Consider the following 120,237-nt stretch of genomic DNA (forward strand, 5'->3'; position numbering starts at 1 on the left):
GAGACACAAACGTGGATTAGTCAGGACGTCCAGCGTCGCCAGAGACGACAGGAAGGAGGAGAGTAGATGTTTGAAATCTCTGTTTGAGCTCATTAGACTGAGAGTATTTACCTCGCTGATTCTTTTCATGCACAGGATCAGACAACACAGAGTTTCTGGGATCGTCAGTGTGTCGTGAGTTACAGCGACGATAGGAGGACAGCGATTAAGCTGAACTAATCTCAGCTTTGAGGAAACGTGGCGGCGGACAGACGACCAATGGGTGGAGTTCCCTTTAAAGATCAGACTTTAAACCTATAAAGCAACTGTCTGAGTGTATTAATTTCAAAAAGTGTTATTATATTAGTTTGAGCTCATTAAATATGAGGCACTCTGACTGGCTGTCATTATATGAAACTCTTCTCACTGATACAAAGCATCACATAGCTGGAGCTAACCAGCTAGCCTCATGGACGTGGAGGAAACATCAATCGTCTTCTGGATTGTATAATGATCACAATGGTAGAATGTGATGATGTCCATGATAAATAAAATGTCCAAAGGTTGAATTGTGTGTACGTTGCCTCCTGTAGTGGAATCAGCAGGATTTTGTAGCCAGATTCACTCTCAAGAGGTAAGAACCCAACGTGGAACACTTTGGGTTCTTTGGTTCTCCAAATGTCCAAATGGAGAGTGGGCCTGGTTCTATTTTTACTAGAACCTTTGTAGAATATGTGTTCTTTGTGGTATTTCTATAAACTCTTGGTCCAGTTCTAGTCAAGGGCTCCATAGAGACCAAGGTCATAGCGACCAGCGTCCATAGCGACCAGGGTCCGTAGAGACCAGGGTCCGTAGAGACCAGGGTCCGTAGCGACAAGGGTTACAGAGACCAGGGTCCATAGCGACGAGGGTCACAGAGACCAGGGTCATGGAGACCAGGGTCACAGAGACCTGGGTCATAGAGTCCATGGTCCATAGAAACCAGGGTTCATAGAGACCAAGGTCCATGGAGACCAAGGTTATATAGACCAGGCTCCATAGAGACCAGGGTCCATAGAAACCAGGGTCATAGAGACCAGGCTCCATAGAGACCAGGCTCCATAGAGACCAGGGTCCATAGAAACCAGGATCATAGAGACCAGGCTCCATAGAGACCAGGGTCATAGAGACCAGGGTCATAGAGACCAGGCTCCATAGAGACCAGGGTCATGGAGACCAGGATCATAGAGACCAGGGTCCATAGAGACCGGGGTTATTGGAGATAGTCCTGATTTATTTTTAGTCTGTTTAGGACGAGTTTAATCTTCCAGCATCACAGGGTTTAAGAAGTCACCAATCGACACCAATCGACACCAATCTGCTGAGGAGGACACGTCCTGAGTTCATGACGTCCTGGTCTCTCTGCTGCCAACGTCCCACCACAGTTAAGTCTTACCCCGTTCTCTGCCTCCTGGAACCGACCAAATCAAATCAAATGAAGCTTTCATGATGGCCACCGTACACGTGTGTTCTTATTATTACCGTCTTATTAAATATGTGTGTCGGGGGACGAGTGCTGGAGGGACGAGAGACGGCTGAATCTCCCAGGACCTGAAAACACTTCTGACTGATCTGCCTTGTGTGAAGGAAAGGTTTCTCTGGGCCTTCAGGGTTTCAGCTCTCACACGATTCAGCGACTCCTCTGCATGCAGATCTAGAAAACCGATATCATGAAAAGAACATTACTCCACTTATTTATTTTTATATATATATATATTTTATCACTCGAGTGTTTTGCGGCGACGCTGCTGTCGCTGACGGAGCTCAAAGCGAGACGCTTGCCGGTTCAGACCGCCGTGTGTCGGTGCTGTAATTTGAGCTTCGTGTTATTTCCCCACCGCGTTCTCGTCGCCTCGGCTTTGACTCAAAGTGCATTCTGCCATCCCTGATTCATGCAGAGGAATGGAACGAAACATGGTCACACGGGGAAAATATTCTAGCAGCGTACGCGAGCGATGCATAGACACGGGGAAGAGTCAAACTAAACGACCATTTAAACTGAGGCAAGGGACATTTCAGTAGTCAAAAATAGAAATTAGTATAAGAAGCAAAATCACGAGTTAATATAAAAAACATACCAGAAATCTGCGTCCCTGCTTTAAGGGGCGCTGCTTCGTCACATCTGGGAGTCTGTGTTCATAGGGGGCGAGGTGAGTCAACCTTCTAGATCATCTCACAGGCAAAGAAACTAAAACTCTGTCTCTACTCAGAACCGACCCATGCACGGTCCCTTTGCCGGGACACCCTCTCAGTTACTCAGTGTTTATAGTGCTACCAGTATGCAAACCCTGAATGTCCACATAGTAAATTGAAAAATATTCCTATGTACAGTGTAGCTCAATAAAATGTCTCTTTAAATTCGATTTGCATGCAGTCAACTGCATATGATACAGGCAATAAGTACGTTGAGTTGTTGTTTCTTTGGCAGGCCAGAATCCAGCTGGACATGCATAGAGAGGTATGTACAATCAACAGAAAAACATCTGGGAGCAGAGTGGACGCTCGCTGTGCAAATGTTAGAGAAGCCAGTCTGACGTGAGAGAGCTGAGGCCAGCGGTGTACTCCCTCGACACCCCTGGTTCAGCTCTCTTCAAAGGCCCTCGTCCTTCTCCGAGTCCGGAGAGACGGGCCTGGAGACGGTGAAGATGTCCTGACGTTGGATTTTGGTTTTGGGTGTGGTGGAGGCGGACGGCGCCCCCGAGGACGGCCGCCTCTTCTCTGACAGCAGTTTGATGATTTCGGCTACCTGACACTCCAGGGCGCCCAGACGGCCCCCCAGAGACTGGATGTCCCCCCGGAGCTCCAGCCGGGTCTCGTGCAGCGCGGCCTGCAGGGCCTGCTCCGGGATGGGACAGAAAGGGTGAGGGGACCCCGTCCCCCCTGGGAGAGGACTGTGGAGGAGTGGGGTGACCGCGGCGGGGGTCCGTGCCTCCCCCACCCGGTCGATCCGCAGCTCACTCTTAGTGATGCCGCTGTCGCAGGAGTCCGTCTTACGCAGGGGGTTGTTGCTGGAGACCCCGCCCTCCTCGACGTCCCCGCTCCCCGCCGTCTCCTGCCCTTTACCGTCCTGAGAGAGCATCTCCACCGAAACGGCCTTGACGTTGTTCAGCCCCTCCTTCCTGGCCTCCCCAGGAGCCGTGTTGTTTTTCAGGCGCATCCAGCCGCTGACCTTGGGGGCCGGCTTCCCCAGAGCGGGGCTGTTGCCGATTTTGAGCCTGACACTCGGCTCCCCTCCCCCTCCCCCTCCCCCTCCGGCCGAGCTGGGCTGCAGCTCCATGATATCACAGTTGTTCTGTTTGGCGGGGGCCTCGCTGGGGTGGCTGTAGGCCAGCGAGCTCTGCATGGGCGTGACCTGGGACACGGTCAGCACGCTGCTGCTGGGCGGGGCCCCGTTCTGCATGGAGGCGTGGGGCCGCTGCAGGCTGAGCGGGAGCGAGTGCTGCAGGCTGGAGTGGCCCAGCTGCAGGGTGTGGGGGTGCAGGTGCTGGTGGTGCTGCTGCTCCACCTGCAGCTGGTTCTTCTCCAGGTCCGGCTGCGAGGCGGCCGACGCCCCCTGGCTGCGCAGCTCCTTCTGCTGCTTGAACTTCTGGAACAGCTTCCGGACGGGATGGTCCTGCGGGATGGTGAGCTGCACCTCGTTCTTCGCCCGCTGCCGCTCCTCCTCCTCCTTCTTCACCTCGCTGATCTTGCGGAATATTATCTACGGGGAAAACACAAAGAAATGCAGACGCTTATCAGAACGCTCATCCCCTCATATGAATGCTATGAATAATAATAATCCCTCTCAGGCGTTCCTCTGAGTAATCACAGGAGATAAAACCTTTTTCTGCTGCAAAGACAAAAACATATTCTTATGGAAATTTGTCTGGAAATGTGTCCTGACATTTTCACATGTCACATTCTTTCTGCAGAGCAGCGTGTAGCAGGCTTCTGGAGACCCGTGTTAAATCATCCGTCAGTGCTGCTACACCTCCCCTGTTTTATTCAGTCTGGCGCCAGAGTCTCTGCTGGCTCCCCTTACACACTAATTACATTGGGAATGACAGAAATCTCTGGCAGGCAGGCAGCCAGCCATCCCACCGGCTATCTGACTGTTATTCCTGCTTTAAACCATAAAGCCCCGATAGATCTCAAGCTGAGGGGAGTCGCCCACGTCGCTGCCCGTCCATAATCCACCTCCAGAACTTCCCTCCTTTCAGCCAACTCTGCTGCTGCTGCAGACTGAGCCAACACAAGCAGCCTGATCCGAGCTGCAGGAGACGCCCCCATCAGTCATCTCAAACCTCCACGGTTACCTGGAGGGACAACCTGAGAGACGAACGCTTTTAATTAAAAGCAGAGAGGAAAGAACAACGAGTCCCGTGTCTCACAACTAATCATGACGGGGCCTTCTGGTTGTCTTGGCATGCGTTACCAGCTCTAACCAGCACAGAGAGAACTCCTTCAGTCCGTTGGAGTGAAGCCTGGACGGCGCTCTGCTGTTTTGGTTGAACTCCTCACAGCCTCAGTTAAAGCATCACTTGTCACGTCTCCCATCAACTGAAGCGTCGCTCGTGGACACATTCACTTACGTCTGACCAGCTTCGGGTTGTTTCTGTCACCTTTCTGGGTAATAAGGGCAGAAACCTGGCCAGCGGGACAGCTCCACGTCGAGCCGCTCAGGGAACGAGGCGACATGCACATGACAAGAAACATCTGAGAGCAGCTGACAAAGCGCCCACGCAGAGACCCGGCCAAGAAGCTAATTTCTCATTCTCTCACAGGGACACAATGGTCTCCAGGGTTACGACGTTTGAACAGAATCAACCTTTCCAAACACTCCGGCTGTAACGGTGGCTCCATCAGCAGATGTTTACTCAGAGGAGACCGGTCAGACTGATTTAGGACGAGCAGGTCAGTCCAACCTCAGACCTCTGACTTGACCTCGAACCTGAACGTGTCCCGGGATACGAGGCTGAGCCGCTGATAACTCTGATCAGAGATTTAACCGTTTCCATGGAGACTAAATAAAATGATGTGACGAGATACACGTGTTTACATCAAAACATTAATAACATCTACTGGAAATAGAGCAGAAGAAGAATAAGGAGGAGGAGGGGGAGGAGGAGGAGGAGGAAGAGGATGAGAAGAAGGAAAATAAGAAGAAGAAGGAGTAGAAGAAGAAAAAGGAGGATGAGGAGAAGGAGGAGAAGAAAGAGAAAAAATTAGTAGAAGAAGTAAAAGGGGGAGAAGAAGAAGAAGGAGGAGGAGGAGAAAGAGTAGGGGGGTGAGAATACGAAGAAATGGGAGAAAAAGGAGCAGCAGAAGGACAAGGAGGAGGAGAAGAGGATGAGAAGAAGGAAAAAAGAAGAAGGAGGAGAATGAGAAGATGAGGAAGGAGGAGAAAAAGGAGTAGAAGAAGAAAAAGGAGGATGAGGAGAAGGAGGAGAAGATGAATCAGGTGAAGAAAGTGGAGGTGAAGGAGGAGGCGAGGAAAAACAAGCAGGAGGAGAAAAAGGAACAGAAGAAGGACAATGAGTAGAAGAAGAAGGAGGAGGAGGAGGATGAGAAAGAAGGAGGAGGGAAAGAAGGAAAAAGAGGAGGAGGAGTATAAAAAGGAGGAAGAGGAGACACAGTAGGAGGAGAGGAGAGAGAGTCAGAAAAGAATAAGAGAAAGGAGAAGACAAGAGAGTAAAAGAAGAAGAGGAAGTTTATCCTCCATCTTCATCAGCAGTCCTGAACTGATAGAGCAGAAGAAGACGACCAAGATGTTTCTGAGATGAGAAGAATAAGAAGGATGAAGAAGAGGAGAAAGTAGAGGAGATGAAGAAGAGGAAGGATAAGAGGAAGAATCTTTCCCTCCAGTCCTGAATGTCTAGAGTCTTAGAAGACGACCAAGATGTCTCCACGTCCCCATCGTCTCTGTCCAGAGTCTGTCTGACCTGGAACTTTCATTATCTGCAGTTATTTACAGTTCACTGTGTGTTATAAGAGTATAACCACCTTCAGGGAGAGGGGCCAGTGGAATTATTGTAGGGAATAAAGGTTTAGTTTTCAATTTTTCCAACAGAGCAGTAACCCAAATTGTGCAAACATGCAGCCGGCGACACATTTGGTTTTAAAGGGTTTAGAACTTAAAGTCATGCTGCTGCTGGTGCTGCTGCAGCTGCTGCTGCTGCTGCTGCTGCTGCTTTAAACCTTTAATTCACCCAGATCCATAAAAGCCTCGAGAGTTTTAAAAGAAATAAAACTGGTCTGCAACACGACGCTTCCTCCGCCGGGCTGAGAGGTCTGACTCATTTCAAAGCGTTCAGCCTGATTTCTCTTTGACCCAATTATTCAGGCCTTCTGTCACAGAGAAGCCTCAGTCACGGTCTGAGGCGTCCGTCCACCGTGACACCCAATAACCGCCGCCTGCCTCTAATCACTGTCGGCGAGGACTCGTACAGATGAACGGCTCCAGACGACGGCGGGATCGGTGTGAAACCAGAGGCCTCTGTGATTACTACAAAGAACTACAAGACGTGAGATTGGTTTTAGTTTGTAGAATCATGTCAGTAAGGAAGAAGATCTGTGATTTTAGTTTATTACCTCAACAGAATACTCAGCATTAAAGTTAAAGTAAAGGCCTCTTGGAAATCAAAAGGGACGGGACTGGATTTGAAAAGTTAGCATTAATTCATTGTTTTCATTTTTTGCCAGATCTTCTCAAAGTTCTTCTGTCCTGTAAAGCTCCTCCACTGTGGTTCATCTGTAAACATGAACTGAGGAAACTAAATCCACTCCAGACCAGTCTTAAGCTTTTTTACCACCACATTAAAGCTTTAAAGAATTTTCTACATTTCTGCATAAAAATGACTCCAAACCTTCACCCGATTTTCACACAAGTCCCGAAAGCAGACAAAGAGAACCTAAACAAACACTATGAAGCAATAAACGAGCCAATATTACATATCTGTGAGGCCTCGTTTGACGCCTACCTTAAATGATCTTACACCAAGTCTGTAGCTACATGTTCAACAGGCATTCTTTGAATTTAATTCTCCAAAATGTTGAACTATTCCTTTAACTGTGATCTTTTCTAGCCTCAGTCCCACTGTAGTAAGATATTACACAGTCCATGTATGTACTGCTGTTACCGAATATTATTCCTCTCAGTTTGATATTCTTAGATAGTCTGTTGTTTCCTGTGTAAACAAAAGTTAAACTATTTCTTTAATTGTGAGCTTTTGTAGCCTCAGTCCCACTCTTGTAAAATATTACAAAAATATTAAAAATGTATGTACTGCAGTTACCGAATATGGACGCTCTTGTTTCTGTAGCAGGTTTGTTCCTTTAATGGAGTCTTATTCATCTCACTGTTTGTTTTTATGTGTCTGTGGTTTCCTGAGCAAACAAAAGATGAACTATTCCTTTAATTGTGAGCTTTCTTTTCTGGCCGAAATCCCACTGTAGTACAATATTACACAGTCCATGAATGTACTGCAGTTACCGTATATTTATTCTCTTGTTTCTGCAGCAGGTTTGTTCCTTTAATGGAGCCTTATTCATCTCACTGTGTCTGTTGTTTCCTGTTTTTCTGTCTTTATGATATATTTTGTTTCCTTTGCTGTGATTTATCTCCTTCTTTGATATTTTCCTTTTTTTTTAATCCCTTTCTCCACATTTTTCATTCTCATCTTATCTACCTTCCCTCTGTTTTATTCTCTGTTGTCTGTTTCTCATTCTCTCCCTGTTAAAACCATATTCTAATTCCCTTTACAACATGGTTGTGATTAAATAACAAGCTCCACGCAGTGTGCAGTGTAAGCGTTTACGAGACAAAGCGAAACAATAGCAGGAATAACATTACCACAGAGTATACTGTTCTCCACACACACACACAGCGTTATATATCACATGCCGTCTTTCTCTGTTTAATATTATGTCATATTTTCTTCTCTACATTTTCTCTCCCCTGCGTTTCTCCGCCTGGATAATGTTTTCAGTTTTCTTCATCCTCTGCAGTCAGAATATCGTGACCTGAGAGAAATGAAGACATTCCTCAGCTCACCCAGAGTCTCTCAGCGATGTCCTAAATAAACCTCGACACCCTCAGCCTGCTCGCACTCTGCTTGTGAAAGTTTAAACAGGCCTGACGTACATTTGGGCAGATTGTAAACTTAATATTGAATTTGTTCGGTCTCTTTCTGCTGCTACAGAGTTACATCTAATCTTTTTATGAAGCTCCTCTGCTCCTTCAAACTAGATGTTGCACGAGATCTGATTTTTACAGTAGAAGGTAATGAAATCTATATTCTTGACCTGAATCCATCTGCTGAGAACAGACGGCTCATGTGCTACATACAGTGAGCTGCAGATATGTATAGCCTGTATAAAAACAGGCAGCACCTCAGCACCATCAGCAGCATTCTTCATGTTTTTTTTTTGAGTTGTTCCTAAACCTCCTCTCCAAATCTTCAGATCAAATGACTTGGAGACCCACTCTCCAAATCACACCTGATCGTTAACAGACACTCAGAGATTGGACTCTTCACGTCATGGGAACGTCTGGTTTCCGTCCAACTTGCTTCATCAGGTGTAAAACGAGCTTTAATTACAGCAGATGTTGGAATTAAACTCCAACAGCTCAGTCCAACAGCTCAGTCCAACAGCGCAAATTGTGTGTAAATCCAATTAGAAACCTAATTAATTAGATGTGAATCAGATCAGATAAATCAGTAACGCTCGCTCCTTCCAATTGTTAAATCACTACGGTTCAGGAGATCTGAAGAAGGAAGGAACCGTGTCGAGAGCGACTTATACGAGGTGTTAAAGTCGGAGTTTAATGGACGGAACAATATCAGAAATAATCAGACGAAGCTTAAACTATTTATGATGTTTTCAGAGGGAATAGACGATGTCTGAACAGTAACATTGGAATGAATAAAACAACTAATAAAAGGCAGCAAAATAGAGTACGTGTCAAGCCGCTGAGATTTGGCAGCAGCATGAGTATGATATCACTGCACCAAGCTGCAGAGATCCTCCGACAAAAACCTATGATTATTTTAGGGTGTTGCAGATACAGATCAGAGGTTGAGATCCTTGTATTCTGAACACTGGAGAGAATGAGTAGATGGAGTAAAGAGTGACCTAAAGGAAATAATAAGAAAGCTGTCGGAGACAAACAAATCAGTGTATATCATGTTGAATCTGACCAGAGGAGGATTTCTGTGTTACTATCTACCAAATGCAAAAATCAAGTGTAGCCTGCAAGGAATATGCTGCAGTGCATTGTGGGTTATGATTACCTCCAGCCTCCCCTCTATTATCAGCTGATGCCACTCTCTTCCATCACTCTCACTGTAACGAGGGATTCTCAGTTGTTTTGTTTTTTTACCGCCGGTGGTTTTCTCGTTCATGCAAAGCTGCCGGCAGTCACACGACGCTCTCCCTCCCTCACTCATTCATCACTGTAATTGTCCGGCAGGAAGCAGCTGAGTGTGAAAGTGGTGAGAGCAGCGATGACAGAGGAGGCCATTAGAGAGGAGCGTGACTTGTTTGTGCAGCGGGTCAGAAAAACCCCAGAAGAAGACGAAGCAACAGAGGAAACCTCGACTTAACCGAGACCAACGGGAAGAAACTAACCAAAGAAAACCTGAAATGAGCTGAAGATGTTTCATCATCGTCATCATTTGTCACCATCACAATGATCATCATCTCTACGTCCCTGTGTCTCCACCTGGTCTTAATATAAATGTGTCTCCACATGCGTCCCCAGCCAGCACTTGAGATCTGATCTCAGTTTGTGTGTGTTTAGAGGGAGCAAGTAGGGAAGGAAGGAAGGAGGTGAGGAGGTGAGGAATTAAGGAAGGAAGGAAGGAAGGAATGAAGGAGGGAAGGAGGCAAGAAAGGTAACAAGGAAGAAAGGAATCAAGGAAGGAAGAATGAAGGGAAAGAAGGAGGGAAGGAAGGATGGAAGGAAGATAAGAGGGAAGGCTGGAACAATAAAAGGAAGGAAGGAAGGAAGGAGTGAAGGACAGAAGATCGGAAGGGATGAAGAAGATAAGAAAGGAAACAAGAAAGGAAGCCAGGAAAATAAGGAAGTAGGAAAAGAAGGAAGGGTGGAAGGAGTGAGGGAAGGAAGGAAAAAAGGAAGGAAGGACAGTCGGTTGAATGAATGAGTTAAACTCCTCTTCCACAGATCAGCCCTGTTGAGTAGGTGGTCTTTAATGTGACCCAGGACTCATTGTGTGTTCACACTACCAAAGGAAGGAGGTCACATGTGTCCCAGACCACCTCCACATGTGGACTGACACCAGATCAGTGTCCACACCTGGACTCTAGAGACCAGATCAGTCAGGACAGATGTTAATAGAAGGTTTGAACATAAAAGCTTCATGAAACAACGTCCAATCCTTCCACCAAAGCAGAAACTAGACACACATCAGTTATATTAATACCAAACTTTACTAAACTGACTCAGTCACAAAAGTCTCAGAGGTTTTTAAAGAAGCTCTAAACTGTAATGAGTGTTCAACGTCTGCAGTGTCCTGCAGTTACAAGTCATTACACGCTTCTAAATACAGAAACTCAATCAGTAAGAAACTTGTATTTACTTTTTATTTCCAGCTCAGGATCAAATGAAAGTGTTTACAGTCTTCAGTACGAGTCTGCTTCTCCCATTAGTCGTGCTTTGTGGGTGATGAACACGGTGAGTTAAGAAATAAATGGCACAGTATTGTTTAATCATCACTTTAGCAACACTTGGCTCTTTAATCAGATGATGCTGCTGCAGCCTATTTTGAAGCACAACACTAAAACACAAAGAGATGGAAAGAAAAGATGGCAAAACAATGAAGAGACGTTTGTTTTTGCGCTTAAAGGATCAGAGTGTAAGAGTTGGAGACATCTAGTGGTGACGCTGCAGAATGCAAGCAACTGAATAACCTTTAAATCTGGTTCTGGTCAATTCATGTTTTCCCTGTCTTGGTGCCAGCAGGTGTCAGTGTCTAAGAGGGTCTGTGGGGTCTGTAGCCGGTTGTAAACCTGTTTATTTCTGCTGGAAACCATTTTAACATGGAGGTCTATGGAGATCCACTCACTCTAGTGCGCCTCTAGTGGATGTTAGATGAACTGCAGGTTTTGCTACTCCTGTGTTAGCCTCATTTTTGAGCCACAGATGTTTTTCCATCTGTAACTCTAGCAACCGACTGTGAATTTGGACAATTTAACGTTGAGGTCTATGGAGATTGACTCACTATTGGAGCCAGCATCTAGTGGACACTAGAGGAACTGCAGGTTGCTGGTTGGTAGCTGCCCCCAAGTGGCCAAAAACAAACCCTCCATGCAGGTCTGACTAGGGTAATCAGTGTAAATGCTGGGTGTCTCTGCAGACTCTGAGGTAAAATGAGTTCATGTAATCACCAGCAGGACGCGCGACAGAAGCCAAGATCCAGCTCAGCAACCTGAAACACATTCACACTCTGACATCTGCAAACGCCAGCCAGCAACTGTGTAAATTATGCAAAGTACACGGAGCAATAAAACATGATATAACTGCAGCAGAGGCATTTCCCCTTTTAAGACGTAACGTTTTGCTTTTTACGCCACATTAGATGACAATAAATAATCACATTAAAAGCGGTTTGCAGCGGCGGAAAGTGGAGGTTTAACAGCTCTGTGGGAAGTAAGCGGGATCCAAATGCAGATGCAGCTGCTTGAGTTATAGGCGGTTTATGTAATAGAAATAGAAATCAATACACAGGCTCACAGTTGGCAGGGTGTGAGGACAGGATAACAATGACTGTTAGACAGATTAGAGCTCTGATAATAAAAACTAAGCAGAAGTTTTTACAGTCGGCTGATAAAGTAAAATGATGGGATGCTGAACGTTATGTGCAACGTCAATAACAGGACGATTGTTGGGGCAGGTGATAAGAACAGAAGGTCCAGTTTATGGTAGTACAGGTAAATATGTCCAAAAACGAAATAAAGGTGAAACAAAGACAGCTGGACTCCTTGAATACATTTCATCTAAAAGTCTGGGGTTTAAATATGAACATGTGTGGTTGCTGTCCATCAGAAACTCACATGAATAGTTTGTTAACGACCAGATACTCGTCTGTTAATTGGAGGAATCTGCTCTAACGAACCATTCTGCCATCAGTTTACAACAAAGTCTAAAAACGTGTCCCCAGAATGTTGCACCTTCGTTCACACCTTCAGTCTGGAGTCTCTGGACATTAACGGGTCGATGGAGAACCCTGCACCCAAACAAAGTCCCACCAACTGGCTCTGATAGCATGCTAACGTATGCTATCAGAGCCAGTCGTCCCTCAAAGAGGACAGATGCTCGTCAGACTGGAGATGACAAGAAGACTGGTTTTGATCTCTTCTATCAGCTACTGGAAAGTATAATCTCAGTATAATTCAATTTATTTTCAACCTCTTTTTTTCTTTAGTTTTTCTTTTCTTCCACAGGAAAGCGAGGCTATATTTGCTCTGCTTTTATGTGGTAAATATCCAACTTTACGTCGCTCAGATGACGTGTATGACTACTGTTACCCTTCTGTCCATCACCACATTAAGCCACGCCCCCAAACAATCTGATTGGCCCAGCAGATCTTTGCTGGAGCAGAATCAGTTCCTCAACGGAGAGACTCCTGAACAACTTTAACCAACGAAAAAAATATTTGTGTGCGGGGAAATACCAGGCTAATGAGCCCATGTTGTACAAATAAAAACTTTAAATCCAGAATCGTTCAATATCGTCAAGATTTAAGATGTTTACTGTTAAACCATAGTCTGTGTATAAAGATGGGCAACTTCCGTTCATTGGTCAAACTGACGCGGGAATATGGGCGGCGCCATCTTACGACTTTGGAGCCAGAGTCTGATCAGTGCGGCCTCAGGGTGGAGCCGTGATATTGATGCCCCGCCCACACTTCCTCCAGACTCACTCATGTTTTCGTTATTAATAAATTAATACTACGCTCTGCTCTACCTCCACCAATTACAAGGAGATGTTAGACACTGGACTTATTTCTAAAAACTGCTTATACAACTCTTATTTTACGGAGCGGTTGGCATGGCAACCGGTAGTCGCCATTGTGTCACATCCTGTTTCTACAGCGTCAAATAACTAAAGCTAAACTTATCCAAAAGGTTGACACTTGCATAAAAAAATTATTTGACGTATGTTTTAGTGTTTTAGTTTGGCCCAAGTCCCGCCCACAAACATGGAGGGGGTGGAGCTTATGACCTATACTGCAGCCAGACACCAGGGGGAGCTCTACTTACTTTGGCTTCACTTTAAAGGAGCTGTTTCACCCTTCATATTTATGTGCAGTCTATATGTTATACGCACAGTAAAAACAGCAGTTTAGACCATGCAATGAAATTCTTCTTCCCTCATTAACGACACTAAATAAATAAAATATAAAACCTACAAAGAATGAGAAGCAAACATGTCAGCCACGATGAGCACCATGCACTGAATATTGAGCCTTGTTAGATTCAGAGCCTTTGGAAGCACGCTGCAGGTGTTCTGTCACTCGTGGTAGTCGGTATAATCTGCTACGCTACAGTGGTGCTGAGTTTAAAGCAGAACACCTCCACTGGTCATCTGAACCAGAAGCCCCCCTGGAGACCCCACCCCGAGACACAGCGGTCTCCACGACAAGTGGAAGTGGAGCAATAACTCAGAGACGGTGCTGGGGTGTGAAGTTTAATCCTGGATACTGGAGGAAAAGTGTGTGTAAGCATGAACATCGTATGTGTGTGGGCGCACTCAACCCTTTACTTGATTAAATTCTTTCTGTTGAGTTGTACTTCTGTACTCACACACACACAGACACACACACACCATACACATACACACAGACACACACCAGCAGCAGCAGCAGTCAGGGTGATGGATGGATGCTCATCTGGCTCATACAACAACAGCTGGAGTGAATAACGGGATCTAAGCTGGACCACAGGCTCGCGTGTGCTGGATCCGACTATCGACAGCAATCCTGCATCAATGGGAAAATGAAATAACAATACGAGTCAGCGACGGGTGGGGGGAGGCGGTGAGGGAGGGGAGGGGGCCAGCTTGTTCTGGCAGGCGTCGAAGGAGCTCCTATCATTGAGCGGCTAAAAATAGAAAGCATGTGAGAGACTGCCGGGCAGAAAACAACGGCGCATACAGTGGAGGAGGAGAAAATAGAAGAGAGACGAACGTGAATCAGCTCGTTTAAGAAGATAAATCAACTCTAATCAGGGTCAGAGCTTCTAAACGGGACTACATTTAAATCTGGCTGCTTTCAGGTTGACCTGACATTTAGAGGTATCTGCAGGTGGAGGCTCTTATTAAAAGAGTCAGGCTGAATCATTTATCACATAAACAGTTTCCAGGTCTGTGAAGAGGAGTCAGGAAAACATGTGAAAACCATCCGACAGTCACCTATGAACACTGTTTTTTCGACAAACACAAATGTTTTTAATGCATCTGCATTCAAACATTCCTGCACATGCAGCTTGTATTCATGGCTCTGAGGGACGGACAGCGGACCGTCCTGTCTCTACAGGGTAACCAACACAAAGGACGACATCTGAGCATCCACAAAGAGACTCTAAAGAACTCGTCTGTGCAGGTTCTCCGTCATCCAGGTCACGGTTCATCTAAAGAAAGCTGAAACAGAGGCGACTCAGCTTGTAGAGATCCTTGAAGACGTTACATCTAAGTAGCTTCTCCAGCGTCTGCATGTTCACGTGATAGCGGTTCATTTAGTCGTGTGTTCACTGGATGAGAGGCTGCAGACGACGCAATATGTAGAAATTTATTTGTTTATTGTTTTAGGTTTTTGGTTTTTAATGTGAAAATCCAATAAACTCTTAATTTTTGGGGATTTTTGAGTCTAAAATCAAACTTAACAGACGAACACGTACACGGACCCCATCGCTAGAGATTTCCTGAATCCTGAATCACAAGGTCCCGTTTCAATTAGATTTAATAAGAATTATTTTAGCAAAACTATTCTTAGTTATGAACGAGATTTTGACCAAAGTACCGTCCTCATTGGTTCCAGAGGTTCGTGGCGTCTCCTCCATCTCCTCCCTCTAGTTTCTCATCTTTCATGTGTCTTTGCTTTTGTGCAGCTCTTCTCTTTTTAAATCCAATCCTATCATCTTTAGTTGTTTAATTTAATTTTGTGTCTGCTGTATTTCGTGTTTCCTGCACAGGTTGCACATAAAGGACTTCATACTGTAAAAATAACGTCATTTGTGTGAATGAATTCCATGAAACCATTCATTGGACTGTGGAGCCTGATTCAAACATCCAGATGTGCTGAAGTGTGTCTAAATGAACGTGAGCCTTCAGGCGTTGGTCTCACATCAGTCTATAGGTGACGGCCTTTGTATGCGACTGCATACATCAGCGACGAGGTGCAGCAAAGAGGAGAACAAGTCATTCGTGCACTCAGCCTCATTTCCCCTCTTCTCTCTCTCTGCCTGGTAAATAATGAATTGCTGAAGTTAAGAGGAAAAAGTAGCCCCCCCCCAACTCCACCCCACTTTCCACTCGTGTTTGCGTCTGTGGAGAAGTCACAGATGCATTAAAGAAAGACGAGGGGAGGATTTCTCTGTGGACTAGACGCCAGAGAATGAGAAAAGCCAACACGCTCTATAAAGTGGTGGACTCAGTCGTAGCGGTCCACACGTTGTTCTTTAAACTACCAGTCTGTGCTGTTATCTGACTCTACAGAAGAATCTAGAAGGGTTTTAGAAAACATGTAAATTAAGAAGAATCTTCAGTGTCAGTTTGGTTTTAACCATAGACTGTATATAAAGTGGACGCCATGACAGTTCCTCTAAAGTGAAGCCAAAGCAAGTAGAGCTCCCCCTGGTGGCTGGCTGCAGTATAGGTCATATAAGCCACGCCCCCTTCTTAGTTAGCATTTACAAAGTCTGGATCCAGAATAATAATAAGTGTAAGATGCCGTCGCCCATATCCCTGGAATTCTGGCCTCAGACGTGTCGTCCATATTTTTCTGCAGTCTATGATTCAAATCCATTTCACCACATGAAGTTTCTTATCTAAAACAATAATTTAAATAAAACCCTTGTTATTGTGTGAGCTCCAGTGATATTTTCAAATCTTGTAGTGTGTGCAGGTTTGAGATCAGATGAGATTCTCCTGAAGTGTGTCAGCCAGGGTTTTAAATCTCCTGCAGTCTGAGTGCAGCTTAAGGGAAACTTCTAGGAAGCATAATTGGAACTTCAGCTCGTCTCACATAATCCTGTAATATCCTGCGCTGTGTAGTCGTGTATGTAGCGCGGCTCATTCCATAATGGGGCACATATGTAAGTAAAGCTTTAAAGTTTAACATGAAAATCATCCGATGCAATCATTTATTGTCCGAGGATCAGAGACGTTTCTGTAGCGATAACAAATGAGAGCAGGATAAAGTCTCCTCGTGATAAGTGTGTAATTGTTTTCACAGCCTGAGGACATCCTGTTCTGCCTGCAGCAGCTTCTTCTTCCTCTCACGATACGCCACTTAGCCCACAGTCACATTCTACATTTCTATTTTTAGCCGGGTAGTGTTGGGCTCACCGGCCCCACAACACAAGGCTTTAGCCTACTTTAGACTGTACCATTGGACTACAAGACCCTCGGGCATTTGATTAATTTAGAATGTCCCAGAATGCCTGTAGCCTGGGGGGGGGGGCTAAACCATAGAAACAGAAACTGATGAATCCTATATGATTATATCCTCCATCCAATCAGAGACATTTACACTAATTCAGATGACATGTATGACTACTGTTACACTTCTGTTCATCACCACATTAAGCCCCGCCCCCAAATGATCTGATTGGCCCAGCAGATGTTTGCTGGAGCAGAATCAGTTCCCGACAGAGACTCCAGAGCATAGTCTGTATATAAATATGGACTACACGTCTCCACTTCCTCTCATTGGTCAAACTGACTCTATGTTCCCGGGGATATGGGCGGCGCCATCTTGTGACTTTGCACCCAGAGTCTGATCAGTACGGTCTGTGGGTGGAGCCACGTGGAGCCGTGATATTGATGCCCCGCCCACACTTCCTCCAGACCCACTCACGTATTTGTTCATTTAATACTACGCTCTGCTCTACCTCCACCTGTTACAAGGAGATGATGGATTATACACTGGACTTGTTTTTAATAATTTTTTAACAACTCTCACAGTAACACATTAACGGTTGGCATGGCAACTTGTAGTCGCCATTATGTCACATCCTGTTTATATAGCGTCAAATAACTAACTAAAACTAAACTTAGACATCAGCATTATATCAACTACATAAAATGACAGAAACCATCCTATTCTAGTGTTTCAGTTTGGCCAAGTCCCGCCCACTAACATGGAGGGGGCGGGGCTTATACGAACTATACTGCAGCCGGCCACCAGGGGGGTGGGCGCTACATGCTTTGAACTAACTTTTGAGGAGATGTCATGGCGTCCGCTTTTTATACAGTCTATGGGATCTATGGGTAAAAGAACAAGCTGAAACAAGAGCAGTTGGACTCGTAGGGTTTCTTAAAGACGGTGGGGTGGGACGTTAGAGAACCACAGTCTCCTCTTATTACAGGTGTCTGGTTGTTAACGGGGTAACACCTACAGATGTTCCAATTTAAACCCCAACCCACCACCAGAGTTTTAGAACTCAAGGTTTGGATGAAACATCTTCAAGAAACTCTACAAGTCCAGCTTCCTTCGGTTCAGTTTGTGTTTTTTGGATGTAACATTAATAATCGTGCCATGAAGCTGAAACAAAGCTTGTCTTTCTCATACTAACAGCTCCTGTATATTTTATAACCTCTTCTTATGACTCCACCCTCCTCTCATGAATTTATTGTCTTTTGCTGCAACGGAAAACAAATGTAAATACTAAGAACTGCTCTGCTGTTAGTAGATGAATGTATTTAGTTGTACTTTCTGTGTTCCTGTCTCCAGTCACGTTACACACATTTCATCGATGTAAGGACAAGCCGACCTGCTTCAACGCACAAAAGGAAGTGACGGCACACACACCCCCTTCATGCATCCACCCGCCTGTTCCATCCGTCCCATGAATAATCCAACAGAGGGCTGGTAAAAGCCTCCCAGTCTGCAGGCTTTGGCCCTCCAGCCTGAGCCCCCCCAGCACACCAAGCTGTCCCCAGAAACCCAGCCCAGCATGTGCAGCCTCCTTCCGGCAGACGCCTCCTCCCGGCAGACGCCTCCTCCTCCTCAAAAAACACACTTACGAGTCCCTGTTTATGGATGTTTGTAAATCGCTGCAGAACGAGGATGAATAGCTCAGAAAGATGAAAGACGACGAGTCAGCGGCAGACGCTTCCTCCTCCGGCTGTAGATTCACATCAGTTTGTAAAAAAACAGAATCAGTGTAAACATAAAGGTAACAATAGTTTTTTAAATATTTTTAGCCAGATAACAGGCCTCAGGCAGGTCCATCTCACCTACGTCCTTCAGGTGTAGGTGGACAGCTGAATCCTGCCCCGAGGAGCCGAGCCATGCGTTTGTGAATGGGTTGTCTCTACCCAGATTTAATCTGTTCCTACCTTGAGACTGGACTCTCTGGACGTTAGTGGCTCCTTATAAAACTGTTTCCTCTGATTACAGGTGAGTATCAGGTCATTACCAGCCATCAGACTGTTGACCTCACCCACAACCACAATAATATCAGGACCTATACTCATAACCTGTCAGCTCTTTGCATCTTTTCACACATTATGCAGCTAATCAGTCACAACCGCTCTAACTCATACTTAGTCGGTGCTGCTCTCTGCTCTGTTCACAGTGTTTTCCATTGTCTGTATTGTATTGTTTGTCTCTTGTTCTTGCACTGTTGTTCGCACCGTCCTGTCTTGTCGGCATCAGCCTGCACATTACATACACTTTATGCTCAGTCTACCATGGAGCTGCTTAAGGACTTGGGATTTTGAGGCCAAGCCCAACGCCAAACCATCAAAGCCCTCTCAGGTGCAGCAGAAGAAGGAAGTTGGTGGCTCTGGGTGAAGTAACACCAGTGGCACAGAAGCTTGAACATGGAGGGGGGCACACCTGTTTCATCAACACATCAGTGAAGGAGGGTGCCCACCCGAAGACCTCGATGAAGCCTTCAACCCTCCCCCACCACCTCATACAACACCACAGCTTTGACACCACTCTGATGGATGCCTCAGGTCCCTGGTGGTCTAGTGGTTAGGATTCGGCGCTCTCACCGCCGCGGCCCGGGTTCGATTCCCGGTCAGGGAACTCACTTTTAGAGTTTCTATCCACATACCATCCGCCTGCTCAACTCTGAGCCTTAACCGGACTTAAATACCACCGCACCACTGCACTTTACTCACATAGCTGTTTTCAATACTGTACATGTGTATATATACGAGCTACCCCCCTCTTAGTTTACATTTTGAGTTTACAGTCTATATTTTATTTTATTTTACTCGGTGTACATTTACACTTATATTTTTTACCTTGTGTGTTCTGTGCAATTACTACTGTTTTACTGTAGTACTTTTTTACTACTGGCTGCAGGTACAAAAATACATTTCACTGTGCATTGTACTGTATAACTGCATGTGACAAATCTTATCTTATCTTATTTTAGGTATAAAGGTTCATCAGGGGATTGTTTGACCTAGTCCTAAAACAGAACACCTCCCCACCTGAAACACTGAAGAAGCCACTAAAGATCAGCAAAATTACAACCTTTAAAATCTTGGCAAGCAATTTAGCAAATTCCAAGACCAACGTGTCGGAATCAGTCAGAGCTGGACGTGGTGAGATTTGGCTGTTAGGACATTTTCGTCCTGTGAAATGAAACTTTACTATTGTCTGTTTCTTTCTGCCATTTAGGACAACTGACGTCCCAATGTCCAATTCTTCCTGATAGGCTACAGACACATGGATTTATGAAAAGTGCACCAACTCAGGATATTTTCATCTTCATGGCAGACAGTTTAAGGACTAAAACACTTTTTGTTTGTGCATTTAAAGCTGCTCAAAGTATCTGGAAAGCAGAGCTTAAAGAAGCTTCCACAAAAATTTAAACGTGCAAGAAAGTGAAGCTCCTATAAATACCAGCAAATATTGATCATCAGCAGAAGAAGCAGCGACCTCTCTGGGTTTACTTCCCAGCCTTTTTGCATCTTAATATATCCGTAAAGAGCTGAAGTGCAGACTTGGCTGTAAATCACTCAGCAGCATCGAGCTGTTGGCTGCAACATGAAGATACGGTATCAGAGCAGAACGGTGTCTTTGTAGAGGATTATTTTACTAATAATGAGTTCAAATGCAAATTTAAAATACAGTAAATCTGTTTTTTTTAGGATCATTTCCTGGAGGACCTCTGGATTAGTTGGAGGAGTGAATATTCTCTGTGCTTTACTGAGCCATTCTCTTCTATCTGAAACGTGAAATAAAACATCGGGAGCTTAAGCAGCATCCTCCGACGCACAGTTTTAAAAGAGACAGGAACAGTGAACCCTTGTTCTCAGATACAAACGAGCATTTTGACACATAGTGGGAAAGATGGAGAGTCAGAGCAAGAAGAAGGTCCAGAGAGAGAAAGGAAAGTGCTCAGAGGGCAGCTCGGTGGCCAGACGTTATCGAATGAGTGACAGGACGAGTTAGGACTGGTCTCCTCTGAGGCTCGGTTCATCTCTAACAGCTGCCTCGCATCCCGGGAACCAAAGAGCAAACTGGTCTGTGTTTACATGGGTCACAATCCTCACTGCAAAAAAAAAGTGTCCATCTTAGAAACTACCTGGGTTTAGAGAAGGTGTCGACCGGGTTCACTTGTTCCCCCTCAGCTCGTTTTAAAAGAATCAAGTTCTCATTGTTTGGAAGGAGGTCGAGCTGCCAGCACATGATGAGGAGAGATTAAAAAGAGGTGATTGTGATGGTAGTCGTTCACCTTTATTCTGCAGCAGAAATCACAAACTGAGAAAGAAGTGTCCTTACTCACTCACTGACAATAAAACAGTCTCATCTAAAGTCAAACAAAACAAAGAAAACAACTCCAGCCTCCTCCAGCTGTGGAGGAAGTCGTCATTAATAGAACCAGATTCTACAGTTTCTTCTTCAGTTTGGTTTTATGTTTCATCTTGGGGATCCTAAAGTACATGTGTAAATTCCTAGAGTGGTTCTTAAGAAGGATTATGTTAATTTAGTACTAATTACAGAGAAGATGGCGACAATTCAATTTGTGTGCAGCCGATTTATTAATTACACTCCTATCAACCCCCAGAGAGTGTTTTAATCAGAGCACAGCAGGTCACTGTCTAAAAACTGCTTCCTCTATTTACTTTCTCTACAGTTCTGAGATAGTGGCTATAGCCATGCTAGCTGATATGCTAATATACTCACATGTTTATCAGGAATGTTTAGCGTGCTACTATTAGTTACATTATTTATCCCAGCTAATAGTAGCTCTCTTTAGCTTCGTAGCCTCCAAGCTAATAGTAGCTCTTCTTAGCTTTGTATCCTCTCAGCTAATGACAGCAGTTCCTAGCTTCCTAGCCTACCAGCTAATAGCAGCTCCTCCCAGCTTCATAGCCTTCAAGCTAACAGTAGCTTTTCCTAGCTTCCTAGCCTTTCTAGGTCCTCCCAACTTCCTAGCCTCCAAGCTAATAGTAGCTCTTCCGACCTTCCGAACAGTTAGTAGCTCTTCTTAGCTTTGTATCCTCTTAGCTAATGACAGCTCCTCCTAGCCTCCTACCCTCCAAGCTAACAGTAGCTCTTCCTAGCTTCATAGCCTCCCAGCTAATAGTAGCTCCTCCCAGCTTCCTAGCTTCCAAGCTAATTGTAGCTCTTCCTAGCTTGCTAGCCTTCCAGCTAATACTAGCTCTTCCTAGCTTCCTAGCCCCCGAGCTAATAGCAGCTCCTCCCAGCTTCTTAGCCTCCCAGCTAACAGGAGCTCTTCCTGCATTAAGATCACTTCCTTTAAATGAGAGGGATAAATTTGTACGGCACATCTGCTAATTCTGAACAAGCCTGACAGATGACACAACTCCATTAGGCTCATTAGATTAATTGCCGCCACCATGTAAGCATCCATCAGATAAACACAGAATATTAAGGTGGAATATTAATCAAAGTAAAGAAGCAGCGTGTAAAGTTAAAACTGTTTTCTTGTGTCTATGTACAGATATAAATATGACCACACACAGACGTAGGTGCAGGCTTAACAGATAAAATATAATTAATATCACCATTAATAAATGATAATCTATTAAGTATGGACTCAAAGGGAGCAGAGAAACATCCCACAGGGAATGAAACCTACCGCTGAGAGGAGAGACTACCTGCTAGGACGTCAGGACGAACTGGCAAAAGGGCACAGGACATAATGAGGCTACCAGCATCTTATTTATAATTTATTGTGTTTGAGGCGAGCTGAGGTAAAAAACTATTGAGCTGAGAGAATATGAAGGATGGAAAACAGCAAACAGCAGCCGGCTTGTTATTAGTGGAAAGCAGAGGAAAGGATGCATGAAGGACGAGAGGAAAATATGAGATGTGCTCAAACTTGTACGAACGAGCTTCTAGAGAGTCTGAAACGTCAGAATATATCTGGTTCTCCTGGTAAAAGAGGAGACGTCAGCCCCAGCTCCCAAACGTAACATCTAACTCAAAGCTTCAAAATCTGAGCTGAACTTACGTTATACTTTAGAGGGAAGACATTCACCAGATAAAACTGTTCACTGGGATCAGCTCTGAAGGAATTCAACAACCGTGGAAGAGCAACGACAATGATTTCTGAATCTGCAACGATGCAAATGATTTACTTCTCTGCAGCAAAACCGACTTTAAATAATTTCTCTTGTAAATTTGGATCAATTCATCACATCATAGTAGGGGCCGCACAAGATCGGATTCAAGTCAAGTCGACACCAACTAGTCTCTAATAGAAACCCAGTAGAAAGTAATGAAATCTAAATTCTTGTCCTGAATACATATGCTGAGAACAGACAGCTCAGATATGTATAGCCTGTATACACTGGGCCCCTCACCTGTCTTCGTGGAGGCGTCCATGTTGTTATTGTCATGTGATCAGTGACTAGTCAACGTGATGCTTAAAGCGCCATGGCTAATCGAGTAGCCTGTACAACCTCTAGTGGCGATGCGTTTAATGACAGTAGGAGACTTCTACTCCAACTCATAGCTTCACTAACACCAGAGTTTATTCACTTTCTCTAAAGATCTCCAGAAACGTCATATCCAACATCTGGTCAGACTCCTCACCTGTCTTCTAGGAGGCGTCCATGTTGTTATTGTAACAGCTACGTGTTGCCACAAAAGGCAAACTCAGTCTAAGTAAAGGGGCCAGATGTCTGAGCCAGATGTCGGAGCCAGATGTCTGAACCAGACGTCTTACCCGTTTGCGCAGGTTGCAGGTGAGGATGAGGTTGCGGGAGAAGGAGTTGGCGAAGGCCGTGTAAAACTCCAGGACCTTGAGCAGTGCCTCCCTCTTGATGACGTGGAGGTCGCAGTACGTCAGCGCTCGGACGTTAGCGCAGGCGTGTGCGAGGGTGGTCTCTTTCCAGAAGACGTCTCCGAACACGTCGCCTTTACCTGAGGACACAGCAGACAGGAGGAAGGTCAAGAAGTTTGATGGAGCAAAGTTATTGTGAGTTAAGTTCAGGAGGAAGAACGCTCGTCCCGCTCGTAACCCTCTCTGTTCAGCTCAGTTACCAACCCTCTACTATCCCTATCTCTACCTTTTCTCCTTCTTCTTCATTCATGTTTCATTACTGGATGAAACCTGAACGGTTAATGAAGAAAATAATCCTCTGTCCAGGTACACGTGTCATCTAATTATGACGGCAGGACAATGGGAATCAAGGACAATAGCCGATAATGAGACATAAATGAATCAGAGGACGGCAGTGAAAACATTAAATATAAAGCATCTGCTTCCTCTCTGACACCTGCTGCCCTTCCTTCCCTAGCAACGGTTTTACCTGGCCGAGCGCTTAGCAACCAGAGCTGCAGATTTCCCCGTGAACAACTTTAGATGTTAACGCCGAGCGGCGGGGGAGCAGCGACGACTACAACAGTTATTTCACCGGTTTCACATCCAACGCGATGCAGCGGGGAGTGAAGAGTGAGAGAGAGAGAGAGATGAAAGGAAAAATATTTTGTGAAGCCTCCGCTCATTACCAACGCTGTAATGAAAGAAAAGTCTTGTAATATACGATAATACTGAGTCAGAACAGACTGAGAGAAGATCAGGAGACCAAGAAAACCTCTTCCCTAGATCCACTGCTGCAGCTTCATCCCGTCATTCAGAGAGAAAAGATGCAAAATATTGACTTCTGTTAATGAAGTATGAAAACATTTTGTAGGTCTTTGGTGGCTGAGTTTAGGCTTCTGGTAGTTGGTGCGCTCCATCGTCTTTAATTAATCTCACGCACTCAGTGATGCCTCTTCTTATAATACTCACTTCTCTTTTGGGAAAAACACAATTTAAAGACTCTATTCATTTCAGTTTTGCACAACCAGACTCCTCTGGGGTCAAATGAATCACTTACAGATTATATGTAGGCTTCATCTTCATTCCGTTAATTACTGTTAATGATGAGCTGTCATCATAAAGTAATGTTTAAGTGACATTTACACTGATGTTCTGTCACTTTCAGTTATTTAATGTCGGTTTCCTAATCTCAGAGGCGTTCCAGGACAGTGGGGGAGCCCGGAGGGTGGACTGACTTTAAACTACAGCAGCACCAATGTGTTTTTAACGTAGGATGAGCAGCGAAACGTCTCCAAGAAACTCTACAGGTGTCCTTGTTTTCAGCTTTTTTATATTTGACGTGAGTTAAGATCAAGATTTGTGTAGAACTAAGATGTTTTTGCAGAAAGTTGCACAGAACTGACAATAATAATAATATTAAATAGCTAACTTCAGCTACTCTAGCTTTCTAAGCTAGCTAGCCTAACAACGTGCTAGTTCAGTTATGAGTTGGTTTGTTCTTTCTTTAACATTAGTTTCATCTGTGAACGTTCTCAGTCGTTCAGGTCTTTATATATTAAATAAAAAGCTGAAAACAACGGCAACTGTTGAGATTCTTGAGGATGTTTCGTCACTCGTCCAAATCTGAATCTGAAGAAATCTACTTGGATTAGTGGTGAAACATCTTCAGCTTTTTTATTGGGATGTTTAACGTGAGTTCATTTAGCTGGAAGAGCCACATGTGTCCAGCTGTGTTGTCTGTGATCAAGTCCAATATGGAAATTTAGACCCCAGAACCACCTCTGCCTGATTATCACAGCTGACCTTTACCTGTGGAAGAGGAAACTGAACACAAGTGCAAAGATATTTTTACCATAAGAAAAGAAGGGAAGAGAAAATAAAAAACTCATATTTTTAAAGATATAGAAGATAAAGATATGCATAAAGACAGTTACACGGGACGATTAATAATAATACTAAACACATAACTGAGATGCTGCTTGGATGTTTTCAAGAAACTCTACAGTCCCTTGTTTTCAGCTTTTATGGGATATTTAACATTAGTTAACTTCTCTAGCAGAGCCACATGTGTTCAGCTCTGTTTAACGTGACCAAGTCCAGAGTGGAAATTTTTTCCCAGAGCCCCAATAGACCCTTGAATCACTTCGGCTTAATTATCACAGCTGACTTTTACCCGTGGAAGTGGAAACTGGACACAAGTGCAAAGATGTTTTTCATTTGAGCCCTGTGGGAGCTGGACAAAAGAGATGGGAGAGTTTTAAAAAAGAAAACTCGGATGTTTTCAAGAAACTCTACAGTCCCATTTTCAGCATTTGGCATATTTAACATATATTTAGCTAGAAGCTACTCTGTCCAGAGTGGAAATGTTTTCCTAGAGCACCAATAGACCCTAGAACGGATTAATTAGAACTAATTATCACAGCTAACCTGCTGACCTGCAGAAGTGGAAACTGGACAGGAGTGCAAAGATATTTTTTCATTTGAAGAAACATTAAGGGAAGAAAATGCAATTTTCAAACGCTTTTGCTTTTCTTTTCTTGTGGCGTAAACACAATATTGAGCCAACAACCCTGCGGAGCCCGAAGCTCTGACCCTCTCAGGTTGACCTGCTTTCCCTCGCTGGCCTCCAACCAACTGCAGCCACCTGGGCACTTGACTTATCGAGTGCCAGCATAAATTCCCCATGCTAATCACCCTACAGCATATTTACACCTGTGAGTGTCTCCAGGGCAACGCTGAGGTTGTTTCGCTAATAAGAGGAGGATGAGTCGTGATGATGAGCGACATCAAATGTGTCGCGTGTCATCAAACACTGACGAGGGCTGTTGAGAAGAACTAACCTGAGCAGAGGCCTCTCAGATAGAGTGGATTAATAGACTCTGTGTTTTCAGTCAACAGCTCAGAGTGAGTCATAAAACACAAGAGAAATGAGACAGGATTTAATAGGACGCAAATGGAGTATGATGGTGCTTCTACACAGGGTTTCCCTGAGGAGATTCAGGTGCTGTCTGGCTGTAGAATCGGCACTAATCAGGACTCAAATCTGTGTCAAACCTGCCACAACCTTCGTCTCAGCACTTTTCTGACAGCTGACCCGGATAAAATGTGACGAAAAGCAGTCCACGCTGTCCACCAGCTGTCACAACAGCCTGAGTAATGGACACATACGCTGTCGCCCAACGCCGAGCGAATCTCATCTCCACGCTCCCCTCCTCTGAGCCCCTCGAGGCCTCTTTTCACGAGGCATCCAGGAGAGGAGGCTCAGGCAGCAATGAGCTCCCCGGAGATCTGCTGCTCCTCGCCAATTAGCCGTCTGGATGTGGAGGTGGTCACACGGGGCCCGGGGGCGGGGTTGGAAGCGTGGCGGTGATGTTTGGCAGTGTGTTCGCAGAGCGTGACACTGTTACAGCGGGGTTAAAAACCACAGCGGGGAGCGTTTATGATGGGGTGGAGGTGGATGGAGGTGCATGCTCCTGAATCTTTCTCTCATATGAATCTGCCTGACTCTTTAAATGGTTTTTAACAGATGCTGTTACACGCTGCAGGAGGTAAAATCAGCTCCTCCTTCTGTTATGAAATAAAATCTGGAGCAAAACAAGCGAAAGGAGCATAGTCTGTATATAAATATGGACTACACGTCTCCACTTCCTGTCAGTGGCCAAACTGACTCTATTTTCCCAGGGAAAACGGGCGGCGCCATCTTGTGAGTTTGGATCCAGAGTCTGATCAGTACGGTCTGAGGGTGGAGCCACGTGGAGCCGTGATATTGATGCCCCGCCCACACTTCCTCCAGACTCACTCATGTTTTAGTTTAATTAATACAACGCTCTGCTCTACCTCCACCTGTTACAAGGACATGATGGATTATACACTGAACTTATATACAAGTCTCACTGGTCCAGAGAGACCTGGACCAGTGGTCACCATGGAGACTACTTCCTGGACCAGAGAGACCTGGACCCATTCCTGCTACATTCAAGGAGAACACAGCTGTTTTTATTTAGGTTTTTGACTTATATTTTTCAAATCATGTTAGCAGAAAGAAAATTAACATTAACTTTCTCTTTTTCTATTTAGATGAAACTTTCTTCACAATAAATTCTGGTTTTAAAACCAAAAAACTGCACAGACTCACTTTGAATGCTTTCCATCAGAGACGGTGTGTAAATGTACAGTCCACTCGTTCTCTATTCCTGCATCGAGACGCTCTGGCCTACTGAGGCTGGGTAATGTATCGTACAGACATCAAGAACAGAAAAAGTAAACTGAAACCAACGGGACAATCCATCACAGTTAGGTAGAGCTACGGACTCTGACCCTGGCCACCAGAACTCTAATGAACAATCTACCTTTGATTCCCGGAGCCTCGGTTTACATGTCCAGACTCATCTCGACCCAGATCTGTTTCAGTGCTGAGTCGTCTATTCAGGTTCAAAGCTCAGTCGCCAGAGACTGTTTCACAAATAGGTCTGTATAGAGTATGAGTGATCTAAATGTGGGAGTGATAGACTAACCAACAGATGTAAACTCCTCTCTGCTTAATGTACCACCAACGTTTGATTCTCCCGTATCCTCCGGTAACACGGTGTACAGTTAATGCTTCTTTGATCCTGCAGGACTCTCGGTCTGCCAGGTCTCAGCCCGTCAACACAAACCAAACCAAAATATAAAAAGAACAGCTTTTTTGCGGTACGGGTGCTATTCATAACGGCTTACAGGTTTGAAACGAATTACACCGGAGGATTTCTTGCCTACACAGGCGCCAACTCACAGTTAACACGCTGACAGATGTGTCGATGGGACTGAATGCTGCTGCACGCCCCATCAGCAGATAAAAGGACTCGGCTGTTGGCAGCTCGGCGCCTTCGTATTGCTTTATCTTGAAACGCAGCTCGACCAGACCACGGTCCAGTAAGAGGCGTTTCAGGCTGCTTCTTACAGCTGATGTGCTGATGCTGCACTAACTCTACCTTTACAATATTTGACAATTCTGTATAAAAATGACTCAGAACATCAGTGGATTTACACACAAGTCCTGAAAGTAGACAAAGAGAACCCAAACAAACAAATGAAACAGAAATATTATATTTGTGCACACTTGTTTTTTCATCATTTCTTCATATCAGTTAGTTGTTAAAGTCAGAGTCTCCTTGTCTCCAGTATCTGCTGTGACCTCCTTGTCACTAAATGTTTCTGGTAACAGCTGATCAGTGGTCTACAGCAGCTTGGAGGAATTTTAGCCCATTCCTCAGAACAGAACCACTTCAGTTCTGAGATGTTGGTGGGTTTCCTCACATCAACTGCTTGCTTCAGGTCCTTCCACAACATTTCTATTGGATTAAGGTCAGGACTTTGACTTGGCCGTTCCTAAACATTCATCTTGTTCTTCTTTAACCGTTCTTCTGTAGAACCACTTGTGTTCTTGGTTCTCGTTGTCTTGCTGCATGACCCAGTTTCTCTTCACATTCAGCTCATGGACAGATGTCCTGACATTTTCTTTTAGAGTTCACTGGTAGAATTCAGAATTCATTGGTCCATCAATGATGACAAGCCGTCCTGGTCCAGATGCAGCAGAACAGGCCCAAACCAGGACATTAGCACCCCCATGTTTGATGGAGGGATGAGGTTCTGATGCTGGAATGATGCAGTGTTGGTTCATCTCATTTAAACCAAACTATTCTACTTTGGTCTCATCTGTCCACTAAACATTGTCCCAATAGTCTCTTTACACTGACTAGAAAAACCTCTGAACACTTCTGCTGTAGACGACTGATCAGCAGTTACCGGAAACATTTAGTTACAAAGAGGTCACAGCAGATACTGGAAACAAGGCTCAACCAACTTTTGCAACTCGCAAATATGTACAAATGATGAATAAACAAATGCACAAGTATACTATTTAAGCTTCATTTGTTTGTTTGGGTTCTCTTTGTCGACTTTCAGGACTTGTATGAAAACTTTTTTTTGGACTTCTATCCACCAACAGAAGTCTCTACAGCCGTCGCTCTATTAGAAGAACGACTATTATAATTTGAAGCAGCCTCTTCTCAGACTTTAGACAAATGTTGGTCTTGCCACATATTACTGGCTACGATGCTGCACGTCTGACAGCGTTTTAATTCCCTCCAGTTTTAGACACAAACTGATGGGTGATTAATGACTCGAGGAGTTCACTGCAGAAAAAGTAATAATGAAGTTTAATGAAGCTCATTCCGTTCTCAACGAGGGGGACTCGATCTGCCTTAAAGTCCCAACATGATCAGTGTGATTTTAATCATAACCACTTACGCTAATGAGGCCGTTAATTAAAATAACTGATGTATTAATTACACAGGGCTGCTGCGTCTGGTCGTCGCTATTTATATGAGCTTTAGATCATGAGTTATTTAGGAAAACGATTTATGTTGTTGAGACCGATATGCAACATTTCAAAACTTGTTCCCTTCCACGGCGTTTGGAGGGAACACTGTGACGACGCTGATTAATGTGAAGGATATTTTACTTCCTAGCTTTTAAAAAATTCATCCAGGACATCCAGTAGAAAGTGTTGAATATCAAAATACCAGAAGAGAAAGAGGAGAGGTAAAAGGCAAAGCTTTGAATTTGTCATTCCATCCTTGTTGCTTGGTTTTAAATAAATTAACATTTATTTTAAGGTTGCAGCAACTCATTGATGAAGTTGTAAATATGTCGATTTGTATAGAATACATCAATGTTAACTAAAAATGCTCTTATCAAATCCGCTAAAGAGGAAATTAATTACGCTTGAAAGACGTTTGTTGCTATCCTGCAGAGAACAGTAATATGACCAGAAGTTAAAACTGCTGAAACAAAAGAAGACGATTAAGTGGTTGCACTCTAATTAAAACTGAAACTACTCCCAACTGTACAGAGACAATGAATATCTGGACTAGTCAGATGGTTGGTTGACGGTGGTGAAGCTAATGGATATGCTAATGGTTATGCTAATGGATATCATGTCAGCTCTCCTTCCCATCAGTGTGTCTCTGCTCATATAGACGTATAAAACTAAACCAGGTAGATTTCCATGAACGTCCTGCTCTAAGTGGGTGTTAGAAACCTTTAGCAGTGGTTAGCATCACAGCATGAAGGTTGTTGGGTCTAACCATAGAAAGTATGCATATGGATGGTGGAACCGCTCCTCAAAAGCCAAAGCAAGTAGAGCTCCCCCTGGTGTCTGGCTGCAGTATAGGTCATAAGCTCCACCTCCTCCATGTTAGTGGGCGGGACTTGGGCCAAACTAAAACACTAAAATACAAGTCAAGGATGGTTTCAGTCATTTTAGGTAGTTAATATAATGTTGATGAATGTTCAAGTGTCAATTTTTCTGAGAAGTTTCGCAAGATGGTGCCGCCCGTATCCCCGGGAAAATAACATCAGTTTGGCCAATGAGAGGAAGTGGAGATGTGTTGTACATATTTATATACAGTCTATGGTTCTAAGCTGCCGGCCGGCTGGGGTCTTTCTATGTGGAGTTTCCATGTTCTCACTGTGTTTCCTCTCACATAGACATGACTGTTAGCTTCATGTTAGCATGAATGGTGACACTCTACAGGATAAAACACACGACATTACCATTACAACCTAATTAACGACAGAATACAGTAAAAACATCTTTTCCTAATTACACTCAATGAATCTGAACTTGTTTTGAATTGTTTGCCCGATAAAAACTCACATCCACTATAGAACCTGTCTCACTAGTGATGCAGCTAACGTTGCAGTGACTTCCTGTTCACATAGCTTTTGACAGGACAGATACGTCTGTAGCTGGATGTTTAATGGTCCAACACAGTTTAGTAAATCTCAACAAGACGAGCTAGCGGTCATCAGGAGCTTTATGTGCAGAGTTGGAGATAGATGTGTGAATGGCAGAGAAGGGAAGTCAGCAGCAGAATGTGTTTACAGGTAGAAAGGTGGATGTATGTGTTTCTAACATCAGTATTAAATCTCAATGTTTTCACAAGAAACTGAGCTCATTTCAGTCTTGAGACCTGCAGTATGAAAGTATTCAAGCATCTCTCCATGACAGGCTTCCTTTCATCATTTAACCTGCACTCTTAATTTATGCCTCTTCTAATCTACTCCACATCAAAACCACTCTGCACTGGTCCTTATTACTGGCTCTTGTACTGCAGCCAGATTCATATCTGGTTGGAAGCTCATCTCCTCCTCCTCCTCCTCCTCCTCCTCCTCCTCCTCCTCCTGCACTGCGATTGCTCGCCGGGCCAGAACATATTGCTGTGTGAATAGAGGTCCAGACCGAAATCCCCTTCTCATAACCAAGCATGAATAATGGATTAAAAATTAATCAGCTCATCGTTTTGGCAAAACAAAAAAAAAAAAAAAGAAAGGGAGGGAGGGGCGGGCAGATCTTCACAGAGCAGAGGAGAAATCATCAATAGATAATAGCGGTTAATAGTCTGACAGCGTGTGATCGTCCATTTATTCAGAGATCTGACGCCCAGCGACTGATCTGAGTTTAGATACAGGCCAGAGAAACGGAGGCAAAATAAAACCTGGTAGGAGATCCAAGGAAATCTAAACAGAATGGAGCGCATACACCGATCAGCATAACATTATGACCACCTTCCTAATGTTGTGCAGGTCTCCCTTGTGGGGACTCATCAGAGAATGGACATGGGCCTTCTGAGGGTGTCCTCTTGTTAGTGGGGGGGTCTTTGAGGGGAGGGGCCTCTGTGGATCATCCCACAGATACTTGATCAGTTTGGGATCTAGTGAATTTGGAGGCCAGGTCAACACCTTGTGCTGTTCTTCATGTTTTTTTTTTTAGTTGTTCCTAAAGTGTTTTTGTGTGTGTTTCTGTGTCAGGCTGCATCCTGCTGGGGATGGCTGCTTCCATCAAGGAGTGTCATTGCTATGGGGTGGGGGTGCCTGGTCTGGTCTAGGTGGGTGCTACATGTCTAAGTAACATCCACACCAATGAATGCCAGGTCCAGAAGTTTCCCAGCAGAACACTGAACTGTCACAACATGGTTTAATTGTTATTCACTTCTCCTGTCAGTGGTCATAAAGTTATGGCTGATCTGTGTACGTTCTCACCCTCACCTATGGTCATGAATAAAAGAATGGAGTACAAGCTAAGTTTTCTCAGCCTTAGAGACCGAATCTGCAGCTTGGAGTAGAGCTAGTGCTGCTTCACATAAAAAGAGGCTCGTTGAGGAGGTTATGGATTTGGATGAGGACGCCTCCTTCTGATGTTTACTGGTTATCGGGAGCCAGGAGGAGACCATGGGGTGGACCCAGAATTAACAGAAGGGTTTCCATTACTCTAGTTGCCCATAGGAACACAACTGAATCCCTCATGAGGGACTACAAGACATTGCTACAGAGCAGGACGTTGCTAGAAACTTTAGCCAACATTACTCAACTTCTGCCGCCTCCTTCAGTCAACGATAGATGAGTTGACCCGTCTCTCTGGAGCTGCTACAGAGCCTTGGATTGTTAGTGTGTTTACTGTATGTACAGCAGTGGGTTAAAGTTGCGTGTGCTTTAAAGATACTTCACTGTCCCTCAGGAGAAAACGCAGCTCTGCTCAACCCAGGTCAACGTCTCAGAGCCATTATAAAACAATAAATACACACATCTACTGTTTGTAGGTTAGCCGTTTGAGAGTGTGTGCGTCCATCTGATGCTATTGGATGATAATGAGAGCAGAGTAAAAGCCTCGAGCAGCAGCCTGGGGAAATAACTGGCTATAAGAACCACAACCAGCACCACAGCCAACACTACATCCTCTTCTTCTGCTTTGCCTCATTTCCCCTTCTCCTGATTTTTAAAAATCTGTTCTCTCTCTCTCTCTCTCTCTCTCCATCTGTAATCTTTCTTCCAGACCCTCTATAACTTACCTCCTCTTGCTTCTATCACCTGCTTTATTCCTTTCTTCCACAGTATCTTGTCTTTTGATTCACGCCCGTGTGCAGCAAACTTCTACATCTCAATGTGCATCCTCGTTCTTTTATTGTACCCAGTTATTCATACTCCTCTTTTGCCGCTGGTTTCCCAACATGTTCCAGCACAGCTTCCTGTTCCTTGACAACTTTCTTTCCTCTCAACACGAGAGGAAAGAAAGTTGTCAGGGAACAGGAAGGAGCGAATCCTCCTCTTCACGCCGTGAACATGCAGATGAGCCTCAGATCTAATCAGTCTCCTGACCCCTCCCAGCGTCTTGTCCTCTCCTTTCTGCACTGACCTCCTCTTCCTCCCTGCGCCCTCACCTGTGATCTGCCTCCTGGAGACAAGTTGCAGAATAACATCGTTGCCATGGACTCAAACTATTTCCTTCGTTGCTATGCAACACCAAGTTTGACACTTGCACGCAATCCAGTCATCATCAGAGAGTTTGGCTCTGAGACTCAGGACTAGTTTATTATTTATGTGTCCCCAGGGAGGACCTGTTAAGAAGCAAGTTCTTCTCAAGGTGCATAACTTACCTGACGTTCTCCGCTTACAGTCCTGTACCAACTGTACTCTGACACAAACTATATACACACACACACACACGCACACACACACACACACACACACACACACATATATACACCACATCTGCTGTTCTTACTGCAAGTATTGCACATATTCGTATATATTTAAATATAAATGCAGCGTACCAATATAGATATGCAGCACCGCTTACAAGTTTTTGCGAATTTTCTACATTTCTCCATAAAAATGAATCAAAACAAGTCCTGACAGTAGACAAAGAGAACTCAATAAAACACATGAACAGAAATGTTATACTTGACTATTTGTTTATTCAGGAAAATGAGCCAATATTACATATCAGTGATGTGTAAAAGAAAGTGTACCTCTGGGATTATACATTTGGAAGAGGTCATGTTCTGCTTGTCTGCAGTTTGATCAACGTCATGTGGACAAGACAGAAGACTATTGGGACAATGTTTAGTGGACAGATGAGACCAAAGTAGAATAGTTTGGTTTAAATGAGATGAAACAACACTGCATCATTCCAGCATCAGAACCTCATCCCTCCATCAAACATGGGGATGCTAATGTCCTGGTTTGGGCCTGTTCTGCTGCATTTGGACCAGGACGGCTTATCCTCATTGATGGACCAATGAATTCTGAATTCTACCAGTGAACTCTAAAAGAAAATGTCAGGACATCTGTCCATGAGCTGAATGTGAAGAGAAACTGGGTCATGCAGCAAGACAACGAGAACCAAGAACACAAGTGGTTCTACAAAAGAACGGTTAAAGAAGAACAAGATGAATGTTTAGGAACGGCCAAGTCAAAGTCCTGACCTTAATCCAATAGAAATGTTGTGGAAGGACCTGAAGCAAGCAGTTGATGTGAGGAAACCCACCAACATCTCAGAACTGAAGTGGTTCTGTTCTGAGGAATGGGCTAAAATTCCTCCAAGCTGCTGTAGACCACTGATCAGCAGTTACCAGAAACATTTAGTTACAAGGAGGTCACAGCTGATACTGGAGACAAGGAGGCTCTGATATGTAATATTGGCTCATTTTAGTCTCATATTTATGTTTCATGTGTTCGTTTAGGGTTCTCTTTGTCTGATGTTTTGAGTCATTTTTAATACTGTGAAGGAAGCAAATGCTTTTATTAGAGTTAGAGTTAGTGCAGCATCAGCACACCAGCTGTAAACCAGGGACAGATTAGGAACCGAGTCTGTTACCAGAAACTTCTCCATGCATGGAGAACGTCGAACATACAGGACTGGACCATCCCGCCTTTTAGATCATTTCCTTTAAATGAGAATTTGTGAAAATTGTGGGCGGAGAAGTTCTGGCTTCCAGGCTACGACAAACATCTGATAACACATGCAAAAACAGTAAAGAGTGTTTCAACAACACGATTCATCTGCAGACTGACGTCACTGATAATATTGAGTAATTTATTATACAAGCATTTTCATAACGGTACGGTGAATTCTTTAAATGTGAAACAGACCGAGGGAGCGTTGACTGGACAAACATCATTCATTCAAACTGACCGTCCTTATGAAACAAGTCAAATTAGATATGAGAGCTTTTCTCTAGGAGAACATATAAAGGTTCTGAGAATCCTCTCAGAGAGCTCCTAACTGCTGCTAAGAATCTTCAGGAATACATGCCCTGATTCTCTTTTCAATTCTTAAAAGCTCAGTTTATTGTTTGAAGAGCGATGAATCAGTTTGAAAACAGACTAAAGTGGCTCTTATCTCTGCTACGGTCCAGAGACGTGACCCAGACGCTGAACTCTGAGAAGAAAAATGAACTCAGTCACATCAGAAATAAAAAATAAATAAGAAAACGACTGCAGGCATGTTGAGAACATTTTCAGCAGCGATACGCCGCTCGTGTCCGCCGCTGCTCTTGACGACCAGCTGATGATTTATTGATTAATGCCCTCAGTGAGATGAAGCAATTCATCAAACATCTAATCTGCTTTTTATGAAGCCCCGACTGTCGCCTTGTCTGCTACGGCCTCATGATGAAGTTAGAGAGATGGAGCGGTAACACAAACGGAGAGGCGCCTCTATTTTTACTTTCTTTGCTCCTCATCGGTCGCAGCGGATCTGAAGCTGCAACCGGACGGATCTCTACAGTCTGGAGCTGCAGCAGTTTGTGGATCACTGATTTATCACAGACACCACAGTGGAGAAAGAAGCCGAATGGTGGGTTTTTATAAATCTGCTAGAATATTTACACGGTTTTAAGTCTAAAATACGTCCATCCAGCACCCCCCGCCCCCCCATAGCGCTATAAATACCCAGAGCCAAATAGCAAGGCCCTTTTTAATCAGACATGCCCCAACAATACTAAGTTCATAGACTCCACAATGAACAGTTTCCATTCATATTTTCCATATTTTTTTAAATGAGCAGCTTGGAGCTATTCTTGTTCAACAGAATCTCAGACTGACCTGCCCCTCATCCAACCCCTGTCTGTCCTATTTTTTATGTGCTGCTTCTTTGAATAACCATTGACTGTATATACTAGAAGATAACTCAACTGCTCATGTGGATCAGCTGCTTCTACGGTGCCAGAAGCGGCCATGCTGTACGCCGTAAATCACACGTTTTCTTTTTTTTTCTGAACGATGGTAAACGTCGTTATTTCCCTCCAGACTGAGTGAAACTCACGTCTGCACTCACAGTTGGAAAAATTATGCGTTCAGTTCAGAGTTCACAAAAATATTCAAAGAACGGCAGGTGTTCATGCACAACACTGGCCCTCAAACACGCAGAAGAGGTGAAGGAAGTGAACCCACAACCTGCACACCTACGATGAATCATCAGGGTAGAATTACCCAGTGTGCATCCTTAGCAATCTGCTCTGTAGATAAAAAAAACAGCTGATCAGAGTGAATGTGCCGTCAGGGAACTGTAAACGGCCTCAGTTCAATCAGAAACGTAGAAACTGGACCAGATGTTCCAGAAAACCAGCATGACCTGATCAGAAGGAGTTTTCAGTCGGATGTAGAGGTGTCTGGTGTAAACCTCTACTACCCATGTAGACTCTTGATGTGCTGGAATAAATCCATCCTCTCTGAGCGTGTCTGCTCCAAATGGAGTAAACATCAGGTGAAGATTTACCAGGAGGGACAGAAACATGGAGGTAGAAAAACAACCAGTTCTAATCCACCTTAAAAGAACAGCTGAGTGTAACATAGAAGAATAAACTCAACCCTCTGTCCCTCCACTGGCCTTGTAGTGGAAAGTGTCCCTGCAAATGTCTCACTTGTCGCTTCTTTTAAAATTTTGTAAACCTGTCTTCACTTTATGTTGCAGCTCTCGAGCCGACTCTAAAGGTGTCGTCTCCGTCCAGGCCTCTCTAGACACGCCTCCTCAGGAGTGGCTGATTGGGGTAATTAAGCCCATGCATTCGGCTATAGACACTGGAACTGACACTTTTTCTGCCTCTATCCGTCCGGTCTCAATCAGATGGATCCCTCAGTGTGAGCTGGGTTCTGCTCAGAGTAGTTTTTTCTTGCACCCGTGCTGCTCTGGACGCTTCATGTTTTACAAAGCGTCTCGAGACAATTTGTGACAATCAACTGAAGTGATTTGAATTTAACTGAATAACACTTGGGCCTGGAAGTTGTCCTGGAGTCTCTCTGTTGGGAACTGATTCTACTCCTGCAAAGATCTGCTGGGCCAATCAGATCATTTGGGGGCGGGGCTTAATGTCATGATAGACAGAAGAGTAACAGTAGGTTCTCATGGAGTTGGAGGACTGTCCAGTAGCGTGTAGATATATATATATTTTTTTCTCTGTATCAGCTGGAACACGCCCCATAATGAAATCCAGATATCTGATATTCTGATAGGAACTGAGCGTGGACATGCTGAGCTAATAACAGATACAGAAGCATCGTTTAGTGGCCGCTATGCCTCCTCAAAGAACATCCATCTGAAAGCTGAACGTGTCAAAGGACTCCTGTTTTGTGTTTGGTCTGATGGAGACACACGATCCTTCACTGGAAGGTAACACGTCAACAGCAACACAATAAGACTTCACCGTTTGATGCTGAATGTTTGAAAATGTAAGATGTTCGACAGAGAGAGAGCTTGAAAGCTAAATCACTTCAATGGCTGCATTCAGAGACAGACGTCATCTGCGACTTTAAAGTGTTAATCACTAACCGGGGGCTCTTATCTGCTGCTGTACATGCTGCTCTCTGCAGCCTCGTACTCTTCTTATATGTATGAGTAGAAACCAATAACAACGACAACAACAATAAACGGCTGCAGCAGCTGCTCTCACGACCGTCAGCAGCCTCGGATGAGAGTTTACCGATGGAGAATCTCAAGAAGGAAAGATTATTACAGCAGAATGAGAGCAGGGCTGCAGCACCGGCACACAAACTCTACTCACCAGTCAGTCAGTCAGTCAGTCAGGCTGGGATTTGGTGAAATTTGAAAGTTGGAATTCAGCTGCTGCTATTTTCAACCTCACGATGGATCAGTTATGTTGGAAAGACTGGAAAAGCCTCCGTTATCATGACTGGGACTTTTATTTTATTATCTTTGCTCCTCCATGGAGTAGCAGGGAACATCTCGAGATAGAAAGTTAGAAACTAGTTTGGTTGTGCAGACAACTAATTAGAAAATGATTTTACTAATCCATCGCTGCACATTAAGGCTGTCAGCCAGCTGGTTTATTTGTAGTATTTTGGTTGTTTTTCTTGAAACACTGTGTTTAAAGTAAATGAATCATCTCGCTAAGAAGGTTCTGGGTTTGAATCCATGGGTCGACTGGGACCTGTCTGTAAAAGCTGACGTCTTTAGATGTCTCCTCTGACCAGTTCCCACATTTCTTTCCAATCTGCTGACTGGGCAGACATTTCAAAGATGAAGAACCCACGTACCTAAAATGGCGATGACCTCGTCATCCTGGATGACCTCCAGTGACCCCGACACCACGAAGCAGAGGGTGTCGACGCTCTCGCCAGCGTGGAAGATCAGGTCTCCCGGCGCGCAGTGGGTGGTCTGAAACTCCACGGCCAGTGAGCGCAGGCAGCCGTCGCTGGCCAGCCTGAACGCTGGATGCTCGTTGAACACCTGAATGAGAAGAAGGACGGTGGTAGAAGTTAGCCCTCAAAGTTTGGTTGTTGCCTCAGTAAGTTTAAGACTTTCGTTTGGAACATGAACAGATTTTGCAGCCCCGTCCACCTTTTGAATGTTCCATTAACACACCAATGGTGTGTGGAGCTCACCCTGATGGCTAGCAGCAGTATAGGTCATATAATCATATAAACCCCGCCCCCTCCATGTTAGTTAAAAGACCAAACTACAGTGCAGCAAGATGGTCACAACAACTATGCTAGTGTCTTCCTGTGAGTATGCTCCAGTCTCAAACTTGCAGAAGGGACAGATTATCAATTGAACCAAAATAGGAAGTAGAAGATGAAGAACTTTTGCTTGATAATAAAATCCTCTGGTTTCGTCCCAAGAACTGCTGCAGTCTTGAGTTTACTGACATTCAGCTACAGTTGATTATTTAACATTACTAGTTATACTGGCCGTAGTTTTGCACAGATTGTGTACAATCTTGAAATATTTAATATATAATAAAATCATAAAGTTTAATTAATACGAGCACAAAACCAGTTTACATACCTTCCTGTTGAGGTGGACACAGATGTCGGCCCGCATGTCCTTGGGACAAATGGATAAGACCTGAAATACAGAGGAGACATGAGGGGATCACATGGTTGTATGGACCATAGACTGTATAAAGATGGACGGTGGAACTGCTCCTTTAAAGTGAAGCCAAAGCAAGTAGAGCTCCCCCTGGTGACTGGCTTCAATAAAGGCCATAAGCCCCGCCCCCTCCATGCTAGTGGGCGGGACTTACATGAAAATACATGTCAAATTATTTTCTGTCATTTTAGGTAGTTAATATAATGTTGATGAATGTTCAAGTGTCAATATTTTGGATAAGTTTCATTTTAGTCAGTTAGAAACAGGATGTGACATAATGGCGACAACCAGGTGCCATGACAACCGCTCTGTTAAGCGGTGAGAGGTGTAAAAAAAAAAAAAAAATGTAAAAAATAAGTCCAGTGTATAACCCAACATTTCCTTGTAACTGGTGGAGGTAGAGCAGAGCGTAGTGTTAATTAAAGCAACGCGAGTGAGTCTGGAGGAATTGTGGGCGGGGCATCGACATCATGGTTCCACGTGGCTCTGCCCTCAGACCGTACTGATCAGACTCTGGCTACAAAGTCGCAAGATGGCGCCGCCCGTATCCCTGGGAAAATAGCATCAGTTTGGACAATGACAGGAAGTGGAGACGTGTTGTCCATATTTATATACAGTCTATGTTCTGGACATGTAGACATGAGCCAGGCAGTGACTTATAGTTCCTAATTCTCCACCTGCATGTATGTGTTATGATGGCGTCAGAGCGAGGTTCAGGTTCTTGCTCAGGAACACATCAGCAGAAAGCCAGCGAGTCGACATGGATGAAAAAACTCACCGTCTGGGTTTTACTGCAGCTTAGAAACACAACCTTATTTTTTCGTTGTATTCATTAACTCCCTCTGGAAATGACTGTGCCAGAAAGTCTAAATTGTAATTGTGTAGCTCATTACACAAATTCTGAAATGCAGCCTAATTAACCGAACCGTTTAGGTATAAACTAAATATTATCCCGTCCTCCACAATGCCGTCGCATTAAATACAAAGAAAACCACTTAAGAGGACGACAGTAAATCACACGGAGAGCCTCTGAAACAACCAAAACACAACTAAGTTCTCCTTTGGAAATTGCTCCATTTAAAGTGGAAGGTATTAGCGGGAGGCTTACGGGAGTCTCTGGTCTTTTTTAGGCGTGTGCTCGCGTAAACAGCTGACTGTGGATCACATAACGGCTCCCAAAGTGACAGAAAAGACCCACTAATTGGCCCCAGGTCTGACTGCGAGGTATTTATACTGAGGGTCTGCAAAAAGACTCTCCGCGTGTCGCTTCAAGAGAACGTAATTATCTGTAGAGGGCAAACGGAGGAACGGGACTGTGATTCAAAATGAAAAAGAGTGTGGATGAGATAATAGACGACACAGGACGGGGACGCCAGACCCAGACACGGGTATTATTGCGAGCAGAACTCTAAAAGGCCCAGGATGATGGTTTTAGAATAGATCGGCACCCGGATCGTCAAAGAACAACTTGACACTGCTCTGAAAATGAAGCTGCTTTCATAATGTTTCTGCAGAGGTGACTGCGTCTCTGGTTTGATGTAGAGGTCGATCTCTGCCAGATTTAACAACACACAGACCTAATATTGGATCAATACAGTCAGTGTTTAGCAGGACATCGTTAACCCTCCGGTAAGACGTGTCCTCTTTGATGCTTTTGCAGAGACTGTTTTTAATCAATAGATATTTTCTCTTTACTTGGACGCAGATCAAATTGAAGTTAATTTAGATTCTGGAAAGAAAAATCTGTGGATTGGTAACTAGTTCAACAGTGGCCGTACTCGTTCCATCTACAGCCTTGGTTTAATGGAGGTTTATCCTAGTGGATGTTTGTCTGGGAATTAGCTGATTGCTAGCATCTTCTGCTATCTGCATAGCCGTGCATCAACATAGAGTTGATGGTAGTTTTGTGGCATACAGTTTTAAATCCGAACTGAGTCGGTTTGAGAGCAGCACCCGGCTAATAGTAGCTCTTTCTAGCTTCCTAGCCACTCAGCTATTAGTAGTTCTTTCTAGCGCTCCTGGTCTGTCTCCTAACAATAGTATCTCTTCCTAGCTTCCTAGGCTCTCAGCTAGCTCTCTTCCTAGCTTCCGAGGCTCTCAGCTAATAGCAGCTCTTCCTAGCTTCCTAGGCTCTCAGCTGATAGCAGCTCTTCCTAGCTTCCTAGGCTCTCAGCTAATAGTAGCTCTTCCTAGCTTCACAGCCTCTCAGCTAATAGTAGCTCTTCCTAGCCTCCTAGCTAATAGTAGCTCGTCCTAGCTTCCTAGACGGCAAGCTAATAGAAGCTCTTCCTAGCTTCTTAGCCTCTCAGCTAAGAGTAGCTCTTCCTCACTTCTCAGCTAATATCAGCTCTTCCTAGTTCCCTAGCATCCCAGCTAATAGTAGCTCTTGCTAACATCCTAGCCACCCAGCTATAAGTAGCTCTTTCTAGCGCTCCTGGTCTCCTAACTAATAGTAGCCTTTTCTAGTTGCCTAGTCTTCCAGCTAATGGTAGCTCTTTCTAGCTTCCTAGCCTTCAAGCTAATAGTAGCTCTTCCTAGCTCCCTGCATCCGAGCTGATAGTACCGCTTCCTAGCCTCCCAGCTAATAGTAGCTCACCCTAGCTTTGTAGTCTCTCAGCTAACAGTAGCTCTTCCTAACATCCTAGCCTCCCAGCTATTAGTAGCCGTTTCTAGTTTCCTAGCCTCCCAACTAATAGTAACTGTTCCTAGCCTCCTAGCAAATTGCAGCTCGTCCTGGCTTCCTTGCTTCTCAGCGAATAGTAGCTCTTCCTAGCCTCCTAGCTAATAGTAGCTCACCCTAATTTCCTAGCCTCCAAGCTAACAGAAGCTCTTCTAAGATTCCTAGCCTCTCAGCTAAGAGTAGCTCTTCCTGTTTCCCTTTGGAACAATAAATACAGACTACTCATACCTACTGCTATTGGCTGTAGTTTTTATTAGCTCACAATTTTCTTGTGGTGGAAAGTTGTTCTGGAGTCTCTCTGTTAGGAAATGATCATGCTCCAGCAAAGATCTGCTGGGCCAGTCAGATGATGTGGGCGGGGCTTTATGTGGTGATGGACAGAGTACCAGTAGTCATACATATCATGTGAGCGTTGTCTGTGATTGGTTGTAGCAGAGCCATTTGATTCAGGAGAGGCCTTCCTGGCTTCTCTGCGCTCTTTCTCAAATGCTGCAGTAAATTTGTGACTGTCATACTGTTTTAAATCTAAAGTAAATGTGCAAACAACGGCAGTCTGAGCAGTTCAGTGTCTTCAGTTGTAGCGGGTGAAAAGTTCAACACTCACTGTGTGTTTGGTGTAAAATTAGGTCATTACAGTAAGAGACTGGTGACTGGCTGGAGGGCATTCTGTGTGTCATTCTGATGCTTTGTTTATGACTTCCTCTCGTCTTTGTGTCGTTAACGATCTTAACAAACGTAATGTTTTTGTACAGTCATATGTGCTGCTTCTAAAACTGTCAATTTTGCTTCTTTACTTTAACATAAAATCACATTCACATTATTTGGATGACGCAGAAAAACCTCACGGTCTCAACCCGACCCCCATCAGTTTTCACCTTCTCCGTGTCGATGCCTTTGGACATGGACCAGGTGGAGACGATGTAGTCCATCACCCGCTCGCTCAGGCCCTTGGGAACCTGGTAGAGCTTCAGGAAGTCCCTGACGTTGTTGAGCATCTCGTGGTAGCGGTTGGTGTTGGCATACATCTGCTGGAAGATGGTGGTCACGTTTCCGAAGATGGTGGCGTAAAGGAGAGCTACGCAGGAAGACAAGATGAGGAAGGAAGAGTCACGCATCTTTATGGCACGGTTATTATTTTAAAATCTATTTATGTGTTTATATTGGTGCCGGCAAGACGTTATAACAGTCAATCAGTGAGGCAACTCTTCAGCAACACATCTGTCAAACAGCCCAAGAAGGTTAGGTTCACGGCAAAAAACTTCAAAAACTTTTTCTAGTTTGTCACCAGTCCTTCTCTTTCACTATTCTTGCATGTTTTATTTGTTTTGCTCTTAATAGATGATTTAATGACCGAAGAGCTACGTTGCAGAAGTAGCAGAAGCGTATAAAGAAGTCTGTGATATGTACAATATGACGTCTCCTACTACTTCCCTACTCTTGGAACTTAAAGCCGCCGTGCGTCACTGCTGCTGCCGAGCTGAGCTTTCACCCTCCTCTGTATCCGACTACTGCTTTACTGTTTCCATAGAGACTTCCCCTGAAATAGTTCTCCCTATTTCTTCCCTCCGAGCCAATAAAAATGAAAACAGTAAGAGAAGGAGAAATAATAAGTTTAAAGACTTATGAAGAAAAAAAGAGGACGGGTAGGAGGTGGAGGGATCTGATGATGGAACGCGAGAGGTAAGTGTTGGACAGACAATATCTTAAAGTGTGTTTATATGAGAAAAGGTGAAAAAAAGAACGAAATGATGGAACACCAGAGAAAGGGAAGTGTTTATGCTCAGACACAAAGAGTTTGGAAGAGAGGCAAAAACCGGATAAAGCAAGCACGACAGTCACATTCGGAGAGGTGCAGCGTGTCAGCAGTGAGATAAACACCGTTCCAGTTTGGTTCCTTCAAAGTCGGCAGCCTTCCAGGAACCTACGGGACCTTTCCAGCACCCTGTCAGCTGGCGAAGAACGATTCTGACAACAGAACCGAGCTGGAACTGAAGTCTCAGAGACACGGCGCTAACCTCCGCCAAACACACGACTCCTAATTGGGCGACTCGGTGGCTCAGGAGGCGGCCAGCGTCACCTGAGCGCACAGGAAGGCGGAGGTTTAACCCTCCTGGAAGTTTCTCCGCTGAACCGAAACAACCTCCCAGCGTGCTCCTGGACCTGAGGTAGATAATTCAAATCATCCCCCGCCCCGGGTCGGTTAGTTTCATCCAGAAAGAACCGACAGGTTTAAACTCTGGTGGGAGGGAAGGGAAGCTGCAGAAAGAAGAGACTGCGATGAAGGTCGGCCATGTTGGACGGAAAGTCAATTAGCAGCTGTAAACAAGATCTGTCCATCAGCGCTCTGGTATGAGGAAACTTCAGACAGATTCACAAAGTTACAAAAGCACCAGAGTAAACATGAGGAGACACAGACAAGGAGAAGGTTAATAGCTTTTGGAGTTTTCAGTTTAACCTCCTTTGCATTTCTAGTACAGCTAATGAGGAGTTGACTGAAATCTGTTTTCAAGTCGCTATCTCCAGATGATGTAAAGCAGCGTCGAGGGACTGCAGTATTTCATTACTGCTAAATGAATCTCTACAAACAGATATCAGTTGGAGAGGTTTGATCCAGGCGTCTGTGGAGGCAGGGCTGAGAACAAGGAAGTACAGTTTGTATTTTTAACACAAGGATAGATACCCAGGCTCTTCCTAGCCTCCTAGCTAATAGTATCTTGTCCTAGCTTCCTAGACGCCAAGCTAATAGAAGCTTTTCCTAGCTTCTTAGCCTCTCAGCTAATAGTAGCTCTTGCTAACATCCTAGCCACCCTGCTATTAGTAGCTGTCCATCTTGGTCATCTTCTTCTATCAAACATCCATCAGAATGGAACTACAACACAGTGGATCTCAAAGTGGACCACTAATGTGGAGGGTAAAGCTCGTTACATAGCTCCGCGAGAAGCGAGAAATTTGTTCTCGTTTCTCCTAGGGCTATAAGAACAAGAAAAAAGTTTGTTCTGGCTGGTTCATTTATACGTCACGAGAAGCTCAGGTGCCAAACTCCTGGGAAGTCCTCATAGGCCCCTCCCACTGTAGCATACTTCACACGCGCTAAGCATTGTGGGAGATGCGTTCATTCAGCATGCATCTACACACAGTATGACGGTCACACTGAGAATATTAGGAGGCTCACTTTCCTGAATAAACAAGTATAATATTTCTGTTTCACGTCTTTTATTGGGTTCTGAGGGGCACAGATACTTTAAAGCGTCACTGCATATTGGTTGAATATTTATATTGACGTTTACACAGATCTGCTTGGACCAGTATCCTGATATGGTCCCGACTGCACCATCATCAATCGTTATCCGACAATCAAACAGTGCTCTGTTCCATCAGTGCCGTCCGGCTAGTTTGAAGCTGTCATCTCAGTTAGCTATAGTTTAAATCTGATCTGTCCCCTGTGGACCCATTTATTTAAATCAGTCTGGTGGTCTGAGGGAGAGGAGGGGGCTGTTTGAGGAGCTTCAGGTTGGTGGGCTAGGGTCAGGAGAACAGATGTAGAGATTTGTTTCTTCACATTCATTAGGTGACAGATGAGCCGGCGGGGTGAGAGGACCAGACGCTGTCAAAGTGAGACTCTGATCAACTGGAAAGAAGTTTGTTTCTAAATTTAAATCATATTAGAGACAATAGCATCAATAGAACGGTGAGGAGGGGTCTGAATGCTGAATTTAAATGAAACTGCTGCTGGTTAAAGTTCAAAAATATCAGATCAGCCATAACTTTATGAACAACATGTGTTTCTGCTACTATACCAGGGGGGTGGACGTGTTCTACACATGTGCAGTTGGCGTGAAAAGAGCACACAGACTACATAGATGAACTTTTAAAGGCAAAAGGAGAAAAGTCACTAAAGATTTTAAACTGGAAACGGTACATATTGTTGAAAATTAGGTTAAAAAAGTCTTAATAAGCCACATACTCCAATCAGCCACAACATTATGACCACTGACAGGAGAAGTAAATAACATTTAAACCATCTTGTGACAGTTCAGTGCTCTGCTGGGAAACTTCTGGACCTGGCATTCATTGGTGTGGATGTTACTTAGACATGTAGCACCCACCTAGACCAGACCAGGCACCCCCACCCCATAGCAATGACACTCCTTGATGGCAGCAGCCATCCCCAGCAGGATGCAGCCTGACACAGACACACACACAAAAACACTTTAGGAACAACTAAAAAAAAACATGAAGAACAGCACAAGGTGTTGACCTGGCCTCCAGATTCACTAGATCCCAAACTGATCAAGTATCTGTGGGATGATCCTCAGAGGCCCCTCCCCTCAACCCATAGGAGCCAGAGCGACAAAACAACAAGAACAAAAAGTCAAAAAGCAGGAGAAGGAGTCAAATACCTCGCCCGATGTACCAGACTGATTTAATGGAACAAAGCCATAAAAAAAATAATATAAAATCATCATGTCGTATGTATTTTCCATTTCCAGAGTCTGAGCGATGTGTCGGAGCGGTTTAGGATCTGTCAGAGTGAATGAGTGTGAGGGACGGAAATCTGTCAATGCAGCCGGAGACGCCGAGTCGCCGCCTGCAGCCCAGACACCAGAAAACATCCATCACAACACATTCAACACACACACAGAGTTAGTGATGTGCTTTAATAGTGCAAATACAAATCAACAAACACAACAAAGTGAATCGATACATGTGAAGCCTCAAGGAGATGAGCTTCTCTGGCGTCTTGTCGAGGAGATTGATGCTGGTGTGAGTGTTTTCAATAGAGATGTAATAAATGTCAGCGAGAAGGAAAGAAAACAACAACAAGTACCCTCATACAGGAAGTCCCTAACCCCGACAAGTCTTTTATAACTGAAGAGGCAACTTGGATGAAACGTCTTTAAGCAACTCAACGTGTCCAGTTGCCTTTGTTTCAGCTTTGTTTTTTGGGAATTATCGTGGAGGGGAACAGAAAAATGTGAATCTAACAGTTCAAACAAGAACCTCAAAGTTGTGCAGAGGAAAACCACAGTCGTCACCAGGGTTCAACCGCTGGGAATCATGAACGTCAATACGTCAAACTGTGTGAAATCAATGTTTCTGCTTCTGTCCTCTAAGTCTCAAATGATGCCGGGTGTAGCTAAGTCCAACACGTCAGGTTTGCTCTTGGTTCAGCTTGTGTTTTTTTGATATGTAGTGGAGGGGAACATAAAAATGTGAACCTCATTTCATGGAAAATCAGTCAAATTTCAACCACGAAGTTGTGCAAAAGTTTAAAACAATGCAGGAACATTCATTCATTTATTCATTCATCTTCTATACCCGTTTAGTCCTGTTAAGGGTCACGGGGGTCTGCTGGAGCCTATCCCAGCTGTCATTGGGCGAGAGGCAGAACAATGCAGGAACATTTAGAACTTAAGAAGATACTTCAAATGAAACGTCTGCAAGAAACACAATGCCGCCTCTGTTTTTTTTTTTTTTTTTTGAAATATAGTCATGGCAATGGTTCACGGCAATCCCTGCAACAGTTGTTGAGATATTTGACTCAAAACAAGACATTTTAAGCTCAAAGTTGTGCAAAAGGGTTCATCCTCCAGCTTGTTGTTTTAGATGCACCATCATCTAAACGACCTTCACAGCCATAGTCCAACAGTTCACCAGCCACACTGATGATCCAAACTGAATGCACTTTAAAGCGTTTACACGCCTCAATTCAGATTTGGTTTCAGCTCCTTTCTCAGAAGACTGACCTGCCTTTCTGGTAAAAACCTGAACACACCTCCGTGACGCAGACAAACCCAAAATAGCAGCAGAGGCTTGAAAACAAACAAAGCAGAGGAGCCTCCTCCATCAGTAGCCAATGAGCCCAGTCCATTTGCTGCTCACTGAGCCGGGCCGGCGTCCAGGCTGCATCCCAACACATTACACACTGACAGGGCACCGACTCCGCCAGCCAAACGCTGAGCCGTCCAGTCGGCCGCATCGGTTCAAAACCCCTCCTCGGAAAAAATAAAAACCCCCGAGCGTGTAAATCTGTTTGGACAAGCAGTAATTGTGCATCTCGCTCTCTGTGGGTGAGTAAAACATTCTGGCTGATTGTCTCCAAATAAATATTGACAGAAAAATCTGCAGCGCTGCCCTTCGTCACGCCACAGCCATGGCTGCAGGACTCACAGAATAAAGCCGCCTTTTCACCATTTTCCTCCAAACTGTGTTGTTTAAATCTCATCACGTCGACTAATGGATGATTTAGTGCCGGGCGAGAATGGAAACGGGTTTTAGAGGGAAGAGCGGCTGATGTGTGATAAATGTCTGTTTGAGCCTAAACCCTAAACACTGAAGAGATAATAACTGTTTAACATTGAAGCCTCACGATGTCCATCTGGACTTTTTGGCTTATTTTAACTATAATAAAGTCATTAAACATCCTGTGCTTTTGCCTATTTGTCCACAATAGCTGGAACTTTCATTAGCCGTCAGTTATTTATAATTTTACTGCATGTTATAAGAGTTTAATAACCTTCCAGGGAGAGGTGAAAATGAAGTTACCACAATTACATGATACTGGCCGTAAAGTGCAACGTCTCAGCTTTCAGAAACTGACGAAATTTTTCTGGTAGAGCAAACCGTGACGTAATTACGGTAATCCAGAGTGTGCATGCGCAACATTTGGTTTTAAAGGGTTAAAGTCCAGACGTGAAGAGAAACTGACCTGGCTCTCAGAGGAAAAACTCAAATAAATGTCACACAAATGAGTGTATGCAGGATGACACCTAATCAGAGAATCTTTTGGACCAAAGATGGAGGAGACTGGTTCTACAGAAGTAAAGCTGGTTTTACGTCTAAGTGAAATTACTTTACAGGCTTGTGGTAGTGTTGCTTTTTTTTTTTTTTATGCGTGCTTAAATGCATCATGAGGACAAATGAAACAGAAAATCAGCTGTGACTCTTCAACTGTGGTCTGTTCATGCGTGTTGTTTTTCCGGCGTTGAACAATTTCAGGGTCAAGACCTCATTTCACAATTTCAAATAAGACTGAAATAGCCTGGAGAGGCTTGAATGAATGCTCCGTGTCTGTGAGTCTGGTAACGAAAAAACATTCAGATTTCATTATGGGGCGGGTTTCAACTCATACAAAGGAAAATAAAATACGTCTGCACACAATTAGATAGTCCTCCGACCAACCAGACACGGAGGCGTCCTCGATAAATGTTTTAACGGCTGTTAACAGTTTGTGTTTTAAAGGTATATTTGCTCTAAAGATGTGACAATGGACTCTAAACACCTCAGCAGCCATTACCAAAAGATCTGATTGGCCCTGTAGATCTGTGCAGGAGCGTAATCAGTTCCCAACGGAGAGAATCCAGACCAATTTTCTGCAACTGAACATTTGCAGGCAGGGAATTGGTCTGATTTTCAGGTTACTGAGTCTTTTATTATCTGCTATAACCAGCAGCTCAGGGATAAACCAGATTTAAGATGAGGAAACATCTCAGCGGCAGGACAAGCAAAGGAAATCCCCCCGTCCTCCTTCAAGTCAACTCCACTAAACAGAAGTCCAAAAAAAAATTGAGGGCCACAACTTAAAATTTAGGTTTAAAACGATGGATTGAAGCAAACGAGACGTGGTGAGCTTCAGCAGGACTCTCCAGACCTTTGCCTTTTAATGATCGACCATATGCATCATCCAAACACATCTGCATATGGGTGTAACATCTCCCGTGAATAACTGACGACTGGTCCGAACAGATCTCACGTTGCATTGCAGGAAACAGGGCAGCAGAAATACAGACGTCGTACTCATCCATAAAAACCACAGCAGAGAAATAAAAATCAATGCTGCAGAAAACATAGACATATCTACACACTAGAATCAAAGCTCCCTTGGGGCGTTTGCACCGTTCCAGCTGTATTGGGATCATTTGTTTGGTCAAATGTCGCCGATAAAGCCGGTTCGTCTGGGGAGCTCCAGCTCCAGCGAGAACACAGAGAGGACATGAAAACCCATCTTGGACTAAATGTAGAGAAAACACAGATCAGACCAATTAGAATTAGTCTTTTTAAACGCTATGTCGGTACAAACTAAGACTCTTGAACATGTGAGATAAATTAGAGATTATCCTTTCGGTTGTTCTGTCACCGCTGAGCGGAAATCCCTCGGAATAAGAACAGACACCGAACACAAGCTATCAGCGCTAATCAGCTCTTATGTCGTGTTCACGCTTTGTGCACAAATGTTTGTCTGACGTCGGGAAAGATGGAGTGTTGCAGTGTCGGTCGCTAATGGGACCAAATTAATACGCAGCACAAATAAGTCGACTCAGAGGTTTCACCGCTGAAGGTAACGAGGCCGTGAGGGGCCGAAGGGTGCTCCCTGTGGACCGCCGCAGGGTTAATGAAGTCACGGAGGACCGCTCACATCCAACCAGGAGCGCCTGTAAACAACCACTTTATGCTCAGGGATGAATCTGGCTCAGCTGAACAGGAGTAAATAGCGGGATGAAAGCAGCATGTGGTGGGTCAGGGAGTCAGGTTGTGATGTGAACAGATGAAACGAGGTGGAAAGGGTCAGTTCCCCTGGTTTAACAAAACAAATATTATCTCCATTCACTCTGGAGGTGTCGAGCCATGCAGCTGATTTAGGTTTTATTGGCTCGAGATCTAAGATGCTTTAAGAAGATTTACTCAGAAAAACAGCTTTAAGTTTTATGTTTGCAGCTCATTTCATCACTGTACTCACACAAACACACCAGCTAATTGGCATAGAAGGCTATTTATGATGTGGAGATAATTAGTCCCATGTCATCCATTATGTGTTCTCGTCACATGGCCCTTTGACCTGCAGTGTCTCATAGTAGTAGTTACTTCACATAATGAGGTTTCGGTCTCTGTAGCTAATCCACTCGTGACAACTGTACCGCCGCTGTGTGCTCCACCTCTTTGACCAAAGATGAATTAGCTGGGAGTCAGGTGGAGTCAGGCACTGCCAAGATGGAGAGGATCAGAGAGGCCACGCTGAGCTTCACAACTTCAGGAAACATGTGGGTGATGTCTGAGAGGGTTCATCCTTCTCTGATGGATCTGTCATCAGGCAGTCATCCAGGTCAAGGTGTAGCCAAACAACAAAGCTGAAACAAGGACAACTGGACTGGCTGGAGACATGGTTACAAAGAGTCAAACTGGAAACTGGAAAACCCCACCCACGTTCACGCCTTGAGACTGGAGTCTCCATGAATCAATGGGTCGATAGAGTTCCATTCATTGGAACTTTATGTCTGTGAAGGTTCTTGGTCATTCAGGTCAGAGTCTACCCATTAAAAACAAGATGAAACAAGAGCAACCAGACTAGTTCCTAGAGCTAGCTTCTAAATAGCTAGGTGCAAGTAGCAAGAACTAGAACTAAAGATGAAACCTCTTCCAGAAACCCTTCAAGGCCAGTAGTTTCAGAACCGCTCTACAGGAAACATGGAGGGTTCATCCATCCATCTTTATTTACAGTCAGTGGTCAATAACTCTTGATACTTTCATCCTTAATGCAGCTCCACAGTCTTCAGTCAGACCGTCACTGCCCACACACTTCAAATTTGTCGATTAGTTTCTAGAACTTCTAAGTAGTTCAAATTAGCTCCTAGAACTAGAACAAGAACCAGAAAATAGATTCCTAGAGGGGTAAAGAAAACAGGTTCAAAACAACAATCAGTTACAATCATGGGAAACAACATAATCAACTCCCAATGGAGAGACTCCAGACCAGGGGTGCCCAGTACGCCGATCCCAATCGATCGACCTGTAGATTGTAAAGCTCGTACAGGTAGATCACGTGCCCTTCAAATGTTTTAGATCTTAGTCTACCATCTACCCTCACTTCAGCATTTCACACTTGGTTGACGTACAATACAAAGACGGATTGATAGATCTCTCCATGCATGCACGGTCAAAGGCCGCAAAACTCCAGAGAGCTAAGTAGTTAGCCTTCCTTACAATTCATATTGACTAAAGCAGTGCTATAAAAATGAAAACATTGTAGGTGAAGAAGTTCTGGTCATTAACAGACACTAGTCGAGCAAGTTTCTGATGGGTTACACCCACAGATGTTCCTATTTAAACCTCCCACCAGTCCCTTAGAACTGAAGAAGCTACTGATGAAACGTCTTCAAGAAGCAAATCCTTTCTTTAAGGTTTTTTTGGATAGGTAAGGAAGTTGGTCTTGCTTTCAGGTTGTTGCTTCCTGATTTCCCTTGCAGAGCTGGGTCGTACCATTTAAGAGCCGACGCCTGATCTCCTAATCTTCAGCAACCTCAAAGTTAAACCCAGACTCAGAGTCCATGGCCCGGCCTCGTGCAAACAGTGTGTGCAGCTGTAAAGACCTGCATCTCTTAGATTAGACCTTCATCAGACGGCGGCCTGCCCTGCACAGAGGCATCAGATGACACCTGCAGCAGACATTGATTGACCTTCCAGCTCCTGCTTTTGTCTGACTTTGGCTCAGACGGTCGGGCTTTGTGGCTCGGGGAGGATCCGAGGTCACGCTGACTGTAGTTAGCAGACGATGTCGGGGGCTCCAACACTTGAGCACATTATTCTCACTCTCTGCTCAGCGAAGCAGCATTTTAACTGTAGTGACTCGGATCAGCAGGTGAGACAGGAACAGAGTGACTGTGACGGCCTCTCTGCTCGGAGACTTTTTTCTCACCGTCAGCTCTTACACTTGAGGAGGACCGATCTATCACGCCTGCCACCTGCTTGATTCAATTATCCCCAGACCCTCCCCTCGCCTCAACAGCAGGCTTCACACTTTTGGCTCCGGCATAAATTACAAGAGCAGAAATTAAAAAATTAGAATAAAAATAGGAGTGATCTCCTCCTGGAGAGGCTTTTTCACTGAGGGAGCGTTCAGGAGATTGGGTTCATTATGAATGAGCAGGAAAGAGATTCGTCAGGAGCACGATCACAACTGGTGATAATTATGGAAATGGGGCGTGAATCACTACAAAACCAAACCCCTGGGCGATCAGCTCAGCACACGTAAAGCAGATGAAACCGATATTTATTATTTATGGCCGAGCTCTAGTGTAAAGTTGTGAAATTCATCGCCGGTAATGTTTTTACTGAGAGCACTCTGGCTGTGAACGAGCTTCAATATTCTGCAACACTGAATATGAAGCCTCCCTCTAACACAGAAATTTACCAACCACAATGCACTGATAGCACTGATGCCTCACAGCAAGAAGGTGCATGTTCTCCCTGTGTCTGCATGGGTTCTCTCCAGGTTCTCCAGCTTCCTCCCACTGTCCAAAGACATGCTGGTTAGGTTCATTGGTGATTCTAGACCAGGTGATGTTGACCTGGCCTCCAAATTCACTAGATCCCAAACTGATCAAGTATCAGTGGGATGATCCACAGAGGCTGAATTAAATGTAAAACCATCAGAAAGCTCAGCGTTGGCCTGCACAACATCAAAGAACCAGAAAGTTTGACGTCGCCCCTTATCTCCTGTCTGGATCAAATAAATGCATTTGAACGCACCACAGAGACTACAGCTACAACTAAATGATTATTTGTTGCAGCGCTGCAGGTGAGCAGGGGCCTGAACAATAACACCTAACAACAGGAACACACAGACAGACTTTCTTCTGATTGAGCCCCAGCAATCAGGCCTGCACAGGTTTCTCCTTGTACTCCACACGTCTCTTTACTAGATGCATGAGGATGTTTTGTCTCGTTTGAATATGTGACTTATTGTCCTCATCTCTGTAACTGAACTCTGTAATAGAAGTAAAACACAGCAGTGGACTTTCACCCCGTCCCATTCCAGACAGGCATTATGTCCAAACAAAATAGTCTTTAATTATTTTAGAACCGTGTCTTCATACATCAACACCAACCTACTGTTATTATGATTTCTGATCTTTTTTTTCCTTCAGTCCAGTGATGAATAGTGAAACTGACTCCCACCCCGCAGGAATCTCACACAATTCATCTTCCTGCTCTGCAGACAGACAATCCCTGAACACAGCAGCTGCCAACAGACCAACCACACATCATTTCCTTTTCTGTTTGTGTTCAGAAACATCACATACAGTTGGGGTTGCATTGATCTTCTGCCCCTCGCCTGGAAGCCACACCAACTTCCTTTGTGAAGGAAAGTTGTTCTGGAGTCTCTCTGTTGGGAACTGATTCTGCTCCTGCAAAGATCTGCTGGGTCAATCATCATTTGAGCGACGTGGAGTTCCTCTAGTGGGTAGCACTGACGACTCTGGGTTCTAATCCATGTGTGTGTGGAGTTTGCATGTTCTCCCTGTGTCTGCAAGAGTTCTCTCCAGGTACTCCAGCTTCCTCCCACCGTCCAAAGGCATGTTCGTAAGGAGGAACATGACATGTCCAGGGTGTACCCCACCTCTCACCCAGTGACAGCTGGGATAGGATCCAGCCCCCCTGCGACCCTTCAGATGACAAGCGGTTACAGAAGATGAATGAATGATTGATGATAGCAACTGAAATCAGGTCTGATCTCATCCTGCACCCCGTTTCTAATTCATTTTTCCCACCAATCTCCAATCTCGTCATGTTTACAGAAACAGGCCTGGGACCAAGGATTCAATTTCCAGGACTGACAACAAGAACTACGTGAGGATGTTCTGCTGCAGAACCATGGACACATCATTAGGGTTGTTTCCTTGAGTCACTGGGTGTTTCTTCCTTGTCCAGGCGTCCTGGTGGAGGCACCACTCGTGCAAAGTGTCCAGTAGGCGTCGCTCAGGGAGTGGCTAGTGGCTACCCATCATACACAGCCGAAGTGCCCATGAACAAGGCACCCAACTCCTTGTGTGTGCTCTAAATGAATGTGTAAACTACAGAGGCTGAATATCCAGACCCTTGAACTTTTCAGTAACTCTGTAAGTCTCGTCTTGTTTGGGTGCAACCTCAAAATGTTTCATAAGATCTGAACTCCCGGAGACCTCTGCTGTGAAGAAGCACATGGTCCTTTCACTGAAGTAATAACAAAAGGAGTCGCAATTTACCCTCACAGCGTGAGCCCTTGCTCCTTGTACGGTTGCCATGTCAACAAGTTAAGTGAAGCAGATCAGGACTGAGAGAGGTTTCACTTTTATTCTGCTGTTAAATTTCTGGACGACGGTCTTTTCTGACAATCCTCCGTCCGTCTGAGGGGGCTGAGGAGACGTCCACATCTACCTGACAGCTGATACCTGTCCTCCTCCGGTCTGAGGATCAGCGGCGTGTGATCTGTTGTCAGCAGGTTAAGTTAATTTCCTGCCGAGGTCAGATCAGCGTGTCGGGCTGTACGAGAGAGAGTGGGAGCTGTGAAAGCTGCAGAGTCGGTTCATTAACGCTCATGTCAGTCGATCCTTCCAGGAAATGGGTTTTTGAAGAAACAAAAGGAGGTGAGAACATTTACACAAAAGTTTTTAATCAGACACAAACCACAACCTCTACAACAGGAGCTGTCAGTCTGACGTCTTAAAGGAGCTCAACACTGACTCCACGAGTCAGAGTCAGTCCATGGGTCCTGAATAATGACCTGGAACAGACAGGAGGTAGGGCACCTGCAGGGACCACCTAATTGAGCGTGCTCAGCATGGACGTACACTGATCAAGCATAATATTATGACCATCTACCTAATATTTGATGATAACCTTGGTACCTTGGTTCCACATTTTGTTTAAATAAAGACAGAAATAACGTCTTTTTTTGGCTAATAAGCACTCTGTTTAACTGTACGTGTTCCTGGAGGCTGTGTGATGACCCCGGATGTCTTTTCTGTTGGATTGTTGAAGCAGATTTATGGAGGGAATAACTATGGCTAGCAGCGTCTCAATGACGAGATCTTTGTTTGATGAAGCGTTTTCCTTGAGGACCCCTGAGGTGAAAACACTGCAAAGCAAGCATGAAAATGACCCCGGCCTTTTTAAAAGTCTTATTCAGGGTACTGGCCGGTAGCCTCCCTCTGCCACGGCCGGCGTTCTGTTACAGATAAGACCGTGACTTTCTGGAGCTGCAGAGGAGACGATGGCATGAAAGAGAAGAAGGTAAAGTGTAGAGGTCAGAGAGAGGAATCAGCCAGCGTCATGAACGTCTGAAGTTACTGACGAACGACTGCACAAGGTTACTGCAACCAATCACTGCAACCAATCAGTGCAAAGTTAAGCTCACATATGGAAACTAATGTTTTAATATAACTATTGTCAGGATCGAGATGAATAAATAAATACATATTAATCTAACATGTGAGAGTCTTTCCATCTTGTTCCAAAATCTGGATCATGTCTCCAAGTCAACAACCAGCTGTTCATGGTTCTGATCCAGCGGTATCCTCCCTCCAGCCTTCCTTCCTCCTTCCTTCCTTCCTTTCTTTCTTCCCTCTGTCCTTCTTTCCTTCCTTCCCACCCTCCCTTTCTTCCTCAATTCCTTTCTTCTTCTCTTTGCCCTTTCTTCCTTACATCCTTTCGTTCTTCCCGCTAACCTTCCTTCCTTCCCTCCACCCTTTCTTTCTTCCTTCCTTCCTCACTCCATTCCTTCCTTATTTCCTTCCTCCCCCGCTTCCTTAATTCCTTCCTTCCTTCCTCCCTCTGTCCTTTCATCCTTCCTCTCTTCCTCCCTTCATCCCTCCTCCCTTCCTCCCTCCATCCTTCCTTCCCTCCGTCCTCCCTTCCTTCGTTCCTTTCTTACTTCCCTCCATCCTTCCTTTCCCCTTTCCTCCCTCCATTCTTTCCTCTTCCTTCCTCTCTTACTTCCCTCCGTCCTTTCTTTCTTCCTTCTTCACTTCCTTTCTTCCTTACATCCTTTTGTTCTTCCCTCTGTCGTTCCTTCCTTCCCTCCACCCTTTCTTCCTTCCTTCCTTCCTCCATTCCTTCCGTACTTCCTTCCTCCCTCGCTTCCTTAATTCCTTCCTTCCTTCCCCCTCTGTCCTTTCTTGCTTCCTCTCTTCCTCCCTTCCTTCCCTCCTTCCTTCTTTCCTTCCTCCCTTTCTTTCTTTCTTAGAATTATCAAACCACAATCAGGCAGGAAGCTCGATCTCCACGGAGGAAGTGATAAACTGATTGGATTTGATTGTGGGGGCAGACTGTCTCCAGTATTCGGCCACTTAATCTTTCACAGATTAATCCCAAACCCTGATGAGTCAGAGGGAGAAGAAGAGGAAGAGGACGGGCTGATATAATGAAGGAATGTTGGGTGGGAGGAACGAGGAGGAACGAGGAGATGAGAGGAATAAAGAGAGAGAGAGAGAGAGAGAGAGAGAGAGAGAGAGAGAGAGAGGGTAAATGAGAGGAGAGGAAAAAGTGACATAAAGACCAAGAGCAGGAGGCCAATGCAATTCTTTCTAAGTGTTTGTGTTTGTCTCTCGCTTTCCAAACTAATCAGCTCATCCCAGCTGAGAGGCCAGAGGAGAGAACGACACTCCCAGCTGCTTCCTCCTCTTTTCCTTCCTCCTTTATCATCCGCTCTCTTTTCATTGCCGCCCACTTCTCCCTCCCCTCCAGCTCCATCATCTTATTCCCCATCTCTCAGCATCATTTTCATCAACCTCCATCCTCTCTCCTCCCCCGCAGGCCTCTGTGGAGAGCAGGATAGGTGGGACTGGGGGGGTGAGGAGAACTTCCAATCCACTCAGTGAAACCCAAACTCATCCTGGGATTGGAAGCAGCTTCGTTGCTCCAGAAGAGAAGTTTTCAGATGAGGGCGCGAGCGTCAAAGGGGAGATCGTTCCTCTGCGCTGGTCCTCACCATTCCTTTCTTCCCTTTCATCTCTTGACACCCTCACACCTCTTCTTTGTGTTTTTTTCCCTCTCCTGCCGAGTCTGGTAAGTCTCTTCCACTTAGGAGTCACAGGCATCATGCCGGGCTCCTCGGGCCAAATCAGCCACATCCTTCCGCCCGGTTGCGTGCATCGCTGGCGCCGCCAAACCGTTTTGAGCCCAGGTAATTCCCATTATTCCCTTCGAGCTGGAGCCTGTCAAGTGAGCCTCATTTTCCTGGCAGTCCCATCTCATCCCATCCCATCCCATCCCACCACCACCTCCCCCTCCTCTCTTATCAGGGCTTGCCCTGCTTTCCTCTTCACTCTGCATGAAAACACTCATCCAGCCAAGGAATTTAATCTGGTGTTTTCCTCAGAAGAAGCGAGATGAATCGCTTCCTCTGCAGTTTTTCTTGAAATGATCTTTATTAACGGTGTGAAACAGATCATTTCAATGCGGTTTAATATTCTCTGACAGATTAAAAATTAATTTAATTTACTTTGCATAAAGGTCATTTACTTTGTTAGAAAGTGAAGCCGCCTCTTCACAGTGGAAGAGTTCATTAAAAACACCACCCAGCCTCTACAAGGCGCTACACTGTTTTTTCTGCAGGTAAAGATTCTCTGCAGAGCCAGAAGGAAGGATTACAGCAGCTCTTTCTCATCGCTCTGTGGTCTTAACCCTCCCTCACCTCTCTGATCCACGAGTCCTATTAAATCACTTTCACACCTTTTCTTTTCTGTATCCTGAAAAGACTCGGCCGGGCGCGTCACTGACGCCGCGGCTGGCGATTTGTTTTCTCTCCGCCAACTCTGTCAGAAAGGGAAATCATCTCTCTGAGACAATTAGATTTGATGACCACCTACGAGAGCTAATGCTAACACCGAAGAGGCTTGATTACACTCTCTGGGTATCTCCAATAAGTCCCACTTGATTCGGAGCCACGTATTTTATTTTTTTTCTCCGCGACCTTTTCCGTTGGCTGTCTTTAGTGTCAAGAACAAGAACGCACTAAGTGGCAGTGTCAGCTGGGGGTGGAAGATTACAGGAGTCAGACAGAGGAGTTTCAGTTTGGTCTCACACAAGGCTTACGCAACGCTTTTCAGACGGCAATCACTGCACAATCACAGTTATTCCTTAAGTGCATGTTAGAGGCAGCTCAGAAAGAGGAGAAACTGCCAAAAAAGCTCTTCCACCCCCTCCACAATCAAACCTTTAAACAGACGTCCTCGGAGGAAGCTTTAACAAAGTGTTGCCGTCAAATGGGAATCTTGTTGATTTTAATCAGTTAAGATAACGAGGAGGATGTACCAACGCTCGCTCGACTGAACGCACGACAGACGAGAGAAAATCAAGGCAGTGATGAGAATCTCTTGACCCCGGAAACAGCTTGTTTTGTGTTTGACACTAATTAACTTCACTAAAAGCTGAGAATCAAAGTGAATCCGTCTGAAAGTGTTATCTTAGTTTCTTCAGTGAAGTTTTTCGGTGGTCTAGTGGCTTTCATTCACGAACTGAAAAAGTATTTGATAAAAACTTCTCCTTACTCAAACATAAAAATACTGGAGGCTGTTCATGCACATTCCTTTAACAAATCGTTTAATTGTTCTGCAAAGTGAGGTTTTGTAAATCAGGAAGTGATCAAAGCAGCAGAAACGCTGTGGAAAGCAAGCAGAATCTGAAGTGTGGTTGTAGTAAATACAATAATAATGGTTGCAATAATAATAATAATAGCATAAAGCAGCAAATGTGTCTACTCTCATGTCGATAAGAACAATAAAAAGGCGAAAAATATCCCTTTAAGGTCCATTTGGAACACTTCCTCCTTCTTCCTCCTCCTCCTTCCTCTCTCTTCTGTCGTATTTCCAGCAGATGTGATGCACCACAGCAGTAATTTGTCAATAAAGTTCTACAGAGACTGTTGTTTTTGGGGCAAACCAGTTGGAACCTCTAATCAGAATGATTTCAGTCAGACTAGAAGATATATTTTCATAACAACATCGGTGTGAAGGAGCAGAAGTTCCACTCTGGTGTCCTTCCATGTGAGAATGAAGCCTTTTTTCGTAGTTGTTCTGAAGTAGTTGCTGTCAGATGAAGCAAATGTAGAGTCAGTTCTTGTCACGACTCTGCAGAAAGACCACGGGATATAAACCGGACACAACGGCCTCTTTAAAGACGTGGCAAGATGTCTCAGATGCAAAACATGTGAACAGGGTCAGGGTCTCTGATGCTGCACATCTGTTGCAGTCAGTTTTTATTGCATTAATGTTGAATGTTGTAGTTAAATTATAAGTTATTATCCTTTAATTCTAAGTTATTATATGAATCCTGAGCATCAGTTCAAGTCGTGATGCTTTATCTAAATTGTACGTAGAATAATTAATGCAGCAGTCTCCAGTAGCTCCACTGCTTGCTGTATAATTGCGTGCAACAGTACAGAGTGCTTCAATAGTGCTGCATGGGCAGAAGCACAAGGGCTGCACCAGTGTTTCCATGCGCCTTTGGCATTTGTGTTGCTGACTTTACAGCATCAAAGAAATATGAAAAAGAACAGTGTCCCTTTACATCAAGTCACTTCTGCTGCTCGATGAATGTTTGAGAGACTCTTCAAAGGCTGTGAACAACACAACAGCGATGATTCAGCTGGAGCTACTGAAAATCAGACGATCGATAAAACCTCAGCTTTATGTGAAATAGACTCAGGCTGCTGCAGTCAAGTGTTCCTTCAGTGAATCTTTAAAACTTTTATTCCTTTGGTTTAATTAGCACCAAATCATCATCATATATTTTAATCTTTTATTCTAATATTTTCTGTCTGGACGTTAAATCTATTCATATTATAACTTTAACCTAATGGTGCTATTGACTACAGAGTTCAGACTGATTCGGAGTAATTAGAAAAAATCGTTTTTATTTTACTCCGTCATTAATTAGCTTACATAGTGTTGAGTGTGATTTAACTGTAACGTGAAAGTCAGCTGTGTTATTGATCTCCTAAAAGTTGCTTTGGCTGATTTTTCAGCTCTAGGGTCGGCCAACTCCTCCTGAGCTACACCCTTGCCACCAGCCTCCAACCAAACCTGAGTTTCTTTGCATCTTTGCCAGCCTCCTGCCATACCTCCTAAGTTTCTTTGCCTTTGCAGCCAGCCTCCAACCAGTATTGAGTTTCTATCAGCCTCCAGCCAACCCTCCTCAGTTTTTTGCCTTCGCTGTCAGCCTCCAGCCTGGTGTGCCTTCAGGCTGACCGCCACATCTGGCTCTCCTGTCTCGTCTGCCTCCAGGTGGTCCTCCTGAACTCTCCGAGTCTAAATTGTTGTTTGCAGCATCTGGACTGTCCCAGTGACAGTTCTGCTGCTTATGTTTTGGTCAAATATTTGGTTAGATGTGTTTTCCTGCTCATGTTCTCTGGGTTTCATGCACCTTGGTCTTTTGTTCTTCTTGGATTCCACCTTGAGGGTTGGACTTGCTTCACCTGCTCATCATCACAGCACCTTTTCAAGTTTCATTAAAGTTCTTTTGTTTTTCCCGGTTCCTGCCTCCTCCCGTATCTTGCATTCTGCATTTGGGTCGTTCATTCCTTGCCTCATATCGTGACAGTATCTCTCTCACTGGTTTGTGGTCGGTAAAAAACAACATGATGGTTGCGCTGCTGTGGTGGGAAGATTCATTTTTGTTTTTTTAGAAACTAAAACAAGACTTTCTGACTCAGCTGTTAGTGACGTTAATTAGTGCCGGACACTAAACAAGCTGTTTCCACAGTCATTTTGACGTTTGGACATTTTTGGTCATTTTTCCACATGTGTGGTAACAGGAGCTGCCATTACTGAGGGATGAACATATTCCACACAAATCAACAATGTTACATTGGCAGAATAATTTATTACATGGATTTGAAGGCCTACACTCTACTGGTGATAATTAGGTGTTCTGTTAATAGTCCAGATGTTACAGAGACTTTATTCCCTGCTTTGGACAGACAAGTCTTTTGTTGTTTGTTCTTGTTGCATAAATTATCTGTGATTACTTTTGTCTCTTGCATTTTTATCGCGTCCAGCATTTAAAACATGCAGCAGGTGGCCTGTTAATAATATTCTGCTTAAACCTGCTCATGTTGTTTTGTAATTACATGTAAGTGCATATGATTATGGGCTGTAATGTCAAATGTCTGAGTTCTCGTCTGGCGCGTCGAGCCTTCTAACGGGGAGGTTTGAGGAAAGCCGCTCGGCTCTCTGCTGATGGTCGCAGATATTTTTAAGCGGCCCATTAATCCTGAACCGTCTCGTGACAAACAGGGTGTAAGAAATGTGGGAGGACAGCTGGGAGGGAGTCGTACAGATCGGCCTCTCTTCCACTGACAGTCATTCAAACGTCTGAGCACGCACAGTCCTCCGGTTCAGTCCAGGTCTACTATTTAAAACGACATCAAATACACCGACAGACTGACTTTCAGGCCGACAGGCGGACGGACAGGAGCAGGGATGGTCAGATTGGATGAGGCCGACTCAGGATCTGGTTCAGAGTCAGCAGTGTATCGTCTTATTATATACTGCTTTTAAAAGTGTGTCAGAAAATAAAGAGTTACGTCCTTCTTTCTGCTGCTTTTTCCTTTTAGGATCGTCACCCTGAGGTCTCTGTAGTTTTGTACAGCTGAGCTAATGTACAACACAGACAGCACCAGTCACACATTTTTGTAAACCTTCTTGTTTAGGGATGTCCCGTTCAGTATGAGGGCTGATGCAAGCATAACAGGATTTCATCGGTTTGTAGTTATTTGTTTTAGGTCTGCCATAAACTGAAACCATGTCCCTGTAGCATCAAACCTACTTCTTCTTCTTCTTCTCTTTCAAAGGTGGCTGGCCAGCGTCAAAGCTGTCAAAAATCAAAGAAGAAGAAGACAAAGAAGAAATGAAGAAGACGAATAAGACGGAGAAGAACAAGAAGAAGACAACACTTCTTCTGTTTTAATGGTTAGCGTCAAAGCTGCCAAAAATGAAGTAGCAGAAGAAGAAGACGAAGAAGATGAAGAAGAAGACAATGTAGATAAAAAAAGAAGAAAAGAGGATAATTTCTTCGATTTTAATGGCGGTTGGATGGCGTCAAAGCTGCCAATAATGGAAGAAGAAGAATTAAAAGAAGAAGAGGAAGATGACGACAACGTCTTCTGTTTTAATGTTGGTAGGCTAGCGTCCAATTGCCAAAAATCCCAGAAGAAGAATAAGTCAAATCAAGTGTAAACTGAAGTGGGACAGACAGCAGTTAGTAACTAACTGAATGTGGATGTCCAGTAATGACTAAACAGAATCCATGGAGTCCACTCAGGATCAAATGTCCGGTTGGAGACGTTCAACAACAACCAGCGTCTTCCACCTTTAACTGGTTGACTTGTCTCTCTGCGTTAACGTCTCCAAACTTGTCAGGTCGGCCAATCGGGAGCTGCTGGGGACAATAAATCTGCCGTGTCCCTTCAAGGAAAGACATCTGTGTGGAGCTTGGCCTCCTGTCGCCAACAGAGAGTGTTTGTCATGTGAGATTAAGGTTGAGGAGATGAAGGAGAGGAGGAGGAGGAAGGTATGACATGCAGCACTTGACCCGGACGTCCCTCTCTGACAGACGATCTGTTTCTAATCTGATCTCTGTCTCTGTTGATCTGATGGATGTACTTCCATCGGTATGAGCCACGTAAACATCTACAAGGACGTTTTTTTAGTCCAGTTTCCTGATTCTCTTTGTCACACAACGTTCTGCTTTGGTTAATTATGCTACAGTGAACGTACTGTTTGTCAGCCGGATCGATCAATCACCGTAATCTGCTGAGTGTGACAGATCCTCGCCTGAACAATGGACGACTTTAACCTTCAACACTGAAGGTTAAGGTTTCATTAAGAAGCTTCACACCGACCGAACGACAGTGAACACTTACGAACAGTTTGTTTCTTCTGCCTTAAACACGATTAAAACAAAATGAGACCAGAATCTTGTTATATCTGGAAAACGTTCCTTAAAAAATGGATCTTTTGGTACTTGTAATATCTGACTGATTGATATCAAGCCTTGATTTTGTCTGTCTTTCTTTCTGTCTGTAGTTCTTTGTCCATCTTTAATTTTTCGTCTGTCTATTGCAAAGTCAGCTACCAGCATGATGAAGATTCCAGGTTCAGGTAAATGAAGAAGAAGCAGAACCTAAAGGTACAGGAGCATAATGTAGGTACTAGAGTATAACATAAGTACTAGAGTTTAATGTAGGAACTAGAGGAGGTATTAGAGTATAACACCATATTGTACTGCACATTAGACGCTGCATTCCACCAAACAGTGAGAGAAACTTGAATTAAAGGTAAATATTTAAAATACTTCATCACAGAAAACACTGCAGTTTAACTGTTGGCTGACAACAACTAAAGTCCATTACTGGGTATTATATTGGGTTAACATAAACACTAGAACCACTCTGTTTGTAGTTGCTCTGAAAAAAGAAAACTTAGTACCTAGTGTAAGAATATGTGCTCTGAGTTTTGCAGACGGTGCATATAGTTTAATAATTGATGATCTGAAAATAACTTTTGCACCAGGATGTAGACATGGTACACAAGCACCATCGGCACCTACAGCACCTACAGGACCATCGGCACCTACAGCACCATCAGCACCATCGGCACCATCGGCATCTACAGGACCATCAGCACCTACAGCACCATCAGCACCATCGGCACCTTCAGCACCATCGGCACCTACACCACCTACAGCACCATCGGCACCTACAGCACCATCGGCACCTACAGCACCATCAGCACCATCAGCATCATCAGCACCATCAGCATCTACAGGACCATCAGCACCTACAGCACCATCAGCACCATCGGCACCTTCAGCACCATCGGCACCTACAGCACCTACAGCACCATCGGCACCTACAGCACCATCGGCACCTACAGCACCATCAGCACCATCAGCATCATCAGCACCATCAGCACCTTCAGCACCTACAGCACCTACAGCACCTTCAGTACCTTCAGCACCATTGGCACCTACAGCACCTACAGCACCATCAGCCTTCAGCCCCATTATCATCTCCTTCTTTTCCTCCTCCACTCCTTTCTTCTTATTCTTCCTATTTGTCCTTCTCTTCCTCCTCTTCCTTCTTCTTCTTCTTCTGTTCTATTTCCAGTAGATGTGATGCTCTTTTTCATCAATAAACTTCACAGTGATTACTGTTTTGATGTGAACACGTATATCTCATCACATCCTTTTCTTTAGTCTTCATAGAAACAGTTCATCTCTGATCAGAACCACCAATCAGGTTGAAGACATATTAAACATCTCGTGGCCAAACAAGAAACAACAATGTTTAATCAACGGCAATGTCCAAAGCAACTGAGTGATAGTTTAGGAGATGAGTGGATCATGGTCAATGGAGAAGTAACGAGGCACAAAATCTAAAAGTCATAAAGAGCACTTGGAAAAGATGTAATGAAGCCCGATGGCGACTGTCTGCGCTGTTGATACAGAACCGTACGATGATCCATAACTTGTAGACTCTCAGTCAACCATAAATATCTGATCTGTGAGTCATTTGTTCAGATGGTTCCTCTGATTACCCTCAGGGAGCCCGGTTTATTCACCGCGCCTCATGCTGCATTCAGTTATTCTGTTCAGTTATCTCCTGCATTCATCACCACTCTGCTGCATCTATCTAGGAGCAGAGCCTTCCTCATAACCTCCTCCAATAATTTAACTCACATATTCTGTTCAGCAGTCAAATGGTTTTGTAAACGCTCTGTGACAGCAGTTGGAGAGAATTTCACCGCAAACACCAGACGATTAAATCAAAGCTCTTCCATCTTTGTTGAATCCTCCCAAAAAAAAACTGAACAAAACAACATACTGCTGATTATTCCGGGACTCTGAAACACCCACGAACAACATGTGTTTCTGCTACTATACCAGGACGGGGGGGGGGGGGGGGGGGCTATGTTCTGCATGTGCAGTTGGCGTGAAAAGAGTGCAAAAACTACATAGATGAACTTTTAAAGGCAACAGGAGAAAAATCAGTAAAGATTTTAAACTGGAAAGGGTTCATATTGTTGAAAATGAGGTTAAAAAAGTCTTAATAAGCCACATACTCTGATCAGCCACAACATTATGACCACTGCCAGGAGAAGTCAATAACATTTAAACCATCTTGTGACAGTTCAATGTTCTACTGGGAAACTTCTGGACCTGGCATTCATTGGTGGACACACACACAAATCACAACTAAAAAAAAACATGAAGAACAGAACAAGGTGACCTGGCCTCCAAATTCACTAGAGATACCACTGGACTGACCAACCAATCAAACAGCAACCTCCGTCTTAACAACACATAGAAAAGCTTCAGCAGCAGCAGCGGCAGCATCCCCTCAGAGTCGCTCCTTCAAACGTCTTTAAAACTCAAAGCTGCAGCAGAGCGACACCAGCCGAGGCGTCCAACATCACCACAGCAGAGACAGACCGGTCCCCAGAACACCAACAGAAAGCAGCAGCAGCAGCATCGTGTCTCATACTCACATCCCACCATCATCATGGCCACAGAGAAGATCTTCTCCCCGTCCGTAGTCGGGGCGATGTTGCCGAAGCCGATGGTGGTCAAGCTGGTCATGGTGAAGTACAGCGAGGTGATGTACAGGGAGTCCTTGTTGGGGCCGCCCTCCAGCTGGCCCGAAGTGGCATTGTAGCGGTAAGGCGACCTGATGCTGATGGCGAGCTGGTAGAGCCAGCTGTCCGTTTTGATGGTGTTGGTGGCCTCGTCTATGACCTCGTAGTCACCGATGCTGTACCTGTTTAGAAATAAATCAGCATCTCAGTGAGTTTACTTAGATAGACTTTATTCATCCACAAGGTAAACTGCCTGGTCACAGTAGCTCAATTGCACATAAAAGAAAAAACTCTTGAATACCACTAGTACAAGAAAAACAGATTAAGAATGAAATTAAATTAAATGCATGTTTAACATGAATACCCCTTGCAGGATTCACAGATTGTATTAAAAACAGGAAGCTGGTAATTATGGACAAAGAGCTACGGTATGTGAGGTGCTATAGACTCAAAGTTGAGTAGAATTAAACCACCTGTTGTACAAGAGAGGAAAATAATGAGGGAGTAAAGAAAACAACGCTCTGCTTATTATGTTGTTTTTAGTTCCCATACAGACTATTAGCTCCATCAAAAAACGCTTTGTGGTCATCTTTGAAAAACCACAGGCTACTTTTGAAAAACACAAATGAGGAAATCTGCAAAAACAGAGAAAACCTTAAAAACAAAAACTAGTTAGAGAGAAACAAGAAGATGCTTCTTTTTCCCTACTTATCACTATTTTCAAGCTTATTTTTTATAAATAAACTGTCAGAACAAGCAATTTGGAGCAAAACTACAGCAGATTTTAATCCAAGTTAAAAACATCTAAATCAGGGGTGTCAAACTGATCCGTGAAAGGGCCGCTGTGGCTGCAGGTTTTCATTCCAACCATGCAGCAGCACACCTGACATGGCTCAATCAATCAACTGAACTGCCTTCACGCAGTCACTTCAGGTGTCCTCTTGCTTGATTGGAACAAAAACTTGCCAGCCACACCCACTGCATGGGTGCTGCATGGTTGGAATGAAAACCTGCAGCCACATGGCCCTTTCACGGATCAGTTTGACACCCCTGATCTAAATGTTCTCCAAATGATTAATAATGCAGCTATAAGCTTAGAGGAAACAAGGAAAATACAGTTATCTGTCACCTATTAAATCAAAGACAGTATAGAGAACGGACGGAGGAACAGCTCCTCTAAAGTGAAGCCAAAGCAAGTAGAGCTCCCCCTGGTGACTGGCTGCAGTATAGGTCATAAGCTCCACCTCCTCCATATTAGTGGGCGGGACTTGGACCAAACTAAAACACTAAAATACACGTCAAATAATTTATTGTCAAGGATGATTTCTGCTGTTAATATAATGTTGATGTTGATATGATGTTGATGATGTCCAAGTGTCAATTCTTTGGATAAGTTTTGTTTTAGTACACAGACTGTATATAAATATGTATGACGCATTCTAAAAAAAAGCGTCAAAAAAATGTATCCAAAAATTGACACTTGAACATTCATCAACATTATATTAACTACTTAAAATGACAGAAACCATCCTTGATATTTGACGTGTATTTTAGTGTTTTAGTTTGGCCCAAGTCCCGCCCACTAACATGGAGGGGGTGGAGCTTATGACCTATACTGCAGCCAGTCACCAGGGGGAGCTCTACTTGCTTTGGCTTCACTTTAGAGGAGCTGTTCCTCCGTCCATCTTTATACTGTCTATGGTTGAAACACGCCCCATAATGAACTCCAGATTCCTGCTTCACTATCATATCCACTTATTTTCAGGTACTTTCTGCACTAACCATGACAGATTTCATGTCATCGTGTGGCAGGGAACGCTTCCTCCTTTGCTCCGTAGGTCACAGATAAATTAGCATACCACTCAATAATGTGAGGCAGCAACGAAGCAAAGCTAGCAGTCAGCAGAACAGCCTCAGATGCTTTGTATTGTACAGACAGGGGTGAGGAGGGGATGTGTTTATCATATCATCAAGTTCCCAAGTAAAGAAGTGCTGTACCAGATGCAGGCGAGCCAGTGGGCCACCAGCCCAAACACACAGACCAGCAGGACCAGGACAGCAGCACCGTACTCCAGGTAGTGATCCAGCTTCCTGGCCACCCGGCCCAGACGCAGCAGGCGGACCACCTTAAGAGAGCTGAACAGACTGCTGATGCCCTGAGGAGAGAGGAGAGAGGAGACCGGAGGAGGAGGAGGAGGAGGAGGAGGAGTGAAGGAAATCAGTTATTACAAATAAAAACCTCCATCTATGTGCTGCTTGCTGATGCTGCCATCAAGTCAAACACCAGTTAGTCATTTGATTAGGAGTCAGGGAGCGCAGTCTCTTCCCTCAAACACTAAACTTCTCATTATCACGCTGTTGCATCTGTAATAATACATTTAAATGTAATAAAAGAAACAGATTCCACAGTAAACAGAGAGTTATAGTTGCTGTTGCCTACAGCAGCAATTAAAAAAAAAGAAGTTAGTCAGAAATATTATATACGGTTAGATAAGAGTTACACAAGAGAGGAAAATAAATGAGGGAGTAGAGGAAACAACACTCTGCTTATTAGCTTGGTTTTAGTTCAGATTATTAGCTCCTCCATGGTCGTCTCTGAAAACCACAGAAAATACTTTGAAATACACAAATGAGGAGAAAATACTAGTTAGAGAGAAACGAGGAGATGCTTCTTTTAGCAGAATTATATATTATATAGATAAACTGTTAGATCCAACAATGTGGAGCAAAATGTTTATTTAACGATTGAAAGTATTATGGATAAATAATTTATGATGCTGCTATAATGTTGCAGGAAATTATTTTTGTCTCCATAATCCAAAATTAAACTCTATAATCTAACTCTATAATCTAAATTCAGGTTAGACCAGCTTTATTTATTTCATTTAACCTTCCTCCTGCTCAGGTTGTGACTCTGATAAAGACGCTGAGCTTCAGTCCCGGGACAGAGGGGGTCCAGAGACGCCCTGCAGCGTCAACAACACGCCACACTGTTCACGCCAGCGAGTGTGAATGAGACGGAGGAAACGAGACGAGGCGTCGGGCCGAGGCGTCTGGAGGAGAAAGGTCCGTCTGAAAACAGGAACAAGGCTCCGGGACGAAAAAACACAAAGTACACGAAGAGACAAAGAAAACCTGGAGCTCAGTCGTCATGAGACGGAAACTAAGATCAAACTCTAGTTAATCACATTTATGTAGAAAACATCAGATACTCTACGTCCTGGTTACAGCTGAGACTTCTACCATGACCTGGAGGAACATGTAGATGATCTAGAGTTAGAGAAGATGAAGCAAGATGGAATCTATGTGGACAGAGACGTTGGAGACGTGGAGACATCTTGGTCGTCTCCTTCTGCTCTAGACAATCAGGACTGGCGATTCTCCTATGGGACGTGATTTAATAAATATCTCTACATCAACTGGACAGTCCTCCAACCAATCAGATTAGATGAATTTAAAGGCTGGAGACCTGGTGACATCCTGATATCCTTCTACTCTATTAGTCAGTAGACAAAGATGGAGGAAAAAACTCTTTCTTCCTCTTTTTTCTTTTTCCTTATTCTTGTTCTTCTTCCTTCTTCCCTTTCGTTCTTCCTCTTCTTCCTTTTTCTTCTTTGTTCTTCCTCTTCTTCCTTTTCATTCTTCCCCTTGTACTTCCTTTTCATTATTCTTCTTCTTCCTTTTTGTTCTTCCTCTTCTTCTTACTTTTCGTTCTTCCTCTTCTTCCTTTTGTTCTCCTTCTTCCTTTACATTCTTACCCTTCTTCCTCCTTTTTGTACTTTCTCTTCTTCTTCTTCCTTCACATTGTTCTTCTACTTCCTTTTCTTTCTTCTTCTTCTTCTTGGTCTGTTTCTCCTTCCTCACCTATCGCTTCTCCTTTTTCCTCTCCTTCCTACACCTTCTTCTTCTACTCCTTCCCCTCATCCTCCCTGCTCTCCTCATCCTTCTACCTTCTTCTTCTTCTTCTCCATTTCCAGTAGTTTTGTTGCTCCACAGCAGAAGAACCACTTGACTGATGTTTTGATGTGAACATGTGTGTCTGACCAGATCTATTTTCCTAGTTTAGAGCTTCCTAATGCTCCTTGTACCTGGAATTAGCAGATGTTAAATTCAAATATCTTTATTAAAAACACAGATTAGATGGAGCTCTGACAGTCGACCACAGACTGTGTCACCAGACTTCATCGTGCCCTTCATCTTCCACAGGAGGATGTTCAAACCATAGACTGTATAAATATAATAGAATAACTGTATAAATATCTTTATCAACATCTTTATTCTGTATAGATATCTTTATAAACATCTTTATTCTGTATAGATGTCTTCATTCTATCTGTGGTTCAAACCTCAAACACAGTCCACTGAGAACGAGGCTCAGAAAGAAAAAATCAAAGTCATTGGTTTTAAGGACAGGAGCAGCAGCCGGAGCCTGAGGCGTCGGCTCGCTCTGCACGATCTGTTTCAACACGATTAACAAAGCAGAGCATGGCGAGCAGCGGGACGGGGCGGGGGAGGGGGGGAGTGAGTCTGCACGACCTCCTGCTAAATATTTACCCACGATGACATAAAAGAAAAAATCCAACGAGATAAAAGCTCAAAGATGAACGAGGAGCCGGAGGCTGCAGAGCTCGGCCGTCATCCTGACATCACTAACAGACCCCAGCCTCAATCCTCAGCTCCAGACGGGACGTCCCAACTCTGTGGACATTTAATCCAGAATAAAATCCTCATGTGTTCATATCTCTTCAATTTACCACTTCACCATGGATGAATCTTGTGGAATATTTAGTTTCGTGTTTAATGATAATAGTTTATCACCAGTTTTATCCGATGTCTTCGTCCTACACATCCTCCTCTTCATCCTCCTCTTCATCCTCCTCTAGCTTATTTTTCTTCTTCTATTCCTCCCTCTTCCTCCTCCTCCTCCTTCTTCTTTCTTGCTCATTCTTCTTCTTCTTCCTTCCTTCCTCTGTCCTATTTTTCCCTCCTTCCTCCTCTTCCTCCTTCTTCTTCCCCTTCATTCTTCTTCCTCTTCTTCATCCTCTGTCTTCTTCTTCCTGCTCCTTCTTCCTCCTCCACGTCTTTCTTCCTCCTCCCTCCTCCTCCTTCATCTTCCTGTTTCTTCATCCTCCCTCTTCCACTTCCTTCTTTCCTTCCTTCCTTCCTGTCCTCTTTTTTCCTCCTCCTTCCTCCTCATTTTTCTTCCTCCTCCTTCTGCCTACTCCTCCTCTTTCTTCCTACGCCTCCTTTTTCTTCTCCTCCTTTCCTTCCTCTGTCCTCTGCTTCCTCCTCTTTCTTCCTCCTCCTCATCCCCCTTCCTTCCTTCCTTCCTTCCTTCCTTCCACTGTCCTCTTTTTTTCCTCCTCCTTCTCTTAATTCTTTCAACTTTGAGAAGATGAATCAAGCTGGAATCCATGCGGAAAGATACGTTGGAGACGTGGAGACATCTTAGTCGTCTTCAAATACTCTAGACATTCAGGACTGGAGGAGAAACATGGGGGGAAAATTTCCCCTTCTTCTGGAAAAATTCCAGCAGACTTGTCGCTCCACAGATCCATCTTATAATCTCGTATACAGGCCGTCCTTCTGAAGAGTTTTCTTCTTTAGTCTAAGCTCTTGTCTTCTGTCAAATGTAAAGTGTGAGCAGCTTCCAGTGAGCTGCTGTCCCACTAATATATCCTCAAAACTGTTTTGAGTTTAACAAACTACATTCACAGTTTCTACCGTAGGACACTGCTTCTGTCTCTCCTGACCAGGCCTGGTTTCATCTCCACTGGACAGAGGAAGGTTTTCAGTTTACCCTCTCTCTGAAGCCAGTGTCGCAGGCCGTCCTCCCTGCCGCTCTCACAGCTTCAAAAGGCGTCCCGTGGGACTCGGACGGTTCCCGGCTCATATGTAAATGCCTCTGATTTAAGTAGCCACAGGACAGAGCAGCAGAGATGAAAAGATCATGAGTCAAGAGCCAGCAACGCTTTTAAAAACCACGGCTCATAAGCACCTGTCTATCAGAGGGGAGCCACTGAACAGCACTGTGAGGTTAACGTGTTTCCAAGCATTTAACATTTTAAATGTCAACGACAGACAAAAGCAACACCTCACCTGAGCTGTGGAAAAACAAAAGTAATGTTTTTGCAGTTTTAAATCTAAAACCATCCACCAAAGGGTCCAACCTGGGCTGCAGCAAAAACTACACAGAAGACATGAACTGCAATTCTTTCAATAAAAACAACTGTGATTCCTAATTTGTCCACTAGGGGAAGCACTGTTTTTGTCAGAGATACGGACATAACGTAACCATAGTCTGTATATAAATATGGACAATACGTCTCCACTTCCTCTCATTGGTCAAACTGAAGATTGTTTTTTTTCCCGGGGATACGGGCGGCGCCATCTTGTGAGTTTGGATCCAGAGTCTGATCAGTACGGTCTGAGGGCGGAGCCACGTGGAGCCGCGATATTGATGCCCCGCCCACACTTCTTCCAGACTCATTCATGTTTTAGTTTAATTAATACTACGCTCTGCTCTACCTCCACCAGTTACAAGGAGATGATGATTATACACTGGACTTATTTTTCTAGAACTCTCACGCTTTACGGAGCAGTTGGCATGGCAACTGGTAGTCGCTATTGTGTCACATCCTGTTTCTATAGCGTCAAATAACGAACTAAAACGAAACTTATCCAAACAATTGACACTTGAACATTCATCAACATAATATTAACTACCTAAAATGACAGAAACCATCCTTGAAAAAAATTATTTGACGTGTATTTTAGTGTTTTAGTTTGGCCCAAGTCCCGCCCACTAACAAGGAGTAGGTGGAGCTTATGACCTATACTGCATCCAGCCACCAGGGGGAGCTCTACTTAGTTTGGCTTGACTTTAAAGGAGCTGTTCTGTCGTACATCATTAAACTGTCTATGAACTTAACACTGAGACCTAGAACTAAACAGCAGATGGAAGCAATGCACCAAATAAATAAATAACTTCAATGAACTTGTTCATAAAATGTTTTGTAAAAGGATAGTTCATTAAATTTTAATTGCACTAAATCAAAAGGAAACATCTGGAGATGTAGTTATTTCTAGGTTATTATGTTGTTGTGTTACTGGCCCGGGCCACTACAGATCTAATTGGTCTGTTTGTGGCCCCCTGAACTAAAATGAGCATGACATCCCTGCTTTAGATAAATGACAAATTAAATATGTTTGATTCAACCTCTGTCAGGGATGCAAGAGTTAAGAGTTTTAAACCCAGCTACGATTCACAGATTAAACACAGCATCATTGTGACTTGAGCGAAGCATAGTTACTGGCTCTGCTACAGACCTGATGAGACCTTTTATTGTAACAGTATCAATGTGCTAATACCATGTTTTCATCACAGTTTACCAACCACTCTCATGTGGGTGAATTCACACGTCTCCTACACGCTACCATCACCAGGAGGCTGAGCTCAAATCCATTTAATATCAGGTCTCCATCTATGGACACATGGATTCATGTAGATTAGAAAGAGTCTAACACTGCAGACAGGACGTATCCGATTCAAATACAACATGAAACGCAAACGTAGACTGAAGAGAAAAGTTTCCTGGAGACAGAAAAATCTTCCAGAGAGGGTTAGGGAGTTTATGGCAGCGTTGGATGACCAGAACATTTCTGGAGTAGAGAACACAAGGTACCAGCTACCCTCTCCACACGACATTAACTTTGACACAAAGATTTATTGGACTGAATCCAGTCGACTCTAGGAGAAGACAAGGAAGACAAGGACAGACTTTAGGAAGACACAGGAGACCAACTCTAGGAGAAGACAAGGAAGACAAGGACAGACTTTAGGAAGCTACAGGAGACCAACTCTAGGACATTTAGGATCAGATTAGGAGGTCGTCCCTACTTGAGAGAGATCCACCATTATCTAGGAGATCATTACAACCTCAGACCTGGAGATGCTGACCCCAGAGTTATAACCAACTAAAAAAAAACATATACCCCGATCAGCCACAACATTATGACCACTGACAGGAGAAGTGAATAACATCAACCATCTTGTGACAGTTCAGTGTTCTGCTGGGAAACTTCTGGACCTGGCATTCATTGGTGTGGATGTTACTTAGACATGTAGCACCCACCTAGACCAGACCAGGCACCCCTACCCCATAGCAATGACACTCCTTGATGGCAGCAGCCATCCCCAGCAGGATGCAGCCTGACACAGACACACACACAAAAACACTTTAGGAACAACTAAAAACAAAACATGAAGAACAGCACAAGGTGTTGACCTGGCCTCCAAATTCACTAGATCCCAAACTGATCAAGTATCTGTGGGATGATCCACAGAGGCCCCTCCTCTCAAAGGCCCCCCCACTAACAACAGGACACCCTCAGAAGGCCCATGTCCATTCTCTGATGAGTGTCAAGTCGTTTTAGATTTAATCTGTGGTCTCTACATTAATTCATATTTATTTACAGTAACATTATCAACACATTCCGTTCCTTCGTTCTAGTCTCTCAACATAAATATCCTCCCCCCTGACTGGCTCTGTCAGCTGGGCCGTGGTGATGGCAGCATGCACCACGTCACCAAGAAAGGTCAGACTGGATTAGACCTGCAGACGCTCGCTGTGAGCTCCATCAGCCTGCAGGACTCCTCTGCGACAGCAGGTGGCTTCAGGGCCCCATGGGAGTGGAGGGGGCGGAGGGGGCGGGGGGTCCTCCCTGCTGCACATCCAACACACATATACCCTCATCACACAACACCAGCAACTCCTGCTGCAACCTGAGGGAGCGTCAGCAGCTCCTCATGAGAAGGTTACATCATTTCTCTGCAGCCATGGACCGACTCCCTCAGTTGTTGTGTTGATGCTACAGCTGACCTGTGTGTGTCTGTGTGTAGGTGATGCTAGCTTAAAGATTCGTTTTGTTTTTACCACATTTCTGTCAGCTAGGACAAAAAAATTTTTTATTCAATCAACCACTGAGATCACAGCAGCACTACGACGGAGGCTAACAGCATAAAAAGAATCAAAGCTGCAAACACAATCAACGTTACATTAAATCCCTACCTACACAAATCCTCCTGTTAAAGAGACGATATTTCCCCGAAGACAACGTATTTAAACACCTGAACTAAGAGAGTTTAGTGAATTTTGATTTTAATTTTAGTCTGTCTGATCCACGTGGAGTAAACATCAGGTGAGGGACAGAAACATGGAGGTAGAGAAACAAGATGAACCAAGATGGAATCAATGTGGATGGAGACGATGGAGATGTGGAGACATCTTGGTCGTCTTCTAAGACTCTACACATTCAGAATGGAGGAGGAGGACATGGAGGAGGAGGACATGGAGGAGGAACTACTACTACTTCCTCTCTTCCTTGTTTTTCTCCTTTCACTTCTCCTCTTCCTCCACCTTCTCTTCCTCCTCCTCATCTTTCTCATTTATATTTTTCACCTTCTTCTCCTCCTTCATCTTCTCTTCCTCCTTCCCACTTATTCTCCTCCTCATCTTTCATATTTTTCTTCTTTCTTGCTACTCCTTTTGTCCCCCTCCACTTCCTCCTCCTTCTCCTTTTTTCTGTTTCACTTTCTTCTCCTCAACCTCCTGTTCCCCTTTATTCTTCTTCTCTTCCACCTCCTCCACTTCTCCCTCCCTATTCCTCTTGTCCTACTTCTCCTTGTTTTGCCTCCTCCTCATCCTCAGCTCTTACTCCCTTCTCCTCCTTCTGCTTCTCCTTCTTAACCTCATGCTTTTCCTTTTTCCTCTCCCTCCTCCGCCTTCTTCCTCAACTCCTACTCCTTTCCTTTTCTCCTCCTCCTCCTCCTCATTTTTCTTTTTCACCTCCTTCTCCTCTCTCATCTTCTCCTTCCCACTTATTCTCCTCATCTTTCATCTTCTTCCTTGTTCTTCTTCTTTCTTGCACTTGCTCCTCCTCCTTTTTTCTGTTTCACCTTCTTCTCCTCAACCTCCTCTTCCTTCTTCTTATCCTGCTCCCCTTTATTCTTCTTCTCTTCCACCTCCACTTCTCCCTCCCGATTCCTCTTGTCCTATTTATTCTTGTTTTGCATCCACCTCGTCCTCCTCCTCCTTCCATCTTGTTCTTCCATCTTCTTCTTCTTCCAGCAGATGTGATGCTCCACAGCAGCAGAACCACTTAGAAGCCAATAAGCTTCTATTGTGATCCATGTTTATTTGGCATATGAACCATGGAAACTTTTCATCTCTAATCAGAATTATTTCAATCATTCTGCACCAGTTTATGTCTTCCTCACGATACCAGGACATTCGGCGGCCGAAGGGAAAGTTTTTTGACGGCGGGGCTTTTTACTAGGACTCAGGAACGTCTCTTGAGGCCCTCACAAGCCAGGAATATGTGTGTGTTTGTTGGTGTGTACGTGAGTTGGCAGACGCTGCACATCTCCAGCTTGGCAGCGTCTTGAAACCTGCATTAGAATACAACTAAAAATACTCCCTGCCCGTTTCAGCCATCAACAGGGGGATTCAGTCTGCAAAGAGCCTGTAATAATAATCTCTATTTCCTCTCACGCTGCACCTTAAGCCTCCCACACGCGCTGTCCTCAGTCGGCTTCCATCCATTCCTCCAGCCTGCTAATGCGGGAAAGTGGCGACCAAAACGTCAATTTAAGCAAAGAGGCTCTGGCTGTGTCCTCTTCAGGGGCTGGACGGCTACGTGGTGGCATCGATTTCCTCTCGGCCCCCGTCTCGCTCGTTGCTCGCTGCAGTTTAAAGGAGAGTAACGGAAAACTCCACCCGCTGGGATCTGGTCGAATCCATCAGCGACTGGCGGCGAGAGGCCGGAGGACGAGAGACACCTTAACCCTCTGGAGTCGACAAATCACATGATCAATTTAAGGCGATGTAGCAGCGAGACGAGGCCTCACTGAGTCTCTATTTCAACTTGTGTAGAAAGTGCTAGCTTCAAACTATATACCAGTTTTTAAATTGTGTTGATTAGACTTATTATAAATAATTTACGCCATGCTTTCTCCTGAATATAGTCGTCACGTTTGGTGGATGTTTAGTGCAGGAAGAAATGGTGAAAAGGAAAACGCTGGTAGAAAAATGCATCAAATCAACCGATCAGCAAATGATATGGCAATGGTTGCTAAGGAAGAGGGAAAAGTTGTGGGAGTGATGCTGTATACAATCTATGGAGTGATGACAGCGAAAGAGAGAAGCAAGTTTTAACATCTGAGAGATTTGTGACCTTTAGACGTTACTGATTGTGACGTCTGATAGTTTTTGCAAATGGTTGTAAATAGTTGTACAAAAAGTGCCTGATGCATTTCCTGCATTGTAATGTAAATAGTTGTAAATAACTTTGTTGTTTGCATACATTAGCTTTTGATATTTACAGTTTAGATTTGCATTCTAGGTTATGAAAATGGTTCATTAAACATGTTTGTGGTTTTCACAGTGAAAAATCTAGGTTTTTACTGCTCAGATTTTATGTTTTTAGTGTAGTTTTAGGTCCAGTGTGTTAAAACAGTATGTCAAAATGAAAAACTAACTGTAAAGTCACACATGTGAGGTTGTGCTGAAGAGAATGACACCAAACAAGGCAAGGTAAATTGTTTTTAAGATGAAATGTAAAGGTAAAACCGAAAGTAGTCAAAAACGGCCAATACTCTAGACCTGGAGGGTTAACGGAGACGCTGACTGATCCATGAGACGCCACAAAAACCTGCCATAGAGGAGGTTTGACTGGTGCACTGAGGGGCTTGGGTTCAATAACAGCCTTGAATTAAATATAAAAATAAAAACCCGTAAACCCTGCGGTGAATTTATACTTTATACTCTCTCTGTCCCACTTTGTTTATTCACTCAATAATGTTCTTTAAAAATGTCCCTTTAGGACGGTTAAAGTCCTCCATCAGGGCCTCGTTTCAGGATTATCAGTGGGCGCACATGCCGCCGTCGATTTCACTGAGAAACCGTCTCCAGATAATTGAGCGGTGACATTAAGAGCCGCTAAAACTATTTGCAGGAATGAAAATCGGTAGGCCGCGTACCAGAGCCTCGGAGAGACGCGTTGATCTAAATGTTAACGAGAAAGCAGAGCTGAGGGAGGTGTGGAAGAAGTTTCTTTTCTGGCACCAACAATTAATAGAAAACTCAGCTGCTGGCAGCGTAAGAGGCGTTCTCATTATTATTATTTTTATTATTATTGTTATTGCTGGCATTCAAGCACTCGTGTCATTAAACCCACACTTGGCCGACACACAAACCCAGTGTGTGTATTTGTGTGTGTGTTCCTGCACGTTCCTGCAGATACACAACAAAGTGACAAAAAAAACCCACCCACCCACTCATGAAAACTAAGAGCTGCATGAGTGGAACATTACTAGATCTCATTTGTTCTTTTCTTTTTTCTTACATTCAATTGATTGCTCCTTCCACTCACGCTGACGTTTAATTAATTCAGCGGGCAATCAACTGGAAAATCACCTTTAATGGACTTGAAGTCGTATTGATATATAACTTCGGCGTATCTGACGGGGGTGGGGGTGGTTTGGGTTCAGCGGCCGTGAAACACCCTCGGGACAAGCCTTATCTCATTATGAGCCTTCGCCCAGAGATCAAACTGATTCAGCCTCTAAAAAGTCTGTACGACAACGAGGCAGATCTGTACCACGACGGATAATTAGACACCAGGACGCATTAAAGAGCTCTGAAGCTGAAGTGACGTTAGAGTTCTCAGCTACAAAACCGTCGTCAATATCAGCTTTTGTTCTGAAAGCCTGAAGAGGTTGGTCACAACCATAGACTGTATAAAGATAACAGCTCCTTTAAAGTGATGCCAAAGCAAGTAGAGCTCCCCCTGGTGTCTGGCTGCAGTATAGGTCATAAGCTCCACCCCCTCCATGTTAGTGGGCGGGACTTGGGCCAAACTAAAACACTAAAATACACTTTTTTCACGGATGGTTTCTGACATTTTAGGTAGTTAAAAGGGAACTACTGTTTTTTACAACCTGGACCTTATTTCTAGCATAAAATACCATCGTTTACTCACCCAAATAACTTTTGTTTCATTAGCACTGGTTTAGGAAATAATTAGATCAGCGTATATCTATATAGTGGGAGTGACTGGGGCACCGAGACGCAGCCTCTAAATAACGCATTATCTGCCGCGAAACTCGTTCATTTCACCAATATTTTGTTATCGTATGCTAGTACTACTCCCCATTGAGTCCGGAGTTACCTGTTATCATCATCCAGGGTCTGTAGATTGACCTACAGACCCCGTCACTCCTGCTATATGGATATACGTTGATCTAATTATTTCCTAAACCAGTGCAAATGACACAAAAGTTATTTTGGTGAGTAAATGACTGTATTTTATGCAACAGTAGTTCCCCTTTAATATAATGTTGATGAATGTTCAAGTGTCAATATTTTGGATAAGTTGCGCTTTAGTTTTATATTTGATGCTTCCACGTCTATAGTTCACTACATTTGTTCCACTAGAAACACCTCCATGTTTCTGAGGAGAGAAACTATTCGACCAATCACATAAACCCCAATAAACTACTTCACAACAACAGTCACAGCGTGAACTCCACCACCTGCTGAATCTGATTTCATTCTTTTACACCTGCATTAAAGGGTTCCTCATCCAGATCCAGGCTACATGTTAATATCAGGAGTAAACAGGGTCACAGACTCTCACTGTGGCTCTGAACTGAACCGATCTGCAAGCTGTGGGAAAACGACTCGATGATTCATCACCTTGAGACCACGGCGTTAATCTGGGCCCTCAGGGCGGAACAGGAAGACGTGACTTCACTTTAATCAGCTGTTTCTATAAGTGACTAATTAAATGATCTTTTCTTATGGACGGCATCATTAGATGAACGCTAATTGTCAGCTAATAAAGAAAAATGACAATATCATCCAGATACACAAACTGTAGGGCATCAAACCTGCTGGAAATAGAACAGAAGAAGAAGAAGGAAGAGGAGAAACATGAGGGGGAGGAGGAGAAGAAGTGGAGGGGGACAAAAGGAGAAGGAAAGAGAAGAGGAGAAGAAGGATGAAGGTGAGGAAGAAGACAGATGAGGAGGAGGGGGAAGATGAAGAGGAGAAGTGGAAGTTGAAAAAGGAGAAGCAAGTCAAGGAGGAGAAGAAAGACAAGGAGGTGGAGGAAGGAGAATATGAGGGAGGAGGACGAGGACAAAGATTACAATGAGGAAGAAAGCAAGTCAAGGAGAAGAAGGAGGCCAAGAAGGATGAGGAGGAGGAGGAGGAAGAATGAGGAGGAGAAGGAAAAAAGGAGGGGAAGAAGTGGAGGAGAAGGAGAAGATGGAGATGAAGGAGGAGGTGAAAAGCAGCAGCAGGAGGAGGAAGTGGAGAGGGACAAAAAGAGTAGCGAGGAGGAGGAACAAGAGAAGGAGGAGAAGAAGGTGAAGGAAAAAAGTAGAAGAAGTGGAAGAGAAGGAGGAAGGAGGGGAGGAGAAGATGAAGGAAGAGGAGGATGAAGAATAGAAGGGAAGGAGAAGATGAAGATGGAGGATGATGAGGGAGAAGTGGGAGGAGGAAGTAGAGGAAGAATAAGGGTAAAGAGGAGAAGAAGATGTAAAAGGAGGAAGATTAAGGTGAGGAAGAAGAAAGAGTTAAAGAAGAAGGAGGAGCTGAATGAGTAGGAAGAGGAGAAGTGGGATGTGAAGAAGGAGAAGAAAAAAGGAGGAGGAGGAGGAAGGAGAAGATGAAGAAGGAGGTGAAGAAGAAAGAAGAGGGGAATGAAGAAGAGAGGATGAAGGAGAAGGTGAAAAGAAAAAGAAGAAGAAGCAGCAGGAGGAGGAAGTGGAGGGGGACAAATGGAGTAGCGAGGAGGAGGCGGAGGAGGAAGAGGAGGAGGAGGAGGAAGGAGGAAGGAGGAGTGGAGGCTCCTAACCGACATCAAATATTAAAGATCTCTCCGTACCTCGTCCACGTTCTCGAAGGCGTTGATGATGTCGTAGGGCAGACAGGACAGCAGGTCGATGACGAACCAGGTCTTCAGGTAGTTCATGCGGATGAGTTTGGGGTCAGAGATCACCTCCCCGCCCGGTCCCACGAAGGTGGTGTGGAAGTTGAGGACGATGTCCACCAGGAAGATGACGTCCACCACGCTGTCCAGCACCAGCCACACGATGTTGTTCTGCTTGGTCTTGAAGGAGACGTTGTAGGGCACCATGATGGCCGTGTAGAAGGTGAGGATGAGGATGACCCAGTCCCAGGTCGTCTTGAAGGTGCAGTAGTGGAGGATTATGTGGGGGGGTGTCTTGGGGGCCTCCTGCTTGTACTGGGGGAGGATGTCCGAGTTGAGCTGCAGGACCTAAAGACGGGACAGAAACAAGAGTTTTAACAGACTCACCTCCACATAACTACGTTTCATCTGAATCAAATCATTCCTTCATCTCATCTTATTTCATTCATTTTAACCTCGAAAACCACAAATTTATGTGACGTGTATTTTAGTGTTTTAGTTTGGTCCAAGTCCCACCCACTAACATGGAGGAGGTGGAGCCTATGACCTATACTGCAGCCAGACACCAGGGGGAGCTCTACTTGCTTTGGCTTCACTTTCCATCTTTATACTGTCTATGGTTTCCGTTCGTTGTTTGCAGTGAATTGTGTGAATTCTGAAGCAGGTGTAACCAGATTCATTGGACAATTAAAATAAATATTTGGTTCATTCCACAGTCAGTTATGTTCGTAGCCTGAGGAGGAGGTAGCGCATTAGAAAAGGTAAGTGAGCACAAACAAAGACTGAAATATAATTATTAAAAGAGATGAAAGTGATTAAAAAGAAAAAAGTGAGCGACTGTTTTTTTTTTGTGATAATCAGACGCCCGCTGCGCTGTGTTATAGAGAAAAGTTTTCCCTTTCAGGTTTTCATCTCTATTCATCTCCTCTCCTGCTCTGCAAAGCCCTAATTAGAAATGAAATGAGAAAAGGGATGATCAGATGACAGGGAGAGAGAGAAGGTGACCAAAAAAGAAAGAAAGAAAGAAAAATATAATATATTTTACATTGTGAAGACAACGAACTCGTCTACAGAACACAGGCTCCATTAAATTCACCCACAAGGCCACACACAGATCACACATTAACCACTCAGCTCATTATTTATACAGCACATTATTCTGTTTGTATCTGCTGCACAGATGAACTGTAATATTATTCTGGAGCATCAATAAGCTCTCCTGCTCCATAAGAAATGCCCTCTAAATACACATGTTTATCCCCAGCGGCTAACATCACCGCTGCTAACGCTAACGACGCTACTGCTACACAACACACAGCAGAGTCTACAGATAACACTGACTCTCTCAAGGTAACCATCTTGTATATTTCCCACAGAAACATGAAGGCAGTAAGTTCTTCTTCTATTTGAAAACACCATCACCACCACTGCCGCCCCATCTAGAGTCACCTGATGCTCCAAGCCCAATGTCAGCATGATTGACCTGGAGGTAGGAACCAAAGATGTCAGCACTGTTTCCTTCAGGTAAACGTTTGGGGAACTTGTGCATCATTCGTCACCTCAAATTTGAGATTAGTTAAACTTCGCCCTCTTCTCCAAAGGTCTATTCTCCTATAGTCACAACTCATCAGTCGCTGCCCAGTTTCCAACTCATCCAATGCATCCGGCTCACTACAGTCCAAACACCCGGATTGGTTTTTATCAAGGATGCATCAGGAGGTAACTTGTGTGATCAAGTACGGTGCTGTTCCCATCCCAGGAGGACCGTCCCGCATCGTCCCATCCTCCAGAGTCCTTGCTTCAGAATCAAACTTGTCAAGACCAAAGTTCATGTCCATCGTGTTGATAAACGACCGTGGTCTATGGTGCCATGACGCTTTAAGCATCATGTTGACTCGTCTGTGATTAGGTGACAAGAAGTCTGTGAAGGTTCTCAGTCATCCAGGTCATGGTTGATCTAAAAAGCGTTTAAAAAAGTCAACTGGACTTGTAGAGTTTTTTCAGAAGATGTTTCATCCGAGCAGATTCTTCAGTTCTACGGGACTGGTGCAAAGTTGACTTGTTTCTGTTAACGACTAGAAACTGGCACCACTAGTGTCCATTAATGGGAAGATACTTACCTGTATGAAACGTCTTCTGAAAAAACTCTACTAGTCCAGTTGACTTTTTTTTTTTAAAGGCTTTTTAGATGCACATGACAATAACAACATGTGACGCCTCCTAGAAGACAGATGAGGAGCCCAGTGGGTCATTGGTTCATCAAGTGTGTAGAAATACTTCACTAAAGATGAAGCCCATACTACCGTTACATGTCAGTCCTGAAATACAACTAAAGTACTACTGCAGTGAATCTGAAAAGGCTAACGCTAGCAGAGGAACGGTCCAAATCCTCTGGACAGCAGTCAGTTGACAACTTCACCAAACGTCCTGTGGTAACAGAGAGAAGGAGGCTCTATATCAAGGCTTAAAGTTACAAATAATTAAGGGTGTGGATGCTTTGCAGATGTCCTCACTGGTTGTTACCTGTCTTTAGCCTCAGCTCCACCTCTTTGACAATTTTTGAATCAGCTGGTTAAAGCTAGGCGGAGTCAGCTGTTTCCAAGATGGCGACTGTCGGAGGGGCCACACTGAGCTTCAAAACTCTCTCCATTAAACATACGGGTGACGTCACCGAGGTTTCATCCATCTTTATATGATTCTAATGACATGATTAGATTCAAGATTAAAAAAAAACTACAAAGAACTAAAAATAAAAATAAAAACGCTAAAAAGCTGGAAACCTGAGTTTTAAAGAGTGCTCTGAGCATGATGTTGTGTTCTCTCCTGGTTCATAAACGTCCAGTAGTGATGGGGAGGCTCCTCCAGAAATGACCTGTGTAGTTTTTAATGACACATTGGAGAACCTTCGTGTCCTGAGCAGTTACTGGAGCTCTGCCGAAGTAATAAAGCAAACCTCAGAGCTGCCAGTCAATCAGCTCCTGGTCAAGAGCATCGACTCTGCTCAAACACGATCAAATGATTCTTCCAGTTAAGCCAGAGGCAGCAGCAGCAGCAGCACCCTGCTCTACACATGTGACACTCGACAGCGTCCTCCAACTCAAGACGCCAGCTGTGCCTTTCAGGCTGCAGAGCAGATGGATCACCTGCAGGATCTATTGAGCATGCTCAGGACATTATGCAACCGTCTGCCATGCAACCCCAGAATAGGAGAACGGGAAAGGAGGCGTATCAGCGTCTTACACCAATAATGTTCACTTCTCTTACGGCTCTTATCGATTTCAGATGCTTCTCTCACAGTCCTCTGCCCTTTTTCAACTTCAACTTCTTTTTCCTTTCCTTCTCTCCACTCCCTCGTACTCCCCCATCTTTCCTTCTTTAAATCGCCCCAGGAGGAAACACTTTTCCTCGTTCGCTAAGCGGAGACGAAATTAAAGACGACAAACCCTGATTAAAGACGATACGTCTAGCTCCAGCCCTTCATGAATAAAACACAGGTGTGTGAAGTTCAACCTGCCCCCCCCCCAACATCACAATCCATTTTCTAAATTTCCAGCAGCAGTCACAATCATTCAGAGTGCCCGCACCGCACCGTCCCGCTATGAAATATTAATGGCAGCAGCAGTCCACGGGCGCGGGGGGGGGGGGGGGACGCACCGCCCTGCTGTGTCCAACAACTGCAGTTTGTGGGAAGTTTGCGTGAGTGGAGGGAGGGGTGTGGTTAGTGCAGGAAAGAAAGTACAGCGAGCAGGTTCTCTATTAACGAATGCATCGGTGCATTTATAACTAGAAGATGGTTTGGATGTGGTCGTTAATGTTTCATACAGGAGTTTATTTGTGCAGAAATAATGCAAAAAGCAGAGAGCTGCACTGGTGGCATAACGGTTGGGGGGGGGGGTGCGTGCATGGACGGCATGGACTGCTGTGGCATTGTAATATCTGGTTCACTGAATGTGGAGTTTCCCTACAGCAGCTTTCACTTTGAGAGTTATTCTTAAAAACATTAATTATCAGATTAACGATTAATAATAATCTGACGCTGCTTTGAGTCACATTAATAAAGAGCATCTGTGAAGCAGGGAACCCAGAGCTCTGCAAAATCAAGTAGAAGAAGAGAAAGGACGAGAACTTCAGATGTGGAGTATCTGCATTTTTAAAAAAACACTTCATATTGTTTGAGCTGCATGTTAGTTCTAAAATTGAAGATGAAAACACGGCAATTAACTCTGGAACTGGACATAAGGTTTGAGTTTTATTATCTTTTTAATGCTTGTTTGACCAAATAATAAAGTCTTGATAGATCCTCAGTAGAAAAAGCTTTTATTGTCATTGTTTGCAAGATACAACAAAATTGCAAAGAGCTGCTGTTAGGAAGAATAAAATACAATACAGCAAGAGGAGCAGAGCCCAGGAAACTAAAATATATTTAAGATATTTATACGTGCAGCCTCACTAAGTGTTTCCAGTATGAAGTCATGTTGGAGCAACGTTAGCTGAGACTTGTTCCTCCTTATTAAACCTAATCCACGTCCACTCACCAGAGTAACCACATGGATGGGTCTGTCTGTATCTACAAGGACTTATCAGCTGAGTATCCAGCTGTCCCGTCATCCCGTGTCCTCAGCAGACGGCTGTTCTCTAAAATATTTTTTTGTACCTGCTCAGCATCAAACAGCAGTCAGACTCAGTTGGAGGTCTGCTGGTGAAAACAGTGGACGAGCTAACGGCTAAAAAAACACCACAGATGTTCCTCAGGAGGTAGAAGAGACAAAAAACAGAGCAACGTTTTGGACATTTGACTCAAAGTTTCTGAGATTCCAGCTCGTGTCTGATCATCAGACGTGTGAACAAACCAATCAGTGTCCTCTGAGGAACTACTGGCAGCAGATTTTAGTTGCAAAGGCTGCAAGAATCATCTATTGACTTTTTTATAGCATTTTATTTAACAGATATCTCTTATATTTCTTTTATTTTATTTATTGTTCTTGGGGAGACTTGCTAAGAAAGAACTTTATTGTTTGTTCTAAACTGCAGTTCTATATAACAAGAAACTTCTTGAATCTTGAATTTCTCTTAAGTGCTCTCCAGCTGTCTGACACGGTTCATTGATTGGTTAGTCTGTGACGTACGTTGATAGATGGCTTCTTTAAAACTGCAGCACTACTCCAAACAGTTTCTAAGAACGACTTCCTAAAAGGAACCTTCTAACAAACTATCTGGTGCGAATAACTGCCCCGAAAATATATATTTTTTACAATTTAATGAGGAATTTTGAAATACTAGTTCAGAAACTCTTTCACCTACAATTACTTTCATTGGTGGGAGGAAAAATCTTTGAAAGAGAAGCGCTGGCTGCAGTTTAATCTACCTCACACTCTCTTTTAGGACATAAGACACAAGACATGTTTATGCTAAGGGTAAGACTGAACTTGTCTGTGTGTTCTTGTTTTATTAATTTTTAATACTAATAACGGAGTGGGGGCATTTTTCAGGGCCCGACAACTTTTTGAGGGTTCAAACCATAGATGGAACTGCTTGGTTGGTCACGACCACAGACTGTATAAAGATAACTGCTCCTTTAAAGTGAAGCCAAACCAAGTAGAGCTCCCCCTGGTGTCTGGCTGCAGTATAGGTCATAAGCTCCACCCCCTCCATGTTAGTGGGCGGGACTTGGGCCAAACTAAAACATTAAAGTACACGTCAAATAATTTTTTGTCAAGGATGGTTTCTGTCATTTTAGGTAGTTAATATAATGTTGATGCATGTGTCATTTTTCTGAGAAGTTTCGTTTTACTAGTCATTTGACGCTATAGAAACAGGATGTGACATAATGGCAGCCACCAGTTGCCATGCCAACCGCTCCATAATGAGGTCCCGTAGGACCGTGGGAGTTGTAAAGAAAAATTTTAAAAATAAGTCCAGTGTTTAAACCAAACACGTAACTAATTAAACGAAAATGCAAGTGAGTCTGGAGGAAGTGTGGGCGGGGCATCAATATCACGGCTCCACGTGGCTCCGCCCACAGACCGTACTGATCAGACTCTGGCTCCAAACTCACAAAATGGCGCCGCCCGTATTATCCCCGGGAAAATAGTGTCAGTTTGACCAATGAGAGGAAGTGGAGACGCATTGTCCATATTTATATACAGTCTATGTGTTTTTAGATTAGATTTGATTTTAGGTTATAGTTACAATTAGGGTTGAGATGGTTGGGGTTAGGGTGGGGGGAGTACATTATGTCAATGGAAAATTGTGGGGGCCAAACTCCTAGTGGATATTAATATTGTTGGGTTTTCTTTTGAAGGTTAAACCTGTTAAGACTTATGGTTTTATGGTAATATGTTTAATTAGACTAGGGCTTAGACACTTAGATGAGATGTTAAAGATGCGTTAAGCGGCTAGGGAATACATTCTGTCTACTGAGCATCCTCACAAACATAGAAACATAGTTTACATGCGTGTGCTCGCTCACCTCAGCCAGTCTGGACTGTTTATGGCTGACTTCATGTTTGCTGATGGGCGCCAGCTGCTGCAGCGTGTTGCGGTTGTTGGTGAGCGCCCGGGTGAGCCGCGCAAACTTGGTCCATCCTGCAAAAAGACGAGACATCAGTCAGATACCAGAGTTCCATTCATCACGCCTCATTTATCAGCTGACACTGTGTGACCAAGCCGCCTCTCAGCAGCCAGCGCTGGTACCGTTCCTGTGTTCATGGCTCCAGTGGGAATAAACTGGAGTTACAAAATATTCCCACAGCTCCTGTTTACCACTAGAGGACTGGAAGAAACAACGAGACTCAGTTGGGAGTTCGTATATTTACAATAAGTCAGACGCAACACCCAACCTGCAGAACGTCACCTCAGACACAACTGAATCTCCACCAGCTGCAACCATCCAGTAAACTCAGAGTGAAACTGAGCACTGAATCAGGAAATATGAACATTTGTGGTCTGGATTTAAAAGCTTTGAAGAAAAAGTCGCTGTGTTTAGAGAAGATAACATTTAAAACTAATATTTTTTCCAAGAAACGTTGGTAGAACAATATACAGTGTAGTGTTTGAAGTGAACTGAAAAAGATGAATAATGCATTGAACTGCTTCAAGGAAATAAAACCCATTTGATTTACCAGAGTTTAACTGAGCCTCTAACAAATGTTTTATCGGGCGATAATTCTTAACTGATGGTGAGCCACCTGTTGCCTTTATTTAGTTTATTTTAAGTTCTATCATCTATTCGACCTCTTCTACTGGAGGCAGATAAACATTTTATCATGATATTATCCAAGATGTAATATTCATATAGTTTATTATAAATGCATCACAAGCCTTATAAAGAACAAACACTCTCTGGAACTTTTTTTTTCCTTGCAGCAGATGATGATGATTTAAGTTTATTGCTTTATTAATTAATATAAGCATTAAGGCAAGTGGTGGTTGATAAATCAAAGAAATTAATTAAATAAAATCTTCAAGAAAACCAAGACTCGCCACACAAAGCAAAACACAACAGAACAACATCTCTGTTCTTAAACGTCCAGACAGAAGAAAAGCTGCTGAGAGTGAGTGTGTGTCTATAAGAGGCCGAGCTCTGACGTTATAGAACCAGTTTTATGTTTGAAAATCACTTTACAAACGACACAGTCGACCGATTAACTATTAGGGATCAGATCAGTTTCAGGCTTCAGCCAATGAAGGTGTTTAGTAGTTATTTATTTTAGGTCTGGAAATGGAATTATAATCAGTAAAGAGGGTAAAAAATAAAAAAATACAAGTATAGTGAGATAGAATCTATAAAGGTACATATGAAATATACAAAGACATACAATATACTGGAAAATGATATACATATAAATGCAATAAATATGGATGTGAAGATATGTGGTAAGATAAAGTATATAAGGGTAAATATAAAAGTAAATATACCTAGTATATTGTATATATAAAATGTACAAAAGTATATTTAAAAAATATACAAAGTATATCTAAAATATAAAAAAAATATATATACTATAATATCTATATACACGCAATACTTAATATTAAGATATTAAGAGATATGATATATATGATGTACAAATGTATTTATTAAAATATAATAATATTAATATAAACTATTGTGATTTAGAAGGCATTTATAAATTATACAAAACTATATAAAAAATAAAAACCATAAAGAAATGTATGAAAAAATAGAAAAATATATATAAGATATTTAAGTTGTTAAATATGTCATAGTTGTGTCCTCACAGGTCTGAGTAAGTCTCTCTAAATAAAACGGGCCGGTCTCCTCATGGTTCTGTCCACATGGTCGGGTGCTGGGGGCCGGGTGCTGGGGGCCGGGCTGGGTGAAGCTACTGTATCGCTCTAAAAATAAAAACGGTTCAAAGGCCAGAGAGCAGCTCACACACAGTAGTCACTCATCGACCCGAGCCTTTGAAGGGACCATTACGAATAAAAAGTGGACTTTGAAATGGCTTTTAACCCTCGGGCCCCCAGCCATGTGAACCCCCCCCTTCATTTTCTGTTCAGACCCAGTCATTAACTCCTCTGTGCAGCACCGTGACAACAGCCCCTCACAACAACCGACTGAGGCTCATATGGACCCGGTTTATTCTGGGCTCTGGATCCCAAACACTCCACTACCCTCCAGGAGAAGCTTATTGTACGTCTTCTCTCTTCTTTATGGGATTTTCTTTTCTCCGACACTATGGAGTCACACATTAAAGCGCTTGCAGCCAGAATGGATGTGTTTCAGTAGATTTCCTGGAGGAACTCTGCTGCTGCTGTTGTTGTGTAAGTCGCTGTATAGTGTTCATATATTGTTGGCTGCTGAAAAGCTTTTAAAATAACTTGTCATTCTCAAGAAGGTTGGAACAGAAGCACCACGACTGTTTACATCTTCAGATATCTGACAGCTGTAACTAGTACGTCTGACTTGAGGATAGGGATGCCCAGATACAGATCAGCTGATCCAGGCAAGCCTGATCTTTAGTAGTTATTTATTTTAGGTCTGCCATAAACCAGAACCGGTAGTTGACCAGAACATTTGTGGAGTAGAGAACACAAGATACCAGCTACCCTCTCCACACTACATTAACTTTGACTGAAAGATTTATTGGACTGAATCTAGTCGACTCTAGGAGAAGACAAGGAAGACAAGGACAGACTTTAGGAAGCTACAGGAGACCAACTCTAGGAGAAGACAAGGAAGACAAGGACAGACTTTAGGAAGCTACAGGAGACCAACTCTAGGAGAAGACAAGGAAGACAAGGACAGACTTTAGGAAGCCACAGGAGACCAACTCTAGGAGAAGACAAGGAAGACAAGGACAGACTTTAGGAAGCCACAGGAGACCAACTCTAGGAGAAGACAAGGAAGACAAGGACAGACTTTAGGAAGCTACAGAGGACCAACTCTAGGACATTAAACATCAGATCAGGACTCAGATCAACTGATAATCAATATTAAATGATAGATATCAGGGGCAAAAAGACCTGACGAAGATCAGGACGTCTCTACTTGGGATCATTTTGGAGATTTTCCACCAAAGTTTTCTTTGCTGAGACTGTGAGAGTCAAAACTTAAATCACGAGTAAAAACACTGATCTGATTTAGATCATAGAGTCACATCAGGAGGCCCTGAACGCATCACCTCACAAGGAAATGGATGTAAAACAAAAACGGAGGCTTTGATGCAACAACTTTAGACGTCTGCGTTAAGTTGACGTAGAAGCGAACTAACGCACACCTCACCAGAAATTTAACCACGCGTCATGGCAACGCAGACCACAAGAGCTGTGATTGGTCTGTTTGGCAGCAGCGTGTTTCCTCTTTAGTATTTCCGGCTGCTTCTCCATCGCTGCAATTTTCTAATTGATAGTTTTGGATCAATAAAGATGGAACACATGGAGGAAAGGTAACGGAGGAGGTTCAGAGATACAAACATTTGTACGACTCGTCTTCAGTTGCCATTGTTAAAAGTGAAGCAGGAAGTAGAAACAAAAATTAACCCGACTGGTGAAAAGACACAGCGCCGACTAGTGTTTGGGTGGTGTTGTTACAGAGCGAGACAGACTGAGGAGCACAAGTATAAATGGATCGCACCGGTGCAGGCTACGTACGTAAGTAACGGCGTCTATGTCCTGTAGAACTTTAAAAACGCCTTAAATATGATCTACTCTCCAGTCCAGCAGGTGGTGGTAATGCATCTGCAACCTGGTTTGACAACTGCAAATCGAAGGAAGGAAACAAAAGTAGAAAATGTTTGAGTGTCTAGTCTTAATTCAGAACTTAAGGTGAGATTTTAACCGTCAGCTGCTCCGGTTTCTTGTAGACTCATTTTAAAGTACTGATGCATTCATCTCTCTGGTCGCCAGTAGGGGCGAATTTGTGCATAAATTGACCCGAAACTCGGTTAGTATGAGTCGGGCTTAAGTGCTTGTGAAAACAGGACGCAACAAAAAGACAAGTAAGTCGACAGTGAAGAGGAAACATGTTTGTTAATGGTACAAAAAAGTGGCTAAGTGCTAATGCTTGTTCACTTTTACCGGAGCATACGTTTGGCTGCAGGACCTTCCCTTTGTGGTGTTAGTTTTCTATAGTGCATACAGTAACGCATGCATTATGGAGAGGGCACATGCATTAATGCGTTGGAGGATAATAGAGAACCACTGGTGCAGAAAGAAAGCCAACATGTACGTCTTTATACCCAGAGACACTTTAATCATGAAGCAAAACACAGGACTGTGTCATGGTGACATTTATAGAAATAAATACACAATCAGCTGTTTGTTCATCTTATGTGATCACCCTGCAGCCCTCCACTGTACCTACTGCCACGTGAAGGCCTCACACACAGCATGACACGTCTATTTTCACAGCTCATAGTAATTCTCCTGCGACGGTTTCCCTCAAGAATGCAACGGCACGTGACTTATCAGTCTGGAGAAACAATGGAAGTGGAAATGTTAAAAAAAGAAAACGGCTGAGGCTAAAAATAACACGGCAGCAGAACTAGTGCACGAGCCACCAAAGTGAAGTCTGCAAATAGATTTTGATCAGCGGCTCCACTCCGAGGAAACTCTAACTGCCGAGCATGAAGCGTTCATTCACAGACGACGGGACGGTTTGTCCTTCAGCAGAGCAGAGGGACACGTGCACACAGCATGGTTTAGATCTGCAGCAGAGGAGGTGGCTTTAGACTGAAGCTTCAAACCCAGGGAGGATATTAAAGTCAGATCTAACGTCTGCATACATTGTGCTGGCATCACAAAATGTTACTTTAAAGGTTAAGACATAAATGATGTGTGCAGCTTGATCTTCATAAATAAACTCTTGACATTTCTCTGTGCGGCTGCGTTTCTATTTTTGATATTCAACACCGCAGTTCAAACTCCTAATACTCTCAACCAGCTGTAATTTGCCAGCTTCACATGATGATCAGAGACTCTAAATATTACTTGAATCTCGCCTGCAGGTCCCTGCAGAGCATCGTTTGAAAACTCTTTCAATAACGCATAAATGTCATCTCCTTCACTGCCTGCACCAGAGCCAACGAGGCAGCCGCTCAAAACAGAAGCCTCTAAAGGTTTGAGATCTCTCTCAGAGTAAAACTCCCTCCACTAACTGTAAGCTGTGTCCAGGTGCAGCGGTGCAAAAAAAAAGAAAACAATGACTTTCAAACATTTAGCCTCAGGCGTCCGTGTTCCTGCCTCGGTCCTCGTCGCTCGTTCTGATCAGCTGTCGTCCTGAAACGCCGTCCTGCCTCAGGCTGAGGTATCAACCATCTGTCTGGTTTTTCCAGGTGCTGATGAAGCAAACAGCCACGCTCCAGCAAAACAACAACATGACGTTCTGCTTTGCCACATGTTCCTTTTTGTTACTGCTAATGACCCAATGATCCTGATCAGCTGCCAGCGATTGTCCCTCAACCAACCTCGTCTTTATCTACATTATCTACTTGAAACTAGGGGCTGTGTCATGACGCTTTAAGCATCAAGTCACTGATCACGTGACAATAACAACATGGCTGCCTCCTAGAAGACAGGTGAGGAGTCGTTGCAGCAAACTAGCAGCGGTTCATCAAGTGTGTGGAAATACTTCACTAAAGATGAAGATGTCAGTCCTAAAAGTACTACTGCAATGCATCTGAAAAGGCTAACGCTAACGCTAGCAGAGGAACAGTTGTCAGTTAACAACTTCACCAAACGTCCTGTGGTAACAGAGAGAAGGAGGCTGCACATCAACTATCTGATAAAGTTATTAGACCTTTAGCTGCTACACTATCCCATCTAACAACATGCTGTGGAGTACTATTAAATGCTACTGATGGTGCTGAGGGGCTGCCTGTTTTTATACAGGCTATACATATCTGCAGCTCACAGTATGTAGCGCATGAGCTGTCTGTTCTCAGCAGATGGATTCAGGTCAAGAACATAGATTTCATTACTTTCTACTGGGTTTCTATTAGAGACGTCATCAGAGACTAGTCAGTGTAAAAAAATCTGAACTTGTGTAACCCCTACTTTAAAGTACAACTTATCTGCAAAACCAAATACCAAGTTATTTGCCAAATATGCTGAACGCATCAGTTTATGGTTAATTAACCGTTAGATGTGTGCTTTGTACGCCCCACCATCCACCCTGAGCACCTCCTAGTGACAACATGATGTCTGCCACATATTTTTTTTTGTTGCTCTACTTTCTTTTCATGCTGCCTCGTTGATGTTGCTGAGATGACTAATTGAACCCGTCAGTGTGTCAGTCATGCATTCAACCCAGAATGTTCCAAGATCATTGAAAAGCTGAGGATAATGAAACGAATCTGTATTTGTCACACGCTGGCCTGATGAAACATCTCACTGTGTGCAGAACATGTGCAAACAATACACAATGAAGAGGAGTAAAATTAGGACGATGAGTGTTTGAAAACCGGGGGAAGGAAGGCACACACAGTGATCATATAATATATCTGAAGTCTTCTGGGTTTTTATTTTCGCTGAGGATGGACATCTTTAGCGGCCTGGGTCTCTCCCGCTCGGCTGACGCTGACGTGTTGTGGCGTGCCGAGCCGGGGGAGCGGCCGCAGACGGAGCTCAGAGCGAGTTTTGTCTGCAGCACGAGCAAACTCTGCCAGAGCCTGCAGCAGCAAATCGCCCCTCCCCACAAACGGCCTCACCCACCCCCTCGTATCAGCAGCCGGGTTAAACTGCAGCCTCTGTAGCACAGCGGGCTAACGCTGCAGCCTCGCCGTGGCCTCAAACGAGCTGCACTGTACCAAAATAAACCACGGCGTATACTGGCTGGCTTCAGGTTGGTCTCTGCACGTCAGTCAAGCCCCCCCGACTGCAAAGTGCAGCCCTGTTGCCAAGGTGATTTTGTTTTAAGTACGCAGATGAATGCTTGCAATAAAAAGCCATCTGTTTAATAGTGCATCATTTACGCTGTTCAACAATTTATTTTGTTTTTGTTTCAGATTCCATTTTTACCTCAGAAACAAAAAAAAACAACGTTCCACCCAATCACAGACAGAAGTAGAAGAATTGTCCCAAAACCAATTTTGAAACTAATCTACAAATGTCATTGGAAGGAAATCTAATGCCAACAGCCCCACATTTATTATAACTATAACCAATAAACACTTTATCAGTAAGAACACTCACTGTTCACTTATACGCTGCACTTATTTATTTATCTTCCTACTCCTACATTCCAACAGGTTATCAGTGGCAACTGTCAATCGCCATGACGTCACATGCTGTTTTAAAAACTAAACTTTACAGAAAAAAATTCAACATACATCAGCATTATAATAACTACATAAAATGACTGAAACCATAGTGTTTTAGTTTGTTCATCCACTAACATGGAGGAGGGCGGAGCTTATGACCTATACTGCAGCCAGACACCAGGGGGAGCTCTACTTGATTTGGCTTCACTTTAGAGGAGCAGTTCTGCCCTCCATCTTTATACTGTCTATGGTTTAACACCACAATGACTAAACCTAACCACAGTGTAGTGCTTTGTCCGCCCACCATCCGCCCTGAGCACCTCCCAGTGATTCCATTGGAGTCACAAATGAAAGTTCAACATGAAAATCTTTGTTCAAAATATATCAATGAAGAAAAGTATTCTTATTTGTTCTAAATAATCTTAATACTTAGCAAGAGATTTTGTTGAACACTCATTTTGACAGAGTGGCGATGCCTGAGTTCGTCACATCATATGTCGCTGACTCACAAAGACATCAACACGCTGATGTGTCAATATTAGTTCCAGTGAAGCTCTAATTGCATGTTCAACCATGTTATTCATGTGTCGCCGAGCAGACATAATGAACAAGGAAAGAAGTCCCACGACAACTCTGAGCAGATCTCTGCAGCAGGACGCGGGAGGCGGAGGATGCCGCTGAACACGTGTTTGCATGTGCGTGTACATTAAGAAGGTGAAGGGGGAAGGACGGGGGATCCTCGTCAAAGGGCAAACGCACCCGCTCAGCGGCGCCGGGATCGACGTTGGGGCTGGGGGGGGGGGCAGGAAGCTGACACCGCGCATCAGTCAGGACGCAGAGGACAACACCGCCACCCACATCTCCTGCGATTCCTGACAGCACCACGACCTCCTCAAACACAACCTGACAGCTTGAGATGTTCACGCATCGAACGGGAAACAAGAACTGACTCGGTCTTTTTCACATCCAGCTGCAGCTCAAGGATGGAGAACAAAACAAAAGAGGAGGTAGAGGAGGCACAGACGAAAAGAGGAGCAGACGAAGGAGAACAGAGTGAGAAGAGGAACGGAGGAGGAGGAGGAAGGAGAAGGATGAGAAGGACAAATGGAGGATGGCGATGAAAACTAACAAGGGAAAGAAGAAGAGAAAGAATCAAACAGAGAATGATGTTAAAACAATAATGGAGATAAGAATTAAAATACAATAAATAAAAGATAAAAACATAGCATCATCTGAGGTTTTGCAGATAAATAAAGATTCGACCCATCGATGGCGGTTTCATCGTCTAGGAAACATCTACATCCTTCTAAACATTAGACATCAGTAGTTTCAGTCTGCACCAAATGTGATGAACCAACCATCAGCTGGTGTTACCATCCAGGACGACAATAAGGTGGAAGAGTGAAATGAGAAAAAGAAACCGTGCAAGTAGAGAAATAAAAGAGGATGGAGGAGAAATATATAAAAAAGCCAGAGTGAAAATATGAAGGATGGTAATGAGAGAGGGAGAAGTTAGAGAAGGAGGAGGATGAAGACATGTAATTATACATCCAATCAGAATCGAGCTGGCTGCAGATTAAATGCTGGGACATACTGCCACGTCTTCATCTGGTTCCCACTCAGACTGGGTCACACGTCGTACCGCTCTCCTCTCGACTGTCTCATAAAACACGATGTACCGAAACATCTCCACACGCCTCCCTCCTCTTAAAATAAAACAAACCAAAAATAAAGCATCGAGCAGAGAGGATTCTGGGAGACACTCACCTTTCGTGGTCTCATCCTCGATGGGCTGCTTGAAGAGGGTGATGTCTTTGAAGGTGCAGAGGAACAGGACCACCTTGTCGTTCTCGTTCCTGATGGGAGCCACCTGCATGTAGAACCAGACGGGACTTCCTGCAACCAGACGACATGAGATGCTGAGTTTAGAAATATACACTACCTGACCATAAAAAAGATTTATTTCCATCCAGTGTTGCATTCATGTTTCACCAAGATCTTGTATTGATGATGGGAGAGTCTGACCACTGCACAAAGCCTTCTGCAGCACATCCCAAAGATTCTCAATGGGGTTAAGGTCTGGACTCTGTGGTGGCCAATCCGTGTGTGAACATGATGTCTCAGGCTCCCTGAACCACTCTTTCACAATCTGAGCCCCATGAATCCTGGCATTGTCATCTTGGAATATGATCCATTGATGGAATAACCTGGTCATTCAGTATATTCAGGTAGTCAGCTGACCTCATTCTTTGGACACATAATGTTGCTGAACCTAGACCTGAGCAACTGCAGCAACCCCAGATCATAGCACTGCCCCCACAGGCTTGTACAGTAGACACTAGGCATGATGGGTGCATCACTTCATCTGCCTCTCTTCTTACCCTGATGCTTCTCCACTATCCTTCCAGTTTTTAATAATGCGTTGGACAGTTCTTAACCCAGTTTTAGTAGTTTCTACAATCTCCTTAGATGTTTTCTCTGCTTGATGCATGCCAATGATTTGACCCTTCTCAAACAGACTAACATCTTTCCACGACCACAGGATGTGTCTTTAGACATGGTTGTTGAAGAAATGAGAAGCTACTCATTGCATCAGTTGGGCTTAAATAACCTGTTGTCAGCTGAAAGATAATCACCCATGCAGTAATTATCCAATAGGAGGCTCCTACCTATTTGATTAGTTAAACCCAGTGTATGTATATACGTGTATATGCTTTGACATTTCTGCTCATTTTAAATGAATTTATCAGATTTACAAATTTAATTTCTAGTCACCTGAAGAGAAAAGACACAGACATGGAGCAGGTTTGAAAAGTGTTCTCGCCAATAATGTGCAGCTCAAACAGGAAATGGTTTTACTTTGAATTAATAAAGTGTGAGTTATATTCCCTCACAACTGACGTGACCGTAGGAATATGAAAGAATTGAACTAGAGTGCAAGTTGTAAAAAGACATTAAACGTTATTACATCCTGGATATTGCACACAGTTAAATAAACCTGTCAGCCTACAGACTACCAACACAAATCCAAATCAATTAAAGAACGAAGGGAGAGAGAACATTTTTCCAATTTTTGCAAACGGGACTCAAACATGTGAAGGTGAATCCCATCAGATTTGTTCAGATGCTGCTAGCAGATTTATTAAGAGGACAATGTGTCTATGGACTGACTGAGAAATGAACTGGATGTTTCTGTGCAAGCAGATCTAGAAGGAATCTGAAGGGATGATGCCATTTAAATAGTCATTTATACTGTATTGATGCCACAAGGGGAAATTCTTTCCGTGCACTGGATCCATCCATTGGTTCAGACAGTAGCCTGTACCCTCAGGGAAGTGGGCTTCCACCTGTTCCACTCAAGAGCTTCCCCCAAAAATCTACAGGCCACGGTGGGATTTGAACCTCTATCAATGAATATCTATCCATCTATCTATCTAAACTCCACGTCCCTCAGATGACGTCTATGACTATCGTTACTGTTCTGTCTATCAACACATTAAGCCACGCCTCCAAATGTTCTGATTGGCCCGGCAGATTGTTGCAGGAGCTGAACCAGTTCCCAACAGAGAGACTCCAGAAGACCTTTCCACAGAGGCTTGTGTTTGTCTGCACAGTTTGAACTTTTGAACTTTGGTCGGTGTGACATGATGTTGATCAGCTGATCTGAGACTGATCAGGAGCAGACGACTGGTCTGGTCATTCTGATGCAAAGAGCAGCAGATAAACACGCCGTGCATCCATTAGTCAACCTCAGATATCAAAGTTAAACCAGACCAGACGTAAACTTTCATCATATTTCAGTTCTGAAATCTCCTGATAACGTCTGGACACAGACGGCGCTGTACAAAACGATTCACTCAATACCATCTACACAGCTTTGTTGACTGACTGATACAGATCCAGACTAAACAAGGAACACCAGAGTCTAGTCAGCAGAGTCTCAGAGGACGGGTAGCGTCTCTAAACCTCGTCTCAGGAGGACAAGCAGCCAGGTACGTCACCTGATGTACCCACTAATCTCCAGAAAGAACAATTTGATCCCGCTACTGTCCGCATACATAATCATCTGTCACAGGAAGTTTAAATTACCCTCGTTCACCCGCTGTGGTTTTAACAACTTAATGTTGGGGTCATTTAAGGGACTCCCTGTTCTCTCTGCAACACAAGAGCCAGAAACAAGACGAGGGCCTTGTAACTTGAACACTTTCAGGAGAGTCAAAGTTCAAGAAAGCAGCACACATCTTAACACTGTGTTTCCGTGGATACAGTTTGCTCCAAGTCATCAACTATTTAATTCATGTCCGGCCTCTGTAAGAGCCCCGCTCCTTTGGACTCGTCAGCAAAAAAAAAAAAAAAAAAAAAAAAAAAAAAAAAAAAAACTTGTGCCATTTTAAAAATTGATCTTTTCATATTTTCTTTTCTTTTTTTGCCGTCTCTCCCTCCCTGCCTCGCTCCCGCCCCGCTCGCATTCTGTCCTCATTGGTGATCAGTCTTCAGGGACAGAGATGTTTGGTTTTGTCTGCACACTTTGCTGCTGATCCAGAGTTTAACTTGCTCTAGACCGGTCCATCCTAGCAGGTTTAAATATCATTAAACACAAAATGAATAATAAAACATATAGAATTCAAACACGTTGCACAGACTACACAGCAGTGTATTTCTGGAGCTAAGGTCTAGACTCACGGTTCTTCCTGTAGAGCAGGATTTCGAAGCAGTTGGACTCATAGTTGTCAAACGTCTGCCGGACTTTGTCGATGGACTTCTTGTCCGTCAGCTCTCCGTACATAAAACTGGAAAAAGGAAACGAGCAGGATGAGAAACGGCGTCGATCAATACCGACCTGACCCCTTCAGCTCGGTGTCTCTGAGCCGCAGTGAATCAGGGACGATGTCGATCCGTTACTTCACGTCTCCATTAACTTTTTATGGTTTTTTCGTTTTTTTGGGGTTTTTTTATAGAATGAACTGATGCAGCACAAACTGAGCTGGGGGTGGAAGATGTGGATTGGCGCTGCAGCAATAGCTTCCTGGCATGGCTCTAATCATTCCTTACAGGACTGAGCACATTTTAATCAGCACTAATATAATCACCCTGAGTGATTACGTTCGGTTTTCTTACCCCCCAAACAGCTGCAGTATTCTCAAGAACTAACAGACACAGCTGTGCAGAAGTCAATCAGGGTTTGAGTCGCTTTAAAAGATGTGGAACAAACTACGACCAAGAAAGTCGGTCACTGGGTGACGGTGGTGGTTCATTAGGGTCAGTAAATCATTCTGTGCTGGTCTGTTATGTATATTTTTGTCATTTTATTGGGTCGACATTGATGCTTCTGCTGGATTTGACGTATGTGGCGCTGGTGGCTGCAGTGAGTGAGAGGAGACTTTATGATTTGTTCATCTTGCTATATGAGATACCTGTCTACGATGCAACGTTCTGTTTTACTGTGTGTCTGTATGATGTTGATGGTTTCTATAGAAGTGGCGTATTGAGAGGTGTTTTAAATAAGGTTGGAGGTCATTGAAGGCCTAGGAGGAGAATGCACGGCCAGCCACTGCAAATGTTGCCTCCACTTCCTGCCATTGACCCTCAGACAAGAGAGAGAAGCTGCACAAAAAGCAAAGACACATGAATGATGAGAATCTAGAGGAAGAAGATGGAGATAAACAAACAAACCTCTGGAACCAATGAGGACGAGGAGAATTCGTTCCAATAAACAAATAAGTTATCAAAACCATGTTTTCTGATGATAAATCATCTTGTGTTGCCTCAGATTCATCTGGTGTCCCGTTGGAGGTTTTATTTTTCCATTAAAGAACGTGTTCTTTATCATGTCGCTCTCTTACAAGGCAGAGAAAAGAAATCAGTCACTCTGGATGCCATCATCAGCCGCTGGACGTCTGAGCTCTCCTCTCGGTGTTAGATCCTCCCTCTGCCTCGGTGTCCTCCTCAGCCCAGAGCAGGAGAGAGGGGGGAGTGCACGGCTGACTCTCTCTCTCTCTCTCTCTCTTTTAGCTGCAGGCCGGTGAAGGCCGTCACCCCCGGTCACATCTGAGAGGAGTCGTCCTTTGGAGTCAAATTTTAAACCGTCTAGATGGACAGGAGAGAAAGACGCCGTCCTCCAGCTGCACCCGTGGAAGCTCTGGATTCATTTCAGACTCTCACCGAACGCCGTGTGTGACCTCTTCCTCTTCATCTTCATCTCTCAAAGTGGTTTTATTCATTTCTTTATTCTTCTCCTGCAGCAGAGTAACTCCACTCTTCTGTGTGCAGGATGTCGGAGGTAACGTGTAAACAGGTCTCCAGAGCAAAGACGCAGAGTGGTTTCAGTTATTAACAGAGGCAGGAACGAGTCAGGGAAGAACTAACTGTCAGTTTTTGATCTGTGCTTTCTCTCTCACTGCTTAGATAATGGATGGGACCACACTTTTTATAATATAAAACACTTATTCAGTGATTTTTGCAGCATAAACAGAAGATTTTAGTTGAATCTGGAGTAAATCAGGGCAATTCTGGCTTAAAAGGATATTGGTTCTTATGTCTTTCACTAAAAGATATAAACCAGGCTGTTTACCTGCTCTTCTGCATAAGTTTGGGAGGTGGTCATTTTACTCTTCCCAATAGGGAACTCGTATTTCCAATTATTCCAACTTCACCTGAATGCACCATACATCTAACCGTCTAGATGCATTTCTGTATGTTTGATCTGCATGGACACGTTTTTTCTTTCTAGATCCATCTGAGAATCTTTGAATCATGGTACTAGTACTAGTACTACTACTACTACTACGATGCTGGTAGACGTGATCAGTTGTTCACGTACCGCCAAAACACTCAAACACATGCGACAGCCTGAAGCAGTCATTAGAGGAACTGCAGGTTTTTTCTTTCAGACGTTTACCTGCATGTGCTGCTCTTCTGCATGACCTCAGCCCGGTGGAAGCCAGACAGCTTGCAGAATCCGTCATTGCTGTAAACCACGGGCCACTCCACGATCTGGGCGTTTCCCAGGAGAAAGCTGGTCTCTGATAAAAACGGACAAAAGAGACGGAAACAAGTCACGGCATCGAATATGACAGAGCGGTAAAAGGCTGCAAAGCTTCTCAGTCTCTACGGAGGAACCGTACGGCAGACCGTAGTTCCACTCCTCGTCCAGTGTCTTATTTATTCTGTCCTGCACTGAATTTTAAAATAATATCCAACCTTGATTTAAATCAACAAACTAAACTGATTTGTGTCTGTTATTTTAGCTTAGTTAAACCACATTTAATTAAATTTCAGTTTGAATGAATCCGTTTGCTGCCTCCAAACAGACTCAGAGTGAATTCTTTCATCACAGCTCAGAGATTAAAACAGTTTGACCCTCTGTGAAGAAACTGAATGTGCTGAGAAGAGGAGACACTGTCAGTGTGAAGAGCTGCAGCCTCCTGCAGGACCTTTTTAAATAAAGAGCTGAGTAAGACGAACGTGAAGACGGTCAGTTTGAATCACCTCGACCTTTCTGCTCCCGATTTAACCAATTACTGATCTGGATTTTCAGCAGAAAGTCTTTGGATGATTCTTATGTGGTCATCTGTTTTTATTTCTAACTGGCTGCTGTTGTTGGCAGATCTAACTCTTTCAGAGCCTTTCCCTGTAGTGTCTGTCTACCTTTACCTAAAAATAAAAGGATGGATACTGAATGTTCATTCATAAATCTACTGAACCTTCTCACAGGTTAAACTCCTTCCACATCGTCTCTAAATCGACCTCTGTCCGAATCAAAGGAGCCAAGAAATGCAGCGTTGCAGTCTGACTTTGATTCTTCTCAAACCTAAAGTCTGGATGAGGCGTTTAAAGACACAAACAAACACTAAGAGACTTGTGGAAGTTTTCCTGGACTTCACTCCATTGTTTGGCTGCATAAACCCATGAAACCAGCTCAGCTACACAGACAAACAGACATTAAAAACAGCTCTAGATACATCTACCTATAGGAGCCAGTCATCCCTCAAAGTGGACAGACGCTTGCTTTTGATCAGCTCATGTTGGAGACAACAACAAGAAGACTGGTTCTGGTTTATTCTGTCAGCTACTAGAATTGAATGCTGTGGTCCCAGTATAATTTAATTGAACTAATTTCAAGTCACTTTGTGGTTGGTTTGGGTCTTTAAGCGTCTCTGAACGTCGATGGTGACTCTGTGCCGGGTTCAGTTCTCTTCAACAGAACAGAACCAGGTCCAACAAGGCCACGGATGCGTTCACACCAACACGTACAAACACAGCAGCTAAACTTCCCACAAACTGATTTAACTTTTGTTCCAGCTAAACTGTACGTGACATTAAAAACAGTCACCACTGGTTACCTTATGAACCAGCAATAAATGACTTCAACCAGATTTCTCACCTGCTCCATCTTTGTTTGTGTCGGCCATGTTTGTCACAGGTGGGTTTAAGCTCCGCCCTCTTAAAGGTGAAGCTGACGAGGTTCTCTCAGGAACCGCTTTTCCTGTACCTCGTACCTTAACATTTAATAATCTTCAAAAGTAGTTCATGTTTTTGCTCAGTTAAATATCTGCTTTGGATTTCTGGATAGAAAACAATATTTAGATTTATTCCATTAGCATCTCATTCTGATAATCCCAACACAATAATCCTCCCTCTCTCCATCAACCTTCTTGTTAAACCTAAACGAGTCGCCCAGCAGCTACAGCCGAGCGTTAAACCACCAGCAGCAGCATCATCATCAGCCCTTAACGACCACAGAGACATTCATTATTCATTTGATATATTCTGCACGGCGATAGCTCGGTCATCAGGGAGAACAACACGGACGGTTTTAAATAATAATTAACAACAAATCTCATAACTAGTTCTGTCAACTGGTGGACTTTAAATCAGCTCCTGATATGAAACACTTCTTCATATTGTTTGATTAAAGGAAGATGGGGTCGGGTTGACAGCTTCAGATCCACCACCGGGAGGATTTCATTAACCTACACATGAAGAATAGGGCCATCCAGATTATCTTAAAAGTTGTTTTTGCACTAATAATCTATGAGCTAGAAACTATGAGGAGTACAGAAGGTCAGATGTGACACAAAAACCACCAAGTGTTACTTCTTCATCTACATGTTCACTTTGCATATCTTAAATTATAACCCTCTCTCATTACACTTGCATTTATGCAGCCCCGGTTGAAAGGTTCAATATTTAGTTATTTTTGCTTAAAAACAGCAGAATCAGCGTTAAAAGAAAAGGTACAATGTGCAAGTAATCATAAAATGTCACTGGGAGCTACAGATCTGAGCACAACATGAATAAAGAAATAAGAATATCAGGAAATAAGACAATTAAAAAATGATATCCTGCAACACTTCTGCAGCTACAGAGGAGACTCTGATGTTTGCATGTAGTTGAAATTAACATTTATTTCCCTACAATACACAAAATAACCCTGGTAACCATGAATGCTCACAGTAAAAGACGTCTCAAGAATTAAGGCATCATGTCTTGAAAGTGTAAAACACACATTTAGCATTAAGGCTGCAGTCTTATGAACACATTAATGAGCTAAAAGCTGCAGAACCACCGATAATGCTCTTCACCTGCCAAGAATACCGGACCGTAACTCTGGCAGGTGATCATTCATAGAGCCTCCTCTCCTCCCAAAATTATCTGGAGTGAATTTTAAGATGAAAAGGTCACATTTGACTGTGTGCGTGCCCAGAAATATTACGGCGGTGGAGTGTTTCCCACAGCTTATGTTTACAGCGGGTGGGGTGGGGGGTAAAGACAATAAAAAAAATAAAAAATCCGCAGAGAAACTGAGACGGATGAGTTGCTAAGGTTGTGTCAGCAGCTCTTTCAGACAGACTGATGAGTGAAACCCTCCACGCTCCATTTATCTGACCAGCCGGCCGTCTGACGAGACAAAAAAATAACTGTAATAAAAATGTTCCTGCAGCAGTCAGGGGAAAACCTCCCATCACAGCAGCAGCGGAACGGGACGTTTTAAACGAAACACACACGGAAAAAAATAAGAAAATAATAAGACTTTCAATAATCATGTGGAGACAGAAATAGAAGGAAAAGACATATGTGGCAGTTCAGAGCGAGCAAGTCTGTTCTAAGTCTGCAATGACCTTTTATGATGCTAATTATCTGCATGAAGGTGTAACAGGAGGATGACAGTTAAAGTTCTGGAGGCTGGTTCTAGTTTATTTTCACTCTGAAGTGAGAACAGCTCAGAAAGATGGAGATCACCTGCAAAATAATTAGTGCATTCAGAAAAAGACTCCAAATACGGTTCAGAGGCATCATGTCTACAGAAGAAGAGACGCTGCTGTGGTGTTAGCTTAGATGATGGACGGGAAAATTAATCTGGAATTATTCTGACAATAATTTAAGACAAAACTGGATTCAGCAACGTCTAGATTCTCAGTGGAGGAGAGGACTCGTTTGACTTAGCTGGGAGGCTAAGAACAGCTACCGTTAGCTGGGAGGCTAGGGAGAGCTACCGTTAGTTGGGAGGCTAGGGAGAGCTACCGTTAGCTGGGAGGCTAGGGAGAGCTACCGTTAGCTGGGAGGCTAGGGAGCTGGGAAAATGTACTGTTAGCCGACAGGCTAGGAAGCAAAGGAGTGCTATGGTTAGCTACAAACTGAATCATTCTGATCACTTGTTCTATGTTCTATTCATTCTAAGTTGTTGTGGAAACATTTGTGGGTTTGAAAGTTCATGTTCTCCTGTGTGACCTTTGACCTTTGTGATCAATGTATTCACTAAAATCCAGCTTCTTAATTCACATCACTGTAAAATGTTTAAGTCTTTTTCCACTGGTGCCATTTCACCTCTCTTTTTCAAATTAGAAAACCATGGTGCATTGTGGGTAAGATGTGAGAGGGTAACATCAGCCCCACTCTCTCTCTCTCTCTGCTTCTCTTTCCAAACATTTACTTTAGTAAATGTCTCAGCCTCTTGTCTTAAAGCCTCCTGGGCGTCCTTTGAAATTAAAGAGCTGACTGAGACTAAATGCAACATAGAAAAAAAATCTGGAATCAACTCGACCTTTCCTGCTCTCGTCTTTCATCACAACCCAGAAGAACATCGACCACCGCGGCTGCTTGAATACCAACAGGAGTTCTGTTCTGTTTAATGGTCTGATTCAGTTGTCAGGGAGTTTGTTTAAAGGGCTGCATGAGACCTTCTACTTTACTTTTACCTTTTACTAACTAAACTAATCCACACTGTAAGCACTTTGAAAAAGACTGGAGCTGGTTTCCAAAAAGGCAAAGCAAGGATCTTGCCTCCTTCTGTTCTCGCCGGCTCAACAGTCGTTCGTTCAAATTCATGACAAGTTTGGAAACAGTGTCGACTCAAAGGCTTAAAGAGAACGTGGATCTGAACAGATTTAAGGCTCATTTAAAGTTCTGTGGGACATAGATGCCGTAACCTACGTACGTAGCCGACGCCGGCGTGAGTCATTTCTACTTGTGCGTTCATCAGTTTAGCTCGCTCTGTAACAACTCCACCCAAACACTAGTCGGCGCTGTGTCAGGTTAATTTTTGTTTCTACTTCCTGCTTCATTTTCAACGATGGCGACAGAAACTTTCCCCACTTCCTCCGAACCACCTCAGTTAAAAACTTTCCTCAATGAGTTCCATCTTTATTGAGCCAAGACAATCGATTCGAAAATTGCGGGGATTAAGAAGCTGCCGGAAATATTAAAGCAGAAACACACTACTACCAAATGGACCAATCACAGCTCTTGCGCTGCGCGTCACCGCGGCATGTAGTTACATTTCTGGGGAGGTGTCATAGACTGTATAAAGATGGACAGTGGAACTGTTCCTCAAAAATGCAAGTACAGCTCCCCCTGGTGGCTGGCTGCAATATAGGTCATAAGCTCCACCTCCTCCATGTTAGTGGGCGGGACTTGGCCCAAACTAAAACATTAAAATACACTTCAAATTTTTTTCAAGGATGGTTTCTGTCATTTTAGGTCGTTAATATAATGTTGATGATTGAGTGTCAATGTTTTGGATAAGTTTCGTTTTAGTTATTTGACGCTATAGAAACAGGATGTGACATAATGGCGACTACCAGTTACCATGCCAACCGCTCCGTAAAGCGATCCCGTGGGACCGTGAGAGTCGTAAAAACAATTTTTAGAAACAAGTCCAGTGTATAATCCAACATCTCCCTGTAGTTGGTGGAGGTAGAGCAGAGCGTAGTATTAATTAAACTAAAACGTGAGTGAGTCTGGAGGAAGTGTGGGCGGGGCATCAATATCACGGCTCCACGTGGAGAAGTGGAGACGTTGTTGTCCATATTTATATACAGTCTATGGAAGGTGCATGTCAGGCTACGGCGTTAGGGTTTGCAGCTGCTTTTCTATTGCTTGTCATGCTGTTGTAAAGTATTTCAATCTTTATTAAATCTATTGACAGATCTACTTGAATGATTCCTCCCTGTGTTTTCAGTCAGATTATCATGGATAAGCAGCAGGTTAACTCCATAGTATCAGTAAAACTCATCCTGTAAATTCAGTCTGAACGGTTTTAGTTCATATTTTTCTCTTTTGTTGTGTTTCAGCAACATCAGGAAACTTTAAGTGAATAAATATTTCACGGAGGCGTCTTCAAGTTGTTATTTATAAAAATCAAAGATGTTCAGGATCAGAGGATACTGGGAGAATGTCAGATACTTAGAAAGAGTGAATATTAAATAAACACACTGAAGAAATTCTCTTGATTCAGGTTGATCTCTGCCTGATTTATGACCCCATTGACTCCCATTAAAGTCATGTTTAATGGGAGTCAAGGGGGTCCTAATAATAAATAAGGTTCCAGGGACAGGAGGGTTAACGGGATTCACAGAATGTGAACAAACCTGGTCCAGTGAGAGTTTGTCCCTGGATCCAGAGAAAGGACCTGATCGGGTTCAGTCAATATTTATGGTTACAGTTACAGCTCACGTGATCTTCAGAGAGGATTCATTAGGATGATTAAAAGAATCCCGCTGCTTCACTTCTGACCTGCAGCGTTTATTCCCCTCGGTTTTTAAAAAGGTCAAAGACAACGTAAAACTTTAAAGGCTGCTCTGCTTTCACTGGAACTGATAGAGCTGACTCTGTGATCACATTGGAACATCGTCTAAAATCATTTTACATTTTATCATAACACAAACTATGAGGAAGTCAAAGTAAATCTGTAAGTGATTGACGTGAAGCTTTGTACGTTCACACTTTACAGATGAGGTCATTTCCTGCTTTTCCATTTAGATCATAATGTTCTTTAGTATCTGTGGTACTTTAACGCACAAATAAGACGTGACAGCATGAAGCAGCGCTGTGACTGCGTGCAGACTGCAGACATTTACAGTTCACATTTAAACTCTTATGTTTTATTCATTTAGACTTTTACATCGTCTGATCTATTCCTAAAGCTGAGGAGCAAAAGGATGAATGAAAGCATGAAGCTGCCATCTGGAATAACTAGAGGTTCAGTGGATATGTTTAGAAGAACAGTTCTTATTCAGTCTGATTAAAACCATTATTATGTCTCCATGTCTCCATCGTCTCTGTCCACATTCATTCCATCTTGGTTCATCTTGTTTTTCTACCTCCATGTTTGATGATGTTTACTCCACGTGGAGCAGAGATGCTCAGAGAGGATGGATTTATTACAATAACCAAAGAGAAACCAGCAACATCAAGAGTCTACCTGGTTCTCAGGAGGAGATCAGTGTCACAAAGTGTGCAGCAAAGGAGGGAGGAACAAAGTACAAGATACACAGTCCAGAGAGGCAGGATGAGGAACTACAAGTTAATTAAATAAAGACTTACTGCAGTAAAGAATGAAAGGTGCTGCAGAGGTAACAGGTAAAATCCAATCAATAGAGGAAACAACAGATAACTTGAGAAAGGACAAAGAGAAAGACAGGACTATATACACGCACACATACACAAGTTGATGAGTTAATGAGACACAGGTGAAACCAGAGAGGGGCGGAGCATGCAGACAGGTGAGTCTAATCAAAGGGGCGGGGAAAGACAAAGACAGGAAGTAAAAAGTAAAGTGCAGTGACCTGAGTGTGACTCCTGGTTCAGTCTGTTCTGATGGAGCTGGTTTTTATTCTGGTTATTAGAGCAGCACCAGCTAGAGAGTCGCCGTAAGGGACAAGTGTGTTCAAGTCACTCGTCACAAACTGTCAGATTCCTTAAATCTGTTATTTAAGAAGAAACCCTCAGGTTTTTATTCGTCTTTAAAACACAGTCCACTGCTGTCACGATATGTGTCACTGCTTTAATACAACGATGGTTTATTAATGAACCTTTTACATTTAGCTGACATTACAACCAGACATGCTCCCTGGAGATGCTACTTAGATATTTATCATCATTTTAATGGTCATTCTGATTATTATTCTGATTATTTTCTCGTTAACTGATACGATCAGTCTGTAAAATACTGGAAAAATATAATAATCAGTCGTAATGTCCTTCAGATATGTGATTTAAAGTTGGAAAATATGAGAATTGTCACACACGAGACACTGGAATTAAAGGACTGATAATTAAACTAGTTGCTAATCAATTAATCACTAAATAAATCAACTAGTTGCTGCAGATTAACATGAAACCATCCTGTTATTAAAAGGTTTCTAATCTGTGGGTTTATTGACAAATCCTTCATAAATGTATAGAAACAATTGAGTTATCAGGTTGAATCATTAGTTTTAGTTTATTTACAGTAAGTCATCAAGTCTGGAAGTTATCAGTGTTCATTTATTTATAAAGCACGTTTATAAAGTCGACCAAAGAGCTGCACAGAAAGAGCAGTCAATGTAAAACAAGAAAAAGTTCCAGATTAAAACACAGCATGAGTTTTAAGAAGGGATTTAAAGACAGGCAGAGTCCGGGCCAGCCTGGGGGCTGCAGCCCAGACCTCCCCTGAGCTTCAGCCTCGTTCTTGGGACATCCTGAACACGGAGGTCAGCTGACCTGAGTGACCTGAATAGGTGTAGGGAGGATGGGAACGACCCACACGACTGTAAACTATCAAATAAAGACCAAAGCCCGCACCAGTTCTGCTGCTCTATGCTAAATGTCAGTCTTGCTCCACGGTATCAGACAGTGAGGACACGGCCCACTAGAGGACGTCGAGCCCTCAGGCCTCCCCTCATGGAGTCTGTTTCTGATTTTTTGGTCGGAGACATTCACACCAGTGGCTCCTGGAGGTCATTCAGGCTCTGACAGGACTCGTCCCGTTCCTCTCTGCACAAAGGAGCAGATAGTGGACGTCCCACAGCCCCGTCCAGAGTAACTCCTTGTCTCCTGGACTCTCCTCCATGCTCTTGAGACATTGGCTCGTATTGATGTGCGCCACCCTGGAGGAGCTGGACTGTCTGTGCAGCCTCTGCAGGGTCCAGGTGTCACTGACCTCCACCTGTCAAACCATTCGTGTTCTGGGGGTCGTCTTGTCGCCCCTCTAGTGACAACCCCCTCTGTTACTGAACAGACCTGATCAATATCCTGGAGGTTTAATTGACTCTGATTAAAAAGTGTATAAACACACACAAAGACTAAAGAGGAACGAGAAAGAGCAGCGAGGGAGGAGGAGAAACCACAGACATGAAACTCTCAAAATGAAAACAGGAAACACAAGGAAACCAAACAATTTGATCTGTAAAGTTAATACCATGATAGACAAACACTAAAATCTTAAAATCAATCCTAAAACATGTGGAGCCAGTGAACAGAGTCCTGTTTTCTCCCTCTGCTGCTTTTTAATCCAGAGATTAACTCAACAACATCCACACCATCGCAGCCAGTTCCTCAGATCAACAACAAATGATTCTCCATCAGAGACACCACCCAGTGAAGCCTCCATCTCCATCTCCATCCACAACTTCCATCACGGCCAATTATTCCTCTGACTTCTAGATAAAGGGAAGCAATCAGTCTAATAGAGGAGAGGAGGAAGGTGTTCAGGTCGGAGCCAAGTCCAGAGAAAAGATAAAGAAAGAGGACCTGATAAAAACAAACAGACGTAGTGATGATGTAGTAACTGCTGAGGAGACGACCAAACTGAGCTCTTAGTTATTTATCACTGATCCAACATCCTTCTCTTCCATCCAGAAACCAAACGCAGCTCCACAGTATTACATAATGACCAAAAACCAACCTGCGTATCCTCCTCCTCCTCCTCCTCCTCCTCCTCCTCCTCATGGAGACAAGTTACCGAAATAAAACCCTGAAGAAGTTCAACTAATGATGGGATGGCTCCAGGTTTAATCACTTAATGACCAGAATAAACTTTTAAATCTGCAGAAGATGGTGTCTTTCTCTCAGCTAATCATCTCAGAGAAAATTATTTAAATCATTTCACGGATCAAAGTGAAGCCAGTGGAGGATGAGACGGTGCGTAAACGTTTTATTTTCCTCTTTTATTCTCCAGGTTCTTAAATATACCACTCAGTGTATCAGTTTAAACAGCATGTATTAGAATATAAATGCTGGTGGATCTTCACAGAAGGAGTGAACTCCGGATGAAAAGTGATTTTTCTCTGGGTTTATTCTCCAGACCTGAGCCTGCTCGCTCTGTATTCCAGTAAAGTCCGGGTCCCCCCCAAAAAAACATCCAGCCTCTCCCCCTCTCCTCCTCTCTCTCTCTCGGACGCGCAGACTCACCACTTGAACGCCGGACGATGTTCTCCAGAAAAGTGTTCTGCGGTGCCACAAGCCCTCTCTTTCCCCCGGGCATCCTGCTGTGGGCGGGCGGAGCTGGTGTCGGCGGCGGTGTGTCTGCTGCTCGGAGCTCGGTACGGTGGCTGACGCTGGCTCTCGGTCGGACCGATGGAGAAGCTCATTGTAACCGTGCGCTCTGGCTGCTCGGGGCGCACTGAGCCACGGCGGCGACGGCGCTGCTGCATCCAGCTGCCCGCCCCGGAGCCCCCAGGACGCATGCGTGTCTGCAGCCCGAGCCCCGCGTCCCCACAATAACGGCGCAGGCTCATAGATAGATAGAGGTATAGATATAGATATAGATATAGATAGATCTTTATTTCTCCATAGGGAAATTTATTGTCCAGTAGCATCATTACACAGAGACAGGAGGAATTACAGAGTAAGGAATTACATAAGAGTATAATGAGGTAGAATGTATAAAGGTATAAATATATACAATAGTATTTATACAAATATACAAAGTATAGTTAAAATGTACAAAGATATACATTATATAAATGCAGAAAAATGCAAAAAAAAAAAAAAGTGTGAAAAATAAAAACTAGTATAGTGAGGTAGAATGTATAAAGGTATATGTAAAATACACAAAAGTATATTAAGTACAAGTACAAGTATATAAAGTAGCCTATATAACAAATATATAAAAATATATAAAGTATATGTATAAATGTATATATGTATAAAATAAAGATATATAATGTATAGTTAAAATGTACAAAGTTATATAGTATACAATTAATATGGATATGAAGATATGTGTAAATATAAAATGTATAATATCGTGTACATTAAATCAGTTTATGTGTATATGTATCAAACTTTACAACATATATAAATACTATATAAAATATCTGAGATATTTAAAATTTGTGAGATATTTAAGTTAAAAAGTCATGGTGTGGTGTAGATGGACATGAGACCATGCAGCAATGAATAAAACATTATTTCTAACTGATTATAAAGATATTTAAATCTTGTCCGTCTCAAGTACATGAAATACATAAATCAAATCCTCACTTTATTTACTGAAGGTTTGTTTGGGTTTGATTGATTTTGGAAAAATGGCCAATTATTGTTTGATTAGATATTAATGAAGTGTTTTAATAAACCATTTACATATAGCTGACATTTGAACCAGTAATGACACGGTCCTTAGAGCTGCTGTTTAGCTGTTAATTATCATTTTAATGATCATTTATCTGCTGATTGTTTTCTCATTAACTGGTTGTTATGAATCTGGAAAATACAGTCATCAGTCATAATTATCTATATTCCAAAGTGATGTGTTTAAAAATCTATCTGAAGATAGAAAAATATGTAAACTCTCACACTGGAGAAGCTGGACTTAAATCATTGTTAGTAGATTATTAAACTAGTGGCTAATAAACTAATCACTTAGTCAGCTAGCTGCTGCAGATCAACATGAAACCATCGTCTTATAAAAGCTTTCTGTTCCATCAGTTTATTGTTGGATGGCAAACAAATCACTAATTTATAGAAAACATTGGTCAGGTTGTAATATTAGTCATCGATAAATGTCCAATAGTTTATCACATCATTAAATCTGAGAGTTATTAATAAAAAAAACTATTGGGAATTGTTGGAGCCAAATGTCAATCAAGTCATGATTTTAGAGCAACCATCCACAGCTAAGAATTGTTCAGCTAATTTATAAAATTTGTTCAGGTATCAGAAGGTCAAAGGTCAAAGGTTTAACATGGAGGTCTACTTGTTAAAGAGCAAATCAGACACAGAGTGCAACAAGAGGAGGATCAACAAGCCAGGCAACTATTGATCAGCAGAGAATAGTTCAATCATTTATTTACATAAATACAGACTGTAGTTATAGTTTATATTTAGTTTCATTAATATTAAAGAATAAACACATAAAGTTCCATTGATCAGCTACAGTTTCCCAATATCAATCAACTCACCAGTAGATTAAACTTCAGTGAAGAGTCTAATAGCTAAATAACAGTGTTGAGTTGGTTTCTTACACTCCTCCAGGGACACTTATTAGCACGTTTGAAGGATTAATGGGGCCCCTGGGAGCCGATGGGTGGTAACCAGTGCTCCGAACGCCACCACATTTATTTTACTTACTTTAAAGAGCTAATTGGACAAAGACGCTGGACAGGCAACTAGTGATTTATAACTCCTGCCATTGACTTTTGGTTCAGCGGCTCTAACGCCTCGCCCCCCAGTCCACGTCAGACTTGTCTGGTATATTCATCACATAGAGTAGTATCAGCAAATTAAAACTATCATATCTCCGGTCTTCGCATGGTCTATCAACGTCAAATCAAAAACTGTGAGAGAGTTTCAAACGGCACTTTTGAGCGTGATCATAAACTCGCTGCAGTTCCTCTAGTGTCCACTAGAGGCCTCCCGAAACAGTAAGTCAATCCCAACAGACCTCCGTTCTTGTTCAGACACACCGGAGTTTGTGATCATCTGCTCCAGACACAGCCTGACTATAAAGTCTATTCTTGGTTTACGTACACAAACGCATGGTTCTGAAAGAAACTGACAAATGACAATTGAAGATCCTCAAACTGCAGTTTTTTGAGAAGACGTTTCACGACTCATTCAAGTATCTTCTTCAGTTCTCTGGTGGGAAGTTTGATGTTTAAGTAGGAACTTCTATTGAAACTTTCTTGTTTGTGTAAACAACCAGAAACCAGTGCAGCTAATTTCCATGAACTGTTAGATAGATTAGCTATATAGCTGCACTGGTGTCTGGTTGTTTACACAAACAAGCAAATTTCAGTAGAAGTTTCTACTTAAACCTCAAACTTCCCACCAGTCCCCGAGAACTGAAGAAGCTACTCGGATGAAACATCTTCTCAAAAAACCCTATGAGCCCAGTTGCCTTTTAGAAAGTTTTTTTTTTTTTTGGATATACCATGACCTGGATGACTGAGAACCTGTGACAGCTTCCAGGTCTTAAGTCCTACTTCCTAATTTGTTGGTGTTTTGGGAGTGGTTTGTTAAGAGGGGTGACTGACACCTGAGTTGATGAGATGGCAAATCTTTATCTATAGGTGTCTGAGCTCTCTCTCTCTCTCTCTAGCTACTTCGGTTTGGTTGAGTTGAGCTTTGGTTTGATGGAACCTGAATGAAAGAGAGGGTGTGATTGAACTACAGACATGACTGATTTGATTCAATACAATAAATTTATTTAAAAAATCCATGTGTCTCCACATTTTGTCAGGTTGTGATGTCCATGTTAAAAACTTAACAGAGGAAATAAACATGTTTACAGCCTGGTACAAAAACACATAAGTGTTCAGGTCTTCATAGCTAGCTTAGCATCCTGTTGCAGGAGTTTAAAACAAGATTTAGGGTAAGGGTCTTGGAATACACATTTCATATACAGTCCTCACAAAGACAGACATACGAGTTTATGTGTGTGTGAGTGTGTATACAGAGGAAGTTATCGGTTGGTAAAACATGTTCAGGTCCATTACTCAGGATGTACTGCTGTCCTTTTAAAGACAAAGAAACGTCTCTGCTAACTTTCAGTGATTTAGTCTTTTTCCATCTTTTCTTCACAGACACATTAAAAACCCGTGATCCTGAGTACAGCACTTTTCATCATCTCCACTGAAGTACTCGGACCGACCGTGTTGGACACAGAGGAGAGTGTTCACAGGGATCCGATGACTGTAATCACTCTAATTACATCGCATCACTAACCCCCCAATTATGCCCAATCAGCATTCAGCAGGGAGGCCCAGCATCGTTCATGTGGAACTGGCGTTCATGGCCGCCGACCTCAGAGCGAGCCTGGCGGCGGTGGAAGCTATTTTCGGATGCGTGCAAAATCCCCTCGTCGACAAAACAACTCCTGAAACACAGAGACGTTGGGTTTGGGCAGCTTCAAGTCTGAGCCTTAGTTATTTCTGCCTCGGCCGATTATTGCGTAGAAACGAGTAAATGTCACTCGGAGGAGATCAAACGACACGGACACCTCATTTGGGAAAAGTGGGAAGGATGGAAGTATCGAGCCGACGCCCCAAGCCGATCAATGCTCAGCCCGAACATCTGGAGAGAGGGATCGCTGCATCCTATCTTATTGATCTCAAATTTAATTTGTTCAGATTCCACCAGTGTCGCTACACCCTCAAATCTACCCACACACCGAACCTCTAGCCCTGGACCGGGCTGTGGTCGTCCCAGGACGTCGCCATTGAAAGGTTAAACTCTGAAATAAAGACATCTGGTTGCGGTTTAGAGTTTAAGAACTGATGGTAAAACACACGTGGCTGAATGAAGATGGGAACAGCAGAGCCCAGGGACATGCTGGTAAATGGGTTTCATCCAGTATGGACGGGCCCCCCTCGTATCGCCAGTCTGCTGCGTCAGGGGACCAGCCAGAGGTCTAAATTACTGTTCTGGTCAATAAAAGCAGCTCCATTACTCTGATTGGGTAAAGAGTTCAATAATAAAGAGCCAAATTAACCTGTTAGGAGGCGGAAGATGCACTGTTGGGCCTCCATCGACCCCGACAACCATTCTGCTGCGTCGTTTTACCACAAATTTATTGAGGAACACAAATCATGTCACATTTATAAAATAATCAAATAATAAAACTGTTCTTTAAATTCTCTTAATTTGAAATCTGCCCTGTTTAAACATGTATCTACTTCCTCTTTTTTAACTTAGAACTTGGAGTCATTTATATATAATATTCATGATCCCCAGAGGATTTTAAAGATTTTTCTTTAGAAATAAGATTTGAGGGTCATATTTTCCAGGAAATGACTCTAAATATGCACAAACTCAAATAAATAATTGTCTGGAGGTCAATGAAAACCTTTGGTTCTTCCTCTGTATGCACATAATAATAATAATAACACACATTAGTTTTCGAGGTACCCTGCCTTAGGTAAAGGAGGACATTTAGTGATAATATAAAAGTGAGGATTCCTCCTCTGGAAACCATGAACATCCATAATGTTTCATGGAAATAAGAGCCTTATTTTTATATTTAATTTTTTCTAATATACCGTGTCGGGCAGTCGATCAAGAACAAAAGTGTCTCTGACTGTGGGACTAAAGAAAAGATTTATGGGTCAGGAATATCCTCTGGAGACAATAAATGTGAACACTGTAGGTGTTAGTTTTCTAGATATCATTCCTTCAGTTAGAGGATAAAGGAGGAAATTTAGACTTCATGTAGAAGTTAAATGTAAAGGAAACCAAAATCACGAGGGTTCCTCCTCTGGAAACCATGAACATACAGAATGTTTCATGTTTCAGTTTTATTTTTTTTTAGGATTTTTCCTTTTTTTTCTTCTAAAATATCGTGTTGCAGAGTTGATCAAAAAGAAAAAGTGTCTCTGATTGTGGGACTAAAGTAAAGATTTGAAGGTCAGAAACGTCCTCTGGAGACAATAAACGTACATTAAAAAAAGTCTTGAAAGTTGTTTCAGTGGTGCCCCATGGTGAACATCTGGAGTTTAATAAAAACCTTTGGTTCATCCTCTGCATGCACGCTGTAAGTTGCAGTAGCATTTATGGAAACCCACGCATTGAGCTGGTGGTTACAAAATAAAAAATCTATAAAATCTGTTTGATGCATCCTCTGGGAACCATGAATATATATAAACAATATCATGGATATTTAGTCAGAAACTGGTTCTAAAAACTTTCATCAGACAAAACTGGCATCGTTAAATGTAAGTGAAGTATTATTTTTCTGCTCTATTGACTCACAAACAGGTTTAAAGAAGTATTTTCTCACTAATTCAGATATAACTCTGAGTTTATGTGATTTACTCTCAGATACTAATGTTGAAGCTGCAACAGCAGTGGATTCAGAGAAAGACACAAAGTGCTGTAATTAGCAGCAGTGAGACGCAGGCAGGTGTTAGCTCAGTAGCTCATCCTGAGGCTGGAACAATAAACAAATAAAGAGAAATCAGTCGTGATTAAAAAACTGTAGTCTGCAATTAAACTGCTGAGGAAGAGGAGGAAGAGGAGGAGAGGCTTCACTACGTGACACACGGTGACTATTAGTGTGAGGAACCTCAACAGCTGAACAGAAGAAGAGGAGGCACCAGAGCTGGAAGAGAAAGACAGAGGAAGAAACACCCGAGTACAAGAACAGGAGAAGAAGAATAAGAAGAGGAGGAGGAGGAGGAGGTAGGAGGAGAAGAAGAAGAAAAAGAAAAAGGAAAATTAGGAGGACAAGAAGAAGGAGGAGGAGAAGATGAAGAAAAAGGAAAAGTAGGTGGAGAAGAAAATGGAGGATGAGGAGGAGAAGAAGGAGAACGAGGAGGAGGATGTGAAAGATGTAGATGTTGTCCTCCTCCATGTCCTGAATATGTAGAGCCTCAGAAGACGACCAAGATGTCTCCACGTCTCCAACGTCCAAGTGGAACCAGGAAGTGGAACCAGTAGATCTGAACCTCCTCTCTCAGTGCAGATAAATATTTAACACGACTTAATGAACCGTGCAGAGAAACAGGCTGTCAGGTCATCTATAAAACACTCCTCACCCTTGTTTTGCTTCTCCTTCTTCAACTCCCACTTCTCCTCTTCGTCTTCCTTCGCCTTCTTCTTCTTCTTCTCATTCTCCACCTCCTTTTCCTCCTCGTTTCTTCTCCTTCTCCACCTCCTCCTTCTTCCTTTTTTCCTACTCCTCTTTCTCCTCCTCCAATGCCCTCTTCCTTCTTCTTGTCCTTCCTCATCATCCTTCTTATCTTTCTTCTCCACCTTTACCTCCTTTTTCACCTCCCACTTCTCCTCTTCCTTCTTCTTTCTCTTTTACTCAATCTGAGAAATTAAAACTAAACAAGGAAAATCCCAGAGACAATGAAAGATGAAGGACGGGAGGAGGGACACTTATTAGTAAGCTGCTGTTCTTCTGACCTGATCCCCCCCCCCCCCCCGAACATGTTCATTGATCCACTTGTTTCATTGATTTATTCATCGATCTGCAGCAACAGGATTATGAAGGTGGAGCGTCTTGTTCACTGGTGATGCTGATTAGATAAATGTTTCCTCCTCCTCCTCCTCCTCCTCCTCCTCTTCCTCCTCCTCCTCAGCAGCTTCAGTTGTGGAGCTGAAACCCCTCGTTGATAAATCCTGATCTCACTTTGACTCCACTCATTAAATGTCACATTTTATTTTATTCATCAGTTAAACTGTTTAAATATCTACAGACGTCAGGAAACGTTTTAATTTAAATCTTGTTTTGGTTTAATAAATAAATTAAATAAATGAAATAAATAAATGTTAAAAATGTTGTTTAACTAAAAGGTCCATCAGTGAAAAGTTTAATTTGATGCAAATACATCTGAGGAGGAACAAAAAGAGGAAGGGGAGAAGAGGAGGAGGAGGAGGAGGAATAAAAAGAGGAGGACAAAAAGGATGAAGATGAAGAGGAGGAAGAGGAGGAGGGAAGCAAAAGGAAGATGGGGACAGAGAAAGAAGAAAAAGACAAAGGAGAGCAAGAAATAAGGACAAGAAGAGGAAGAGTCGTCACAGGAAGAAGAGGAAGATGAAAACAGGAGATGAGGAAGAAAAGCAAGAGAAAGAAAATAAGAGAAGAAGAGGAAGGTGAAGAAGAGATGAGAAAGAAAAAGAGGAGAAAGAGGAAAAAAGTGGAAAATGTTGAAGAGGAGGAAGAGAAGGAATAAGAAGAGCAGAAGGAGGGGAACGGGGAGGAAAGGAGGAAGAAGAGAAAAGAGGAAGGAAGGATGGAGGAGAGGAGGAAAATGAGGAAGAAGAGAAAGTGACAGAACAAAAAGGAGAGGACGATGAAGAGGAGGAAAAGAACAGATGAAAGTGGAGGGACAAAATGAGGAAGATGAGGAAGGTGAAGAAGAAGAAATGAGAAAGAAAAAGAGGAGGACAAAAAGAGGAAGGAGAGAAAAGGACAAAAAAGGATGAAGATGAAGAGGAGGGGGGAAGCAAAAGGGAGATGAGGAAGAAAAGAGAGATAAAGAGAAGTACGGGAGGAAGATGAGGAGGAGAGGAGAGGAAGAAGAGAAAATG

General features: G+C 43.5%; 1 protein-coding gene across 1 annotated transcript; it reads right to left on the reverse strand.

Annotated features, from left to right (window-relative positions):
- Window positions 1–2,608: 2,608 nt before the first annotated feature.
- kcnh5b (potassium voltage-gated channel, subfamily H (eag-related), member 5b) lies at window positions 2,609–112,246 on the reverse strand (the record flags this gene model as incomplete). The annotated part of the gene is made up of 13 exons (XM_084568573.1): window positions 2,609–3,718; window positions 23,404–23,600; window positions 38,878–39,070; window positions 39,629–39,688; window positions 43,268–43,467; window positions 66,695–66,963; window positions 68,780–68,937; window positions 81,734–82,126; window positions 88,248–88,363; window positions 97,270–97,398; window positions 100,186–100,292; window positions 102,401–102,524; window positions 112,174–112,246. 13 exons carry the CDS (start codon window positions 112,244–112,246, stop codon window positions 2,609–2,611), a joined length of 3,129 nt encoding a protein of 1,042 aa, XP_084424699.1.
- Between the last annotated feature and the right edge of the window lie 7,991 nt (window positions 112,247–120,237).

The sequence above is a fragment of the Chelon labrosus genome (assembly GCF_963514085.1).
Source record: "Chelon labrosus genome assembly, chromosome: 20".
Lineage (NCBI taxonomy): Eukaryota > Metazoa > Chordata > Actinopteri > Mugiliformes > Mugilidae > Chelon > Chelon labrosus.